Genomic DNA, 144,179 nt, shown 5'->3' with positions numbered 1-144,179 from the left:
GAAATGCTGTAGGGTCTTTCCTGTGATAGTATCTGTGATGGAACTCCCCTCACTCTGGACTAAAGCTGGTCTTGGGCCCTCTTTCAACACCAATTTAAAACACATTTTTATTATCTCAGAATTTTAGTCGGCACCATTGCCCATCTAGCCCATGGGAATCTGCCCAGGCCACACCCCTCACCAGGCCACCCCCCTCATAGAATCATTGAACTGTAGAGTTGAAAGGCCCCCCCCATCTGCAATGCAGGAATTTCAGTTAAAGCATCCATGACAGATGGCCATTCTCAACAGGCCACACCCCTTACTAGCCCTTCACCAAGCCCTTCTTGAGAACTTTTCACCTGATTGGAATCTTGAATTGTGATGTCTCTTCCTTCCCTGGAGGGAGGATAGAGAGGGTTGTGTGTGTGTGTAGAAAATCTGTCTTTTACTTGGAATAAATATAGACTAAAGTACAAGTCATATTCATTGCTGCATCAACTGTTTACCTGGGGTCATGCCCACTAGGGCCGAGAGAGAATTCCCAGCCTAGAGGCACTTGCCCGTCCACTGGTGGAGACATAATGCAGTTAACACAACTCATCTTGGATACCATGTAGTACCCAAACATGTCTTATGCTAGGTCCTTGCAGAATCAGAAGACCAGTTGGGTAACTGAAGGATCAACATGGATGGTGCAGTCCATATCAGGGAAGGATGCATTAAAAACAAAACAAAAATCCATCACAGTAACATTTAAATTGTTTGCAGAACTTGCAGTGACACCAACTTTCTCAGTAGGTAATTTGTTTCTGGGCTTTTACCAACTTCTTGCTTTGGTTAATCAAACCTCTTGAAATTCTAGTTGATTTTGGAAATGCTGTCCTTCCCTTCTAACCATAAATCCTTGCAAAAACATCCTAAGGGGTTTCAAGCAGCTGTCCTCTGTTGACAATATCGCTGCTGCATTTCAGTATCGGATACGTTTCCCTGTGGGACTGTGATATCCTTTGTTTTCTTTGGAATGGAAGGCAACTTGTGAATAAATTATCAGCTTCAATGCTACGTGGAAATGCATAATTCAAGTTCATTTGACAATGACTCTGAGGTCAAAGATTTGATGCCCACTCTGGATAGGTACTGTTTGACTTTCGGTTTAGCCATTTGATGACCATCTGTCCTGACGCTTATCACAAATGAATCCAAATGAAATGTCCTGTGGTTCTCTAATTGTGATCCATATGATATGGGTGGATCTACCTCAGGCATAAGAGGTGGGTGGAACATCAGGGTCTATCATGTGTTCTACTCTTCAACAACAACAACAATAATACTACTAAAGAAATGGGCACACATTGTTCTTATCCACCTTTGGAACATCACTACAGTGGGAGTAGAGAACAATGGGTCCTAGTGAGTGGTGAAGTCAACAGTTTGGTATGAGGCCAAACCAAAAGTGCTATTGGTAAAATCACTTTAGCTACAAGTATGTGAACTGTCTAGCATCTGTTTGCCTCTTGTGTTTTCAGATTCTGAGAACACTCCAAGAAATAAAAGCCACATACCTTGGGTTAAAGACACTTCAGGTTACAGATGCTTCAGGTTACAGACTCCGCTAACCCAGAAATAGTACCTCGGCTGAAGAACTTTGCTTCAGGATGAGAACAGAAATCGTGCGGCGGCGGCACGGCGTCAGCAGGAGGCCCCATTAACTAAAGTGGTACCTCAGGTTAAGAACAGTTTAGGTTAAGAACAGACCTCCTGAACGAATTAAATTCTTAACCCAAGGTACTGGAAGTAATACCGGAAGTGTTGATGATCATAAAAAAGCAAGGGTATTCTTTTCTGTATGCTATAAACCACTTTTGGCCACAACTCCCAATGAGGCTGAGGAGGCATCTGGGTGTGACCCATCTTGAGCAAACCAATTAAAAGTTTCTGTGTTGGTTCACTTCAATATAAAAAAAAGCTTCTCTGGCTACAGTATTAATGTTTATATCTGAAGCATCCGATACCTGCACAGACAACATGTATGTACAGAAGGAATGTGTACTATAGAACAGTGTTTCCCAACCTTGGGTCTCCAGCTGTTTTTTGGACTACAACTCCCATCATCCCTAGCTAGCAAGATCAAGGATGATGGGAATTGTAGTCTGAAAACAGCTGGAGACCCAAGGTTGGGAAATACTGCTATAGATAATGATGTGCATAGCGGGAAGAGAGGGAATTCTACTTGCTGGCTCTGTCCTGATCTCCAAATGTTCACCTGAACAGAGCCTACATCTGCAAGGATTGGCCTCCGGTTTCTCAAAAACCTTTCATCCCCATGTGAAAGAGGCTTCCATTTTTCTTCTTCTTTCTCACAGTGCTTTAGAATTTCTTTAGAGCTTTGGTGAATTTTTCTTTCCATTGTACATTCCCAGGCTTCTATGAAGCCTCTCTAGAATGATGCCAGAAGCCCTGCACACTGTTGGCTACCTGAATGCGTGCATTCTCTGGGGAACCTAGATCAGGGCCTCCAAAGGTGAGATAAATATGGCAGAAGGTGATCCTTCAAATGATCAGGTCCCAATCATTTGGGGCTTTTAAAGTTAAAACCAGTCCTTTAAATGGTACCTGGAAACAGACTGGATTCTAAATGAATGTGGGCTGTACGTGAGACGGCTTTCCTCAAACTGAACATGTGGAAGTTGGTGACAGAAACAACAGGCAAGATTCTGGACACCCCTTTCCTAAATAGTTAAACTGTGGAACTTGCTCCCACAGGACACAGTGAGGTAGATGGCTTTAAAAGAGGATGGGGCAAATTCATGGAGCAGAAGACTATCAATGGCTACTAGCCATGATGACTATGCTCTGCCTCCACAGCTGGAGACAGTAATGTATCTGAAAACTGGTTGCTGGAAACCACAAGAGAGCCGAGGCCTTTCCCACAGGCATCTGGGTGGCCCTGCAAGAACAGAATGCTGGACTAGATAGGTCCTCTTATTCTGTTCTTAATCCATACATTAATTGTTTGTGCAGATGTTGTCTGGGCTACTGTAGTAGTTAAAGGGAGAAGCAGGCTCTGTGCTTTCATGTCTTTATAGGTGTTTTGGTCAACTGGCACAGGATGAGGCTGAGGAAGGTGATAATAATTCCTAGTATTTCTAAAGGGCTGCATGCAGGGGGAGCATTATGAATTGTTTTGGAACTTGCTAAACCCTGCCAAATTTTAATTGTTGCAAAATGGCCTGACTCTAACCTTCCAGCACTCAGAAGTGGCTTTCAGACATTTGAAATCTGGCCTCCTTAATGGCTGAATTGACTGTAAAAGTCTGCCTACGTGAGGTCAAATAGAAATGCAAAATATTTGGAAAGACTTGAGCTCCATTTATTGTTTATCTAAACAGTAACTGCAAGTTGGACATTCATTGCCATGAGGCCTTTTCTCTGCTGTTATAAAGCTACCCCCCATTGAATATATTTGTTAGTTACACAGTAAATATTTGAAAAGGAATACTTTGTAATTAAATAGCAAGTCTCCACATAAGTGATTGCAGTATGATTCCTACAGGATAAGAGAACACACTGTAAAGCCAATGGCCTCATCCTTTGCACCAACTCTGATAGATATTGTTGCCCAACACCCAAGTGGTGTGAAATTCCAAGGGTTTCAGAAGCTTAACCAGGGTTCGTGTTTTCTTTTGGATATGTCTTTATGATATATGGCTTATTTACACCTATACACAACCTGAGCCTATGATGGAGGGGTTCACAGTATTAGCACCCCAAAAGGGTCTTCTTTCTCCCATAGCTGCAGCCTTGGATTCAAACAGAAATCAACCATTGCTTTCAAATGTTGCTCTGTCTCTCCAGATTGCTGCTTTACTTCTCGGTCACATCACTGCAACTTTCAACTCTAATCTCTGGATTTGTCCTGAGCTGGCAGAATGGCCACACCCGTTTACCTTCTCACACAGAGCCCCTTTACTTTGTTCCCCTTAATGACCCATCACCCGGGCTGTCACCTCAACACAGGAAGCTAGCCTGGCTTATATTTTGACACTGGCCAGATCCAGGCGTTAGAAGAACCTCACATACAGCCTACTTCCTCCCACCCAAATTCATAACAATACGTTCATAATACATACATTGGTGCTTGCTAATATGAGACTGCACATATCTCATGTGAGACGCTTAGACTCACAGACTCAGACTCATAGAATTGGAAGGTTTCCCAAGGGTCATCTAGTTCAGCCCCCCTGCAACGCAGGAATCTCAACTAAAGCATCTAAGACAGATGGTCGTCGAACCTCTGCTTAAACACCTCCAAGGAAGTAGAGTCCACAACCTCGCAAGGGACTCCATTCCATTGTCGAACAGCTCTCACTGTCAGAAAGTTCTCCCTGGTGTTTAGTCGGAATCTCTTTTTTTGTAACTTAAAGCCATTGGTTTGAGTCCTATCCTCCAGAGCAGGAGAAAAGAAGCTTGCTCCATCTTTCATGTGACAGCCCTTTAGATATTTGAAGATGGCTATGATATCTCCTCTCAGTCTCCTCTTTTCCAAGCTAAACATACCCAACTCCTTGAGGCATTCCTTATAAAGCTTGGTTTCCAGACCCTTGATCATCTTGGTTACTTTCCTCTGCACACATTCCAGCATGTCAACATCCTGCTTAAATTGTGGTATCCAGAATTGGACACAGTATTCCAGGTGTGGTCTGACCAAGGCAGAATGGAGTGCTACTATGATTTCCCTTGATTGGAACACTAGACACAGCCTAGAATACCATTAGCCTTTTTTGCAGCTACATCACACCTTTGACTCCTGTTAACCTTGTGGTCCACTAAGACCCCTAGATCCTTTTCACATGTACTACTAGTAAGCTAGGTGTTCCCCATCTTATATTTTTACATATGATTCTTCCCGCCTAAGTGAAGAACCTTACATTTGTCCCTATTGAAATTCATTTTCTTAGTTTGGGCCCACTTCTCCAATCTGTAAAAGTCATTTTGCATACTTGCATCAGGCACCCATAAGGCATGTCTTTGAAGTATCTGCACTGATGCATATATCAACAGAAACAGAAGCTCTGCTGTTAGCATCTGTCACAGCCACCCAGGTGGGTCCCAGCTCACGAGAGACCTTACTCCGTTACAGTTTACTTACAGGAAAAGTTTATTGAAGATAATTGCTTCTTTCACAGTTCAGCATTGTGGCTGTACGTCTGTCACGTTAGACCGCCGAAGTCCCCCTCTGACTCCTCCCCTCCTCCACACCAACTTAATAGCCTGGCTCTAGACCACCTCTTCCTCTCCTTTCTTTTCCGCAGGGTCTTTCTGCCCCCCTGGGTTCTCTCTTTCCGGGATTCGCCTGAGGCTGAATCCTCTGCCGCCTCCTGCCCCCTCCTTCTGGCTTTGGGGCCGGGCTCCTCCTCTGAGCTTTCCCCACTTCCGCGCGCCTCTATGTTTGAACTTGGCGCGCGTACGTTGCTTTTGACCTTTCCTTCGTCCTCTATACTGCCCCCTGTTCCACTCTCTACCCTTTCCGGCTGAACACCTTGCTCCAACCCCCTCTCTCTGTTTTCTCCTGTTCCTCCTCCCTCCGAGAGGCTGACAACTCCACCCCCTTTACTCCGTTCCGGCTGAGACCCCTCTGACAGCGTCTGTGCTTCACTGGGCTTTCTCCCCTCCTTCCCTGACTTTTCACAGCTTCTCTCTTCTCCTGCTTTTCGCCTGATCATGCTAGCTCCCTTTTGGGAATCCTCTGACTCACTGCTTAGGCTCATAGATTCCCTTCGAATTCCGTCATCTTCTTCCTCGTCTCTCTCTCCCTCCTCCCACTCGCTTTCCGTCTCCTCTGCCATCTCCTCACTTCTCCCAGAAACCCTGACATCCATCCCCCCCTCGAAGCCCCCCCTTCCCCCCTCCCGGTCGCTGGGTGCAGGTTGAGGGAAATGTGGTTCTTCCTGGGTCGGTTCAGGATACCGGGTGTCCACGTCAATCTTCTCCTCTGGCAGCTCCGTATACGTGTGTTCGAACTCGGGTTCCCCCCCTGAAGGCATCACAGTCTCTTCCTCCCTCACTGCTTCTCCTGGCTCTGCCTGCCAAGGACCTATCATCCACCTCTGACTCCATACCTCCCTTGGCTGATCCACCCACCAATAAGGGTTTGTCTCTCCCCCCCCCCAGGCGGGGATCCCTGGTCGGGCTTGTTTTGGGCGTAGAGCCCTCGGGCGAGGAGAAACCCCCGAACGTGCTGCCCGACAAAGTGGGCGTGAAAAGCCAATCATCAAAATACTCCTCGGGCATGGGTTTGTGCGGAAAAATTGCATGAAACTCCTCCTTCAACAGGGGTTCGTCCAAAGCGTAACCCGGCACCCAGCTATTTGCAGAGACTGGAGTGCCTTCCCTGGCGAGAAAATATTCAACTCCCTCCTCCCCCCATCGTGAATCCAGTATCTCTGTGACCTCATTAAGAGGTTCTGGTCTTGGCGACTCCCCTCTCTCAGGCGCCCTTCTACGTGGCTCTGGAGGTGCTCCTGACTCTTGAAACCTGTGTGGGGCTTTGTAGGGAGTGAGCACCGACCTATGAAAGACCGGGTGCACCCTGGAGCCCTCCGGAAGGGCTAGGCGAAAAGCCACCGGATTGATCTTAGCCTCAACTTGATATGGTCCTAGCTGCCTGTGTTCTAACTTCTTTTTGGCCAACGACCTGGCCGGCATCGCGTGGGCTGCTAACCATACCCAGTCCCCAACCTGAATGTCTTCCCCCGCCCTTCTGTGTTTATCGGCTTGCACCTTATACGCCTGCTTTGCCAGCTCCAAATGTCTCCGCAGCTCCTCGTGCACCTCTTGCAACTCTGCTGCAAACTGGTCGGCATTTTGAGGTCCCCCCCCTTCAGGTGCTGTAAAGCTCGGGAAGGTTCTGGGATGACGTCCATAGTTCGCGAAGAAAGGCGTCACCCCGGTGGATGCGTGCTTCGTGTTGTTGTAGGCGAACTCAGCCATCGGCAGGTAGTCCACCCACGCCGCGGGTCGCTGGTTGGCGTAACACCGTAGGTACTGCTGCATGATCGCGTTGACCCTCTCCGCTTGACCGTTGGTCTGTGGATGCCTCGCCGACGTCAGGTTGATCTTGACGTGCAAGATACCCAGAAGCTTCCGCCAGAAAGTGGAAACAAATTGGCGCCCCCTGTCGGACAAGACGGACTGCGGTAGTCCATGCACCCTGAAGACGTGATCGATGAAGAGCTTTGCGGTCTGTTCTGCCGTCGCCACCTTGGCACAAGGAATGAAGTGCGCCATCTTGGTGAACAAGTCCACAACCACTAACACCGCCGTCTTACCTCTGGAGCTGGGCAGGTCTGTAACAAAGTCCAACGCTACCCTCTCCCACGGTTGCTGCGGTGTCTCCAGCGGTTCTAACAATCCCGCCTGCTTCTGATGCACTGGTTTGGACCTCTGGCAGATATCGCACCTGGCTACGTAGTCCGCCACCTCTCCTCTCATCTGGGGCCACCAAAAGTCCCTTGCCACCAACTCCATCGTCTTCTCTTTGCCGAAATGACCCGCACTCGGGGCATCGTGCAATTGTTGCAAAACCGTGGCGCGAAGCTCGTCGGTGGGCACGTAAAGGGCGCCCTTGCGAGTCAAAAGTCCATCCTGCAACTGAAACTCATTGTTGTCAGGCGACCCTCTGCGGAGCTCCTCCATCTTGGATTGTGCAAACTGATCCTCTTGCAGCGCGCGTCGCACCGCGTCCAGGTCGACTGCGATGGTAGCGCACGTCCACGCCTGCGGTGCGAAAATGTACTTTGCTGCGATTGGAGCTACTTCCTCCAGGTATTGAGGCTTTCGGGACAGCGCGTCTGCTATAACATTGGAGTCTCCAGGGATGTATTCTATTTTGAAATCGAAATCCGCAAAGAATTCCGCCCAGCGCATGTGTCGTTGGGTTTGCAATTTAGCCGTCCGCCAATACTCCAAGTTCTTGTGATCCGTGCGGACCTGCACCGTGTGCTTGGCTCCTATCAAGAAGTGTCGCCACGCTTTGAAAGCTGCATGAATGGCCAACAACTCCCTGTCCCATATGGTGTAGTTGCGCTCCGTCTTGCTGAGCTTCCGGGAGTAGAATGCACCCGGTCTCCAGTTGCCTTGCGAATCCTCTTGCAAGAGGACGGCCCCAACTGCTCTGTCTGATGCATCTGTCTCTACCCGCATGGGCCTGCCAGGATCCACGTGCAGCAGCTGCTCCTCGGAGGCGAAAAGGCTTTTAAGCTTCCGAAAGGATCGCTCTGCTTGTTCGGTCCAGACGAACTTCTTCTTCTTGGAACTGAGGGTGTCAGTGATTGCCGCCGTCGCGTTTGCAAAACCTTTAATAAACTTGCGATAAAAATTGGCAAAGCCGATGAACCTCTGGACCTCCTTCCGATTTCGAGGGCTTTTCCAGTCCAACAGCGCTTGGACTTTAGTCTTGTCCATGGCCAGTCCCTCGTCGGACAGCTTGTAGCCAAGGAAATCTACCTCTCTCACATCAAACTGGCACTTCTCCAACTTGGCGTACAGCCTGTGTTCCTTCAGCCTCTGCAGAACTTCCTTCACGTCCTTATCGTGATCCTCTGGCGATTCCGAGAAAATCAGGATATCGTCGAGAAAACAGACACACTTCTTGTAGAGGAGACCTGCCAGGACGTGATGCATGAATGCTTGGAAAACATGGCTGCCATTTTGTAGACCGAAGGGCATAACTCTGTATTCGTACGTGCCCAAAGGAGTGAACATGGCCGTCTTCCACTCGTCGCCCTTCCTGATGCGGATGAGGTTGTAAGCTCCACGTAAATCCAGCTTGGTAAAAATCTTCCCCCTCCTGACTGTAGCCAAAAGGTCGTCAATTTTGGGCATGGGGAAGGCCTTGGGCTTAGTTAGTCTGTTTATGAACCGGTAGTCCACAATGAGCCTCTTCTGGGGCGTGTCTTTCTTTTTCACAAAGAAAACAGGACTGCCTCCCGCTGCTTTAGATTCCTGGATGAATCCGCGCTTGAGGTTGTGTTCTATGAACTCCCGAAGCTCTTGCAGCTCGTCTTCCGACATGGAGTACAGCTTGGCAGTTGGCAACTGCGCGCCTGGCACCAAGTCAATCGCGCAGTCGTAAGGTCTGTGAGGCGGCAATTTGTCAGCTTCCTTTTCGCAGAAAACCTCCAAGAACTCCGCGTACTTGTGAGGAACCGCTTGCACCATACTCAGATGCAGCTGCTGTTCGGCTTCTCCTCCTTGATCGGTTTGGATGCAATTCTGGGCGCAATACGATGAACAAAAGGTGATCTGCCTCTGGTACCAAGCAACCGCGGGACTGTGCCTGTCCAGCCAACTCATGCCCAACACGATGGGCGTGTCCGGGCTCCTCCTCTGAGCTTTCCCCACTTCCGCGCGCCTCTATGTTTGAACTTGGCGCGCGTACGTTGCTTTTGACCTTTCCTTCGTCCTCTATACTGCCCCCTGTTCCACTCTCTACCCTTTCCGGCTGAACACCTTGCTCCAACCCCCTCTCTCTGTTTTCTCCTGTTCCTCCTCCCTCCGAGAGGCTGACAACTCCACCCCCTTTACTCCGTTCCGGCTGAGACCCCTCTGACAGCGTCTGTGCTTCACTGGGCTTTCTCCCCTCCTTCCCTGACTTTTCACAGCTTCTCTCTTCTCCTGCTTTTCGCCTGATCATGCTAGCTCCCTTTTGGGAATCCTCTGACTCACTGCTTAGGCTCATAGATTCCCTTCGAATTCCGTCATCTTCTTCCTCGTCTCTCTCTCCCTCCTCCCACTCGCTTTCCGTCTCCTCTGCCATCTCCTCACTTCTCCCAGAAACCCTGACAGCATCTTTTCATAATATATGTTCTGGTGAAGTGGGACATCAGTGAAGAGCTTGCTAAATGAATACACAGAGCTGGCTTAATTGCAAAAAGACTCTTCCTTCAGAAGTGAAAGTCCATAACATCAATTTTCATTGATTTATGGCAAAAGAAAATTGGTGGGAGCCTGCTTTATACAAACATGATATGACAACTAGGAGGCACTTACCTAATCCATGCCATTTGGACTACTTAGGGACACCTTTGCTTAATTTGGGTCAGAATGGCCAATGGGTCAACTTAAATATCTCTCTCTCTCTCACACACACACACACAAAACAACAACAAGGAAACCAAGAAGATTGGGGAAATGAAAACAGAAGACAGGCTGAAAGGGAAAGAATGTGTCAACTGACAGTGTATTGAGAACCAATGGTTTGGTTAGCATGTCACATTAAACCATAGTAAAAAATTAAACATGGTGAAATTGCCTGTGCTTCACTCCAACCTTGCTTCTGCCATGCTGCTGGTTTGGCTTAGCCATGGTCTGGCTTAGCATGATGTCTCAACTTTAACTCATGGTTTGCATTTCTCCAAACGACAAGCAGTTACCAAGGTTAGTTCTTACCTTACCATTTGCAGTTTGTGTGTGGGAAGCACAACTTAAGTTCAGTTTCAGAGGCAATGCTAAGCCAGTCAATAATAATAATAATAATAATAATAATAATAAAGTTATATGCCACCTATTTGTCTGGGTTGCCCCAGCCACTCTGGAACAGCTTTCAACAATTATAAAACCACAGTAAAACATAATAAGGCATTGTTTTCTATTCCACTCTGTATTCGTCACATGCAGCACCGCTTCCATTCTGCTGCAGTTTGTTTTCCACCAAAATCTCTGTAATTTGTCTTGCTGTTCACTGTGAAGAAATTACATAACTTATAGAATTAATTATGTAAATTACAGTGTCGTTATGTCATCCAACCCCATTCATTTCAATGCAAAGGGAATGCAATGCAAAATGGTTGGGGAAAAATAATCAGCTATGTATCATTTGTGGACAGAAAGCAACAGCAAATGCTAATCACATTCACTGGATTGATTTTCATTCTGGAAAAACAAGTGAACACTGGCAATTTCTACTCCTATTGCCATTCCCAACACCCTTAGCTGAAGTGCAGGATACAAATAACTTAAGCAAGCAAGCAAGCAAACTGTGTCTCTGGTCCTGAAAGCACTGCACTGGGTGCCAGTGAGGTACCGGGGCAAATTCAAGGTGTAAGTGCTAGTATATAAAGCCCTAAATGTCTTGGGACCTTACAATTGCAGGTGAGGCCTTTGTTGTCTGCCCTGTTGGCACTGACCCATGATAGGGCCTTTTCAGTGGTGGTTTCCCAGTTATGGAATTCCCTTCTGAGTGAGGTGAATCTGTCTCCCTCATTATTAACTTTTAACAGAAATTTGAAAATATCCATCTTTACTCAAGCACCTGATGTTTGAAAGAAACTCTCTCGGGCAACCTTGAGATCACTAGTTGAATTTTTTTAAAAGCTCTTTTCGGAACATGTTTAATTTTTTTTTTTAATGCTTTAAAACTTTTCTTTTCTTTTAAAAAATGTTTTATCATTGCTGTGTCTGCTGGCCTGGGCTTCTTTGAGAGGAAGGGTGGGTTATAAATCAAGTGAGCAAATCTTTTTTTAGCATCAATTGTAAATCTGACATTAGGGAGACAGGGCAAAGTTTGGGCTGTTGTACTGGTGTCTCAGGACATGGGCTGCCAATCTGTCCTAGTGCACAGGACACATTTTCTATACATTTGCAAATTCTCAGGTGAAGAGATTCCAGTATACTTTCTACAGGTGTAAGCTAGAGGATCAACAAAACATCCCAAACGTTTGTCCGCACGCTCTTTTTAAATACATGAAAGGCCTCATTATTAGCATGACTGAGAAGTTGTGGCTTGTATTGAAAGACTGTCATTCTGGAACTCCACCCTCCCCTATTATTGGCAGTTTTCCCTTACAGAGGCTTAAGAGCTGCAGGATATGACTGCACTACTGGGACGGCCTTTCACGAGACTCATTCCATGGGATGGGGGTGGCGTGGGGTTCTGACCTCTTGTGTTCTCTGACATTGGCTGGAACAAAACATTGCCAGTCTCTCATAGACACCCTGTACATGCCCCCATCTCTCCCCTCCCCAATAACTTCTAATGCCCTCCATAAATAAATTGAATGGGATGCCTGCCTGACGGCGCTCTCAAAGTGCTTTTGACTCAGCTTTCGAACCCTGTAGCCGCTTTATTGAAACACAGCTGGATCCTTCTGGGATGGTCTCCAAGACACTCCTTTGATATAGATGAAATGCAGCCACTAATGAGCTGTTCCCATCTTTTCTTGGGGAGGCCGTTCCTCCGTTTTACATTTCTGCTACTTTAAAAAATAATAATAAAAAGCAGCAGGGTTGGGTTTTCCCTTTTATTTAAGGACTGAAGAAAGGGGAAGGGACTTGCCTACAAGCCACCTTCCCTTCCTTCCTTCCCTTCTCTCTGTGGGAAATGTGAATGTTGAGATGGCCAGGCCAAAGGATTTTTATAGAATGGGGTGGAGAGGTTTTTAACCCCCCCTTTTTCTTCTCTCCTGGTGAACACCTGGGCCTTCCCAGAGGGATTTCCTGTCAGCTGCAGGCTCTGAGGCTGTCCACATTTCTTGTTTGTTTTGCTTTTGAATAGCATTGGCCTTGGCCTATGGTTCCAGTATACTTTTCAAGTGCCCACAGTGTAGTGGTTGGCAGAAAGCTAGAAAGGCTCGACAGGAGAATGAATATTTTTATATTCCTCATTTGCCCTGCAGAATATTTGTTACATGGTCAGGGCAGCTTAAAGGTAAGCAGGGAGCTGGAACGGCAAGTCTATCCACTCAGTTCCACCAGTGAAGGTGACCAGTTACATACCCTCCAACATTTCTCCAATGAAATTAGGGACTGTCCTGGAAAATAGGGATGGCCTGCAGTTACAGTGGCCACCAGGCCAGTTAGAATGAGGTAATGTGCATGTGGATTTCCTGGAAGAGTGAATAATTGCAGGAGGGGCCATTTGTACTCCGGAGGCAGCATGGGAGGAAGAATACCTGGCTGCTGTTTGCTTTATTGATAACATGGCTGACTGCCATTAGAGGATATAGGCTTCCATTGAGTTTTAAATTCAAATAAATGGTTAATAATAATAATAATAATAATAATAGCAAGAATAAAATTTATTTGTATCCTGCCCTCCCTAGCCAAAGCCAGGCTCAGAGCAGCTAACATCATATAAATAAGACAATATACAATATACAATATGCAAATAAAATAACATTCAATAGCATTCAACATTCATTACAATAATATAGAATGGTTAGGTCCCTTTAGTAAGTAGGTATGTCTTTTCTTACCCGAAGCCCAAAGATACCTGTGGCTTTCTACCACAGCACAGAGAACAGCCTTTTTTTTGAAAGGCTGTTGGTCCCTGCCTGGTTTAAAGATAAAGAACCATAAGAAGGGGGAGCAGGAGGGACCATGAAGTTGTCCACTAGCTGTTAACAGCTGGATAGCAAACTAAGCAGGCACACAACCTGGTCACATTCATACATGCTATGATGAGATGAATTGTATTTCTATTTAAATGTCTTTCTAAATTTGCACCTATTTGTGTAGACATACAAATTTTATGTGACTTGGTCCACTCTCTTTTTGGGTGAAGCTTAAGTAGCTACTGTGCCAATTCTGCTGAGCTGCACTCATCTGAAGCGCTGTGAAGCCACACTGTTCTACCTTCTTTGAGGTGCATGCACAGGCGTTTTTGAAAGGCAGAAAATCTAGAACAAGCTCTGATCAGGGAAATCACTACTTCAGTGCAACCTCAGCCATGAACTCATGAGGGCACTATTCATATAATCCATGCCTCCCCCCCCCCCACTCCAATTATTGGTTCAATAGGATTGACCTACTGTAGAGGTTTTTTGTAATAATAACTGCAATACATGTATGGGAAGCTCTTTGAGCATTTATACATTATTTCCAGGGCTTCTAAAGTGGGTGGTGCTACACCCTAGGATGTGGAAGGTGGTTACATACCACCCAACATTTATCCAATGAAAATAGGGATGTCCCATTTTACAATGATAATTTTACTATTTATACCCCACACATCTTACTGGGTTGCCCCAGCTTCCAACATATATAAAAGCATAATAAAAGAGTAAATATTTTAAGAAGCTTCCCTATACAGTGGTACCTCTGGGTACGTACTTAATTCGTTTCAGAGGTCCATTCTTAACCTGAAACTGTTCTTAACCTGAAGCACCACTTTAGCTAATAGGGCCTCCTGCTGTCGCTGTGCCACCAGAGCACGATTTCTGTTCTCATCCTGAAGCAAAGTTCTTAACCTGAAGCATTATTTCTGGGTTAGCAGAGTCTGTAACCTGAAGCGTATGTAACCTGAAGCGTATGTAACCTGAGGCACCACTGTACAGGATTGCCTTCAGCCGGCTTGGGTGCTGGATAACTCCATACTCTCCAACATTTATCCAATGAAAGTAGGGACATCCTAAGGAAAAGTGGGACATTCTGGGATCAAATCAGAAAATGGGACAGCTTCTCTAAATCAGGGATGTCCCTGGAAAATAGGGACACTTGGAGGGTTTGTGGTTGTGAAGGTGCCAATGACTTGAAAAGCTGGTAATACTGGATCAAGTTCATCATTTTTGTTGAATTAATTAAACTAAACAGTTTAATTCAAATTTAGACAAATGTATGATTAACTGTTACTATTTACAATGTTTGTGTGCTATTATCTTCCTTTGTGGGCCATGCAAACCATTATTCTGAATAATACTTTTTATGGTGTAGGGGGCACTAGGGATGAGTTCATGGAACCAAGTGGGTGGTGGCTGAAAAATCTTTGGGAACCATTGTGCTATATCATTGAGAAATACAGTGGTACCTTGGTTCTTAAACTTAATCCGTTCCGGAAGTCCGTTCCAAAACCAAAGGATTCCAAAATCAAGGCGTGCTTTCCCATAGAAAGTAATGCAAAATGGATTGATCTGTTCCAGACTATTAAAAACAACCCCTAAAACAGCAATTTGACATGAATTTTACTATCTAATGAGACCACTGAGCCATAAAATGAAAGCAATAAACAGTGTACTGCAGGCACACAATCATTCAATCAGTAGCTGAACTGGGTTCCACACAGTCACGAAAACAAAAAGAGCCGCAAAAACAAAAATGCAAAATAAATAGCAAAAACAGAGAGACCTCAGTGTAACACTCAAAAGGGAAGCGTGGCACTCAAAACAGAAGTGTAACACTCAAAACAAAGCACGTTCGGCTTCCAAAAAAAGTTCGCAAACCGGAACACTTACTTCCGTTTGCAGTGTTTGGGTTCCAAGTTGTCTGAATACCAAGGCGTTTGAGAACCAAGGTACCATTATATTATATGTATTATATGTATATGTACATATGTATATTTTTATAATTAAATGCCCCCTGCTCAGTGTGATTCACAAAGGAAATGCACAATTTTCTTTCTTCGGTGATTATCAAGTGGTGTCTTTCAAATGTCAATGGTACCCTGTGCAAGGCCAAATTTTGGTGCCCCCCACCTCTCGCCTTCTGTTCTGCTCAACTTATTACATTCTAATTGTGATACCTGGCAGCACCCCTTAGGCTCAGCACCCAGTGCAGCAGAACCAGTCATGCTGCCCTAAATCCACCACTGGTGTCCACAATGGTGGGATTCAGGTTTGGATCTGTATAATGGAGTGTCTGTTGTCTTTGTCCATGGAGTTTTCTTGGCAGGGATACTGGAGTGTCTTGCCGGTTCCTACTCCAGGTGCATCACGTTTGGTCAAAACTCTCCACTATGACCTGTCTGTCTTGGGTGGCCCTGCATGGCATAGCTTATAGGGTACAAGGAGAAGGAGACAACAGAGGACGAGATGGTTGGACAGTGTTCTCAAAGCTACCAACATGAGTTTGACCAAGCTGCGGGAGGCAGTGGAAGACAGGAGTGCCTGGCGTGCTCTGGTCCATGGGGTCACGAAGAGTCAGACACAACTAAACGACTAAACAACAACAAGAATAGAGTTTCTCCTTTGAAGTCCTGCCATCTATGAACTTCTCACTACCTATTATCAGCCTTGCTGCCACTAGACTGTGCTCCTATGGTTCTTTGCAACTGCTGCCATTTTCTCCTGCTTTGATTCATAACTCTAGCTCAGGTTTGATGATGAGAGGTAAGTCTCTTCTATTATTCAAGAAAAATCTATGCCTTCTGACTGCCACCTGAGCTCCTCTCCAACACAGTAAACTAGCAATACAGTGGTACCTCGGGTTGCAGACGCTTTAGGTTACAGACTCCGCTAATCCAAAAATAGTACCTTGGGTTAAGAACTTTGCTTCAGGATGAGAACAGAAATCGCGTGGCAGCGGTGCAGTGGCAGTGGGAGGCCCCATTAGCTAAAGTGGTACTTCAGGTTAAGAACAGTTTCAGGTTAAGAATGGACCTCCAGAATGAATTACGGTAAGTTCTTAACCTGAGGTACCATGGTATGTATAAAATAGTTCTGATTACAAAATACATGTGTGTGTGTGTGTGTGTGTGTGTGTGTGTGTGTGAAGTGTATGCACTAGACAGTGGATATTTCCAACCTGCCCAGCCTAATGAAGGTTGTGTTTTCCTACTTTCTTGATGTGGTTATGATCATAGTGTTGTAGAAAGACAGGCTGGGACAAGATACAGCTGCATCTGGAGCGGGGGAGGCATTCTTTTCTGTGGTCGTCTGATGGATTATCCCAGTCAACTCAGAAGTAGTTTGGGGTCCAGGACTTTGAAAGTGAGAGATTCCCTCCCCCTGCCCCCACCTTCTGTCTCCAGCTCTCTTGGGATTTTTATTTGAGTCACATTACACTCACTGCAACTTCAGATCAGTTGTAATCTGGCTTTAATAAGGACTTTATTTTTATGGGTATTATTCTTGGCTGAGGGGGGATTCCTGAGAGCTTTGTTGTCAGACTCAGAGCAGAGGCAGTCATGAAATCTCAGCGCCGAGGGGAGACGGAAAGGCAAGAGGTGGATGCAGTCATCCCTAAACGTGGGTAGTTGGAAACTCACTCCAGGGTCAAACAGGAGAAGAAGGTCCCACTACTCTGAATGAAGAGACCGTGGCAAGATTTCCAGTAGTGGAATAAAAACAAGATCAGGACAGGCTTGCCAAATTAACGTTTTAGAAACAGGGGATGCTGTGAAAAGTATGATATGTGTTCCCTATAGTTCTCTGTTGCCACACTCACCAGATTCAATTGCTCTGCATGCATACTCCCTGTTCTTTTCTGTGATGAGGAATGGTGCACATATGTTCGTTGTGGGCATGACACATATTCATTATCCCCCCCCCCCAGTTCAACATCTTTAGATGAAGGAATGGAGGGGATGCTCATCAAATTTTCAGATGGCACCCAACTGGGAGGAGTAGGTAATGCTGCAGAAGACAGAATTGGGATTCAAGATGATCTTATCACATTGGAGAACTGGGCCCAAACTAACAAAACAAATTTCAATAGGGACAAATGTAAGGCTCTGAATACAGGCAGGAAGAACCTGCTGCACATATATAAGATGGGGGACACTTAGCTTGCCAGGAGTACATGTGGAAAGGATGTAGAGGTCTTAGTAGACTACAAGTTAGATGCAGTGTGATGCAGCAGCAGCAGCAGCAAAAAAAAGCTAGTGTTATTCTAGGCTGCATCAACAGAAGTCTGCTGTCCCAATCAAGGGACGTAATAATGTTGTATTCTGACTTGGTCAGATCCCACCTAGGATACTGTGTCAGGTTTTGGGCATCACAATTTAAGGAGATTGACAAGCTGGATCGTGTGCAGAGGAGGGCAACCAAGATGACCAAGGGTCTGGAAACCAAGCCTTATGAGGAACAGTTGAGGGAATTTGGTAAAGAGGAGACTAAGAGGAGATGTGATAACCATCTTCAAAAGGGCTGTCACAAGGACAATGTAACAAACTTGTATTCTCCTGCTCCGGAGGTTAAGACCTGAACCAATGGCTTCAAGTTACAAGAAAAGAGATTCTGACTAAACATCAAGAAGAACTTTCTGACAGTTAGAGATGTATGACATTGGAATGAACTTATTCAGAGAGTTGTGGACTCACCTTCCTTGGAGGTTTTTAAGCAGAGGCCGTCTGTCTTGGTTGGCCATCTGTCTTGGAAGTTTTAGTTGAGATCCCTGAATTGAAGGGGGTTGGACTAGATGACTCTTGAGGTTCCTTCCAACTCTACAATTTTACGAGTCTAAACAACTTTTTGTTGTTCTTTAAAAAACATCCTCATAATTTTCTAGGCAAATGTGAAGTTCTTGGAGTATATGCCAGACCTCTAAAATAAAGGTGCTAACCCTCATTAAAGGGACAGTCATTTGGGAAGCCTTAGGATCCCCGCATTTGACTTTTCCACAGCCTCCTGTCAGTGTTGGCCAGAATAAATACTACAAGGGAAAGTGTAATTTAGACCAGAGGTAACCAACATTCATTCCCAATCCCTGTGTGGTCCCTGGTGCATCTTGAAGGGACAGAATTTTAGGCTGGCAGATGGCAGACTCAGAAACAATAATAGGTAGAGCCAGGGACAAAAGTGTTATGGGTTAACTAATTGGAATGAAAACTACCCTGCTTCAGTACTGGTTTTGACTACCTCAGATTAAAATTCCCAGCCATATGCAGATCTACTCATAAGTAACTCCTCCTTGTGGTTGATACCTCTTTTGGAGCATTCATTCCAGACTGATTGTCAGGCATGTGGACTTAACACTGTGAAAAGCAGTATGTCACTAGTATCTACTGTAGCCCTAAAGATTTACAACTACTTAGTAAGAGAAATGGGTAACTGAGGACTTCATTCAGTGCACATGGTTATTTAGATTAGCTTAACAGCATGTTTTTAGTACTGATTTCAATAGGAAATATTTAAATGCATGTTTAACTTTTGTATTTAAATACACCAGACTTAAGAGAAAGTAAGTATGCATGGGATCACTTTGTGCATGTGAGAAAGAAGCAAACGTACCTTGTTGCTAACTATCACTTCTGCAACCCTCGTTCTACAAATAAAAAATAAAAAATGAAGAGCTACAGGTGAAGAGAAAAGGTAGACTTTTTCCTGGGCTTCTAAGTGCTTTGGGTTTGGTTAGAAGGAGTCTGTTGGCTAGCTGCAGTATGTTGTGCTTTCGTTTTTTCCATATGTGATCCCAGCCTAGGGTCACTTGAGAACTGTCCAAGTGATGACTTCAGCAAGAGGCTTAAGCAAATTGGGATCAGGCGCTGAAGGAAGAATTCTGGTTGTGGTCAGTCTGTCTGTCTGTGTCTCTGGAAATGAAAACAAGTTAAGAGAAACTGACAACAAATTTAAGATCATGAATTTATTAGTGACAGGCAATGAATTTATTGGGAAAGGAGAAAAACTCCCAAAGATCCTCTATTTAATATTTCTTGCCTTATATGGCCATGCAAAAATATCTTGCTTTTGCTAATGCATCATTTGGGGCTGTTTGCATGCTTTAGAAAATCATTTTTACAGACTTGGAGGGGCATCTGTATCTTTCATGAGGAAAATTGTGGGATTCATGATCTCACAACTTTTCCCCAACTCAGAGTTCCCATGTATGTACGGAAGACATCTCATCTCTTTCTATGATCAGCATTGATGAACAGATTTTGAGGCACAATGTTATTATTATGTTTGCAGGGCAGGGTGATGGGGCAGGCCTATTCTCTAAGCATTAATATCTCCAGGGCATGGGATTATTGGAAAATGACAAATAGCCAGGCAGGCAAAGAAAATATGAAAACTGATGCAATAGAGGGCCAGCCAAGATTTCTGTTCATATTGCAGTGACCAGAAGAAATTTACATTGGAAAAACCCTTCTGCCTCCAGGGCTGAATGTTATGAACTTTCCAAGGTTTCTTTTTTTCTTTAAAAGAAAAAAGGACCAAGACTACAAAAATAGGTAAGAGGGCTTTTCTACATTGTTTCTTATGAAGTATATTTTAGCAGAATAAGAAACAGTGGTGCTGAGTACTGCAGCAAAGACAAGGGCAGATGGACCATCCATGCCAGCACTGTCTACTGTGAATGGCTACTCTCCTCCAACGTCCTGATACCTCAGTTTCATAAAAGTGCAGTCCTATTCTCAAGAACAGTTGAGGTAATTGATATGTTTTGCCTGGAAAAGATGTCTGGAGGCAGTTTGAGGATGGATGGTGGCTAACAGATTGAGGTTGAATCCTGACGAGACAGAAGTACTGTTTTGGGGGGACAGGAGGTGGGCAGGTGTGGAAGACTCCCTGGTCCTGAATGGGGTAACTGGGCCCCTGAAGGACCAGGTGCATAGCCTCGGAGTCATTCTGGACTCACAGCTGTCCATGGAGGCGCTGGTCAGTTCTGTGTCCAGGGCAGCTGTTTACCAGCTCCATCTGGTACGCAGGCTGAGACCCTATCTGCCTGCGGACTGCCTCACCAGAGTGGTGCATGCTCTAGTTGTCTCCCGCTTGGACTACTGGTGCTACCTTTGAAGGTGACCCGGAAACTACAACTAATCCAGAATGCAACAGCTAGACTGGTGACTGGGAGCAGCCACCGAGACCACATAACACCGGTCTTGAAAGACCTACATGGGCTCTCAGTACGTTTCCAAGCACAATTCATAGTGTTGGTGACCTTTAAAGCCCTAAATGGCCTCAGTCCAGTATACCTGAAGGAGCGTCTCCACCTGCATTGTTCTGCCCGGACACTGAGGTCCAACTCCGAGGGCCTTCTGGTGGTTCCCTCACTGAGAGAAGCCAAGTTACAGGGAACCAGGCAGAGGGCCTTCTCGGTGACACCCGCCCTGTGGAACGCCCTCCCACCAGATGTCAAAGAGAAAAGCAACTACCAGACTTTTAGAAGACATATGAAGGCAGCCCTGTTTAGGGAAGCTTTTAATGTTTAATAGACTATTGTATTTTAATATTCTGTTGGAAACCACCCAGAGTGGCTGGGGAAACCCAGCCAGATGGGCGGGGTACAAAAAATAAATTATTATTATTATTATTATTATTATTATTATTATTATTATTATTATTATTATTTCATATGACAGCCATCTTCAAATATCTGAAGGGTTGCCACATGGAAGATGGCACAAGCTTCTTTTCTGCTGCTCCAGAGGGTAGGACCTGAACCAATGGATTTGAATAATAAGAAAGAAGATTCCAACTAAACATGAGGAAGAACTTTCTAACAGTAAGAGATGTCTGACAGGTGGCAGGTTCTCTTTCACTGGAGATTTTAAATCAGAGGTTGGATGGCCATCTGTCAGAGCTTCTTCAGCTGTGATTCCTGCATTGCAGGGAGTTAGACTACATGACGCTTGAGGTCCTTACAATTCAAACTGTGATTTAAACTGTACTACTCTTAGCACGGTTGTGATATGGGTGAGAGCATAAGTCACCTCTATGCATAAGTATACTAATCCTGCCCAATAAACATACAGTCATACCTCATGTTACGTTCGTTTCATGATACGTTTTTTCTGGTTGCATCCCGCGGTGGCCCGTAAGTACCGGAAAGGGTTACTTCTGGGTTCTGCCGCTCGTGCATGCGCAGAAGTGCTAAATCGCACTTTGTGCATGTGCACAAGTGCCAGATTGCGCAGCACACCTGTGCAGATATGGCACTTCAGGTTGCAGGCTTTTCATGTTGCGAACGGGCCTCCGGAACGGATCCCGTTCGCAACCAGAGGTACCACTGTATGTGAATCTCCAAGTCTGAATAGCTGACACCTTGCCCATTACTGGCTGTATTCAGGCTGCAGTCTCTCATTCTCTCCCTTTCTCTGTCTCACACACAACAGCATGCAGCCCCTGACCACCCTCTCACCACCATCTGCAGTCCTCAAGGGCAAAAAGTTGCTTAGTTAGCCCTGCTGCAAATGTTGAGCTACCGCAGTATCAAGTATTCAGTAGGGTCCACAGATCTCATTCTCTGTCATTCCCTCCTTCTTGTGCCCTCAATCTTTCCCAACATCAGGGTCTTTTCCAGGGAGTCTTCTCTTCTCATGAGGTGACCAAAGTACTGGAGGCTCAGCTTCAGGATCTGTCCTTCCAGTGAGCACTCAGGGTTGATTTCCTTCAGAATGGATACATTTGATCTTCTTGCAGTCCATGGGACTCTCAAGAGTCTCCTCCAGCACCATAATTCAAAAGCATCAATTCTTTGGCGATCAGCCTTCTTTATGGTCCAGCTCTCACTTCCATACATCACTACTGGAAAATCATAGCTTTAACTATACAGATTTTTTGATTAGGAATGATTTAATGTTTACCACTGAAAAGCAGTGCTGAGGACATCTTTGTATTGAACCATACTGTAGACAGATGACCTAGCTTCATGTAGTGCATTTTAAGCTCAGAAACACAATGTGATCACTTGAAAATTCTTTCCACAGGATGGAGAACTATCAGAAAGTTTCAGAGGGTTTTCCTAACGTGACCCAGAATCTTGATAATCGAGTTATTGAAGCAATGCACCAAGTATGTACTAGTAGATAGCTACTATGACTAAAGCCTTAGTAGAATGGAGCAATTAATCTTTTAGATATAGAGACTGTTGACATGAAATTACCCTTCCATAGCCTCATGATGGGTTCACATCACAACCTGGCTTCATATTTTTCCATTTCTTGAACACCACATTTGAAGAAAATGAAAGTCTCATTTTTCACAAGAATACTTAAAGAGTGGGGACAGATTGTGCAGTACAATTAATCCCACATAGTACATAACTTAATTGGAGGAAATTAAATCAAAGGTTATTTCATGCTGAACTCTTAACACATTTGCTTTTTTTAAGGTCACAAATCAGTTCTGTTTAATCAGATAGAGCAAGTATCATTTTTTTTTTGTTTTCCTGAACATCTTTTACCCAGAAAAAGTCTCAGCTCCCAGCACACTTATCCTAAGATTGACCTAAAGCTGGACCCCATCCCCTGTTTATCCTACAAATAAACCATGCATAGATTTTCATATATCTGATAAAAAAATATTCATGACTGCAAGAACCTGGAATTTTAACAAGCCTTTTTATTATCAAGCCAAGCACAAGCTTTATCTGCATTTTGGGTTATTAATAGGTTTGTTCTAATTCCCTTTTTGCTTGAGGCCTTGCATGACCCTAATACTATATTTTACAAGGTAGTTTACAATTGTGCTGCTTTTTTTTGTGTGTGTGTGTGTCTGTGAATTTTAATTCTACTGGCTTCTGTGCTGAATCCATGGGCTTGGATTGGTCCAGTTCCCCCAATAAATAACCAAACAGAGACAGCAACAGAGTGTGGTTTATTCAGATACATAGATTAATTTCTAGGCAAATGATTCATTGTCTGTACACAGAGACAGCAGCTGGAGAGCAGAAGACCCATTGGCATGGAAAAGGCCAGGACTCACAGACCTTCCACTCCACCTCCATCTGTTGGCCATCACCCTCTTAAGGCTGCTATTTTTATGTCTCAGAATAACCCAAGAGTCAACATTATAAATGAAGTGTACAACATGGAAGGCCTTTGGGGGAGGGAAAAAACCCCATCAAAAACCTTAACCCTGACCACAATTTGGCTGTACGTTCTGTGTTTCTCTGAAGACATTTCACAGCCCATATATACACATACCATACATTTTCAGCCATCGCAGAACATTAACCAGCCTTCTAATACTTGCCGTATCTGCTGTTGTCACATATATTTTACATACTGCACAAACATTTGGCCTTGCTTCTTAAAAAATAAATAAAGATAACTCAAACCATGCTTACATCCCTGTTCCCAGCTGCCAGCTCTGAGAATGCTGTTGTGTTTGTGCACTTCGCTATCAGCGGTTTTTCCTCCCATTAAGCTCCAAAGTAAATCAAGATCGGGAGGAGATTGACTTTATTTACTTTGCAAAAGTTTCTGGTTCTTATGCATACAGATAAAAGCTTGACCTGATTCTACTGTGCTCAAAAAATTTCAAGAACCACATGTTAAGTCAAAAGGTTGGGCCAGGGGTAAAGATTGAGGAGAAATCTGATTCAGTTCACAATTTAAAGATGAACTTTCCTACTTTGCAGTTTCTGAAACGAGATGTGGATTGTAACATAGAGACCCTTCAAAATTCACACTGACTCCTCTGAATTTTGCATTGTAGCTATCTGATGTGAACAGAAATGTCTCTGCTTGTGCAAAGTGTGCATATAAATGTGCATGTTTGTGAAACATAACATACCAAATGCATTATGTCAGGGGAAATTGCTTTTTAAAAATGTGTATATTAGGCAAAAAATACATGAGCAAATGTGTAAATTTAGAAGAAAAATCACACTAAAATGCTGGTGAATTTTCACGAGGACAATTAACAATGATGGTATGGTGTGGTGGTTAAGAGTGGTGGACTCGTCATATGGTGAACCAAGTTCGCGTCTCCGCTCTTCCACATGCAGCTGCTGGGTGACCTTGGGCTAGTCACACTTCTCTGAAGGAAGGGAAAGGAGTTTGGTAGCCACTTTGAGACTCCTTAGGGTAGTTTAAGTGGGATATAAAATCCAAACTCTTCTTCTTCTTCTTCTTCTTCAATCATGCTTAGTCTGAATGTGGTCAGTGTTTGGATGGAAGATTGGTAGGAAACCCTATATGCCAACTTGAGATCCACTGGAAGAAAGGTGGAAACTAGCTGTATTCACAGAGTAAGAGAACAGTTTTTTTGAGCATGAACTAAGTGCATTTTCATTTCTTCTGAGTAATCTCTGGGAAGAATTTTTAGGCCAGGGAGTGGAAGTTCCAGGCAGGTTAGTTTTAGAAATTAAGCACTGCCTGTCATGACTTGTTCACATGTTTTAATAGTAATGGTGGTATTAAATCCTGAGATTTTACACTGCACAGTGCAGAAATATGAACAAGCTCTCAGCTGCTTCTTATCCTTGAAGAAGCATCTACATTATGCAAACTTTCCGAAGCTCTCTTCAGGACTGTTTGTCTGCGTGCTCATTAACACTTACCAGCTCTCTTTCAATAGTCCAACAGCTATATGTGCAAATGGCTTCAGGACATGGATTTTTAGCTGCAATTTTTCACGCTTTCCAACAGCTGGTTTCAGACTATTTGAGGTGTGTGCAGAAGTGCCAGGATTGTTAGCAGTCTTATAAATATAAGGGACAACTCTGGTTTCCCCCTCCCTTTAGTGCACGTAAGTCTAAAGAATGGGTGACAGTTTACATGCACTCTTCCTACAAGTGGGCTGACGGAGAGTTAAACTGTCCAAGTAAAGTGTCTATTTATTGGGGACATGAGCAAGGGCTCAAGTAAACACACAAAGGATAATAGAATAAATTATTGGGGAAGGACTGTAGTTCAGTGGGAATACATCAATCCTTGGCTTCTGCAGGTAGAGCTGGGAGAAAACTCTGTCTGAAACCCTGGAGAGCCTCTGGCAGTCAGTGTGGACAATAATGAGCTAGGTGAAGCAGCGGTCAGACTCAGTTTAAGGCAGCTTCCTGTGATCTGCCTTGCATGCAGAAGGTTGCAAGCTGAATACTCCATATCTACAGCTAAAGGCCCTGCCTGAAACCCTAGAGAGCAGCTATCAGTCAGAATAATGCTGAGCTAGATGGACCATTGGTCTGATTCAGGAAGGCAACTTCCTATGTTCCTATGAAACCTTTAGCAATTTAGATTTAGCAACCTTTAGCAATTTAGATTGCTAGCTTGTGCCTGTATTGTCCACATGATATGTGTTGGAATCTAAAAGGAATGCTGCCTCCATCTTTTCCCAAGGGATCAAGGAACAATGACAACCTAGTGCAAATGTGAACTAAACAAGTCTCGTTCATGCAGGCATACCTGACGCCTTTGCTAAATTACATTGACACGCACAAGTTTATGGTCTAAAATCTTAAGATACTTCCCTACAGATCCTTTTGGGTGTTAAGATCAGCAGAGGGGAGCATCTTCATACTTCTATTGCCTCAGAGGTTTGGGATGTGTGTGATCTGAAAGAGGGCATTCTCTGTAAGGTAAAGGTAAAGAGATCCCTGACCGTTAGGTCCAGTCGTGACCAACTCTGGGGTTGCGGTGCTCATCTCGCTTTATTGGCCGAGGGAGCCGGCCTACAGCTTCTGGGTCATGTGGCCAGCATGGCTAAGCCGCTTCTGGCGAACCAGAGCAGCACACGGAAACGCTGTTTACCTTCCAGCCAGAGTGATACCTATTTATCTACTTGCACTTTGCCGTGCTTTCGAACTGCTAGGTTGGCAGGAGCAGGGACTGAGCAACGGGAGCTCACCCTGTCGCGGGGATTCAAACCGCCGACCTTCTGATAGGGAAGCCCAAAAGGCTCAGTGGTTTAACCTACAGCACCACCCGCGTCCCCTGTCATTCTCTGTGGAAGCCCCTAAATTGTGGATCACTCTCCATGCAGAGCTGTATCTTGCAACCACTTTATACAGTTTTCAATGGATGCTGGAGACACACCCCTGTACCCTGGCCTTTGACACTTGGATGCATAATTTTAGGAGCTGCCCTATTTTTGTGATTGTAAGTTGTTTTAAATTATCTAGGGCTATGAAGAGAGAGTGGCTAAAGAAAGATCCTAGGGGGAAAATGTCATGGCCTGTGCATGATACAATAGGTTTAAAGGATTCTAACAGCATTCTAGACTTTCACCAGCAAGTTGACTATTCTTCCGACTACTTGACCCAATAGGCCCAGCTTTCGAGGACATTTATCCTCTAATCCCCTTTCCACTTTCAGCCTTGATCTTGGCATTGCCTTGTGGGCTTTTGTATTCTGGGAAACAAGCACCCTTTGTTTGCAGGGGAAAAGAAAAACAAGATCAAAAATTATTCTGGCCACAAAGGATATGATTTGCCTCACTGCAGCTGCAGGTTTGTAACATGAGCACTGATTTTTGTCTCTTGTTTCTAATTACTATACTGCACTGTATATTATCAGGCAGGGCTATTTTGGTGAATTCTAAGCATAAAAAGTGGAGAAATTAAAGTTACCGTTTGTGAAAATGCCTCTTTTTCAAAATTGATTGAAATAGTCTTTAGTAAGAAAAGACTTCACTCGGAACAGGACATGAGGTTATAGTCCTACTCAGGAGTACATGCTAGTCCTAAGTCAGAGTAGATCTGTTGAAATCCATATACAGTGGTACCTCGGGTTACATACGCTTCAGGTTACATACGCTTCAGGTTACAGACTCCGCTAACCCAGAAATATTATCTCGGGTTAAGAACTTTGCTTCAGGATGAGAACAGAAATCGTGCTCCGGCAGTGTGGCAGCAGCAGGAGGCCCCATTAGCTAAAGTGGTGCTTCAGGTTAAGAACAGTTTCAGGTTAAGGCCGGACCCCCGGAACGAATTAAGTACTTAACCCGAGGTACCACTGTACCTAAGTTAGCCATGTTCAGTAACTTCTATGGGTCTACTCTGGGGCAAGCATTGGCTACCATCCATTATGTATTTTACAAGAACTCCAAAAGTGAACAGAGAACCCAAATGATTGATGTGTGTGACTGTCATGGTACTGTAGCCAGGTGGTCTTGCTGAACTACAGCACTCATCATCCAGGGCCATTGGTCATATTAGCTAATACTGATGGGTGCTGAAGTTCAGTGACATCTGGAGGGCCACAGGTTCCTCGTCCCTAGCACCACCACCAACCAACCCTGGATTGTGATCACCACCTTACAGTTTCCACATGCCACCACTTCCCAAATCACCTGTCACAACACTCTTCCTCTATTCCATCCTCCCAAAAACTCCATTCATCCAAGCTTTTTATTTGTTGATCCCCAGGCCATTGCCCCTGCCACCACCCTTAGCTGTTGGAAATCTATTGGCCTCCAGGTGTTGATGGACTCCATTCTCAATAGGCTTAGCCAGCTTGGCTAATGGTCAGAATGATGGGGATTGTAGTCCAGCAATATCTGCAAGACCACAGATTCCTCTTCCCAGTTGTAAATTCAAGCAATCTGCAATGCCATACTTTACTGCACTCCATTTTGCTTGCCTCTATCTATCTATCTATCATCTATCTATCTATCTATCTATCTATCTATCTATCTATCATCTATCTATCTATCTATCTATCTATCTATCTATCTATCATCTATCTATCTATCTATCTATCTATCTATCTATCATCTCTCTCTCTCTTCATTATGGTCAATGACCAATATTGGCTTGCCACAATCATTGACACTTACACTGCTAATTAATAGGGAATGGCAGGCCAGGGGCTGATGTTGTGGAATGGAAATACAGCAGTTGGAAAGATGTACCTTTCTGACCTAATAATGGTACCTAACTCTGACGATGGCTCAGTAATTTGTGTTTAGTTTGGTGGGGTAGAACAGGGTGTATTAAGAACCACTAAAGAGCCCAATAATCCTCCCAGGATTTATGCTTTTGACTCTGCTTCTGTAGGCTTCGATTAGTCTCACTTAAATATCACTGATGAAAATGAGAAGGGTTGTTTGTGAAGCCAACGTTTTCACAGCTTAAAGGGATTGTTACAAATGTCACCCTATTTTTCTCTCTTGTTATTTTGGGGATTTGGCAAAGAGGCCCCCTTAAAAGTAGGCCACCATGTCCTTTCCTATGGTTCATTATGAGTGGGCTGCTAGGAAAACTCTCGACTGCCAAAGCCTCTATTTTGGTTTCCTTTTTGCAGCATGAGGGCAGAGTTTCCTGGAGGTATCACTTTAACCAGGGAATTCTCGTGATAGTCTGTAGTATATAATTTTAACTTTCAATAGTAAAAAAAAGAAAGAAACAAGAATCATAATCCATAACGTCGCTTTGCTATATGCATTTTCTATAGCTGCGTATAGTATTGTTGGTGTAAGTAGCAACTATTCTATAGCTAAAGCTGCATGACAGTCTTTTCTGTATGGTGCCCTCTTTAACAAAGCACACTGCTTTCCGAGTGGAGGCTGCCTGAAGAATTATTTTTCTTGCAAAACACTGGAGTAGAATTCACTTGGACACTTCTGAATTATGAAAGAATGAAAAAAAAAAAGCACATTTCCTGTGGGAAGACAAAAAAAGTGCTTGAGACACATACAGCTACAGCAAAAACAGCTAAAAGCTTGAAACTGGGCTTTAGGGTTGAAAAGAACCTTTATCTGAAGGGAAATAAACAAGAGGAAACATAGTAGAAAAAAGTGGCAAGTGGGGTGCCACAAGGTTCTGTCCTGGGCCTGTTGTTGTTCAATGTCTTTTTGAATGACTTGGATGAAGGTATAGAGAGAATAGTCATCAAATCTGCAGATGACACCAAATTTGTGAGGTGTAGCCAATGCCACAGAAGACCGAACCAGGATTCAAAATGACCTTAACACAATCTTCCTCAACTTTGGGTCCCCAGATGTTGTTGGACTACAACACCCATCATTCCTAGCTGGCAGGACCAGTGGTCAGGGATGATGGGAGTTGTAGTTCAACAACATATGGGGACCCAAGATTGAGAAAGGCTCCCTTAGCAGTTTGGAAAGCTAACAAACTGAATTTCAGTATGGACAAATAGCACGTTCCTACACTTAGGGAGGAAGAACCAGCTGCAGAAATATAACATGGGGGACATCTGGCTTGCCAGTAGTATGTGTGAAAAGGATCTTGAGATTTTAGCAGACCACAAGCTTAATATAAATCAACACCCTGCTCTGCATCCCCTAAGCTAGGCTGTTAGCTTGTGCAGTAGATGATGTTGCCCTGCTAGCAGTACTGAGGAAAGATTCAGTTGTCATTCTGGAGTGTTTTTCATACATGGAATGTGTGGAGAGGCCTCCATCTTGTCCTTTACCCCAGGCAGGAAAATGTCTTGGCCCAGCCATTCACAGCTGGTGGTGCTCTGTCGCTCACCTGGATTTCCAATGTCACTTATCACTACCGGTTACCAAGAAAGAGAGGAGCAAGGCAGGTTGCTGTTTCACCTGCACCATGCCAAGTTCCCACTACTGGGTCAAAGTACACTTTACACACTCTTCGGCATTCTTTTCCTTGCCATATATATATTTTTAAAGACCAAGCCAGCTTGGGCAGACTGCAGATATTGTGAATATGGCAACCAGTTAATAAAGGCCTTTATTATGTGTAGGGTACTTCTGTACACAGTTTCCCTCAAAGTCTTAATGTGCATCTGAGATTAGAAAGCAACACAACAGCTATGCCCTAAGAAACTCTTAAGTTATTCCTGGCTCCCAAGAACATGACTATCCTCATGCTATATTCTGATCCCTATGCATCTGGGTGCACACTAATGCATGCAATAGGGTGCTAAATGATTCACATCTGGTTGCACCCGCTGCATATGTTTGCTTACAAATGCCAGGCAGAAAAACCAATTTACATGTGTACAGCACCAAGCTTGCTCTTTAAAAACTAATAAAATCCTGCTGCATTTCTAAGTTACTGATTGTAGAAAAGACATCTGTTTTCAAAATAATGAAATTATGCTTTAGAACTTTTTTTAAAAAAATGCCTAGAAATCATCGGGATTTTGAAAGTAGAACACATGAAAGCATGTCCTTTTCTTAAATTTTATCTTTTGGAGTGGCCCTGTTCTCATCTAGCAGGGTATGTTCATTATTAAAAGACAAATAGAAAAATAAATGTTTGAGCTCCATTTGTTTTAGTTGTGAAAACAAATGGGAATCCAAACCAATGAGTTCTACATGAACATTTGCTCATTTTTAATTTGTTTGATATGCTTGATTCGTTTTTCATCTGTTTCCACTGGAATGAGACATTGAAAGAGCCTGAAACAGCCTGTACAAGAATCAGAAAGGTTACAAGAAGGGCAGAAGAAGAGCAAGCAAACAGTGAAACTGACAGATATAATATGAGGCCGATCACATAGGGGTGCAGTTTGAAACATGGCAGGCCTGATGCCAAGGGATTAAGAGAATGAATGGAAACACTATGCCGTTTGGATGGCAAACAGTGAAGGGTATGATTGAAAGTAATGCAATTCTTATGAATGGAAATCAAAACAAATGAAAACAAAATGGCTGGGTGAAATAAATGGGAAAACCTCACCAGGAAATGGTCTACTCATAACAATTGGGTTATAATGCCTTACCACCCAACCAGATAACCAATCACTACCACCATTTACAAAACAAAATTGGCCTTCTTGGGAATGTTGGGAATGTTGAAATCTTCCAGTATGACTATCTCAGGGTGTTCCAGTACTACACATGGGACCACCTTAGGTCTTGAGGAGGGAGTTAGGTAGTGGGGTGACAGATGAGATGCACCCACAGAATACCTGTTCTGTTTCTATGAATCAGTGCCAAATGCAACCTCTCAAATCTGGTTCCCAAGGGGACTGATCTCCTGAGGGATGGAATCCCAATGGATAAAGGTGACTTCCCCAGTAGCACCACGCTGGAAGGCTTGCTAATATGATAGCCTAGTTCCCAAAAGTTGGGGGATGAACCAGAGGAAGGAAAATTATTGCAGCATATCAAGCTTCTTCTGATCTGAACACGCCATCCCCCTGCACCACACTCCCCTCTCCCTAGGATTGTTGGAACAGGGTTCCCCAGTTGCCTCCTTCCCCGCTTCTCTCATTCAGTCACCTGTTCCAAACCTGTTTGCCACTGAAAATCGGATAAGGAATGCTACCAGAGTGATCCAGCAAAATGGGTTTAAATGGAGTTGAGAGCAAAGCAGATATAAAAATAATGCAGATGTAGAAGATATAGTTAAAAAAAAAAAAACCTGTACATGAGATGTAATAAATAATATTGCTTCTTCTTTTTTAATCAGGAGGAGGCTGTGGTAAATTGATTAATTCTGCCTTATAAATTTTCTGTGAAAACACAAGCCTTAGGGGGTGTACCTGCTGTTCAGTCTTCTCGGTCTGCTAGGACAAGGGCTCTTTCTCCAGCAGATGGGTGAGTTTTAATGCTGCACAACAGAGGGATGCAATGCAACAGTTGCACTAGCAGAAACCCATTTTGCAACAGATTGCACAATCCACCGTGCAAGAAAATCACCAACGACTTGCTTATGCATTCTCTTATGCAACAGTTCTGCTAGTGCAAAACATTTCGGCAGCAAAAAAGTGTGTGGCAATGTAACCTGAAGTTCTGCTTCCCCTCTTCTCTTCTCTCACACCCTTACATGATTACCTCCTCCCTAAAACCCTTTTGCTCCTTCTTTAAACATCTACATAAACACAGCTCAGAAAATGATTTGGGATGTGGTCCAAGTTTTGTGAAGCCAGGCTGGTGGAAATGATTTGACTACAAAGGCTAAGGCAGTTTCCCCAATATCCAGTGGCAATGTAGCCTTCTCTAAACCAGCAAGAGGATATATTCTAATTTCAGATATGAGGGTGATGGGCTTGATTTGATGGGGCTTTGGAAAGAGACATGGGAGTGTGTGCTCTGCACAGCAGTCTGATTTGCCCAGTGTGATGCTCCTTTTGCTATGTCTGAACAAAGAGATTTTATTCAAATGAAAGTTTTCAAGCGATCTGTGAATTTTTGTAATGCTGTATTTGCTAAACGTGAGCTGAATCTGTTGCATAACAACCTAATGTGAACTTCATTGCAAGTGGAGATGGCCTGAACAGCCATTTTGGTCCCCTTTCAGTCTAACTGGAACTCAAACGTATGTCCATTCCACTCTGCTCTGACCAATTGTGTGCCATTCTGTCCTGTACTGTCCCACTATAGGCAGTTGGCATGTCTTCTGTGACCATTTTTTAATGTAAAGTACACTTTTCAATGTGTTTAATCCATAAAATATGATTTTTAATGTATCTCTTATATAAAATACATAGTTTTTTCTCTCTTTTTTCCCACAGAAAAGGCATTGCAAAATTCAGAGTAGTGTGTGGTCGGAGTTGATTTCTGATCCACAGGCACACAGGAGTATCAGACCAAATTCAAAAGCAGACCGAATTCATTCTTCCCTGGTTCTTAATTTTAACAGGCACAGCTAGGCAGCTGCGGAAAACCAACTGGGCTCTGTCCCCTTCCCTGACGATTCACACATAGCCTCTAACCGGTCGCAGGCCACTCCAGCTCTGCTCTGGCAGTGCAAGTCATTGATCTTCCAGCTCAGAAACAGCATGGTTTTGAATTCTAGAAGCTGACTTGAATAAGAGAAGACTGCTGTCTTCATGTTCTGCTTTTAAGTTTCCGAGGTGCTTTTGGCTGTTGACACTTGGAAGCGAGGGTCTGGTAGATGGCTCAAGACCACAAAATGAGGACATGAGAGAGGCCCAAATCACCATTGACCCAGCGTTTGCTACAGCAACATCTGTTTTTATGGGACACAAACTGGTGAGGTTCTCTCTGAGTCACAGTAAGGGTGTTTCCAGGTCATCACTACTTTCAGGTGGGATTCAATCACAAAACAGCAAATTGAAGTTGCACAATTATGAATGATTGGGAGGTCTTGCACAATAAACCCGCATTCCCCAAAGATGTGACTTTTGCAATAAGGAAAATGATGGCTGGGGAAACCCAGCCAGATAGGCAGGGTATAAATAATAAATTTATTATTATTATTATTATTATTATTATTATTATTATTATTATTATTGAAAGTACTGGAAAGTGTGGTGTAGCACTGGCTTTCATACATCATCATAGCCTCCCTGCAAGTGAAACAGAATGAATGCTCAACAAACAGGTCATCCAGAAGCACCTTAAGGGTAGGGGAAATTTGAAATTGCAGAGGCCTCCAATTTCTCTGATGTTCCTCAAGGAAGCCAGGAAAGATCATCTGTCCTCCTTAATATTTCAATCATCTGCAGAATGCTTTTTTTGGGCAGGCCATCTGGATTCAACCTCACATCAGCCCCCAAAGAAACTTCTATTTTGTTTGCATAAAAAGCAACACAGTTTGAGGTGGGGCCAAGTGGGTCCTGACACATGTACACAACTGGTTGCAGATCAAGAAGGTCTAAAGAAGAAGTGAAAGAATATTTTAAACATTGTTTTCCCCTTTCTTTCTTTTCATTCCATCCTTTTAACTCTGTTCTTCACCATATGAATGGAGATAAGATGTCAGAGTTGAGAACTGAATATTCCAGTGAAGCTGAGGCTTCTTTTGTGAAATGTAGGCTGAAAGTTCATAAACTACCAAGTCAAATGTAGCTTACCAGTCATGTGTTGTGGCCAGTCAGGTGATTGAAAGCACACCACCTCATTCTGGAAGTCCAGACAGGCAGAAAAAGGAGATTTTCTACTGCCAGAGACATTATGTCTCTGAATGCCAGATGCTGCTCTGTTGAACTCATGTCCAGCTTACAGGCTTCCCACCGGCTTCTAGTTAGCCACTATGAGAATGGGATGCTGGATTAGATGGGCCAATGGGCTGATCCAACAGGCTTGTCTTATATCATTTTGTTCATATGAGATTTATTATACACAGGGTTGACTCAAGACATTTTGGCACCTGAGGCACACTACAAAATGATGTCCTGTCCCCTTCCCCCATCAGAGGACAAGGAGTAACCAAAGATGGAGATCAGGGACAAGGAACATCAGTGCTTCCCATTCACTAAGAGGCACTGGGCGGAGCGCTGCTGACGAGGTGGCAGATATGACCTCCAAGGAGTGCACCACAGCTGTCAATGCCACCATGGCAGAAGCACTGGGCAATGAATTCCTTAGAGGCACGCCCCTGCTGCCCCTGTGGATCCTGCCACCTCATACATCTGGGGGATGGGTGAAGGGTTGTGTATGGCAGAGGCTGTACAGAGATTACAGAAGAAGAGTTTGGATTTGATATCCTGCTTTATCACTACCTGAAGGAGTCTCAAAGCTGCTAACATTCTCCTTTCCCTTCCTCCCCCACAACAAACACTCTGTGAGGTGAGTGGGGTTGAGAGACTTCAGAGAAGTGTGACTAGCCCAAGGTCACCCAGCAGCTGTCTGTGGAGGAGCGGAGGCGCGAACCTGGTTCACCAGATTACAAGTCTACCGCTCTTAACCACTACACCACATTGGAGGGCCACTTTACACCAGGAACATGGCATGTTGGAAAAGGGTTATGTCCTCTTCTCCCAGTCTTTTGTTGTCAACACAATTCTCCACTCCACTGTTAAAGGGAGTTAAAGTTAAAGGGAGTCTGAAGCTGGAGACGGTCATTTTTCAAAGAGTTAATGGTTTAAAAAGGAATCACTCCTTGTGGTAGGTGGACTCATTCCCTGTGCTGGCCAGTTCCCAGGGTTTTTCACTGTTTCAAACCCCCACCCAAAAAACGTATTGCCTGCCTAACTCTATAACTAGCTTAAAATAATTTTTGTTATTATATTTAGTGGTTTGTTGTGTGAAAGAGCCTAAGAATACTGAATTCTTGCTCAATGGCCCATCTAGTCCAATATCCTGTTCTCACAGTGGCCAACTGGGTGCCCATGGGAAGCCTGCAAGCAGGATGTGATCACAACAGTACTCTTCCCTCCTACAATTTCCAGCAACTGTGCAGGGGGGTTCTCCCCACTACACACCCACACCCAGAGTGCACTGTGAATAGACACACAAGTGAAATATTTCAAACACTCATATGTTGGCTAGTCATGGAAGTGACTTTCAGGAATGTTCCCGTGATTGAAAATTGTAATATGGCTAGAGCAGAGAGAAAGAAAAGAGGGGAAGTTTTCACTTAATGTAGCTGGCTGGTAAAGACAGTCAACCTATCCCTTGATACTGCAGTTTCTGTTCTACCTCATTTACCACCACAATCCTCCATAAACCAAAGGGAGCACAACAAGCCTAATGTAGCATGAGGAGTGAGGCGGGGTTAACTCAGCTGAAGATATTTACAACAACCCTTGAGAATGGTGGGGTTTAGTGAGTAACACCCCCCTCCTTTGCACTGTCACAATCCTCCTCTGTTTTCTCTACTGCATACACACACACACTCACACACACACACACACACACTGTTGAGGACACACTTTTAAGTCTTTTGTTTTTCCTCATTAAAAGTGCCAAGATGCATGTCAAATGCCTGAAGCAGTCTCTGGCTTTTATAGTTTTATTATGGTACTATTACGACTTGTCTAATTTCTTTTTATTTTTGTGGCTGGGGTGGGGGGTGGGGTGGCAGACTTAATGCATCTAGTGCGAGTGTTTATGCCAAGCAGAGCTAATCTCTTGGGCATCCGTTGATGGGGTGGAATTTTAAAGGGGCATAGCTTAAATTCTCTTTCCCTGTTCCCCAGTGTGAAAAACAAAAATCCAGTGTTGGGAGAGGAGAATCAAAGTAATTAATAACCCCTCCTTTTTTGTAACCTGATGCTGAATTGGGCATATTTAGAGTTGAATTAGTAAAATTGAGAAATATTGGTGCATATCTTTTTAATGCAGTTTAATGCTCAGAAGTTATGGTTTTTTGTTATTGGAATAAGATATAGCATGAGAAGACTCCCGTTGAATCAGACAAGAAAACCATCTAATTCGGTATTGTGTTCCTAACTGTGGCCAACCAGATTCATCTGAGAAGCCCTTCAGCAGGCAACTGAGGCAACAAACTCCTCACATTGCTTGTTCCCAATGTTTAGTGTAAAGAGATACTCTGAAAAAGGTGGTTCTGTTAGCTATTATGTTTAGTAGACAATGAGAAACTTATCAAAGATACAACTTGCTTTTTTCTAGATCATGCCCAATTTCAGGCCACTTTCACAACCGATGCTTCATGGAGAATTTTTCCTTTCCTCCTCTTAATTAGAACTCCAGCCATGTTCTTCCTGTATTTTTATTTCAAAATAAAATTCCATGTCACACACCCCTAATACTAGCGTAGTATTTCAACATTTCAAAGTGTTTTTGATTTGGGTCCAGAGTAACTGAGTGATTACTTTACTCCCTACTATATCCTGGCTGTTGCAAAGCATCTGAAGGAGAGACCCTTCTTTTTGCCACAACTAGACTGGAGGCATAGCTAATGTCAGCAAGAGATAGGGGAGTTGATGTGGGTGACCCCCATTTCTGGTTATATTTTCCAGGTAATAAAGAGGTTTTTCTTTTGGCAAGTTTTTACCTGCTTAGTATCTTTTACCTGCAGTTTCCAACAGTTGTTTTTACGGCCTTTTTATTTTTGGATTTTGCATTCCTCGGAGCTATAGGATCATGTGGATCTCCTTTTCCATGGGCAGAGATTGGGGACAGGGGATTCCTCCATGTTGAGAGGGCTGAACACAAGGTCCACTGCCAGTCTGCTCTCCACTGTGCTCCAATGGAGGGTGGCATGGTGGCATTCTGGCATGGACAGGGGAGATTAGGAGTCCTCCTAATGCCCTGCCACACCCCTGGAAAAGGGATCTCACTGCTCCTGGGACAGACATATGCATTTTCCTTCCCATGGGAACCAATGGGATGGAAAACCTTCAGTAGTAGTTTTTTTTAAAGAGAAGAGAGAGAGAGACAGAGAGAGAGAGAGAAGAGAGTTTGGACTTGATATCCCGCTTTATCACTACCCGAAGGAGTCTCAAAGCGGCTAACAATCTCCTTTCCCTTCCTCCTGCACAACAAACACTCTGTGAGGTGAGTGGGGCTGAGAGACTTCAGAGAAGTGTGACTAGCCCAAGGTCACCCAGCAGCTGCATGTGGAGGAGTGGGGAAGCGAACCTGGTTCACCAGATTACAAGTCTACCGCTCTTAACCACTACATCGTGCTGGATAGGTGCTTCCTCCCACCCTCCTGACATGAGCTTTGGATCTAACAGTTCATCCTCCACAATGCCTTCCTCCCCGGTCTAGTATGATCGCTTTGCTAATGCATTTGTACTTTAATATGCTCATTATATTATACTAAACTGTTGCAAGCCACTCTGAGCAGTGTATGGTGTTGAGGAGGGTGGAGTGTAAATAAAAATAGAATATAAAATAAACAACTGTATATGGTAAAGTCAGTCTAGTTGCCCCTCTTATGACAGATAGGGAGGGGACTGGAGGAGCTTGATTAAGGCCACCTAGTAAGCTCAAGGCAGAGGTGACATTTGAACCTAATTCATAGTGCAATTGACTGTGTTAGGAGGGAAAATGATGCTCAGGTTGATACACATGGGATAAATGTTGTGTAAGAGACCATTCTGAATTCCCCTCTATCTTCCTTGTATTTGAGATTTAGCACAGTTCACACAGTTGAGATCCCCCGCAGTGGAAAAATGCTCAGTGTAAGAGAGCTACAGTGTTTTTAAAAGCATTTCCTACATGCAGCAAAGCCAAATCGGCCCCAGTAGCGTGAATTTCCTTTCAAGCAACACTCATTCCTTTAGCACTTGATTATCATTGCCAGACTGAAAACCATAACAAGGAAATCGAGACAGACAGTACATGCAACAAGGCCGGGACCTCAGTTCTGTGACTCATCCTTTTGGAGAGCACTGGCTGCAAATAACAATGAAGCTGCGATGGTACCTCTCTGCACATGGCATGTGAGAGAGGTTCGCAGCCAAGAGGCAAGAAGTCTTTCCACTTGGATGGGAACAAGGGAAATGGACCTCCCTGCAAAGCTGGATTGAAGGTCATTTCAATATCCTTTTTCCGCTGAAGTTCCCTAAGCTGCTGCTCCTGTCCTTCCTTGGCTGACCTTTGGAACACAAAAATCAAGTTGCTTCCTGTTCTTAAAGTCTCAGCACTTGCTGAGTTAGTCAGTCTAGACTGGGTGTGTGTATAAGGTGAATCTGGACCTGGTTCAACCAGGACTATCTCAATTTTTTGTTTCCATCAAAAAATAAAATAAAATAAAAGCTGTCATTTCCATTCCTGTAATTGCTGACATATTTCTTTTCTTTCTTTCTTTCTTTCTTTCATTTTGGTCTTTCTGTTTAAACGATTGTGCTGAAATAAGTAGCCTATGCAACATGGGGTATGTTTGCTCTCTGAGCAAAATCTGAAAATGGTCTGGGTGATGCAGGGATGAACAATCTGAAGCCCTTCATCTGTTGCTGAACTACAGCTCTCATCACCGTTGAATATTGTCCTGCTGGTTGGAGTCCAAAAACACCTGGAGGGTCCAGGCTCCCCAAGGCTGGTGTAAAGGAAATAGTCACTGTGTACCAGAATTCTGTGTATGCACAATTCATCATGCGAAAGGCTGGGCTGGATGAATCCCTAGCTGGAATTAAGATCAGCGGAAGAAATATCAACAACCTCAGATATGCAGATGACACATTGATGGCACAAAGTGAGGATGAATTAAAGAACCTTTTAATGAGGGTGAAAGAGGAAAGTGCAAAATATGGTCTGAAACTCAACATCAAAAAAACGAAGATCATGGCCACTGGTCCCATCACCTCCTGGCAAATAGAAGAAGAAATGAAGGCAGTGAGAGATTTTACTTTCTTGGGCTCCATGATCACTGCAGATGGTGACAGCAGCCATGAAATTAAAAGACACCTGCTTCTTGGGAGAAAAGCAATGACAAACCTAGACAGCATCTTAAAAAGCAGAGACATCACCTTGCCAACAAAGGTCTGTATAGTTAAAGCCATGGTTTTCCCAGTAGAGAGGTATGGAAGTGAGAGCAGGACCATAAAGAAGGCTGATCGCCGAAAAATTGATGCTTTTGAATTATGGTGCTGGAGGAGACTCTTGAGAGTCCCATGGACTGCAAGAAGATCAAACCTATCCATTCTGAAGGAAATCAGCCCTGAGTGTTCACTGGAAGGACAGATCCTGAAGCTGAGACTCCAATATTTTGGCCACCTCATGAGAAGAGAAGACTCCCTGGAAAACACCCTGATGTTGGGAAAGATGGAGGGCACAAGGAGAAGGGGACGACAGAGGACGAGATGGTTGGATAGTGTTCTTGAAGCTACCAACATGAGTTTAACCAAACTGCAGGAGGCAGTGGAAGACAGGAGTGGCTGGCATGCTCTGGTCCATGGGGTCATGAAGAGTCGGACACGACTAAACGACTAAACAACAACAACAACCAAAACCTTCAGAACTGTTCCTGACTGTATATGCTGCTGCAAACTACAGAGATCAACTCCTAACATTTTTTCTTAAAAGAATTCTTCTGGCAAAGTATTGGAAGATGCAAGAACTACCTACTCTTGAAGAATGGTAGACAAAGGTGATTGACTTCATGGGACTGGCAGAGATGACCGGCAGAATTCGTGACCAGGGGAAAGAGGCAGTGGAAGAAGACTGGAAGAAATTTAAAATATATCTTAAAAACTGTTGTAAAATTGATGAGTGTTAAGATGTCAAGGGGTAAGAAGCAGAGAATTACAGCTGTAATCAACAAATTTATGGGAATGTAATGAAGGGATTTAAATGGGTAATTTGACTAAAGGGTTGCTAAAAAATTCTTTTTAAAATAAGGATGCAGCGAAAGGGAGGTATGGGGAAGTCAATTGAAAGAAGTTACAGGAAAATAAGATTATGAAATTATATATGTTTAAATGTTTTGTATGTTTTTGTCTTGTGTTTTGTTTGTTCTTATTATGTGTTTGAAAAATGAATAAAAATTATTATTTTTTTTTAAAAAAGGATAGTGTTCTTGAAGCTACCAGCATGAGTTTGAACAAACTGCAGGAGGCAGTGGAAGACAGGAGTGCCTGGCATGCTCTGGTCCATGGGGTCTCGAAGAGTTGGACACGACTAAACGACTAAACAACAACAACAACCAAAACCTTCAGAACTGTTCCTGACTGTATATGCTGCTGCAAACTACAGAGATCAACTCCTAACATTTTTTCTTAAAAGTATGGATTGGTGCCTGATCTTCATTTAAACCTGGATCCCTTAGGAAACAAGGAGGGTTTCATCTCTGAGTGACACACAACTGGTTCATTGTCCACAGCAGCTTGGACATTAATTCTGTGTTTACTTTTTCAAGCATTCTCCAACATTTAATACAAAAAGAAAGTGCATTTGAAAATTATTAGAGGGGACAGAAAACTTCAGTAAAATTCTTGAGCGTTGAGTGCAGCATTTTTGTGATTTACTTGGTTTTGAGGTGCTTGAGAGATGTTTGTGATTGTCCCATTAGAAATTCTACAAATCATCTTATATGTAGCCTGCACAATGCCGGCTTCCTGGGTGTTCATACTTCAAGTCCAGGGGAAGGCACCATGAGACAAGTCCCACAATGAGGTGGGGGTTGAGGTTCAGGCCAGGAAGTATTGCCAGCTAGGGAGGTTGCAGACTGCTGGAGAAATGTTTCCTGGAAAGTAAAACAGGCACACCACCCTCAGCCACCTCATAATAGCTTTGGGCCATTAATTTCAATGGATCTGCTCTATGAAGAACTAGCATTGACTACAAACTTTAATGTTTAAATGTTCTCTCATGTGAATGCTCAACTACTGTAGCTAGAATGTTGTATTTACATGCTAGAAGTGTGTGTGTGTGTGTGCGTGCGTGCGCATGCAGAGGTTATTTGTTTTTAATATCATGACTGAATATTCAAACATTTGTGTCCCCATCTGCATTCTGAAGTGGTACAGTCCAGCAAGGGAGCATCATATTGGCCCCTGGTCATGTGCCTTAGCTTGCAGTCTCCATTGGCTAGAAATTTTAAAACAAACAACAATAACCTTGGGATACAGACATTAAGAGGTAAAAGGTAAAGGTAAAGGACCCCTGGATGGTTAAGTCCAGTCAAAGGTGACTATGGGGTTGTGGTGCTCATCTCACTTTCAGGCTGAGGGAGCTGGCATTTGTAAACGCCATTTACCTTCCTGCCACAGTGGTACCTATCTATCTACTTGCACTGGCGAGCTTTCAAACTGCTAGGTTGGCAGGAGCTAGGACAGAGCAACGGGAGCTCACCCCACTGTGGGGATTCGAACCACCAACTTTCTGATCGGCAAGCCCAAGAGGCTCAGTGGTTTAGACCACAGCGCCACCTGCACCTATCTGATTGCCTTGATCACAGAAACTTGAAGGCCAAGTTATATGACCAAACCAGTGCGCTTAAAATGTGGGTCAATCTCAGTGTGTCTGCGGGGATTCCTGTATTCAGTTCATGTGGTCATGCTTCACCAGGATATATATATATATATTTCCTGTGCTCACTCATCTCACATGTACAAAGTTACCACTCAATATATTCCTTGGGTAGCGTTATTGTGCTGCGGTGAATAAAGGTTGATGCTGGGCATATGGTGGATCAAGCACATGACCACTCAAAAATGTACTGCATTCCGCAGGGATCCTCTCAACCTACATTCTCAACATGCCCAACTTAATTGTGTGAACTGGCCTTTGAGAAATCTGCTTTTCTGTTTTCGTTATTAGTGACTTGACAATACGTTGTGCTGCCGGTGTGGGATCCAATCCTCCAGGGTGCATTCCCGATCAAACAGTTCAGATAACACAAAGACTTGTGTGCCGTTGATTTCTCAGGGACACCCTTGAAGTCATGAAACCTCAGAACTCTCTAAGTACAGCACTGCTATGCATGGACACACTTTCTACTAATCTCAGCACATAAACACTCGGGGGCTCCAGACGCTTGGAGAAATAAACACACTGACTCAGTATTAATATTTTATTGCAACACACTAAAGTTAAACCTCGCTGATCCAGAGTGACCTGCAACCACTCAAGAAAATGTTTCTTTTCTTTTTTAAATAATTTAGCTCTTTATGAGGGAACAACATAAAGCGGAAATGGTCCCCTGCATGGCAGACATAATGCAGATAAGCAATGCAGTCTTAGCCCCAGCAAAGTCGCTTGTTTACAGGGATGCTACTTTGAGTGAGTTCATGGAGGACAGCGTGCAAATGTTGGGTCCAGGGATGCAGGGTGCTGTCTTGTATTGCCAAACAACGTGTTTTCCGATGCAGTGAGGAGACAGTATTGCTACACGTTTAAAGGGTTTCGTTCAATCAAATATTGCCAGCTTGTCGTTATTAGGGCTAGCTTATAGTACAAGGAAGTTGGATGTAAATTAATGACCAATATGATTCAAAAACAACACCAAGAATGTTCCTTTGCATGCTCCTTCCTTTCAGCTCGGAGCTGGATCAAAAAAGGGGGTTCAGATTCAGAAGGTGTGGCCCACGCCCTCTGACTTCAGTTTCTTCCTCCTCCTTTAAGCTTTGAGGGAGACTCTCCTTTCACAGATGAAAGGTTTGCCCTATGAACTGCCCTTTTCACAAGCACTGCAAGCAGAAGGTGGGTACCTGGCCCCAGAGAACACTGCCCCTCCTTTGAGTAGTCACCCCTCCCTCTGAATTTTCACAGGTCTCAAACTGTAATGGCTGTCGATTTGTTCTATTTTTAGAACAATGTATTTATATGCTCTCCTTGTGCATTTTCTACGACCCTGGCTGTAGCTCCTTCTCCCCCTGCTTCCTCTAGTGTTTTTACAATTCCCTTGCTGTAATTGATGGCCTCTCAGTACTTTCCAGCTCTGTCATTCTGGAACTCTTGCCTAACAAGACACACAACTGGTCACACAGTGGAAAATATCTCATTTATGTTAATCTCCAGCAGGTTCATTTAATATTGTGTGCAGCGAACAGCACCACGGAACAGAGCTGGATCCAGAGACGGCCCAAGGTATATATTGGCATCGTAACAGAGATATTAAATGTTACACACATACAAAACTACTGCTTCCCCCAGCATAGAAACTATTTTCCACCAGCTATTTTCCACCAGCAGCAGTCTTTTGCATGGACAAATGTTTCCTAAGTACTGTGCTTAGATCTTTAATCACTTCTCCTTTACAGCTAAGTAACATCTTGACTTCAGGTTGGCTGGAGCAAAAGGTCAGGCCAATAACCCTCCCACTTCATGGAAAGTTCGAACGGCAACTCTCCATGGTGTGTGTGTGTGTTTTACATTGTGACATGTAACCAGAAGTGGGTGAAGTAGCTCTCCAAAATGCAGGTGCTCTCCACCCCTACCTCAATATCTTGGGCAGGCAGAAGAGGGCCATAGGTAGTTTTAGGGTAGCACAACCGGTTCAGCAACACTGGGCACTGGCGCCACAGGGGACGCTGCAACAATGATGTATAATGGAACACGAGAGTCAGGGGACACCAGATTCTAGCACCACACAGGTTTCCACTGAAATTTGAGAACCCAAAATCTGTCATTAAGAGGGTGGAGTTCATCTAGGCCTCAAGCTCAAAGCAGGCCTCATATTTAGACGCTTGGTTTTTTTTAGCATTTGATAATCCCTATGCACATATCCCTGTTATTCATGTTGTCCCCATGGATGGCTTGCATATTCTGGGTGTCTGTGCATATAGACTCTGGGGAATCAGACACAATGAACAAATCTGAGCCAAAAATTAATGGCGTGCAGATTAGTTTTAACATTGGATTCTAACATGCAATCTTCCTGTTCCATTGCCTCTTGCTTCTTGTGCCTGACATCTCAGTGAGCCCCAAGCCATGATTGCTTCAGGCTCCCAGCATGTTCTCATGAGCCAGTATTTCCTCTGGTGCTGCCCATAGCAAAATGTCATTGTAGGCAACCAACCACCTAGCTGGCCCAGAGTAAAAGAAACTGTGATCCTACAAAGTGGGGCATCTACATGGGTGGCTGAACATTTGGGAAAAAAAGGTGGTGGTAAAAATGTTGGGCTTCTTATACCCTGTGTTTTGAATGTTCCACATGAAATCAGTGCTAGGCAAACAGTAGCATGAAGGCCATTCCATTATTTGAGGTAGGCAAGACCTCTCTGCCCCAAATTAAACCTCTGTATCTGAGTTTCAACCATTGCTTCATCTTTAAAAGTGAGCCGGTCCTATTCTGGCCCATGGAATTAATGGAATTCAGTGTAAGAAAGCAACCAAGAAATTTACATTGTCCACAGCAAGGAACACATAGAAAATTAAACCGTAGGCTCCAGTTGTGATCCTGTGCCAAAGAGTACTTAGCATAAGAGTTAATCCAGCCCTGGAGGAATGCAATCCCTCTCCTAAGAGTCTGCATCTGCAATGGTCAGTGGGGATTCTCCACACTGACTTCAGCTGGCATCGCATCAGGCCTGAAATGAACTTTGCCTGCAGGAGTGTCTTTTTGAGTCATTCTGGATATAATCATATCACGCAGAACACAGAGACATCAAATCTCTATTTGGCTGTGAAAGTACAGAAAGATGCCTCCCAAGTCCAGCTATGCCGGGAGAGTTCCCAACTAATTTTTAGAAATCCTCCAGTGTCTCACCAGTAGTTGGCAGACACACCAGTTATTTGCATGGACAAATGTTTCCTAAGTAGTGTGCTTTATCTCTTTAATCTCTTATCCTGTACAGCTAAGTAACATTTGGACATCAAGTTGGCCAAGGTGAAAGGTCAGTCCAATAACCTTTTTGCACATTCCTGCATCCAGGAGATGAACCTGAAGGGTGAAAAAATGTAGCTTATTCCTGGTAACTGAATGAACCTTTGCCACCTCTGGCTTACCTTCCCAGTTTTGTTTGTTTGTGTTTTAAATCAGCCCTTTAAAGAATTATTTAAATTTCCTTTCCTTTGTAATTTATGTTCTTTTATTTTGTTTGGTTTTAATGACTGCTAAGCGCTCTGACATATGCACATGAAGAGAGCTACAGAAGTGTACAACACTGATTGATTGCTGGCTGACTGGGGGGTAAGGAAGAAGAGGAAATAGCTTGTTCTAGACTGGGACTGTTCCTATAGTGATGCCACAAGGGGCAGCAGAGAACACTCATGAGAAGTGTGATGGATAGCAGTACTGTTATCAGTACCAAAATTCTAACAGGGTGTTCTTACAACCAGGGAAGAAGAGTAAGTAGAATTTTAATGCAAACTTTTAGGAGTTAGCTAAAATCTAAAATGGTGTGGCTTCGATTGTACTTCTGATTCATGTAGTGAAGAATATTTACACATTGCTCATTTTGGGCACAAAGTAAAGTTAAGAGCAGCTGTGCTTCTAAAATTGCTCTCTGCTTCTTCATTCAAACCCAGTGAAGGCTCAAAGGAAACTGGATGTTTTCATTAACAGTGGAAACATGTACTGATCATTGTTGATGTATACCAAACGGGGCCACTGATCTCCTGAATGATTTCTGGAAAAGGTAGCTTTTTCTCTTTTTTAAAATGGAGGGTGAATTCACTCTCTCTGCAGTGCTGCTGCTGATTTTTCACTGCTGTCTGATACACAATTCTCTCACACACGCAGTTCAGTAGGCCTTAATGGGATGGCGGGGCCTATCACCATATCCAGAGCCCTGCCACACATGGCAGTTGGGGTGGAAAGTGGTGGGTGGGGGCAGGCAGATTGGTTTGGGTCCAATGCTGTCACGTGGCTGTAGCAGGCTTCCACTGTGTTTTTAATGAATAGCTATGCTGAATATTAGGGACACGGGTGGTGCTGTGGGTAAAAGCCTCAGTGCCTAGGGCGTGCCGATCGAAAGGTCAGCGGTTCGAATCCCCGTGGCGGGGTGCGCTCCCGTTGCTCGGTCCCAGCGCCTGCCAACCTAGCACCCCCGGGTGCAAGTAGATAAATAGGGACCGCTTACTGGCGGGAAGGTAAACGGCGTTTCCGTGCTGCGCTGGCTTGCCAGATGCAGCTTTGTCACGCTGGCCACGTGACCTGGAAGTGTCTCCGGACAGCGCTGGCCCCCGGCCTCTTAAGTGAGATGGGCGCACAACCCTAGAGCCTGTCAAGATTGGCCCGTACGGGCAGGGGTACCTTTACCTTTATGCTGAATATCTCTGTACGTCTGCATTCACTTATGATCCTTCCAGACCTGTTAAGCATAACAGTATTTGCACCTTTCCCCAGAATGAGGTGCCTTCTTTATAGGCATGAATGCAGATCTGAAATGAGTGTGAGGATTAGAATAATGGCTGTTAATGTCACAAAGACACAGATGTTTTCCATAGGCAGGAGAAAGCTGGCCTTTGGTCAGGGCACAGCCTGAGCCCCCTCCTCTGGCAATCTGCACAGAATTTTGCTTAATGGTTGCCATCAATTTGATTTTAATTAATTTTTATAATGAAATGTTTTTAGAATCGTTGAATTATTTTGATTGTTGTTAGCAGCCCTGAGCCCAGCTTCGGCTGGGGAGGGCGGGATATAAATAAAATTTATTATTATTATTATTATTATTATTATTATTATTATTATTATATGTGGTTTCAAGGAGGAAGGGTCTTCGTTCCAGGAGAAAACTTACTGATTCTGACACTGAATTTGATGCTATCACAAGTAAGGTCGTGCAGACCAGCAGAAGCGTGGGCCATTATTATACAATATGTGTGTGAGCATAGGCGCCGACTCCATGGGGCCTGAGGGGGCCCGAGCCCCCTCAAAAATTCGTTTGGGGGGCTCTGCCCCCCCAATAATTTAAGAAAATTATTACCGTAAGTTTCACTCTATAACACACAGATTTTTTCTCCTAAAAAGTAAGGGGAAATGTCTGTGCGTGTTATTGAGCGAATGTGTGGTCCCTGGAGCCGGAGCGCAGGGGCAAAAATAGGCAAAAATCAGGCAAAAATAAGATCGGGCGGTCGGGCGGAGGGAAGGCAGAAGCTGCTGCTTTCCTGCATTCTGCCTCAGGGTCTTACTGCCCACCAGCTTCTGTTGCTGCGTTTGCTCAAACTCAACAAAGAGCAGGGAATCCCCTGCCCTCCTGGCAAGTAGAGGGTTAAGGAAAGGATCGAGTCCTTCCTTCTAATTCTTTCCTAGTCACACTGCGTGCAGGCTCCAGCCCACCTCCTCCTCCTCTCCGTGCTCTAGGGACTCGCAGGTGGGAGAGAGAGAGGGGGGGGCTGGCTTGGGGGGGGACTTTTGCCTTCCTTTCCTCCCCCCCACCCCGTTAAACTCCTCCCCTGCATTCTTAGCCAGCTGCTTCTCCGCACACCCCTCTTGTGCTTCTTGTCCCTTCTGTGTTTTTCCTTCCCTCCCCATTTAAAACGTGGTTACAAAGCACGGATCCACATGGATCCTCAGGATTTTTGCATTGGGTCACCCCAAATTCACCATCAGATCACATAGCATGTTCATGGCTACATCTTGCACCAAAAAAACCACGCACCCACTGTTGCCTAGGGTCACAGTGGTGCAAAAACGTGGTTACAAAGCACGGATCCACATGGATCCTCAGGATTTTTGCATTGGGTCACCCCAAATTCACCATCAGATCACATAGCATGTCCATGGCTACAGTCTGTACCAAAAAAATCACGCACCCACTGTTGCCTGGGGCTGCAATGGTGCAAAAACGTGGTTACAAAGCATGGATCCACAGGATCTTTGCACTGGGTCACCCCAAATTCACCATCAGATCACATAGCATGTCCATGGCTACATCTTGCACCAAAAAAATCACGCACCCACTGTTGCCTAGGGTCACAGTGGTGCAAAAACGTGGTTACAAAGCATGGATCCACATGGATCCTCAGGATTTTTGCATTGGGCTACTCCAAACTTACTGTCAGATATTAAAAATCTTTATAAAATAGAGAATTAAATACATACAGAATGTTAAATTTTCAGTTTCGAAATATTAGTACTAGTTTAGTACTGTATTTCTATATTACTATAGTACTGTATTAGTTATTTTCAAATACTTAAATATTTTTAGAGTGTAAGACCCAATTAAAGCCCGTTATTTACATACAGTATTACAGTATTTACATACAGTATTAGGCATACTGTATTAACTTTATTAACTGTATTAAAGCATTAACTTTGAGATATTATTTTTATTTAATGAACCCTCAGCCTTATTCAAAGTAAGCTTAAATTAGCTATTTCACTTATTAATCAAAGTGCTATTACTGTGTGACAGCAATATTTTATGTTTTATTCTTTTAATGATAGTTTAGGATTTATTTAAATATCATTTCAGTCTTTTCAGAGCTATATATTCACTGCTCTGTAATAGTCTATAAGCATAATTGTTACTGTAAATTAAATTAGCTTTTTACGAAAATACCGTGCGTGTTTATGTTTTGTTTCTTTTTTCAAAGCCAAAAAGTGTTTCAGCCTTGTCGAGTTTCCCGGAGTGTGGAGTTATAGAGAGTCGAGTTTTCGGGGTTCTAATGTTGATCATATGACTCTAAAATACTTTTTAAAAACTTTAAAACTCACTAATTTTCATCTAAAATTTAGAAAACTTCCCGGGCAGGACCCTGGTATGGGCCCCCCCAATATTTTTTATAAGTCGGCGCCCCTGTGTGTGAGTGCCCTTTGTTCTGTCCTTGTAACAACGTGCCCTCTTTTACTCCATTGGAACACCCCAACCCTCACTAGCTCGCTTCCTTGCATGATTTTGCTGTTTCTGTACAGCAGAAATACACCGCAATGCAAATATTTCAAAGGGGAAATCATAGAGGCCAAAGCAAGTAACCTCTCTTAGCATATGCTAGGTATCCAACCCAAGAAGCAGCCCAGCATGTGTAAACCTGTGAGACAAAGCAGTGCAGCATCAGAACTGGAGCAGAAAAAGTAGTCAAGCAGTATAAGTGACAGAAACAAAGCCAATGCTTCAGTTTCAGCCAGTGGACATAACCAAGGGAGCACCTGCTATCCCCCCCCCCACTTTTTTAACGTTTGAAGTCAGTGCACTTATTGCAGGGCTGGGAAACATGTCTATCCCAAGGGCCACCTTCCCTTCTGGGGCAACCTTCTGGGGGCTACCACATGCCAGTGGTGGACAGATGAGAAAGTGGGAGGAGCAAGTAATGTAAATTTACCTTTGCACAACAGGCTAGTTTGCGTGCACATACACACACACAGAAAGAGAGAGAGAGAGAGAGAGAGAGAGAGAGAGAGAGAGAGATCCTAATCCTTCCAGACAAGCAAGAGGAATTATCAGAATTAAAGGACAAACTGCAGCCAGGCTAAAGCATTCCAAAGAGTGCAAAGCAGGGTCTGAGAGGGGTGTGGCCTGGGGAGACGGGGTGTGGCTGGGAACAGTCCCCAAATCCAGATGAAAAGGCCTGGAGGGCCACCCCTCCTCCATCCCCCAAGCCTTTAGGTTTCACATCCTTGATTTATTGTCTGTTTTCTGTGCAATGGAAACCTCACTTCCTTTGCCCAAAATGTACCCCTGTGAGTGCTAGTGTTTTGTGTGTGCAAGCAACAACCTAAGAAACGTATTGTCCTCGCCTCGATTGTAGCTGTGGTTCCCCCAGGCCCTCCACCCACTTACCCACCCACATGCCTTTGGGCCTACTGTAGCGTAGACCTTTGCTGCAGAGGCTGCACATGCCTTTGTGCCTGGAGAAAGCTGATTACATATACTCCGGTACGGTTGCCAGATTTTGCAAGCGGGTGGGTGGGGGGAGCTTCTGCATTCCAGGCAGTAGGGAATGGAGCCCTCCTCCCACCAGCCTGATCCCTTTCCTGCTACTCCTCCACCCCAATTGCAGCTAAATGGTAGGCTTGTTCTTCTCACAGGGGTCCCCTCTCCCTTTGTAAACATGAAATTCCTTAAACAAATATGGCAAGAGACATATATTTTTAAAGGCCTGTGTTTATTAAAAGAGAGCAAGCCAATCCTTGTGTTTATGTGCAGTAGGGTGTGTCAACTTCAGAGCCAACCTCGCTAATGAAATTCATGTGTTTCCACCTTCCAGCTGTAAGGGGGAAGGAAGGGAGAAGGAGGAGAAGGAGAAGGAGAACCCCCAACAAACCCCCAACATTATGTGGTTATATGACAAGCAGGAAGGTTTTTGTCGTCATTTTGCTCAGAAAGTATCAGGGGGAAGAGATGGAGCAGTGAAGCAGGGCTTGGAGAAGTAAGTGAACTAGAGCAACAGAGGGAAATATTCTCCTCTTCAATTAGAGTAATTAAAAAGTAGTAAAAATAAGCCACCCAAGAGAGAGTCTAGCCAAAACACAGCCTTAATGCACAGTTATGGTTTCGAAGAGTCTGCTGTGGGCCCTCCACCATGTGTTGGCACAAGTCCCTTGCGTCTGCCTCTGACATTAAACAGACACCACCGCAAGAATAAGGACGGGGCAGCGGTTGGATCTCGCGCAGGTATGCAGCCTAACCAAAAGCGGAGCAGCTGAGGCGTGCAGCGTTCATCGCAGAGGCCTGCCAAATGCCACTTACTTTACTGAGGCATTGTAGCGCCAAGCTGAAGTTTAAGTTTAGCAGCCACATCAAGTATTTTCAAGGAATGGTTTTGGAGGCCCTCTTCAACTCAGAGGAGCTGACAGCAGGAGAGTATGAAAACCCCTTTTGAGTGCCCCAGCACCCTCGCCTCAAATATTTTGTGAGCTAAGGCTTAGGGGTATAAGTGTATCTCCATGGGGGTAAAAGAAGAATCCAGTTCTTGCTCATTTTCAGTCAAAGCATATGCTAGTTTGAAATTGCCCACTGCCCAGCACGGAGACACAGCTAAAAATAAGTGTATGTGTATGTAGCTATGTAGTTTGTCTGTATGTAATTGGCCAAGCTAGTTTCAAAGTGTCAGCTCTCCTGAATAGGGGCTAATTGCTACCTTTCCATGTTTACTCTTATATCAGTGGGAATTTGTGAGAAGAAATAATTGTGAGTGACATTTTGTTGATAAATGTCTCCAGGGTTCTGCTACCCACCAGAGTCTTGCGGGTTCCTCCATAAAGGCCTAGGACACACTATATTGTTCTGGATGTTGTTGGTTCCATATAGAGAAACTATGTCACACACTGCCTAAATCACATGGTTTAAAAATCTCTAAATGCTACTGCTACACATAAAGCATAGGAGATATTCGGCCTCAAGTCAGTTTAATGATCCCAAGATCTCTTGTGCAGCACTGCCAGTGCAACCAGCGTTGGCTCCAGACCTCAAGCTGAGGCCATGCATCCCAATTTAACACACGGCAGTCTTCTTTTTGAAGGGCTGTCCAGTCCAAGCCCAGTTTAAAAATAAACAACCATAAGCAAAGGAGAAAAGGTACCCCAAAGTTTCTCATCAACTGTTAGCATGTGAATGGCAGACTGAACAGGCACAAAGACATGGTATGAGGTACAGTATTGTGTTTAAGTTATAGTAGTTATTTCTAGATTTGCATCTATCCATGCACATGCCAAATTTTATGCAAATCTTTGACTTCTATTGTCTTCTTCTTTTGAAGATGTATAAAGGGCTACTCTAATTTGAACCCGAGTTCAGTCTTGCAGTATATGAAGGGGAAATATAATGTCCAATCTGAAGAGTGCTCTCTCCTTCCTTCTACCTTATAATCCTTATACCTGGATTTACAAAAGAGTAATTCTAAGTTATAGGCAGCACCTTTCAGACTTTGGTATCTTGTTTTTAAAGTAATGAGTGGTTTAGCGCATACTGAGACCCTCCTTTTTCTAATGATTTACAAGTACGCTGACAACATTGCTGGTTTCTTTTACAGGCAAGAAAAGGGCAGTTCCATTGACTGTAGATTTGCTGAGGAGGTGGGACATTACCCCGAACCTTATATGCCTGGACTTCTTTTAGTTCCCTCTTCTACACATGCATTTTCTCTCTTCACTTCCATTTGTTACTCCTGCTCTTAAACTTTAGAACATCCTCTCTGAAGGATGTGCTATACACTGTGTTGAGCTACATATAGGCTACCATGAATTTTGAATGTTTTCTGGAATAACTATCCATCTAGACTAGGTATCCATCTAGACTTGGTATCCATTGAAGGATACCAAGGCTATGCACTGCCTCCACAGTGGGAGGCAGTAATGCTTCTGAATACCAGTTGCTGGAAACCACAGGAGGGGAGAGCACTTTGTGCTTGGTTCCTGCTTTCAGATTTCTCACAGGCATCTGAAGGAGCGTCTCCACCCCCATCGTTCAGCTCGGACACTGAGATCCAGCGCCAAGGGCTTCTGGCAGTTCCCTCATTGCGAGAAGTGAGGCTACAGGGAACCAGACAGAGGGTCTTCTTGGTAGTGATGCCCACCCTGTGGAACACCCTCCCTTCAGATGTGAAGGAAATAAGCAGCTATCCTATTTTTAAAAGACATCTGAAGGCAGCCCTGTTCAGGGAAGTTTTTAATATTTAACGCTGTACTGTTTTTAACACCTGATTGGGAGCTGCCCAGAGTGGCTGGGGAAACTCAGCCAGATGAGCGGGGTATAAATAAATAATAATAATAATTGTTGTTGTTGTTGTTGTTGTTGTTGTTGTTGTTGTTGTTATCTTGGTGGACACTGTGACAGTATGCTGGACTACATGGGCCATTGGCCTGATTCAGCAGGCTCTCCTTATATCTGTCTATCTATCTATCTATATCATCTATCTATCATCTATCTATCTATCTATCTATCTATCATCTATCTATCTATCTATCTATCTATCTATCTAATCTATCATCTATCTATCTATCTATCTATCTATCATCTATCAATCTATCTATCTCTATCATCTATCTATCTATCTATCTATCTATCTATCTATCTATCTATCTATCTATCTATCATCTATCTATCTATCTATCTATCTATCTATCATCTATCTATCTATCTATCTATCTATCTATCTATCTATCATCTATCATCTATCTATCATCTATCTATCTATCTATCTATCTATCTATCTATCTATCTATCTATCTATCACCATCTAAAATTGTGTTCAGGGGAGGGGGAAAACAAATTGATTTTCCACTGAATATCTGCCATATGCATAATTTTCTCTTTTCTTACCTAGTTCTCATTGGGGCAGGGACACGAGATAAAATAAATATTAGCCTTGCATAGCTGACCTTTCCAATTTATTATTAGAGACTTTAAAATATACTAACTGTCTTATTTGTATTATTAGCAGCTTGGAAAATATGCAGGCCCCCATAGACTCCTGCAAGAAGCTGAATGGCCATGCAGCCACTAAATATTAATTCTTGATTGCTTTATAAACAGATCACATTCGATGCTTGTTTAGCTTGAGCGAGAGCACAGAAGGGCAGCAGAGTTCAGAAGCAAGAGGCGCAGAGCATGGCGCAGATGGAAAAGGAACACGATCTCTTCAAGTGTTGTTACCTTTATTCGCTCTCCGTATTGAAACTTGCCAGGAAAACCAGAATTGTGGATGGGCCTATATTGTGTGCACATTACCCAGAGATATAAACATGCTCCATAAGTTTCACACAATGATTATTGTGCTTAGTGGCTTAAGGTAGTTACTTGTTAAAATGGCACCCCAAAATTCTCCAGGCTATTTGTAGGTGGTGAAATTGTGTGATGCTGGGGGGGGGGGGTTAACTGAATATTCTTTGGAGGCAGAAATTTTCAACAGATTGTGTGAGGGTGAAAAAGAAAAAAACTTATCACAGTCCTGTGACATCACAGTCCTCCTCAGAGAAGAGCTAGGAGGATATGGCCTCAGACCAGTCCTAGGACAAGGCTCCATCTGTGGGCAAGGGCCCGGGATCATGTGACAAGGCTGAGAAAGGGCTGTCCGGAAATGTCTGATGGAAACCTGCCCCATCCAGAGAAGTGCTTGACTACAGGCAAGGACTCCTCAAGGAGACCTCTGGAAAGAAGGGATAGGAGGCTGAATTTGGGGTGTGCTTCCAGCAGCTCCAGCAAAAAGCCCCCCAGTACCTGGCTGGAATAGCTGCTGATGCAGCTCTGTACATTGTCTATGTACCACCTCTGTGCCCTGCCTGTTATTGGATCCCCTGCCTATGCCAAATGTAGCCTTGAACTTATCTGACTTTGCTTCTCACCTGACTCTTTGTTATGGACTTTGCGTGCTTGAACTGACGCTTGGACCAGCCCTGGGTACTGCTTTGGTTGTTGCCCCATTGGTGGTGCTTCTGGCAAGGCTCCTGTTTACTCAGTGAGAATAACAGGACATCAGCAGAGAAAATTCAATGTGTAACTTAATGGTTAATTCTGTTCTCAGTGTCAGTCAACTACCCAAGAGGGTGTGTGGGTGTTGCTTAGCATGAAGCTCATTGAGATAACACACGCTTCGATTGGCTGTGTAGTCCTGAGGAAGTTTTTCCTCTGTATGTTATCTCCATGCTATGTGCAAGGCCTGTTTATTATGCACTGGATTGTTCAGCTTCTTCAGTAATCAAGGATTTTCCCTCTGGACTCCATTTGTGTTATGTAAGTGAGTTTTTTTTAACAATCTGTGCAACAACACTCTTCTGCTCATGTTACCCAGGAACTGGTATCCCAAGGCACATTGTCTCTGATGCTGCAGGTAATATATAGTCACAATGACTAGTAACCATTGAATTTGTCTAATCCCAAGAGCATAATCCGCCGTATACATTTTAATATATATATTTTTAGCAATATTATTGCTAAAGCAACTCTTTTTCTTTTTGAGGCAAGGAGATTTGTGCCTTTGGCATGCGAGTTAAAGCAATAGCTTTTCAAGGAACAATAAAACCTGTGAGTTGGCCAGAAATATAGCTGCTTCTGAAGCATTATCACATGTGTTCTGAGACATGGAAAGGAGAGGGAGAATGTTCTCTCTAAGTGCTCCCCTGCCTCCATTGATCTGTTTCAGTTGTGTGACCACTCAAACTAACAATTTCACCTTTGGCTGGCTGAGTACTATATTGCCTTCTGCTCTGTGCTCCAAATTCGGCGCCCACTGACCGGTGATGAGGGTGTGCATCTGGCGCTGGGAGAGGCTGCAGCACATTAATTGCTGCAAACTCATTATAATGCATATTTATTTTATATCAGCTGTAGGGCTCTCTGCTTGGAAAGTGCAGCAGCAGTATGCCAAAGGCTGGCATGCGATCGTGGGATAATTGAGCAATTAACTTATGCCACCCCTTCAGTATAAACGTGGCCTTTCTCCATCGCTGTAGAAACGGCAGTCATCAAATCACTTATCCTGGAGACCCTCTTCAACTGTGCCAGAGCAAGTGGTTTGAGGATTACAGCCAAGTTTCAAATATTTCCAAGCACTTCATGTTCAGTCTTAACAGGAGAGCTGCTCCCCGCCTCTCCTTGGTGCTTTCTCCAACTTCCAAGTGCATTAGCTGCTTAATAGCTATTAACACACAATGGTAGTGGGGGTGGGGAGGGGAGAAGAATATTGGTTTCTACGATGGGGGAGCTGTATCGGTGCATTTGATAAGGAGTCTAAATTAAACCAGAGGAGAAGAGCTATAATATTTAAAAATGGCAAGCAAAATAATATATAATTTACAGAAAATGACAGGGTAATGTCAAGGCTATTTTTAAATTGACAGTAAATTAGAATTCACAGAAACCCTCCAATAGGTTTAGCAGATGGCCTGGATCCTCAAATCCAAAACCCACACACTTCATTTCCTAGTACGCTAAGAACAAAATAATAGTAGGCAGCCTTTTGTAACTTGGGCTGAGATTTCAGAACATTTCGTGCTATTAAACTACACGGAAGTTAACTTTTTAGCTAGACTGCAGTGTGCTGGGTATATAAAACTGGCTTCCAGTGTAATCTAGCTGGTTGGGCAAAGAAATGTGGTCTTTGGAACAACCATTAGTTACATCCATTGGATCAAGGTTGAGAATAAAGGTGGTAAAATTTAACTCTTTGAGACAAATGAATTTTTCATCATGATCATCAAGGCACTTCTTCCAGAAAGAGCTGGTGTTGTTATCAGAACTTATTTTTGTAATATGCTATGATATATTTATTTAATTTCAGAAGCGCATCTTTCCTGCATTTTTTCAGCAAGAACCAAAAAGTGGATATAAAGGGGGGGGGGTGATCAAAGACTCAACCAAGACCAGGTGGGATTGTTAAATTTTAATCTTCGGTTTGAGGGTGTCAAAAATTGTCTAAAAGAGCATGGAGGATGGAATATCCAAGCTCTACTCTTCTCTTTTCCTGTTGTAAGATCATCCTAAACACATCACAGTATAAGATGCTCTTTGGCAATATTCATTTTGTTATATTGAATGCTCAACAAGCATGTGGGTGCCCCTGAAATGTTTAAGGCATAAGCAGTAAGAGGTTAAAAATAGTCTTTCACTCTTGGCAGTGAAGGCAAAGCTTTTTTCTTCACCATAGGCTCCAACTCTATGCCCCCACCACAAAGTATGCAGGGACAGGGGCTGAGTCCTTCCAATCTTAAGGAGCCAGGCCCTGCTAGGCCTCACTGTGGTGGCGGAGGGCTTCCCCGGGCCTTGCGGCCTCCTCCCTATGTGTGTGTGTTGCACATGTTATGTCACATACACACAACAAGCACCCCCCCCCATGTCCCACAGATCTCGGCACCTCTGCTCTGCATGGAGATGGAGTCATGACAAAATCTGGATGACTATGATTTGGATGACTATGATTTCTAGGTAAGTTTGACCTACCTCACTCACTCACACACACGTAAATTTTGAATGTGAGCACTGAGGAAGCCTCTTAAGTGTTCACAGCAGTGCGTATGAAGGAAACATGCTTTGGTAGTTGTACCTCCATTATGATACCACACATCCTGGACACGTGCTCAAGCCAACATGCAGTTGCCTGAGTCTGAAGGTGTTCACCTTCATTGCATGCAACATTCACATCCTCATCATGGATACCATTCATGTGGTGATGAATGGACTTTTTGAACCCAGTTGTTGATTGTGCATTGGCTTAGGAGTGTGGCCAGTCTAGAGAGGGCAGAGCTAACTCCCACATGCCCCATTCACATGTACTACCACAAATCCCTGAAGAAAGCATATGCCTATTGGCAATCAGACGGGAAAGTGTGCAGAAATGCCGTGGAAGCACTGCTTTTCTGGTAATTCTTATATAAACAGTTTGGACCTAGAGTCCCAAATGTGCATCTTACTCCTCCCTGAAAGGGGGGACTGGGATTGTGTGTGCCTCTTCTCTGGAACTGGTTCCCTCAGGCTGCAGATGAAGGGAATGCAGCGAAAGGCAAAATGAGGTAGATGTGGCAAAGGTGTGCCTGTATTGGAGCAGTGTTGGACAGTGGCAACCAGCGGGGTGTATTCCAGATGTTGCTGGGCTCCAGCTCCCACAAAATCCAGCCAGCATGGCCTTCCATTCCAACAACATCTGGTGGGCACCACGTTGTCTCTTCCTGATGTAGATGTAAGCAATTTATAACTTGAGCATGAACATGGAATATCTAGTTTAAAGCTTGGAGGAGGTGTGAGATTTCATAAAATCCGAGAAACACTGCTCTGTGTTCATATTTCAAGGGAATTGTCCTATTCCAACTTCATTTGCAGTTATGATTCCCATTTGCAAAGAGATACATCCAATAAGCCACACACACATATGTGGGCTGCTTTGGATAGTGACAGAAACCTGGCTTCTCAGCATATGTGGGCTTCTCCATACTTTAGGAGGGCTGTAGCGAGAGTTGCCTGGAGAATGCTGATTCCACTCCTGCTTTAGCCTTTTATTTTGGTTGGCTAGCTGGGATTGTTTTCACTCTCTGCCAGGTGCAGAGTTGAATGGCAGGCCACACTCAATAGCTTCTCTTTTGCAAATCCACCCACGGTACAGATTTCTGTGTTTATCACACTTGGTGACATGTAGCTTGAAGAATTCCCCACCACCACCCCGGTCTCTTTAGCTGAGTGTTTCTTTCAAAGTGAATGTGGTTGCAGTTGGGGGAATTTAGGTGGAAGAGTTTGAAAGTAGAGGATGGAAAAGTGAAGAACAGTTATCCAGAACTTTGTAGGCAGCAAGAAGGGGAGAGCTGGCTCCAAAATCCTGTGCAAACTACAATGTATAATGTTATATATGTAATAAGTGAAAAAGGAGGCATTTCAGTGCATGGATAAAGATAAAAAGAGACTTGATTTTTCTGTATAAAATGAAAGCCATGTTAGTCTTCTCTAATAATGAGATGTTTAATGGCACCTTGACACTAACTGTTAATAATGTTGTGAGTTGGTAGTGAGGTTGGGGGTGGGAGGGAAGGCTGTATTTCTGAGTGCTTTCCAATTCCTGGATCCAGAATTTCTGGAATAGCCTGGAAGTTTATTGGTAATAATTCATGTATGGTTGTTAAGGTAAAACAGGAAGTGGCTCTGTGCCAGAGTACAAATGAGTGCTGCCACTACCTCAGTTCTCTGTTAGTTAGAAAGACCAGCAGCTGAGGTGTGCAAGCTAGAAGCTACAGGCTGGGCAGCTGAGAGACAGAGCCATGCCTGATTTCTGCTTGAATCCAAGGCTGTGACTATGGGAGAAGCAAGAACTTATTGAAGTGTTAATGCTGTGAGCCCCTCCATCGTAGGCTCAGGTTGTATATATAAGTAAATATATCATACAAGAAATACATCATATATCATAAAGACACCACAGTCTCTTATTCCAAGGAAACTGGTAAGTGCCTGGAACCTCTTCAAGTTAGAAACCCTCACATATCAGACACTGGCCAGGTTTGAACCATGTTACCAAGCCACATTCCTTGCACAAAAAAGATAGGCTCTGTGGCCAAGGTCAGTGGTGTCCCCACAGTAACTCCATTCAAGAATATGTGGAGACATGGTGAGGCAATTGTTCTTTAAAGAGCAGGCGGAAGGCTTCCTCTCAGAATCTCAACACTGAGCACCGCAGTGCAGAGATTAGGGAGATAGAGCATTTCTCTTTAAAGATGAAGAGTAAAAGGCAGCATTTCCCTCCACCCCACTGCAGAGCTGGTATTGATATTAAACGATGTTTTCCCAACATTGCAATCATGTTTGCTTTGTTCCAGGAAACTCTGACTTCTTAATCTTCACAGATCATTCTGTGAAAAGTGAAAAGCAATGTTGCCCTTCCACCCCACCCCCCGCCATCCCAGCGGTGTGACTTTGTAGAGCATGCAGAGACAGCATGAGATAGCTGTGGGTGTGCCTGTGTGTGTGAGAGAGAACGGAAAAGAAGAATGGATATTGTGTTTCTATGAGTGCGCCTACATGTGATGGTGTGGAAGAGAGAGAGTTGGGTGCCTCCATATAAGATGGGTTTGCTGCATGTGGGGAGAGTGTGCATGAGTGGTATGTATGAATGGTAAATGTGTGTGTGCTGTTTGTGGCCTGGGTAAACATATATTGGGCATGCCCGCCATTGCCATGTGGCCCCCAGAGGGGTGGCTGACCATCAATGTGGCCCTTTGCCACAAAGCTCCAAAATTATGGTTGTTGGGCCTAAAAAAAGAAAAATGGGGAGACTGATTAGTGTAATATTGGTTTATAACATCATGGTATATGTTACATAAAGGGTTACTTACATTTGTCCTAGTCCAGCCCTCCATTTACTGAACAATATGATATAGTCCAGCAAAAGACTTTAAAACACACAAACACACAAACATTATGTCTCTAGCCCTCTGCTTTTGATTATGCATTGCATCACAGGTGAAATTTGGGTTAAAGATAATTGTAAATATGGTATTGATATTAAATGATGTTTTCCCAACATTGCAATAATGCTTGTTTTGTTTGCTGGAGAGTTTATTACTTTTTGATCAATAGTGTGTGAGATTTGTGAGGGAAATTAGCATAGTGAATATCAATTAGGAGGAAAATCAATGGCATTCAGACAAATAAGTGACTTGAAAAAGTCCCATAGGCATGCACATACTCTCAGAGATTCTTTAAAGCAAAATGCATTTCATTTTGAATTCCAGAATGAGGCGGGGAAGGGAAAAGAGAATGATATTGGATGGGAAGGGAATAGCCGCTGCTGGAGCTACAAATGTACAGCTAGGGGAATGTATTACCACTTAGTGTTTCTAATTACTTCAGTGCATGGCGCCTTTCCTCTCTCAACTTCAGGGATAGTTTCTCTGTTTCAGGGGGCTGATCTCGGGATCCAATCTCAGAGACCAAGGGTGGCCAATACCCTCTATGGTTACTAGACTATAATTCCCACCATCCCTGACCACTGGCCATGGTTAAAGTTAGGGCTGATGAGAGCTGCTATCTAATACCATATGGAGGCATCAATTGGCTGCCCCCATCACAGGGACCCACTTTTTAACAGGGTGGTTGTTAAGTCACACCAGTTGGTCTCTCCTGTTGGTCCATGCTGACTGGGACTGATGGGATTTGTATTCCAATAACAGCTGCAAGTTCTCCAGCTCTGCTCTAGGAATTGAAGCTTGAGAAAGAGAAAGGTGTGCCACCTGGTATGGCATACTGTCTTAAGATCTGCATGCCCCATAGTTTCTTAGTGCATGCTGGTACTTCCTATGGACAGGAAGGAGGAGACAACATGGTGTGGATTTTGACTGGTAGCTGGGAAAAGCATCACAATAAATCAGGAACAATGAGATCTCATGGATATGATTTATAGGAGCCAGTAAACAATTTAGGCCTCTGATAATCAAAACACTGATCCTGGACCATAAAGACTGAAGTCATTCGTCAAAATTTTCAGTTCCCTGAATTTTGTAGTTCATTTTGCCAGCAAAATATTGCATATAAAAATGCACACACTAGTGTAAAGTGTGCAGTAAGTGCATATATTCATGAAAGCAACATGCAAAAATGTGTTATAGTAGAGAAACTTGCTGAACAGAAGTGTGCCTATTAGGTTAAATTGCATATCTTAGGAGAACTTTGTACAAAATTGCTGATGAATTTTCATGACAACTTGTTTTAGTAAAAAAAAAAAAATATTGCAAACTGATCTCGAAATATGGAGAACAGATCTTGATTGAAAAAATGAGAATCTGAGAAAAAACAAAATTGACAGATTCACCCATTCCTAGCCTGAAAGACACTTGTGTAAAATTTATATATGCAACGTCATACTTTCTTGCCTGTCTACGGATACAACTCAGCCAGCCAGAAAGGTAAGTAAAAAGGTAAGTACAAAAGGAAGTAAAGACAGCTCAAGGATCCCAATCAATCCCAAACTTTTCAAAACAGAAAATGTATTTTTTTTGTGTGTGTGTGTGTGTGTGTGTGTGTGTGAATTGTTCAAAACAGGCAATGGTGTATGTGTGTGTGTACTGAAACAAGTTTGTACTGTCTTGGGCCCAGATCAGTGATGTGTGGACATTTCTAATCACTAAGCTTATAGGTGTTTTTAATCTCTTGGTCTCAAGAACTAGTACACTTCTAGACCTGCCTCTTTGACATAGCGACCAAGTTGGTTTTCCTTCTGTAGATCTATGCTGTGGTTCTAACAGCCTGGATGTTGGTTGTTGATCGTGAATTTTTCAATGTCTCTAATCTCACAGGTGCATCAGCTGGGCTTCACATTCAGCCAGCTGATGGGTCTCATACCCCTTAACGTGCAATGGCCCATATGCGCCAATTTATGACACCCCCCCAGTACTCTGTTTGCCTCTGGTAGTCATCAAACTCAGAAACAGGCTGTGCACACAGCACACACCATACATCGAATGTACATTTTAAACCCCACCCCAAAACAAGAATCATAGGAACTGTAGTTTATTCCTCACAGAGTTACAGTTCTCAGCACCCTTAAATACTACAGTTCCCAGGATTGGGTACATGCACTTTAAATGTATGGTGGGTACACAGTCAATGTTTCTTCAGTGTAGTTCCTGTAAAGCAGGGATGGGGAGCCTGCGACTCTCTGGGTGTTGCTGGATTGCACCTCCCACCCTCCCCAACCATTGGCAATACTGGCTGGGGCTGATGGGAGCTGGATGCTGACAACACATGCAGTAGAAGAAAGAAGAAGCCCATCCTTTGCTTACAGCTCATATAGAGGTTTGTGTTCTGGTTATTCGTGGCATTTGAAAATCTCTCCTGCAGTCCTGTTCTGGAATCAATGTTTAGAATAATAGCCCTGCTTGCCTCTGAATTGAGCTGGTTAATAACCATTGCTGGGGAAATCAATCAGTTCTATGATATCTTATTACTTACGCTAATTTAATCACAGGGAATGGATCATTGCCTCAGTTCAGAGAGCAGAATCTGTGTGGGTGGGTGGAAGGGTAAGGAGAAAGAGGAAGCAGGGGAGTGAAGACTCCATCAGTTGGAGGGCAATATTGACAAATGAAAGATAAAAGGAGTTGGCTAGTGGGCAGAGGGGAGAGGCAGGGGGCGGGGGAGAGAAGGATATTTCCCACCATTGCACTATATTGTTACAGTCAGATATCCCCCTCGTTTCTGTTTGTCTCAGCTTTAGTTCTTGAAAAAAAAAAGCATTGGAAGATTATGAAAGATAATAGGCTGCTGCGGACTGGGGTTGCCCATTTTTCAACCAGCCACTGTAGCTATGTCTCTAACAGCAGTCTGAGCAGGGGATCGGGTTTAGCTTTGAAAAGCTTCATCTGCTGATTTCTGCTGGTGAAACCTCGGCTAAAGGGACAGAAGCAGACCAGCAGGCTTTTGTTGGCTGGTTGGCAACTTTTTTGTGGGCTTGTCTCTTTGCACATGACACAATAGGAAGGATGGCGGTGGTTGTGAGGGGAGGGGAAGAGACTTTCATCATCACTACTGATACTGAATTTAATATATGTATCTGTTGAATAGATACTAGCTAGTAGCCACAATCCAAAGAAACACCTCTTATGTTTGTGCTGCTGTTTTCACTGCTTAGTTTTATGATTTTATTTTAATCTTCCATTGTACCTGTTTTAATTTTGTGACCTACCCTAGAATCATTTCATGAGTATAAATGATAAATATTTTATTTATATAACAGAATTTATTTTATTTAGAGTACAGTCGTACCTCGGAAGTTGAACAGAATCCATTCCGGAAGTCCGTTCAACTTCCAAAACATTCAGAACCAAGGTGTAGCTTCCGATTGGCTGCAGGAAGTTCCTGCAGCCAATCAGAAGCCGCGTCAGAGGTTCAGGTTCCAAAGAATGTTTGCAAACTGGAACACCCACTTCTGGGTTTGCGACGTTTGGGAGCCAAAACTTTATACTCACAAGGCATTTGACTCTGTAGTCAGCCTTTTCAAAACTAGATGGTTATTTTTAAAAACTTCAGAAACATTGCGAGAAGCATTGACAGCTCATGAGTAAAAGTGGCCTGGTCTGTTATTGTGCATTTAATATCATATTTGGCAATCACAGAGTGGCCAGATGCAAGAAAGGAGAGGACTCCCATACCTTTCAGAGCTGGGTACAAGAGGGAAATTCTGCAGTTATAGCTTGTCATGCAATCCACACCCAAAATCCCTCCTCACAACCAACTCTGTATTACAAGGATGTCTGCAAATGTGACATGAAGACTGGCAACACTAACCCTGCCATATGGGACTCCCTTGCAGATGACCGCAGTGCCTGGAGGCAGACAGGCTGTGTATCAGAGAGAAGAAACACGCTGGTGCATCTGTAGTAGCAAAAGTGGACGCCTTCATCTTCCCCAAGTGAAACAAAATATCTCTCTCCCATATTGGTCTCTACAGCTACAGCTCTCCCACAGTTTGACTTTATCCTAAAAGGCACATTATTCCATTGTCTCCCGAGGTCGACGGATGCCAACAAATGCAATTGGAGGAGGAAGCAGCGGCAAGGGCAGAGGGTGAAGAAAGAGCTGTGAGTAGATGGACCCTTTTTTAATCCTTTGGACCCCTTGGAAAACTTAACAGCCCTGCTGCATCCGGAAGTGGGTGGGGAGTGTGCAGCTGATTGGGACACAGGTGTGGGCAGCCTGAGGAAGTACCAGCTACCTTGCAATTTTGCCAAAAAAGCTACCCTAAAAGAGTGAACATTAGAGTGATGTCTGTTGTTTCCAAGAACTCTTCTTGTTGAGCCTAGGGCTTGCCAATCAGAATGTCGGCAGTTTGAATCCCCGTGATGGGGTGAGTTTCCGTTGCTCGGTCCCTGTTCCTGCCCACCTAGCAGTTCGAAAGCACATCAAAGTGCAAGTAGATAAATAGGTACTGCTCTGGCGGGAAGGTAAACGGCATTTCCGTGTGCTGCTCTGGTTCGCCAGAAGCAGCTTAGTCATGCTGGCCACATGACCCGGAAGCTGCCTGCAGACAAATGCTGGCTCCCTCGGCCTATAGAGCAAGATGAGCGTGCAACCCCAGAGTCATCCGTGACTGGACCTAACGGTCAGAGGTACCTTTACCTTTACTGCTGTTTCCAAGCACTCTTCTGGTTGTGTGACTTTGTGGGTAGCTGAGTGTTTGTTTAGACCCAGAGTCAGAACCCAGTGGCTGAGAGGGAGGGTGTGTCCAAAGGAAAATGAATTGATATTGATTTGTATATATTAGTAGCATTTTTATATGTCATTTTTGTATTTTTGTAAAAAAAAAGTAAGTTCTCTCATGTTGCTTCAGTTTTCTCTGCACTGCTTAGAGATGTTTCTAATATATTAAGCAGGATAGAAATTACACAATTAATCAATCACCTACTGGAGATACAGGACCACCTGTCCTCTTCTGCATCTAGCCCCTGTACAGAATTAGCCCATGAAGTTTTTCATGGCATGAAGATAAATGAGAAGTTTAACCTGCTCATTGCTGCAAAGTGAGTAGCTACAGAGCCAGATTCAAAAGTTGGCAACCCTGTTGGGAGATGTCTGAGGAGTATTATCTGCTCAGCCATGAAATATGTTGGGTCCTATTGCTTGGCACAGGATTACAAACCCATTAAGCTTCTCTGAGTTTCAACCTCTCCCTAAAAACACACCCTTGGACTGCAGCTCATATGAAGGAGCAGACAGCACTGTCTTTAAAATATAATTCTTAGGACTAGGGACATCTTGCTGCAAACAGATGCTATATGGAAGCTCCTCTGGAGTTTTACCTGCAAATGCGAAGGAGCAATTACGCTTAAGTCCTTGTGGTCTCTAGACCCCATTAACTCCCCCTTTCAAAACAGAAAAAATGTGATACCCCAAAGCTAAACAGCTGTGGAAAAATAAAACTGCTGCAAAAGCAGGAAGCAGAGAAAATCAATGAAGATAACTTGCTTAAGGAGCCCAACCTGCTCTGCATAGCTCAGAGTACTTCTCCAGAGGAAGTGGTTTTGAGAGGGGAGAGTGTCTTTCATTCGAATTCTGCTGCTGTTGTTTACCTCCTCCCACCCCTTGCCACCATCAAAGGAAACTTTTTCAAGAGTGATTCTACGGAGCTGAGCAAAGCATGTCCTTGTGCTCCTGTGCCTTGCCTGGGCTATAGGCCAGGACTCTTTGATCCCTCTCATTTGGTTGTTGTTTCTTTATTATTTTGCTGACACCTTGAAGCCTTTGTTTTCTCTGCTCCCCCTTTGCTTTGTACTGGTTTTGCAGTCATAAAGAGCTGTAACAACTTTGATGTCGTTAACCCTTGACTGATCTGCTTCTGTCTTACTCCTATAAAAGGCCTAACCTTTATTTCAGTGTGCTGTCAGACATTTTGACTTCACTCTCTTTGTAAATATGGGCCTTATTCTTTACTTTGGATGGCCTGAAAGCATGAAGTACTTCTTAGCTCATTTTCAAGGTTACCTCCCGGCTAAGTTGCGAACTTAGATACTTTATCTTCCCCCACAATGGCCCTTACAGGAACATGTGGGGGACTGGTGCATTAAGTTTTTTATTTTTACATACTCTGAGGACAAAGAAACAGGACTAAACATCCACACTTTGTGGGGTACCTGTAGTGCTCCAGAAATTGTTGGGCTCCAGCTCCCATTAGCTCCAGGCAACATGGTCAGGGGTGATGGGAACTGGAGTCCAACTACATATTTGGCAATGCAGTGGCACCTCGGTTTATGAACTTAATCCGTTCCGGAAGTCTGTTCTTAAACCAAATCCGTTCTTAAACCGAGGTGCGCTTTCCCTAATGAGGCCTCCCGCCGCCAGTGCCCTTCCACTGTTCAGATTCTGTTCTTAGACCAAGGTAAAGTTGTCAAACCAAGACACTATTTCTGGTTTTGCAGAGTTTGTAAATCAAATCATTCTTAAACCGGACTGTTCTTAAACCGAGGTACCACTGTATTGTTTTGCATAAATTTGCATATTAGGCAAAATTGCATATAATCAAATGCATATTAGAAGTTCACTGATGAATTGTCTTAAGACTTTTTGAAATAATTATTCACCAACATGTGGTAATGCAGAGAACTGAATTTGAGATTCGAAAAATAAGAAACTGAGGGGAAACAAAACTTAAGAGATTCATCCACCTCTACCTCCAACCCTCCAGACTCTAGAGCAGATTTTCAGGGATCTGCAGGGGAAAGAATAAATGGCAAGAAAGGCCAATACAATTGTTTCCCATGAGTGGGACGTTTTGTGAGCACCCATTCACAAGACCTATGGATCCAATGCAACTCATTGCATACATGTCAGATTTTATTGTAGTCAGTATGAGCCCCGGAAAAATGGTATAAGAACTTTCCTGCTGTATTTTAAAAATATGCTGTGATGTTTCAAGTGGCAGGTCCTGCCCACTAGCCAAGCCGAAGTTGAAGAGAATAGACAGGGCTTCTTATTTGTTTTGGGCAACAACCCTTTCTTCAAATATACTCCATGCAACTATAATATGAGTCCAAAATAGTAAATGCTCAGATCTTTTCCTGCCTGTTTTTCCTTGGAAATTCTGTTTTTAAAAGCTGAAAGGATACTTTTGCATTTCTTTTGTTAAAGTGTTTCACTGTGGTGAAAAAAATGCTCTAAGTGTCCATGTACCACTTGGATAGGATATGGGAAGGGGGGGAGGAGGAGGCCTTGATGATAAAATTGCTCTATAGCACAACAGAAACAATAAAAGTAGTGCTAGTAAAACTCCATCAAAAATTCAGGATTCTGTAAGTCTCCAACAAGTAATCAATGGACTGATATAAATCAGCTTTCGGCAGCTCTGAATTGCTCTCCTAAATAGCCCTGTTATTAGGTATTCATTTTACATTTCCAATAAGCTTCTACTCTGCAGTTAAAGCTGCCTCTACTCTCCCTAAAGGAAGGGAATTGAGGCTGTGTTGTTTGTGAGAAGGATTTGGAGTTGAGTTTCAAAAGCAGAGAGCCTTGGGACATTGTAAGTCATATGCCAATTTTCTCCCAAAGAAATCAAGGATCTTTGCTACCTGGGCTCCAATTGATCACTGGAGCTAGGCTTTTAAACCCTCCAAAAAGTTCCAAGAGAACACGTGGGCAGCTTGACTTTAATGCTAACTTATTAGCAACTTTGTTAAATCACAACACAGCTAACTGAAGGCCTAGCTCTCTCTGACACTTGTGATTATCAACAGGATGGTGTCACCAGGTTGTCATACTTTTTACCAGCTGCCTTATTGCCAGCACAATTTCTTCTTTCAGCTGAAGGCATTAGTCCTCGAGAAGGTCTGCCCAACTCATTCATGTCCATCCTTCCAATGCTCCAGGTGCCAAAAACAACTATGTGTTGTTGTTTTTCTCAAAGCTTTTTGGAACGTCTTGGCCCTAGATTCTCTCTCTACCAGAACCCAGTTAAAACCATGATACTGATTGATGTGAAAGGTCCCAGAACTGGCAGGCGTGAGATATACAAACACAGAGCTGAAGGACATCCCACTTGTAATGTCTCTACAGGAGGACAAATGCTTGGAGTCTATTGTTGAAGAAGATTGCTTTTCATCAAGCTGACAGGGTGCAGCTGCTTTGGCTTCTTGGAAGCTGTTCCATTTCCTCTTGGACACAAACTCCCCAGGGGGTTCCTGCACACTGATCTGACATCGATAGCTGTGCTGACTTAAGGCCAAGCAACATGCTTTCCAATTAATGGAGGTTCCCCCCGCCCCATAATTATGACAAATGTGTCTGTCTATTGTCAGTGACATCAACGGAGCCAGAGCAGTAAGAACCAGTTCGGCAGGAGACTGTCATTGTTAGCCAGAGTGATGGATGAGAATGACTTCTTGGTAGTAGCTAGCTATATTGCAAGCTCAGTAGGGCTAGGGCTAGTGCAGAGCCTAGGGAAAGAGGGGTGAGTGAGGAGGGAGTGAGCCTGGCCTTTTTGTATTTGAAGAGCTGACACCTAGACAAAAAGCAGAATCTGTCAGTTTGGGGTTTGAGTAGGAAGTACGGTACATTTCCTATTCCTTTTTGATAAAGTGAGTTGATGTTTTATAGCGGTATTCCAGCTGCATGAACTGGAGGTTTCCATGGGTCTTTTTGTTAGACAAATGTTGGGCTGTGTTCATGCCCAATATACTTGAAGAATATACATGGCATTTGGCCCTTTAAAATGCTCACTGCTGCTGTATGCATGCTTAGGTTGCTTAGACATGTGGTCACTCCCAGCCATCAACACAGCTTACAAGGAATAGCATGGGTTGGACAGCCCACAAGCATAGCTGTCCATGTGAAAGGATGTCCAGAGCAAAATAGCACGTGTCCTACTTTACACAATACTCTATTTGAACTCTGTTTGAGGGTCTGCCCAGACAAGGAAAGAGAGCAGGGTTCTTGAATTTGCTTGTGGGTGGCGCTGTGGTCTAAATCACTGAGCCTCTTGGGACTCCCGGGCAAAGTTGGCAGTTCGAATCAGCGCAACGGGGTGAGCTCCCATTCTTCAGTCCCAGCTCCTGCCAACCTAGCAGTTTGAAAGCACACCAGTGCAAGTAGATAAATAAGTACCACTGTGGTGGGAAGGTAAACGGCATTTCCGTGTGCCTTGGCTTCCATCACGGTATTCCGTTGCACCAGTAGCGGTTTAGTCATGCTGGCCACATGACTCGGAAAGCTGTCCGTGGACAAATGCCAGCTCCCTTGGCCTGAAAAGTGAGATGAGTTCCACACCCCATTGTCACCTTTGACTGGACTTAACTGTCCAAGGGTCCTTTACCTTTTTTACCTACTTGGAAAGCAAACTGAGCAGTCACACAAGTTACCTGATTACTTTTACATCTCACCATAGTGGGAATTTCTATTTAAGATACAGTAATTCTTTCAAAAAATGAGCTGATCCATAATAATAATAATAATAATAATAATAATAATAATAATAATAATAATTTATATCCCCACCCATCTGACTGGGTTTCCCCAGTCACTCTGGGCAGCTTCCAACAAAATTTTAAAAATACAATAAAACATCAGACATTAAAAACTTCCCTAAACAGGACTGCCTTCAAATGTCTTCTAAAAGTCAGATAGTTGTTTATTTCCTTGACATCTGATGGGAGGGCGTTTCACAGGGCGGGCACCACTACCGAGAAGGCCCTCTGCCTGGTTCACTGTAACTTCGCTTCTCACAGTGAGGGAACTGCCAGAAGGCCCTCAGAGCTGGACCTAAGTGTCCAGGCTGAACGATGAGGGTGGAGACACTCCTTCAGGAATACTGAATATAAATTAGAATGTGCCACATTTATGTAAATATGTGACTTCCCTTGTCTTCTTTTTTGGTGTTGTATAGGTGGCCAGCCATTCCCAGGAATATCTCTCACATATACTAAATAAGGACCACATGGGTATCTCACCTGTGGCTTTTCAAATTTTACTTGACTAGAACTCTCATCTTAACTGATGGCAGTTGGAGTCTTTATGAAAGCAACAACTGTAGGGCCACCGTTTAGATCCCTCTGCCTTCCATCATGGTTTATATATTTTAAAATCAATATTAAACTATTGATTGTCATATGAAGGACATACCACTTGGATAATGTTATAATAATCGCCCAATTGCTGATAACACACAAATAAAACAAAACCAGACCAAAAAGTTCACTCTAAGGCTGAATCTATGAACACTTTAGCATTTAAAGACTTTTAATAGTTAAAAAAAACACCAAACCACTATTTCTGACTTCCTGGTTTTGCCTGAGGAGAAGCAGGAAGTTCCATAAATCACAGAAAGATACTTCTGGCAAGATTACTAGGCTCCTTTTGCTTACGTTTGGCATTTGGATTGTCTGGAAAAGGTTCAGAGAAGAACCGGGAATTGTAACCTTCTCCAAGCCTAGTTTGAACTTTCAGCCACAAAAGGTTGAAACTGTAACTGCTATAAATGACTTGGAGGCCTCCTCTAGATCCTTTTCACCCACGTATGAAGAACAAAATATGAGTGGTTTATATTTGAGTTGAACATAGTACAGTACTCCTGAAACAGTCAAGAAGAAGGAGGGAGGGAAGGCGGCGGTGGTGGGAGGGGGGGGGGAGAACTAGGTAGACCCAAACAAAGCACAAACAGTTGTTGCAAGCTTCTTTAACATTCTGCCAACAACACCCTTATCTGACCTGTATCACTTTCTGGTTTCTGCAAGGCTAATTAATTGTTTTCTAACAGAGTTCATTGTTTGTGCACCAATAGTCTCCTAGGCTGAGATTGGCAACTATCAAGTTTTTGAAATATATAGTGTAACGTAAGCAGAGTTTGTTCTAGAAAATGTTTTATTGAAATACATGAGTTTATCCTAACAAAACATTCTGAGTTAATCTAACACACAGAGAGAGAGAGAGAGAGAGAGAGAGGGAGAGGGAGAGAGAGAGAGGGAGAGAGAGAGGGGGAGAGAGAGAGGAGAGCCATATATATGAAAATGATCTTTTGTTATGGAAAATGCCAAATCAAATGTGTCTTTCAAATGAGCATGTAGAAAGGATAGGGACATTGCTTTTGCACCTCTCATGCTGTCCTTCACTTATTGTTTTTTAAAAATGAAGTCAAGCTAGACTGTAACATCAATTTGAATTATATTTGTATCACTGGTTTTTGTTTCTGAAAGATAAATATTTTTTCCTGTTTGAAACCAAAGCCCCGGGTTCTAGTTTCAACATTTCCAAATTCAGTTTGAGAGCATTCCCCATGTTTTGGGTTTTAGAAGCCCACGTTTTTTCATTACAATTCAGATTGGAAAGCAGTGGTGCTTTCCAACTCTCCACGGGGTTCTGAACAGACTGCATGCATGGATTATGTGTGGATAGTTTAATCCAGAGGTGCGGAACCCTTTTCAGCCTGAGGGCAGCATTGTCCTGTGACCTTTCAGGAGTTGCATTATAGAGGTCAGTGGGACCAGAGGGAAAAGTAAACAGAGCAACAAATTTGACTCTTCTCTTTGTTCAGTAGCACTCCCATCTCTCATATAGAAAAACTGCATCAAAATTTCACCAGTTTTCTATTTAAACACACAAAGTGTGTGTGTGTGTGTGTGTGTGTGTGTGTGTGCGCGCGCGCGCATTTCAAGGATTTGCCATTTAAATGCTACTATTCAAACTGCAACCAATTCATCTTCCAGTCACATCTCCTCCTCTTCTAACTAGCAAAAATCAGGTTCCCCTCCCACTCTCCCTCCTGCTCTACACACAAACCACATCAAAATTTCAATGGTTTTAGTTGCTTCAAGTTACTTGTGCTTGTGGTGAAGTTTTGTGCTGTTTGCTTGCCTGCGATGGTTTCTGTGAAGTTCCCCGCTACTTCCTTGATTTGGAAGGGACTTGTGAGTGTCAATGGGATCCAAAGTGGTGATGATCAGTGTGTCTTCCAAAGGTCCAGTTACAGATAGGTAGCTGTGTTGGTCTGCCATAGTCAAAACAAAATAAAAAAAATCCTTCCAGTAGCACCTTAAAGACCAACTAAGTTAGTTCTTGGTATGAGCTTTCGTGTGTATCTGAAGAAGTGTGCATGCACACGAAAGCTCATACCAAGAACTAACTTAGTTGGTCTTTAAGGTGCTACGTGTATCTGAAGAAGTGTGCATGCACACGAAAGGAATTTTTTTATTTTGTTTTTTCTTCCAAAGGTGACAGATGTCTAAGGAAGGAGGAAGACTGGCAAATAATGCTTCACAGCAGCCATTAAAAATATGGTAGGAGGTTGGTGGGCCTGTTCTGGCCTTCTGACTTCCTGTACCCTTTCCCAGTTTTAGTCACTAGGTGGTACTGGACTTAATTATTAGGTGGTACTGGGGGGCCACTAGGGGGCGCATCGGAAGATGGCTGACAATAACATCTCTCCGACCCACACGAGGTAATTTGGAGGCTATGATGGGAGTAATTAGCCTCCCTACCCCCTGCCCAAGATGGTGGGGGGGGGGACTGCCTTGCCTGCTGTGCCCTATACCACCCCCGAATTTGTGGGGATGGGGGCACTAGGCACAAAGCCCTCCTGTGGGATTCCGGTGCTCCTGGACGCCGTCCCTGATCCACGCCACTAGCTGCAAGAACTTCAAAAGAAACAATTTGGATGAAGGAATGCACATATCTCAAGGAAGAAGGGGGAGTAAAGACTGCTAACAGAAGAGATCTCTGATAAAATAAGACGAGTCGGAGGAACAAGAGAAATCATGAGAAGATACGCCAAGACTCGGTATTGCAAATGACTGATGGGGGAGGGGAAAAAACTTTCCTTTCTTTCCTTATGTGATTAAACAAGAATCCCCTCCCCTCACGAGTCAGAAATGTCGTTTTAAGGACTTAAGCTGTGGATTTAGGGCTGTGTGGAGATAAACTTTCGAACCAAAGCATGTTTTAAGAAGAGCGTGGAATGTATAAGAGCTTTGGAATGATGCAGTTAAAAATGCCGTCGCCATATTGGGAAGTTCTGTCGGAGGACTTAAGTCTGAGAGGAGAAATAGAGAAATAGAGCTGTTTTTATATTGTGGGTGAAACTCCTCAGTGGGTCTTAAGAGCGACAGTTTTGCGAGATTAATGATGAAAAGAGCGATGTTATCTATGAAGGGGATGATATATGGAAACCATCTCGATTTGAGGATTGGAAGAACGGAAAAATTCACACAGGATTATTATTGGTGTTTATCGGCTTAAGGAGACTATCATAAGAGATCATAAAGAAAAAAGAGAAAATATATGAACAAGATGTGATGTGGAAACAGCAAGATAAGACTGGATAGAATTATGAACTCTGTTTGGATTGATTTGGACTGATTTGGACATTAACGCAGTAGAAAGAAGATGATCAGAATCCCCTTTCAGATCTTGAAATATGGGTCCCCCCAACAAAATTTAAAATTCGGCTTTGTAATTCGGAATTTATGTGATGTGATTTAATTTGATTTGATTGGCCGGTTAATAAAAAATATTTTTTAAAAAAATAATTATTAGGTGGTACTGGAGTAATGATTTTCTTGTTATATTCCTTCTATAGGAAGACAATAACGCACTCTGCATATCCGAAGTCATGACGTAGGTTGCTTTTCTCCGCCTAGCAAAACAGAGTTCAAATGCTACACCATGAACACAAACTGTACATGAGAACCAAGGAACATAGGAAGCTGCCTTATACTGAATCAAGCCATTAATCTATCTAGCTCAGCACTGGCTTTTCTGAGTTTCAGGCAGGAGTCTTTCCCAAGCCTACCTGGAGATGCTGGGATTTTGAACCTGGGTCCTTTTGCATATGCACAACAGATGCTCTACAATTACAATTGTCATGAACTTGTTGAATGTTGAAGAGTGGGGGAGGCACCATCAGCGATGAAGGCTCAGCGTGAGGGTATTGGTGGTGGGATGATAATGAGGGGTCAGGGGAAGGAGAGAGAGCAGACAGGGAGGAGGAGGGATCGGAAACTGCAGAGGTAACATGGTTTAGTGAGCAGGAAGAGACGGTGGCAGAGAGCAGTCCATAATCAGAGGCAGAAGTGGAGGCTGAAGAGGAGGGGGGCCCAGAGGCACAGATGAGGTAGGCTGCTGAAGAAGCCAGGGGTTCTCCTCCTCTTGCTGTGACCAGCTCCCCCCTCCCCTCCTCTGTCACCCAGAACCCTCAAAGGTATGAAGACAGCAGAGCAGAGTCAGGCAAAATGAATGAACCTCAGATTGCTTGAAAAGGAACCAAAGGAGGAGGGCTGTGGGAAGGCAGGGAAATCCAGTCCTCACAACTGCCTCATTAGGGCAAGATCCACTGGGAATAGTTGTTGTGCTCACTAGGCCTGAGCTGTTTGTTTCTTTGAATAAAGAGTTAACTTTACTGACACCTTGTGGGTTATTGCTGACTTGCTCCTGACAGCAGCAATACAGTCCATCTCCAGAATTTGCAAAGTTACACATCCACCCATTTGAAAGGGGTTCAAAAGCATGCTGACTAAGCTGCAATCTTGAAGTATGGTGAAGAATTCAGAAGATTACTTTACCAGGGGCATGAATTGTCTACCCTAGATTTACTTGATCGACCTGATGTGCCACAAGTGGTTGTGTGAATCAGTCATTTCACTGGTACTAGCATAGCAACAACCCTCTCATAAGTAGCACTGTACATAAAATTCTTGGCTAAGGAAGTAGACAGACAATAGGGTCTAGTACCTGTCACACCTTGACTTGTTGAGTGCTAACACAGCCCGGGGGATCCGAAAGCTGTCATTACAAGACATTAGCATGAGAAAAGGAGCACCCCTTCTGTTTTGGCATGTCATACCCCGGTGACAAGGAGCACAAATACAGTCAGGAGCATAGAACAGTGTGAGTCAGTGTTGCCTTTGACAGTGTTGGGCACCAAGGCTGTCACTCTTTTGACATGGGCCCGCCCTCCCCACTACCCACGCTGGTGTTCGAAAAACAGCAGCTCGCCCACCACTTTCATTTCCACACAATGTGTCAATAATTACTTGTCAGGGCTTTTGCTCATAGACCTAGGAATGGTGAATAAATGCTCATTATGCTGGGGGAAGTGGGGAGGGGGGTAGAGAGAGTACTGTTGCAAGCTTTACTATAAATCTTGTGTTACAAATGCTCACAATAGGGGCTATTGACACAGCGGCAAACACTCGCATTAACTTGTAAAGTCATGCTGCCGTAAAGAGGGTTTGACAAACTAACTTGCAGCTGAGGAGTTTGTTGACCTGTTCTCTGCCTGCCTTGCCAACCAAACTAGGCCCTGGCTGTAGTAAAATCCAGGAGGAGGTGGCTGCTGTTTAAACAGCCCTGTTGTCTCTCTGAGGCGACATCCTTATCCCCTGCTGCATAGGAGCTTTGGAAATAATTCTTTGCAAAATGTAATGGTGTAACAAGAACAAAGTAGAGCAACAACTCAGGACTGGTCTTCAAACTTAAAATAGGAGTAGAGGAATACATAAACTCAAGATAGGCTTCTTCCTTTTTTAATGGAAGGGGCTGTCCTAGCAGAAATTTGGTGCTGAAATGGCCTTGGCAATCACTTAATATCTGGCACTTATCTCATAAATTACAAGGTCACAATTCAGCACAGAGTAAAGCGGTCTTAAGCCTGTTCATTTTCTGCCCACAGAGTTGACGGTGGAAGTTCCCCTCTCCAGGACTTCCCTGTGCTGCAGTGCCTCAGTGGCAACAAAAGTTCCCTATAATAACAGCAACTTATTGCTCTGGTGGTTGAGTTTGGAAATTGTTGGTTAAGGGGAAACATTTCACATACGTCAAGATTTTCTCAGGAACCGTGAGAACAAAAAATGAAAACAGAACAACTTTGGCAACAGAGACACATCCTGGCTTCCGAGGGTCAAACTGGACATAGCTTGGTCAGCTGTGACTGTTGTTCATGTGTCTTTTCCATTCACATATATAGAAGGTTTCAATGGGTCTAATTTTTTACATCAAAGGGGATATAAAGGTGAGGGGAACGGAACACATAACCTAGCACCTTAGAAGCCTCTGACACATCTCCCAAAGTACCTCTCACCCACCTGGCTCTTACACCTGAAAATAGTTGGACTGGGAGAAAATATTGTGAAGTGATGTGCTGTGGAAAAATAAGAGCAAAGAGGGTTGAGCTTGTGTCATCTGAGTATTCCCTTTTGCCATAATATTCAATCTCCACATCCTGCTTTATGTGTAAATAAGGGTGTTGGAGAATTCCAACACAATCAGAAATGGGAATGAAAACTGGAATGGAATAAATCCAGTGACTGTAATTGGCATTCACTGTTGTTGCTGCATTCAGTCTGTAAATGATATATAATTTATTATGGTCCCACCCCTACCATTGGCATTGTGTTTCCTTTGCATTGAAATGAATGAAGTGGAATAATACAATGACAATTTAAATTATGTAATTAATTAATTACATAAAGTACATAAGTTATGCAAGTTACATGCATTTACCACAGCAGATAGCGAGACAAATAACATAGCTGTTGGTGGAAGATGAACTTTAGTGGAACAGCACCAGTTCTGCATGCAATAAACACAAGGTGGAATGGAAAACTTTGTGTTCGTACATCCTTATGTGTGAATGAGGAACTCTCATAATAAATGACAAACCTAACCTTCTAGTTTGGCTCTCAGAGCAAACTTTCAGTTCTCCAGGATGACTAGGTGTCTGCATATCTGTTAATATAATATTAACAGTTAAAGCCAAGATAAAACAAAGTAAGTACAAAATATGACAGGAATGTGAGAAATTCAACAGCAGGGAACTACCAATAGGAACACCAAACCACAAATGCCAAATTCAGAGTCTCCAAAGCTGAAAAGCACTGCCTTTGCCCTGCACCTAAAGATCTGCAGAAAGGGGGTGGGAATGAACCTTCCTTAACACCTGCCCCACCACTGAGAAAACATGTCTTGGGTAGCCCTTTGCCATAACACTGATAAAAGAGGGACCTTGAGGAGGATCTCCAAGGAAACTTTCTGCTAAAACTTATTCCTTCATCTTTTATAAATAGGCTCCTAACATCACAATCCTGCATAATGCAAATGGGTGAGGAACCTCAGAGCTTTTGCTGTATGTTACTGGCTCTTGTATTTTTTATATAGGCATGCAGTCAATGACTGCACAGGGAGTAAAAGGGAAGAGTTGAGTGATTTGCAACATTTAGTATCCACTTCTGTTTTTTTTTATATAAACTTATTCTCTTTTGCCTATGGTTCTATTGCCTTTTCACAGTTCCTTGCTGTTGCCTTTTGCTTGTTTAACTCACGCTGATTTACTTTTTGATTGCCATTTTGTAGGTATTCCCCAATGTTTGTTTTAAACCCCATCCTATTTTCTGGCTTGTTTTCTTTTCCCCATTCACATTAAACACACACTCCCGCCCTCCCCGCTTCAACTTTCATTCAGCCCAGCCAGTATAAACGTAGCAAATTTCACATTTCATGTTTGTCCTTAGCCAGTTTCCAATGCATTTCATTTTCCAGTGGTAATGTAATCCCTTAAACTCAAGCACTATTCATTAAATATATATATATATATTGTTTAAATTGTAATTTTGGGTGCATATTCTGAATGTCCTTAAGTTTTGGAAACAGCTTATTTTAACAAAACCTAAACATTGGCACCATATCACTGGATAATATTGCCTTAGCCAAGCCTAACACTGCTTGGCAAGTAAACCTCCCACTGTGTTGGCATAATAATGATTTATGTACAACATGCCATGGCTTAAACTATGATTGTGTAAACTTGTGTGGAAACCACAAGTTTAAATCACACACATTTACAAGGTATTTGTTTTTGTAAATGTTCATTTAAACCGAACTGCAACATTATCAGAGGCAATGCACTGAAGCCACATATTCACAACTGCTGCTCTCTTTACCAGAGCCAATTCTGTACCCAAGATGTTGCCAAGCCACATCTGGATTGGATCTGGAGTCAATCCATAGCTCTAATCCATGTGTGTGCCATGTCCTGCCGTCTTTGCCGTTTCTTCCTCCAACTGGCATTTCTTAGTGGAATGGCAACTTAAAAGTTTTATATAAATTGCAATTTTCCTGCTGACCATTTGCCAGTGAGAATCTTGGTTAGAAGTGGTGGACAAGTCTCCTCTTCTGCTCTTCTCTGTCCATACTTAATTAAGCAGAGGATTGTGGAATCCGGAATATCGACACATACATGTAGTTTATTTTCTGTGTTTTTATTTCAACAATTTGTATGCTGCTTAACCACAGTCATCTCAAAGTGGTGTATAGGAGACCCAATACAATGAGACCAAAAAGTTGTTGTTGCTGTTTAGTTGTTTAGTTGTGTCCGACTCTTCGTGACCCCATGGACCAGAGCATGCCAGCCACTCCTGTCTTCCACTGCCTCCTGCAGTTTGGTTAAACTCATGTTGGTAGCTTCAAGAACACTGTCCAACCATCTCGTCCTCTGTTGTCCCCTTCTCCTTGTGCTCTCCATCTTTCCCAACATCAGGTTCTTTTCCAGGGAGTCTTCTCTTCTCATGAGGTGGCCGAAGTATTGGAGTCTCAGCTTCAGGATCTGTCCTTCCAGTGAGCACTCAGTGCTGATTTAATAATAAGGTAACATTATAAAATTAGAGCACTGTTAGAAAGGTTGCTGGAATAAAATGTTTTTACTATTTTTTGTTAAGAGCTGCCCAGAGTGGATGGGGCAATCCTGCAAGATGGGCATCATCATCATCATCATCGTCATCGTCATCATAAATGAATCTATGAAAAACAAGTTTAGTAAGCACAGGAAGTTCACCAGAGAGGGTCCTGTCTGACCTCAGCTATAAGGGAGCTCTACAAAATTGGGTCCAGAATATTGACTGCATGGCTCCTTATAGAGATTAGCTGTGCATCTGAGCCATGGGGGCCACTAACAGTGACTCTCCCAAATACATCAGTATATGGGATCAGGAAGAGCCAGAGATATCCTGGGCCCAAGTTCTTCAGGACATTGTTAATTAATACAGAGACTTGAACCTGGCCTGGTAGTATTGGAGTGCAAGTTTTTTAATTTTAAGCAGAAATAGATACAGAACAGGAAAAATGATTTAGCTGGGACAAGGAGTAGAAAATAGGGTCTGTCCCTAGTAATAATGACATTTGCAGCATATGGAATCTTATTTGCATGGAGACAAAATCATATTGTGAAAAGCATGTGGGCTGAGACTTGTTCAGAAGATCAACGATGAGAAGTGAATGCAGCTGGTTCCCCATGAATGGCATCTTGGAAGTCTTGCTTGAAGGCTGTAGACAGAGAGGTCATCCTGACTGTGAGGATTTGAAAAGCAATGGGAAACGATAGGCTTACCATAATCACAAATGCTTCAAGGTGTTCCTTGAACCTGTCAACAGTGTTAACTGCTGCTTTTCTTCACTGCAAACCGTTGGACATTTCCTGCAATGAGCAGTCATTTGTAAATGTTATGGCGAACAGAAACGGAAATGAAGACTCAATTTCCTACAAAGCTCAAATTCAGTTTAAACCATGGTGTGTCGCTTCCATTTATACAGCAGAGGTTAACATGATACGATATGTAATAGAAGTAAATCAACTTGATGGATAAATGAATACAGCATTCAGACTGCATTAATTAATTAAATGTTTGGGGTGGTCTTTAGCATTGTATCACACCATTATGGCATGCAGCATATCATTTATTACTAGAAGTGAACTCAAGAGTGGAGTTATTATTTGGTTATCTTTTATTAATATTTATTTAAAATATTTCTTGATCATTCTGTTTCCAGGATGATTCTCAACAATAAAATACATATAAAAAAAACCAGTTATATTAATAATCACAATTAAATCACATCAAATTTCATCCCACTGAATGTTAACCTTAGGTTTGGTATTAACTATTATTATTATTTACATTTATTTATTGCTTTCTACAAAAAAGGTCTCAAATTGACCCATAAAACACAAACAGCATAAAAAACCAGCTAAAACCCAGATACGAAAATAAACAAGATCCAATAAGCAAAATCCCTGAAGTGTTTATTCAACAATACTATAAACAGAACAATTCTTTTTCATTCTATTTGAGCACCACAAAAAGTCTGAAAGCATACCAGTGTGTGATTCAGATAAACTACCCAAAGCCTGGGTCAACAGAACATATTTATTTGCTACCTGAAAGCTGACTGTGATGGTGCCCAGTGTGTTTTTCTGAGGAGAGTGTTCCACAAATGCTCTCCCCGGCAAATGATTGTGTGAACAAAAAGGTAAGGATGGGGGAGAAATTATATTCAGTTCACACTGAAAGGTGAACTTACCTGAATCATAGAATTGTAGAGTTGGAAGGGACCCCAAGAGTCATCTAGCCCACCTCGCTGCAATGCGGGAATCTCAATTAAAACATCCATAGCAGATGACCAACGAACCTTTGCTTAAAAACCTCCAAGGAAGGAGAATTCACCACCTACGAGGGAGTCCATTCCCCTGTTGAACAGCTCTTATTGTCAGAAAGTTCTTCCTGATGTTTAGTCAGAATCTCATTTCTTGTAACTTGAAGTCATTGATTCGAGTCCTTCCTTCCACAATTGGAGAAAACATCTTCCATGTGACAGCCCTTTCAATATTTGAACATGGCTATGCTATCTCCTCTCAGTCTCCCCTTATACAGCCTAAACATATCCAACTCTCTCAACCATTCCCCATAAGGCTTGATTTCCAGACCCTTGAACACCTTGGCTGCCCTCCTCTGCACACGTTCCAACTTATCAATATCCTTCTTAAATTGTGGTGCCCAGAAATGAACCCAGTACCACAGGTGTGGTTTGATCAAGGCAGAATAAAGCAGTACTATTACTGCCCTTGATCCAGGTTAGAATATCTGTTGTTGTTGTTGTTTCCTGCTGCATCACACTGTTGACTTATGTTAAGCTTGAGGTATACTACGACCCCTAGATCCTTTTGAGATTTATTACTGTCAAACCAGGTGTCCCCCATCTTATATCTGCACAGCTGGTTCTTCCTGCCTATGTGCAGAACCTTACATTTGTCCCTACTGAAATTCATTATATTAGTTTTTGTCCAGGTCTCCAATCTGTTAAGGTCATTGTGAATCCTATTCCTGTCTTCTATGGTATTCCTTACCCTTCTCACCGTAGATTTGATGAGCATCCTCTCAATTCCTCCCTCCAAGTCATTTATAAATACATTGAACAACAACACAACCAGAACAGAACCATTAGTGAGCCCTCTTTGGGTTCAGCCAGTCAACCAACTACAAACCATGCTTTCCAAAAGAAGATGTGAACTAAAACACGCAAATCCTTTGAAATTTGCACTTCTCTGAATTTTGCAATACAGTTTTCCAGCCAAGTAAGGTGTAAAAAAATTGTGTATACTAGGGTAAAGTGTGCATATTATTTAGATAAGATACAAAAATGCATTATAAGGAAACCCTTACATCTTACATGGGAGTTTGGTTCCAAGGGCAACAATTATACACAAATATTAGGTATACCAAAATTGTGTTAACCTTGAAGCTACCCCATCACTAGCCAGACTCCCTTCTATAAAGAGAGAGAGCATTCCTACCAAGAGCAGAGCCAGCACGTTAAGCTGGCTTTGCCTGAGAAGCAAGGCTAAGAGCTTAAAAGGCCTTTTGTGCTGAGTAACCTCAAGCGGACACGGCACAAAACCAGCTTTTAAGCTTTAGGCCTTGAATCCTGTGCAAAGTCTGCTGGAAGTACCCTACATGCAGCACAGTGGTGCTGGGAGTGGTTGGGATGCTCCAGGGAGATCTTGCACAAAGTCAGGTTGCCCCACAAGATCTTGCAAGAGCATCCCCACTACTGTCATAGCCAACACACTATGTTTGTTTGTTTGTTTTTAACTAGGAAGGTAGCTGTTGTTGACACCACTTCTGACTTGGTCTGCCCTACGCTAGGACTGCTTTTTAAATGAAGTGAGAGTGTATACCATGATCCTGTATGTTTATGCCATTTTGGCTGACTTTCCCTTGTCTACCTGAATTAGATGTTGTCAATCCAACTCACACTGTGGGTCTGAACTGGAGAAGGGCTGCAAAAGCACGACAAAGCTGCTATCCTCCTGGGTTTAATTTCAGGAGTGTTCCTCCATTGACTTCAGTGGGAATAAGTGCATATTGCTGGGAGTAGAACTCTGCGGTTATATAAATGCATATTGTTAACAATAATGGACACATGTCTGAGAACTGGCAGAGTGAAAACATGTGGAAGCAGGGGGGCAGATCTGTAGTTCATCATGGATGGGTGAACTTGGCCCCAAGTTCCTAGATCTACACAGTCATCAATCTCGTGCTGTTACATGTGAATAAAAACAGGAAGACTAAAGAACAAGATTGGGAGAGATGGGCTGGAGGAGAACCATAATCCCCTCTTAGTTTTCACCAGCATCAGCATCCTATGAGTCAGTGGCACATGACTGAGTCCTTGGAGTCCATCTGCGGAACCAGGACAATAAGCAGAACATGTTGTTGCCCTGAGAAGAGCATGCTTTCAGCATCTTTTCTGCCCTTATCTCTTCTTATTTATGGCTCCACTGGGAGAAGAATGACCTTCTATCTTTTTCCATGGTGGGTAGATTTTGTTTTGAAAACACCCTCTTCAGAACTGACTCCACAGCCAATCGTGGTCAAGTTTATAGAGTCTTAACTTGTCAGAACTACAGCTGAATGTGCAATGCAGACTTGCTGTTGTTGTTTAACTTTGAAAGAGATTATGAGTCCCATAACCCTGAAAGAGTTGGTTAACCTCTCCATTGCTTGATATTTCATGTATTTTGTTGTTCTGTGAACATATTTGTCCAAGTTAGTTCTAACCGCCATGGAAACAAAAACCACAAGTTTTTAAAGCACTGTCTTTGAGGCATGCCATTGATTTAAGGAGCTGTGTGTGTTTATAAGGTTATTTCGGAACAAGCTTTAGGCTGAAGATATATATACACACACACACACACACACACACACACACACACACACGAAGGATTTGTGCAGAAATGTTTGCTTCCAGAATCATCAACTGCTGCAACTGCTGCAATGCTGACATAAAGTTTGTTGGTTTGGAGAGAAAGAAAGAGAGATATTTGCCTAGACAAAGAGGCTCTGGGAAGGTTTCTATAAGTATGAACAGATACCCCAAAGTAAAAGTTAACAAGAGAATACAGTGTGTGAACCCTTCACCCCCTCTCTCAGTTATTTCCTGTCTACTGTCACCCAGGAATGCCAATCATTTCTGACCTGAGAAGGGGGTTAAATGAAAATATGTGTGGAGGGATGGGTAGCAGCACTGTGGCTTGTAAAGCCAGGGTTCCCAATAGTATGGGATGAGTCTTCGGAGCACAGTGGATCAGTGCACATTTTATTATGAGTGCACACAGGGCCGGGCCAGCCACTGGGTGGGTTGAGGATGCCACCTCAAGTGGCAGAAGCCCCCAAGGCAGCACTCCAGGTACCCTGCCTGCCTTGCCACCTCCACCAGTGGCAGAGCAGCAGCATCAGCATTTTGGGTGAGATAGTGTCCATTTGGGCTAATATCCAACTCGAAATCAGAATGATCTCACCAAAAATTGGCACCCATGGCAGTGACACTTCTTAGAGGGTTTTTTTTTTTTTAAAAAAAAAAGTATTTGTGGAGTATGAATTGATTCAACAAATTAATATTTTTCTTTTTTCTTTTAAAAAAGGGCTTCTGCTTAAGAGGATTATTTTATTCCACTATGTAACTTTCCATTTTTTTGTTGTTAGTTGTTTTGCAGAAGGGAGTTCTATCTTGTTGGTGTCAGCTCTTATTCAAACTGTATGCAGCTAGGAAAAAAGCAGAGGTGATTATTCTGCACTTTGGGAACAATTGAGAGCAAATTGAAGCAAACCAAGATAATAGCTGGAACACATGGTGTTCCTTTCACCTGTGCTGCTCCATCGTCTCTCCCCCAGCGCCAAATGGGACCCAAGAGCTTTGAAATCTCAATGCATTTTGCCTGATCAGACTCTTCACGTACATATATAAATGCATGTGGTTCAGTTTGTGTTCCACACAAAAGCAGGCAAGGTAGAAATGTTTCATTTAATTAAAATTGATTTTAAAATTCCCTTGATCAATATCAAGTTAAAATTCATCCCTGCAGCAACAGGAATGGCAAATCTCTGATGGAGATTTTAAGGGTGGCACTTTTGGTGTTCAGGAGTGAATTCAAAGGTTGGATGGGCCCCTTTCCTTTGGCTCAAGGAGCCATGCTGTTTGGTAGGATTGCCACCAAAATTGTGCCTCACACACAATGTTATTCTGTAGGCTGTGCTGTTATGAGTAGAATTTCATCATATCACCTAAGTAATTTTTCAGGGTAGGCAGTCTTTCAGCCAGCCTGGCCCTGAATTGTTCAGGGCTTTATATGTTAACAACAAGACATTGAAATAGCATTTGTGCCTAGGCAACACAGCCCAGCATGGAGCGTCTTCCTTATGGTGTGATCCTACATCACTGTATATCTCAGTTATGTTGCCAGATAATTATATGGGTCTTTGCCACTTGACCAGCAGGAAGAATGTAGACCACAAGGAAGTGGCTCTGATAGTCAGTCTCTCTCTCTCTCTCTCTCTCTCTCTCTCTCTCTCTCTCTCTCTCTCTGTGTGTGTGTGTGTGTAGCTGACATAATTGATTAATCTAACTGATTAATCTGTTTTCACCTTCACCGATTGCAAATGATATTTGGATAGGACATTTATTGGAAGGCTTTACCAGCATTTGAAAGGCTTCTTGTCTCACACCAACCATACAATGCAGGCAAGATGTTATTCTAATCCTGAAATAACAAATGAATAATTTTGAGTTTTGGCAAAGGCTAATCTTTTTGCTTGCTCGGGGTGTTGCATCAGCTTGATAACCGTACCAGGAACAGAAGAGGATCCACCTGACTCCCTTGACGTAATCTGGCAGAGAAGCTACAAATTCCTCGGGTGAGAAAGTGTTGCCATTACTCACAGTGCTGCACATTTTTATTAGGCCCAGCTAGAAGATATAACTGACACTCTTTTGATCATGAAGCTTCACAGTGTTGCCTGTTGGCCTGTCTCCTGTTCAGTCAAGCATGGATCCATTTCGCCAAGGATTTGTTCATAAATTGCTGTCCTCCATGTTTTACATAACTTCTTTTTCTTATTTCAGTACAGCTGAATGCAATTTATGGGGAAAGAAAAAGTTACAAAGTGTTTGAATACAAAGTGTGGTTCTGATCACAGTTACCTTGCAAGATGCTGTTTTAACCTTTGCCACAGTCTCCTTAAATTACAGTGGTACCTTGGGTTACAGAGGCTTCAGGTTACAGACGCTTCAGGTTACAGACTCTGCTAACCCAGAAATAGTACCTCGGGTTAAGAACTTTGCTTCAGGATGAGAACAGAAATCATACAGCAGTGGCGCGGCAGCAGCGGGAGCCCCCATTAGCTAAAGTGGTACCTCAGGTTAAGAACAGTTTCAGGTTAAGAACGTACTTCCAGAATGAATTAAGTTCTTAACCAGAAGTACCATTGTAAAATGTATTGGGTTTTTTAAAATTCATTCTTTTCTTTTTTCTTTTCTTTTCTTTTCTTTTCTTTTCTTTTCTTTTCTTTTCTTTTCTTTTCTCTTCTCTTCTCTTCTCTTCTCTTTTCTTTTCTTTTCTTTTCTTTTCACCTTTCCAATGGGAAATGGCTAATGACTGCACACAAGGTTTTCACTTAATGCTACTTTAAATGTTGAAATAAGACATTTATGTGCCAGAACAGTGGCTAGGCTATGGGCCCAAGAACGCCATGCAGAATCAGTGGTAGACCACTCACTTTGTTTGTGCTGCATAGCTGTATATTTTATGGGGTTCTATTGTTGAACTTGTTTGTATTTCAATATACCTTTTTATTTTTACATATAGTGTGACCTTAACTTGTTCTAAGCTGCCCTGAGAAGTACATTGGTGGGCTTGGACTTTTTATATACATTAATTTTAGAAAGATTCCAAAAATGCATGAGCAGACATTTGGGCTAGCCTCCCTGATGTGCCTGGTGGATCTGCCATCAACATCTCTGTGTTACATGCTTGTGAAAACAAAGCTTAAGAGCTCACAGACAGAAGCATGTAGATATTTTCCACACAAAGGCGATCGTGTTTGGACCAGGGTCCAAACCTGCACAGAGAAGGGTATATTGGTATGCTCAGATGCAACTTTCATGCAAACAGTGAGGGTGTGGTCACCAGATGCATTGGGAACACAGCCACATGACCAGAATGCATGAAGAGGGTTGTCTGAACTCCCCTCATCCCACTGTCCTCCCCTCTCTGAGTAGGTGATATAATACTGGGCCAGCATTGATTCATACTTTATGAATCAGCTCAGATATAGGCAAGTAACTGCTCATGCAAGTGGTTACCTGGCTTGTGTCAGTATAATGTTGGTGAAGCTTATGTGGAGGATACAGATTCAGCAAAGAATTCATTGTCCCCAGGATATGCTGTCCTTCAAAGCTGCTGCTGAATCTTCTGTGAGCATGTTATTTAGCTGTAATTAGTAGAACTCTTTCGTGGGCAGCTATTCAACCATTTCAGACTCAAGGCAAGTGTCTGTGTATAAAATATGGCATGACTTTTAGCATAAGACAGTTTCCTGCATCCTGAAAATAAAAAATAATAATAACCAGCAGATTCTGAACACAGATGAGTTCACTTAGTGAAACAAAAGAAAGGGTGATCTGTAAGATGTCCAACACTACCTGGTCATATGCATTTTTTGTGGGGTTGGCACAAGAGGATGTCTGAAATGGGCATTTGCTGTGGTAGCAAGTCTGGCAAAAGGCCCAATGCCCCACCAGTGCCTCCATTATTACTAGTATAAATCGTCCAAGAAAATCAAAGATGGCATAAAGAAGGCTTTTCTTCTCCCAGCTAAGACAATTGCCTTTTCAGTGGCCCCTGGAGCAAATGCTGACAGGCTGGATCAAAAACATGTTGGAGGCAGAGGTGTGCAGTCTGCTCCAAAAGGTATCATGGGTGAAGTTTGACAAAGAGAAGCAACAAAGTATAAAACCAGTCAGGCTCCTTGGTTACTTCACCAAATTTTACTGTTTGGCTTGTTGACACTAAGAACACAGGAAGCTGCCTTATACTGAGTCGGACCCATTAGTCCATGTATCTCATTATTGTCTGCAATGTCTGGCAGCAGCTCTTCGGGGTTTAAGACTGGAAACATTCCCAGCCAACTTGAGATTCTGGGGATTGAACCAGGACCTTCTTCATGGGCGACAGATGCTCTACCACTGAACTATGGTCTTTCCCTTTCTATAGTTTTTCTGAAGCTGTGAGGAAAATACCCAGTATGCAAGGACTAAGTGGGTGTTTGGTTGCTTCTGTACTCATCTGTCCAGTTGTTTCAATTGAAATTGAATTGCTGGTGCTTATTATTTATCTCACAGATCCTGCGTTAGTCCATTCCAACAGAGAACTCAGCAAACACTTATGCTCTGCCCCATGGTTTTTCATGTGAACCCAAATCATTTCAGCTTGTGGTAGCATTCAGCTATGGCAAAACGTGCCCCATGTAATTTAGTGATCAGGAACCCCCCATCCCAGCTGCTGTCCTAAGAGCATGATTGAAAAGAGTTGAACAATGCCATCTTTTTATGTGAGGCTGAGGCACTGGTTAAGTAAAAAATAGGAGCAGTGCCAGTTGAGTCATCAATGCACCACTTCCTGAGTCACAGATTTTGTTCCAGTTACTACATGGAAATTAACCTCAAATTGCAATCCATTGACAAGGCCTGGTAGTGATTTATTGAATACGGGTTTTGAACATTAAGACATTTTTCTTTGAGAATGACAAAAATCTGCATTCTCTCCCACTAGCCCTGCGTTTTAAGTGTACCTCCCTGAGCTTATGCATCTGGCTAGGATGAAACTCCACAATGGGATTATCACTAGGTATTGCTCATCTTGGAGCCTGTCTTGACACAACTTACCAAATGGTTGATGACATGGAAAATAATTACTTTTATTGAGCAGTTCTGCTACACACATGCACAGGGTGTGACTCTCCATTGAAATGAACATGGTGCTCTGCTTTACAGGAGCTTCGTTTTGTGCTCTGGACTGAGGCACCAGTTTATTTCCTTGCAGGAGGCTAATGCTTGCAGCTTGGCATATAGGATTGGTATCCAATAACATTGTCATAATAAGCCTTATGGCACTGGAGTCTTGCATGGTCACTGGGTCTCTGGAGGTCTGCCGTTGGGAGTTCTCTTGTGGCTTCTTTTTGGCTCTCCTGACCCCTGTGGGCACCCGTGGGCAGGAGAGAGGTTGAAAAAGTTCCTCCCCTGCATCCAAAATCAATACCTTTTAGAAAGAAATGAGAGAGAATGCATGAAGCCACTAACCAACTTTTCCACGAAGTTAGGCGGCTTCCAAAAGTGCCTCTTTTGAAGTTCTGCTTCCCCTAATTCTGAGGGGTCTGGAACTCAATGGCCCACCCACATCTGCCTTGCTGCACGCTCCCTAGGACTGGGTAGAGTGCCTCAGGAGAGACACTGCTGTAAGGATGTGGGTGGGCCGCAGCAGCATTTTGAGAATGTCTTTCAGATCCTGGAAACATGATTCCACAAGCCAGCTGAGGAAGCCCATGGAGCACCCTGCCTGCCCTCAATGGAAAGTGGGCTTGTTGAAGGTTTCCTGTCTGAAACTTGGCTTTAGAAAAGAAAGAAATGGTGGTGGGGGGGGGATAAAAATATTCACTCTTGTAGCTGTAGTGAAGTGTGCTTCTTCCTCAGCTCTTCTCCAAGTAAATGAGAAACTGCTCTGGAGGAGCTGTACTGCATAGCTTCATTTCCTCTTCATGTGAGCAAATCATTCATTGACTCAGCATGAGGCCAGGCCAATGGGATGGTTTTTAATGCTCTCTTGAAGCCACTGTAGTAATACCTTTCCACATCTATTGCAAAGTGCTTATATCTCAACCTTTCTCTAATTGGTATTCTACAACTTTATTTAAGAAAGGGAATGACTGTGTTAATAATAATAATAATAATACCCTGCCCATCTGGCTGGGTTTCCCCAGCCACTCTGGGCAGCTTAGAGCATATCTAAAAACATAATATAAAACATCAAGCATTAAAAACCTCCTGATACAGGGCTGCCTTCAGATGTCTTCTAAAAATTATGTAATTCTATATCTCCTTGACATCTGAAGGGAGAGTGTTCCACAGGGAAGGTGCCACTACCAAGAAGGCCATCTACCTGGTTTCCTGTAACTTCAGTTCTCACAGTGAGGAAGCCAGCAAAAGACCCTCAGAGGAGAAGCTCAGTGTGCAGGCTGAACGCTGGGAGTGGATATGCTCTTTCAGATATCCTTGGCAGAGGCCATTTACGGCTTTAAAGGTCAGCAGCCACACTTTGAATTGTGCTCGGAAATGTACTGGGAGCCAGTGAAGTGCCGATACAGTACGGCACAGGCCCTATTCAGGGGTGCTCTGAGAAATAAGGACTTGCTACTTTGAAAACTTGGGTTAACATCCGAGGACTGCTTTTTTAACTAGGAATTCTAACTTAACCTCGCTTTTTGAGCTCCGCAAGCAAATCATGTCTTCACATCCACTTTAAATAAAGGAAGGTATATAGACTCCAGAATCTGGTACCCTTATTTACTGTGTCACATGTCAAGGTGAGAGGGGCTTCTTCATGATGGTGTGTTCCTAAGGGGCATGCACTTCTGCTGTTTGAGAATCACACGATGGAGTAGGCAAACAAATGGGTCACATGGTGCAATGAAGATGGGCACAGCTAGGCAGTGGACACAAGGAAGTTAAGGTATGGTTGGTGTGGGTGATGAGCAGCAATATCCAATGGCTTTTTTGAGAGGTACAGACAGTAGCTGCCCATGTGGTGGAATGTAGCCATTCACTGTTGCTGCTTGCCTAGATAGGAGGGGGGCAGTGGCAAAGTCAGAACTAAGTGGCTGCACCAGTGGAAGTGCCAGATTGGCAGTAGAAGCCCTTCTGCTGCAACCACGCAGTCCCAAACTCCCTGCAGCTCCACCTGCATCCAAGTAAGCCGCAGCAATGCTAGTGTTGGGAGAGTGACTCTGTGGCTGCACCCCCTACCCCATGAGTCTCAATGGGTTTGGAAGTCCATTAGAAATAAGCATGTGCACACAAACAAAAAGAGCCTTGGTATTTCTGCAAGTTTTCAGGCCTTCAGGGCAGCATTCTCTTTCTGAATGTGTTTTCTGTGATAATTCTTGTGGGATGACAGATGTCAGTTTCCCTGTAGATCTTCTTTGAGCCAGGACTACTGGTCATGTTTGGTGGTATCTCTCCATAAAACATACACTTTTTATAAAAATAGTAATAACCTCGCTCCCTGATACTACATGCCTTTCTTGCTAAAGTTATACCTAATCAAGTAAAGTGTGGTGACCTAGTGTGGTGTAGTGATTAGAGTGTTGGACTAGGACCTGAGAGACCAGGGTTCAAATCCCGACTTAGCCATGAAGCACACTGGGTGACCTTGGGCCAGTCATTGTCTCTCAGCCTACCCTACCTCACAGGGTTGTTTTGGGGGTTAAATGAGGGGGGTGAGAACCATGCACCCCACCTTGAGCTCCTTAGAGGAAAAGGTGGGATATAAATGCAATAAAATTAATGGATGGATGGATGAATGAATGAATGAATGAATGAACAAAGAGAAAGACACACACTGCTGAGGAGCTCTATACTCAAGTTAACACAGCCCACTAAAAACAATCTCATAGGCATGCTTCATTGAAAGCCCAAGGCTGAAGGTTCATGATGCTGTAACTTCACTGAAGCTAAGCAGGTCTTCATGGTTTCTACCTTGATGGAAACACTCTGCGTGCCACTGACTTCATGGAACAGAGCTTGCATGAAGAAGGTACAGTGGTGCCTCGCAAGAAGAAATTAATTCGTTCCGCGAGTTGCTTCGTCTTGCGATTTTTTTGTCTTGCGGAGCACGGATTCCCCGGGTATTAACGGCTTTAAGAAAAAGGAAGCAAACTCGCAAGACGTTTTCGTCTTGCGAAGCAAGCCAATAGGGAAATTCGTCTTGCGAAGCACATCGATAAACGGAAAACCCTTTCGTCTAGCGAGTTTTTCGTCTTGCGAGGCATTCGTCTTGCGGGGCACCACTGTACCAGAATCTATTCCCAAAATTTCCGAGCGACAGGATCTAAGAACCCGGGTCACTGCTGCCAGTCAGTGTAGACAATGCTAAGCTAGATGGACCAATGGCCAGCCTTTGTATAAGGCCACTTCTTAGCTTTCCCTACCTTGACCATTCTGAAGCCCACTAAAGCATCACAGAGACTCACATGTTTTCTTCTATCGAAAATGTTTATTTGACCCTTTTGTAACCTTTGCCTTGGCGCATGTAGCCTTCTGGCATAAGGTCACACAACAGTGAGGGGGTGTCTGGATGGTGGGGGGGGGAGAGAAAACCTTTAGACATCTGTTCTGGTTCCTCAGCCAAAATCTGGAGGGAAGACTGTGCCAGTTCGGCAGCCGTTCCTACAGCTTTGCAGTCAGCTTGTGCACCGTGCCAGCGATAATAATGTGGACTTCCTGCTGTGGGGCTGGCACTGGCAGCTTCCTAATTAGAATCTTCTAAAAGTGGTGAAGACTGAACTGGTCATTTCCCCCGCTTTCCCCCCATTTTTGGCACAATGTTTCATTAGTATTTTTGTTTTGGCCATGGGTAGAGGAGGGGACTGGGATTTTTATTTTGTCTTTCAAATGCATAGAGGGAGAGAGCAGGATTAAATGATCCAAGGACTTAATAGGTTGAACTATTATAAAGGCCAACTCGCCTTGGGGGTGCATAGATATGACTGCTTGAATTTCACAGCTCATACATTTTCCTGAAAATGCTTGGCAGCAAGATCTCTACACCCAAACATCCACATAGAGTAGACCACACCTGCTGAGTGAGTGTTCCACAAGCAAGGAGCAAAACTGTAAGCAAGGCCTACCATTGCTTGGGAGTGAGACTATTGATCTCAGCAGAACTTACCCCTTCAGTAAACATAGAATAAAATAATCATAGAGTTGTAGAGTTGGAAGACCCCAAGAGTCATCTAGTTCAACTCCCTGCAATGCAAGAATCTCAACTAAAACATACGTGACCATCCAAGCTCTGCTTAAAAACCTCCAAGGAAGGAGAGTTCACAACCTCCTTAAGGAGTCCATTCCACTGTTGAACAGCTCTTATTTTCAGAAAGTTCTTCCTGATGTTTAGTCAGAATCCCCTTTCTTGTAACATGAATCCATTGTTTTGAATCCCACTCTCTGGAGCAGGAGAAAACAAACCTGCTCCATCTTGCACATGACAGCCCTTGAGATAGTTGAAGATGGCTGTCATATCTCCCCTCATCTCCTCTTTTACAGGCTAAGCATATCTAGCTCCCTCAACCATTCCTCATAAGGCTTGGTTTCCAGACCCTTGATCATCTTGGTCCCCCTCCTCTGCACACATTCCAGTTTGCCAATATCCTTCTTAAATTGTGGCACGCAGAACTGGACACAGTACTGCAGGTGTTGTCTGAGCAAGGCAGAACAGAGTGGGACTATTACCTTCCTTGACTGGGACACTATACTTCTGTTGATCCAGCCTAGAATAGCATTAGCTTTTTCTGCTGCTGCATCACACTGTTGATTCATGTTATGCTTGTGGTCTACTAAGACCCCTAGATGCTTTTCACATGTACTACTGGCATGCCAGATGTCCCCCATCTTATATTTGTGCAGCTGGTTCTTCCTGCCTAGGATCAAGCTAGTTGTTTAAAAAAAACATATCCAGATGATGGTTTGGTCCAGAGCCCTGTGTTAACTTCTTATACTGTATATTAAAGGGAGTGGGAATTTAATGTGGTGTGTCATACACAGAGATAATTACAAAGTAGATTACTGAAAATTAGTGTAACCAATGCATGTGCATTTAGTTGCAATGAGTTTTTAACTCAACTTTGTGTATTCAGTGCCCACTAATACAATTTTCTGGGCCCTGTACAAAAGTTGAACTCCCTCTGACTCCAGGGCCAAAATCCAAGTGTTCCATCTTAACTGGCATGTGTGTATTGCTGATCAGTAACCCCATGTTCGGCCTCTAGCTGGGGAAATGGAAATAGCCAGCTATTGGCAATCTTCCTCACTCTTTTCCTTAAATAGAAGTCCTTGGCATTGTCATGCTTTCTGACTGGTAATGCATTGTGATTGATATTACAGACTGTGTCCAAAGTGCAGAATAATACGAGTCTTCTAGCTGGCATGTTCTTTTCACAGAAGCATATGCAATTCAATTGACTAGCTGTCAGGGTAAGGGGAACTGCTACCTCTTGATACTTCCCATAAGTCAGGAAATACAATGTAATCATTAAGCTATTTCAGTATGTGGCTGTTTGACTCTCATAAAGTAAGGCAACACTGACTTTATTTCCCTAGTCATCTGCTAATGAAGGGTATTATACATATTGTATGCCTGTGTACATAACTGTGGAATGTCCCTCTCAAGTTACATTACCTGACAGGGGAGAAAAACACAAGTTCCCCCCTCAAGACAGCAAATAAGTCACTTGTTCCAAACCTTCTGGTACCTGTGCAATATCTCCAATTTGACCTCTGCTGTATTCATCATGGCACATTATGAACACAAAGTCATTTACACTGAGATTTGGTACAAGTCGCCTGCAAGTGAAGTTACTCAATGCTGAATCATGAAAGCATTAGGGAAGGATGGGAATGAGAACTGTGCACATATTGCCACCAAGTCCTATTATGAGACAAGTTGTTTGGGTCTGAGTTATTTGTTCCTGTCATTTTCAAATAACACAGGTTTTATTTTAGGTAACTCCTCCCAAATATTGATTTTATATATCTGAGAGTTGTTGACCTGTTTCTTTTTTCTTTATCAGCATCGTAACATGGTTTCTCAAGGCAGGAAACAATATGAAAAACAAAGTATACATTACACCTCCAAACTAAGGCTCTGTTGAAAACTCCTGTTGGAGCACTTTTGGCAAATTTGAGAGAGGGAAGATTTATGTAAACCATCACTGCCTTAGATTTTTTTCACTGCGATCATGTTTCATATTCCTGCTTCTGACCAATGGATCTGTGGTCACTGGTAGAGGATACCCTCTCTCCAAATCCCCCTTAGATTAAAGGTAGGAAGCACTGCCCTCACACAATGATAGCTTAATGGCAATGCTAAGTCATGATGCCTCCTCTGTGATGTCCCCACCATGTGAGGGAGAGAGTGGGCATGAACATGTTTCCCCTGCATACCCACCCACCATTTCCATGTGTTCTACTTGAACAGGCTCCCTTTGTAATTTAGGACACTGGGCCTCCAAGGTTTCAAATTACATGGTGAACCTTCTCAAGTAGCAAAGTTTCCCTGTTGCATAATTCAACCCCCAACACGTGAGTTGAATATGAGATTGGATGGGGCCCAATGGGCTCATACAATGGTAATCTTGATGCGGAGAGAATGGCTAAAGTGGACAGGATTGACATCCTGATTAGCACTGTCTTTAAGCCAGATCATCTGCAATATAAGAACAATGCTTCCTACCGTCTCGGAAAAATCCTAGGTGGAAAAGAAATGGCAGCCAACCAAAATTTCAGGAAGCACCAAGAGGGAGGAGAGCCTTTGACATCATGCTTTCACATTCTGCCAACCTCATGCCATGAGGAAAATATGGTGAGGTTGGGGGAAGCACTTCAGTTCACCCCAGAAACAAGTAATAAAAACTGCATCCTTCACAATTAAGAACACAAAAACAAATGAATAACCTTCTGGATCAGACCTGTTGTCCAATTAGTTCCGCATCCTGGTCTCACAGTCACTGATCAGATGCTTGTCGGAAACCAGCAAGCAGGATTTGAGTAAAAGAGCAGTCTCCCCTCCTGGAGTTTCAAGCAACTAAAATCCAGAAGCATTATTGCCTCCAACCATGGAGGCAGAGGCTAGCCAATTCCATGAGACAATCCAGTCTTTGGTCACAGCCTCCCACCAATATTCTGCTGTATGTAAGAATGTCATCTACAGTCAATCCTTTGTCAGCAACCTTTCCGTGTACATTAAACTGTGCTTGTATAGAACTATATGCACCCAGTAGTATGCTCAGGGCAAGGGCTGAATTGGGCCCTTGATCTTTCACTCAGATGCAACCCTCCCCCTGGTTATTTATTTTAGTAGGTTGAGAAGTAATCTTCTAGGGTAAGGGATTGTGCGGGAAATGCCAGTTAATGGTTAGCAGCATCTTCAAAAAGACATTTTGTTTTCTTTGGTCCCTTTCCATTTTTCTGAGATTTATTTTCTGTTCCTTATCTGGACTGTCCTTGGAAACTAAGTGAAGAAATGCAAAACATACTAATATAGTAACTGATTTACTGAGTCATATGAATGATCCATCCACTCCATCTTGTCTACAGCAGTAACCAGTTCTGAGAGCATTAGGGTTTTTTGTGTTTTTGTTTCTAAAATAAAATATAAAACAGCACAGGCAAGCTAAAATCTCTGTTCAGGCTTTTGAGATGTTGGCCTCCTATATCACTAGTTTATTTTAAGGACATTTTTGGAAAGCAGATGCATGCCCTGGCTATTTTAAGGCATTCACCATATTCAGTGAAAGTGCCCTTCGTCAAGATCCATATGTTGTCTTTAGTTTTAGGAAAGTCTTCTCTAACCTGGTGTCTTTTGAGCGGGGAGCAGGGCAAAGCTTAATGTAGCTAAAACCAACTAGCCCCATCTGCTGGTATCCAGGTGCACAGAGTGAATGCCTGCAGGGAAAGAGCCTTCACAAATAGGTGCGATGGTATGTACAAAGATTTCTATGCAACCTGGACCCCTGATCGTGCAAGTTCCAGATTGCACACAAGGCTTTGTGTGTACAGGTGCACGTGCTAAAACTCCCTCCATGCAAATTTCAGTGTGTGCTACATTGCCAGTCAGCACAGCTTCAGTCTCCCCCTACTCCATGCATTGACTTAAGGTGTTCTTCTGAAAAGAGTCGTTTATATTGGGGCAGCAAATGGGGTGCCATCCGGATTTTGCTGGACCACATTTCCTGCATCTTTGGCTTTGTTTTGACTGTGGTTCCAGCACCGTGTTGTCTACCCATGATTTTTATAGTACTTTCAAATGTTCAAAGTGTTGCGCACTTTGGTCACCTAGTTAAAATCCTTACAACAACATTTTAAATTAGTAAATTAGCCTTGTCATCCCACAAATTGCAACATGGAGATGAGATTTGAAATGGGGACTCAGCTTTTAGACACTGACAGCACCAGCTCTCATAGGCAACTTCATAGCCTAACAAATAGCACACTTTTCTGCTTTGCACAGAAGCAATTGGTTCTTCTTAGCAGGGTTCATTGTCAATGTTTAAGACAGGGTGCCCTCCAGATGTTGTTGGACTACAACTCCCATCAGCCTCAAGCAGCAGGGCCAGTGGTCAGGGATGACGGTAGCTGTAATGCAACAATGTCTTGATGGCTTTGCATTGGCTTTTCCTGATTGGCAAATAAAAGTCCTGGAGCAGAGAATGCATAGGCCAAGGTCTCCTTTCCACCAACATCTATTCAACTGCAAATGCAAGTTCCTACTCCTGTGCAGATGGAACTCACTATTATATTTACCTTGTGATTTGAATAGCATACATTTCTAAGGAAGGGACTAAAGCGGCAATCCTAACCCCACTTACCTGGGAATAAGTCCCATTAAAATCAATGGACTTACTTCTGAATTGTAATGGCAAGGCTTGCAGCCTAAGTTATAGTGAGAGATGCATTGCTAGCTGCTCTAAAGACAGCAGCCAGCATCTCCTCCCCATCCCTACCCTAGAATATCCACTGTTACAAAATGGACAATGCCATGTCATCAGGCCCTGAGTTTCTTGTCCCTCTTCAACTGTCAGTTGCAGGTGTGGGGAAACCTGATCACATCATGTCACACCTTTTGCATTACTAGATGTTACCATGGAGAAAAGAGGATGAGCTGAGATGTCCGTATTCATGCAATGAGCAAAACATCGAGTTTGGGTCCATTTAGGCTTAAGTGTCTATCCTAAAGCATCCTGAGCAGAGCATTAAGCTTTGAATTTTCAGGCAGGTTTCTCTCCAAAGAAGGAGTGATCATCATGCGTGCCAAGGTAGACACTATCTTTTCTGCCATTCTCAGCCTTCTTGTCAACATTTCAATGATCACACATGCCTGCCTTCTAACCAGACTGCTCTTGCACGGCAGATACTAAGAGAGCTACAAGGAGCCACCTCTAGCAGGGAAGCAGCAGGCATATAACATATGCTAGATATCTGTGGGCAGTCAAGGCTGATGAAGCATAAGAGAGGGGCTGTGGTAGGAAAGGGGCAAGGACTCTCTGCTAGTTGGCTGGATGCCATATCCTAGGCTATGTTAACAGCTTGTTGATGTTCCCTGCAGGGCTTGTGGGTCAAATCCATAGGTCAAGGGAATGAGGGAACAGCATTTGTTATGGATGTGGAAGGTAAGTAAAGTTAGATAAATGTAACTGGCACAAGACAAAAGATAAGATCGAGGCTGAAGAGGGGCAAGAGGAAGGACATTCAGCTCCAGACTTTACCTTGTCTGGGAACAGCCATATGTCCAGTTTCTACCTGGGTTTCTACTCACACTGTGTTGAAACTCACTGTACTAATTAAAAGCAAACTTGCCCAATGGCGCAAGATGTTGGGCAGCAGCTGATTCATGACCTAGTCAAAGCCACAGGGAAGAGGGAAGAGGATTTTCTTTTGAGCCAGGATCCATGGGCATATGGCTGACCACGTGTTTCAGGGATAAATCCATATGCTCCACTTCAGAGCCCATATGCTCTGAGTAGTCCTTTTGTCACAATGTGCCAGTGACCCTTGTTCTCCTTTGCCTGCAATTACCGTTGCTCATGTTGTAAACGATAATGGAGGAAGCTGATGAAATACTACAATTTAATACATACCCTTGCTTTCTTTTTAAACAAACTAAAATTCCCCTGGTCAAGGTAGCTCACATTATTGTGATCTCCCTTTTATGCAGAGCCAGAGAAGAGATCTACTTTGCGGCAGATGACAGGCCAGTCTAGTTTCTTATTTTGCTAGTTGTTGAACTGCTATCTGCACATTAAGGAGAATGGGTATATTTCATTGGCTCTGACCACTTAACAAGCAAATATAGAAAGCCCCCACATTGTCTGAATCCAGATTCAAACACTCTGGGTATCTAGAATACTAGTACCCAAACCACTCTTTAAAGAGAGTCAGGGTTGCCAAAATAACAGAATTTTCTTGGCCCGGGGAAATTGGGCCAGTGTTTCATTATATACCTTTAGGCACCAGGCAAAAATGTTTCTCTTCAACCTGGCCTTTGGCTAGTTAACACCCTATGCTCTTTTAAATGTGTATGTGGGAGGGGATGGGGGGTTATTGTTTTGTTTTTGTTTCTATTATGTATTTTGTGGTTTTGTCTTGTATTCTTATGTTGTGAACCACCCTGTGATCTTCAGTTGAAGAGTGGTATATCAATGTAAAGCAAGTGGTTGGTTCAATACCTTTTGCTATCAGATATCATGGTCAAGATGGTGGCCCTGTTCTATGTACTTCAACACTGGAGCCAAGGCATGGTTCTCCACTTAGGCTGGGGGAGAAATTCATATCAGATCACATTGAAAAGCCAGCCTACCTAATTTACATTTCCTGAAACAATACAAAAAGTGAATTTCATCTTTCTCTGAAATTCTCCAACTAGGTAATGTGTACAAAAATGCATATAAATGCACATGATGGTGAAAATAACATACAGATTTTTTGCCCGTATTAGGCAAAAAATGCTTTGCAAAAATGTACATATTAGAAGAAATCTGTACTAAAATGCTGATGAATTTTCATGAGGTTTTTTTTTAAAAAAAATCAAACTGATGTAAAAATGTGGAGAAATCTGTACTAAGGTGCTGATAAATTTTCTTGAGGGTTTCTTTCGTAATTAAAAAAATATATCATAGCATGCCCACATAATTACATTACTGTGGATTAAGTGTGGAGGCTACTTCAAGCCATCAATAGCTATCAGTGGCTACTAGCCATGAGGACAATGTTCTGCCTTCACTGTCAGAGGCAATATGCCTCTGAGAGGGTTGTTGCAGTCAGGTCCTTCCCACAGGCCTCTGATTGACCCATCTGAGGACAAGATGCTGGACTAGATGGGCCTTTGGTCTGATCCAGCAGGCCTCATCCTATATTTTTATGCTCATCACTCAAACCTCTTTGCTAATTCCAAGTACGGAAAACGTGATCCCTGCTGCTGTGCTTTCATCTCCTGCAGTGTCAGGCCTTCAGCGCTGTGAAAAATTGGCTCGCATCCTACTGTGAATTTAAATACTCCCAACCTAGGAATAAATGGATCTCATGGCTCATTTATCTTTCAGCCTTTAATTAATAGTGGTTAATTGTAGTTATGAACTGTGGCATTCCACTCTCTGTCAACCATACATTTTATTTAATATATTCTCATGAAGATGGTGTTAGCTTGTAGGAGAATATTGTTGAAAACAACCGGTTGTCCACAAATCTGTATTCTCTCTGTTTAAATGGCTTCGGGTGGAAAATGGAAACGATGCGTATTTTCAAAAGTTGTAGAAAAAGATGGGAATCTGGGCTTAAGGGATCTGCCAGTTAATCCAGTTGTTTTTTTTTTTCCAACCCAGCCAGCTAATTTGTGGGTCCTGTAAATCTGAGTTAATATAACATAGTGGATAAAAGACTCAGCAGTGAACCAGAAAGGTTCTGCTTCACATTTTGTTCCTGTTATTACTTGAATGCGTGTAGGCTCTCCATACTGTTGAGAACACAACTACACAAAGCTTCTGATCATGTGCAACACCTATGCACATTCCATAGGGCTTAAACAGTGGTCTGCAGGGTGAGTGGGTTTCCATTTCAAGCAGGAAGAATGCAGTACTAAACCTCCAGTCAACAGCCAGTAGTGACTCAGGCCAAATAAATGATGACTTCTGGTTTAAAAAGCTATTGATTGACTCTCGAGTTCTGACCACATATTCATGGTCTAAGCTGCCCATACTGGGCTTGCAGATTTTCATGTTATCTTCAGCCACACGTCCTTGGCCTTTTAACCTGCACAACACAAGAGCTGAACCCGCACACCAATACAGTACAGTATTGCTCAAATTGTAGCAGGGATTAGTAGGTTGTCTTGAAATGGAGACGCTCCCAGGATGCCCACCGTCCAAATTTCTCTCAGATTTGGAGTTCTGAATGAACTGCCTTGTTTCCAAAATGGAAATGATGCACTGTGAATTCTACAAACTTCATAATGCAGGGCAAATAAGTAGGGGCTTAACGTGTCCACATGCAGATTACATTAAAATTTTGTGTGTGCAGAATACACTGTGGCACACCTGCAGTCATATGCCTTGATAAAACACTGGCCAAGATGCAAAACTCGAGTGATTGTACATATGGCTGATTGAATATTCTGTCTCTGTGTTGTTTCCCTAATTCCCAGAAGTGCATGTGTGCAGCAATGAAAGGATCAATCTATTTCCGGTTTGTCTCCATTATACATGGATCCATTCATAAGTTCACTGTTTCCTTTTTCTGCATCTAAAACACACACACACACACACACACACACACGTGAAAATGTGTGTTTTGGTGCATAATCAATCAATCAATCAATCAATCAATCAATTATCACCTTTTACATATATATAGCAAAGCAATTTTACAGGCAATTTCATTTTTGTGTGCATTTAACCTGAAAATGTGCATTTTAATGCATTTCATCCTAAAATGTGCATTCTTGTATGCTTTTTAACATTTATTTTTTTTAAATGCATGTTGGTGTGGGGTTTCTTGTGCTAAGTCCTGTATCACAAAATTCAGAGAAATATGAAACCCCCAGAGAGGAGTGCATTGCAATCCATGTATTAGTCTGGGAAGTGCGAATCAAGTTAGTTTGCTTAAAAAATGCAGTCTAAATAAAATCCTTGAGCAAATTTTTACCAACTGCAATGTGTGCATCAGTAAAACACCACATGAAAAGAAGCTTGATGGAAACACAAGGATTATCACATCAATATTCTTCTTTCTTTGGCAGTGTTTTTATCTATGTTCAGATGCACATATATCAGTAATGCAGAGGCAGAAAAATGCATGTAAACTTAAATCTGTGACAAATGATGTGTGCTTTAATCCTGAGATTAATTTTAGAAGTTCTGTTAATTAATCTGTGCAACACATGGCACAGTGAGCCAGAGAAACAATAAAGGAAGTGTTCTTGCCACTTCATTTTTGCTGTAGAAAAAAACAATAGAAAAACATCCACCCGCAAATTGCTATTGCTATAGTACTTGATTTATGAAAAAATTTAGCCCTTGAAATTTTTGGCTCCACCAGATTGGCTCCACCAGTACACCCACACAGCCCCAGCACCATGCACACAAGCAACAGCAACACCAGTGTTAGCAAGGGGTGGACAAATCAGTCAATTGTGGTTCTCTCTGTTGTTTTTTTCCAACCTTGACTTTAGTTTTCCACATTTCCACAAATGCACCAGCATTTTATTTCAAACGTCTCCTTATAAACACATTTTGTATATATGTTTGTATATACTTATAGAGTTGTATTTCTGGTTACGCGTGCTTCGGGTTACGAGCTCCGCTAACACAGAAGTAGCTGTTCCCGGTTGCGAACTTTGCCCTGGGATGTGAGAGGAAATTGCGTGCCAGAGGCACGCATGTAGTGGGAACTCCTATTAGCGAAAGTGCACCTCAGGATAAGAACAGTTTCAGCTTAAGAACAGACCTCCGGAATGACTTAAGTTTGTAACCAGAGGTACCACTGTATTTGTATATAACTAACATACATATTTGCAAGCAATTTTCACCAATATAGTACATTTCTGAATCCTATTTTCACTAATAAATGTGCTTTCATGCATATCACTCCCCACCCTTACTTATGTATTTTTTGTACATACTATTTTGGGGAGAATTGCATTGCAAAATTCAGCCAAATGTGAATTTCAAGGGATAATTGCGTTTCAGTTCACATATTGGTTTGAGAAGAGTGGATGAGGCAGTTTTTCACTAAAATGAAACACTTGACACATGAATTAGGAGTAGCAGGTATTGAATGTATGTGCACACTGCAGGATCTAAGGCCTCTTTCCTGTGAGATTTCCTCTAGGGCTCTTCTACAGTGGCCAACCATTGTTTTTTTAACAGAAAGCTGCATCCAGTTAGCTCGGTGTAGTGGTCTGAAATTACAGCACAGAGGAACCATTCTGAATTGGACTTGAAAACATAGTCCCTGTAAAAATTCAATTGTTCATGGAAGAGCCAGTTGCTCTGCCAGAGCAGTGTTATGTTGAAAAGCTGAAATCATTCGTTCATGCTATGGTGGCAAACCTTGACACAGTATAAACAAACCAGTTTCCGCTTGGGAATAGCTTTATCATACAGGCCTACTTCTGCATTGTTAAACAGCAACATTTGTCCTGGCCAGTAATATTGCAAGGTGGAAGAAACAGTTTTTGATCTCTGGTATCAGGCCCTGGCCTTCACATATTATCAGGAGCAACACAAGCATCCTCCAGTAATCAGTTCTGAAGAACTTGTATGGGTCTAAAAGCACAGCAAAGGGTATCACTTGCATCTGTAGGGTTCTTGAATTGGTCTCCTAATGGGTGTAGGAGCCCTACTGAAGCATCCAAATATAGGAGTCCCCTCTAGTGGTATGCCCAGTTCCCTGCATGTCCCAGATGAAGCTTCCTCTGCCTATCCCCATAGCTACAAACAGGTTTTTCTCTCCCACGTTTGTGGAATCTTGGAGACTCCCGGTCAGACTCAGCTCTGTCCAAGGGCTGCCAAAGCTTCCTTTCCTCATCTTCCTGTGCTTTTTGTCTCTCTGGTTCTGGATACCCTGGCAGTACTTTTAGAACATGGCTAGGACAGCAGTGGCTCATTGAAGCCAGAAAACCGGTGGCTCTGTATCACTTCTGGCCTTGCCATGCTTGCTTCTAGTCAAGCCAAATATGTACCTAAAAGCCAGACTCCTAACAATGGACTCTGTAGCAGCTGTGAAGTCTAGACCCATGCTTCATTGGTGTATCTGCACGAGAAAATTGTTGTAGTACCAAACTTTAGGGTCAGCTACACAACAACATTAGCCAGAAATTAACCAATTTGTGAATTTGTAGGTGTATCCTCAATAATAGTTTGATTTATCACATTTGTCCCTCACAGTAACACAGTTCTAGATCTGGGAGATCAGAAGATAGCACCATGTCTCAATTTCTCATCCAATTCCACCTATGTAAAGTATGAATAATGTTTATTGATCACACAGAAATATTATGAAAGCAGACTTAGTGAATAATTTCATAGAAATTCTAAATAGTTGATCTGTATTTCTGTTTTTCTATTTGGTTCACCATACATCCAGATCAATTAGATGAAAGCTATAGAAATTTCAAGGAGATTTCTGCAGTGAATCTGAACTCTTTATTCTGAATTAATAATCCACTGAAAAGTGTTTTTTTTAATGGATTGAGGAAGAAATATTGTGTAGTATTTTGTATTTTGACTTTTGAACCCAAAATCAAAGTTTAAATGTGTTCTCCTCGGAGGCATCAGGCCACTTTTATGTCTCTTAAATAAATAAAACTATGGTGCTCCCGCTTTATTTCTTCAGATGGATGAATCAAACTAACCAAAACATTATAGTGAGGTTTGAAGTGGGCTTTAAACAAAAATAAGTATGCAATAAATAAAACCTTGGCTTGTTTGTTTTTAAGAATATTATTGTACAAGATAGAATGACATGACATCATGGCAACATTGTAATATTTGTGAAAGTACTAAGTTTAGCTGAAGTCATATGCTTGGCAGCAGGAGGATTCCAGATCTTTTGATGAGTGGGAATAAGCACATTTATAAAGCAAACTTTAGTGTTCCATAAAACTCTGGAGTAGCTTGCTAGGCAGCAAATGCAGCAGGAAATTCAAAGATGCCAAACTAAATATTGTACTTCATTGTTCATGTGTTTGCTTCCTGAACAGCCTTCTCCAACTTTGGGTTCCCAGATGTTGTACTACCAGCAGTGGTGCACTCCTTGTGGTGGTGTGACATTCACCAGGACGCGGTGGGGTGGGACAAGTTGTTCCAGAGCCCCCAGAGTTTAGGTCAAATCTTTATTATTTAAATTGTAAAAGCAGATTAGTCCTATTTATTGAGTTTCTGCCTGTTCCCAACCCACCAGCCATTCTCTCTGCCTGCACAAAATCTCTATATTAATTCCCTAACACATATAGTCACAGGCTCTCCAGTAGTAAGACTGGGGGGAGGGCAGTATTGGACTAGGTGAACCATTGGTCTGATTATGTATAAGGCAGCTTCCCATGCATGTTGTTACATTGTGCATACTGGCAGACTCCAAAACTGAGGGTAGTACCAATGCCAATGGAAAGAAAAGGAGACCAGAAGAGAGAGTTCTCTAGCAAAGCTCTCTCTGGGCTGCACGACTTGAGACTACCACTGGAAGGCAGATGATTGACTGCCTAGCTAGCTAGCTAGCTATATCATTCATCATGGCAAAAGTTTCTAGCTTAGCCTACCCCATAGTTTGTTTTCTATGGGTAGGGGATTTGTTTTTGTACGGAAGAACATTTGATCAAATGAGCACCCCTTGGCAAGGATACAGCCTAAATCAGCTCAATGAGAACTAGGTGTGTTGGTACACCTGACATAAGTTATGGAGTACCATCTAAAGGCCAGGGGAATCAAGTCATAACTCACAGCTGTTTATCCTCACCTTCTCAATAATTTCCCCACATTTTGAGGCCAAAGGAGGTTGTTAAGAAAACAGAAGCCATTTCTTGTACATAACATATTCTCTACAATTGCATTCTTGCACCAAACCTATGAACTTTTGTTGAATTAGAAGAAGCCATTAAGACTATCAGCCAAGGAAGAAAGCTTTTCTTCCTGACCTTTTGGCAATCATTCCGGAACCTAAAACTTGCTATTTTAATTATCACTGTTGCTATCTCCTTAATTCGTGTAGCACTGAACTCTATGAAATAAAGAACACCCAGCCAAGAGGAGAGAGAGAGTTTTAGCTGATGTTCAGGGCATTTTTCTGAAATTCGGCTGCTGCCCTTGATGATGTGTGGCAGTTCGTGCCTTGGGTGGATTTAAGGTATTTGCTCAAGATAAATCCCGTTAATTGTCCTTATAATTTAATTAATTATTCACCTTCATCCAGAAAGAACTCTTAAATTTTTACACTGCAGTTTTTTATTTCAAGTCACTCAGGGTTGGGGGGTTTTTTTGCCCATTGCTATCTGAAGAGTCATGTTAACACAAGATGAGTCCTACTTCTGAACATCCACACACCCTTGTCCCTGCCTCTATTACTTCATCATTGCTGCGGTTGGTAACCTTAACTTTTATGTCACTTTCCCACATAAGCTTCCCAAAGCATTTCATCACAGCACAGAAACCACAGTACTTTTAACAATAAGACCTATCAAAGCATAATTACAATCGTAATCTACCATACGCTCATTCAAAGCATAATTAATAGAGCAATTCAATCAAAGCGTAATTAATTACAGCATCTCCAAAATGACAAATCTACAATTTATTTCAATAATAAATGTAATTATAATAGTGTGTCATCATGCAATACCAGTTCCTAAAATTAACAATGTCAATTACCAATAATTCCATATCAATAATCACCATATATGGAGATGATCGTGTGATCCTGCCTGATTATTGCACATAAAGCAGTCCTGATAAGCAGAGGTGCTCTATTCCTGGAGAGGTCTTTTCCAGCCTCCCCACTTCACATCCTGAAACCACATCCTGACTGCTTTCTAGAGAGTCAGACTATTTCTCCATCCATCCAGCTCATTATTATCAACACTGACTGGCAACAGCTCTCCAGGTTTTCGGACAGGAGGTTTTATTTTGCAGCCTGACCTAGAGATGCCAGAAATTGAACTGGGATCTTCTGCATGCATTCTGCTGCTGAACTGCAACCCTTCCTGAATCTGCCATACACTAGACACCTGCTCTGTTCTGCACGCCCCTCTTCCACTCCCTTTTGCTCACATTTCAAACCAAGCAAGGCCCCAAATTCCTAAATGAACCCTTTTCCTCTCATTTTTGTGCTGCAGTGTGAGCCTAACTGTTTCTCGATGGAATGTTTTCATGGCATATCAGTCTCAGTGTTCCCTGAATTAACTTGCTCACTGAAGGGTAGAAGATGCTTATCTGGCCCGACAGCTTCAGTGTCAGTGGGATTGTTGATAGTCCCGTGAAAGTACGGTGGGCGGGTGGCGATCCTTATTTATGTGGAATGGAGACATATGGCCAGAATAATCTGCTCTCTTTCCTCTGTAATTAAAACATCTGTGAGCACAAAAAGACCAGAAGAAGACAAAAGCCCCTCGCAGTGCTAAATAATACAGGAGCACAAAACATGTACAGAATTGTGGGGGGTTTTCTTCTGTAAGAGTGGCTGAATCTCCAAAGATCAGTCCTGGTAACTTTCACCTAATATATGCCAGCCAGGGTCAGTGCATATAACCTCCCCTGCTAGTGGCAGCTCCTCTGTGCTAATAGTCACCATGGCATATTGCCTGCCTTCTCATGCTAGATCAGCTGACTCGTATGCTTGAAGCAAAAGCTGAGGTTGTCTTTGCCACTGCTGAGCACCCATGCCGACATATGGTATGAGATTCCAAGCTCTGTTTGTGACTAGTGAATCGAAGGAGGCAGCTATTACAGGCACAGACCTTAGAAAACGTCAAGCACAAGCATGGTCATCATGTGTTAACATTATTGAAGTCTAGTATTTATTTAAGCACCAGCCTATCATAAAATTTGGGGAAGTGAAAAATCCCGGAGATTATTACAGTCCAATCTATGAAATTCAGGAGGTGTGAAGTAAGTTAATTCAGACCAAATAAATTCCTCCTGTGTCCCTAGTCAGGATTCAGGAGTTAAACCCTCACATTAATTCTGTGCTTTGCATATTTCTTAATCAATCATCCATTTCCTTACTAAAACAGCAGTACATTCCATAAAAAAGGCCTTTTTAGAATTGGCATTGAAAATCATTACTCTCTGGGAATCCATCCACAAACAACACATACCACTCAAACAATGGGGAATGTAGAGTGTTACTTCCCCCGCACCCCGCTTTCTTATTTTGGTATTTCCTATTCATTTGATGAAGAAATTGAGCATTTCCCCATCTATAATTGTTTATTTTAGCCTCTTTAACTAGCACTAAGTCCTCTAAGGATAAAAGGATGAAAGAGAATGTTTACTTGTCAAAAGGAGAACAAAACAAAATTAACCACCAGTCAAATATATTTGTGTTACAGACCATTAAAGTCTTGGGCTTTGTCTGGCTCAAAGATTCAATTAAGCCCAATCCAGTTATAGGTGTAGCTCCTAATTAAAGTGTTTGACATCTTCAAAGACATAAATATTTATGCGTGATAGCACCTTTATTTAACAGTAAACTAACTTACTCTAACAACATTATTTTAAAAAAGGATCAGGCTCCACTGGAGAGCTCATTTACATTTATCCACACGAAAGGCTCCAGGTTTAGCAGGTGTTATTTGATGCCATATACAGAAAGACACAGAGTCAATACATATCAACTCAGAAATAAGCCCCATTGTGTTCAACAGGACTTGTGTCCAGGTGTACAGGGTTGCAACCAGAATCACCCACTTTTGTAGGCATAACAGACTGGTGATGTTGCCCAGTTGGTTAGTGTTTGGTTCGATCCCCATAAAGGAAAGATGCATATTCCTGAATTGTAGGGGTTCAGACTAGATGATCCTTAGGGTCACTTCCAACTTTATGATTCCATGTGATATCCTGTTCTATGAGATGTTAATATCTCCATAAGACAGAAGCTGAAAACATCTCCTTGTAGAGGTACAATCAGCCTGTATTTTTTTGCATGGGCAGTTGCTACAATGGATTTGCTGGACTTCTTGGTACAATGTCTGGAGGCCCACAGATTTCCCATTCCTGGCATAGATGTGGAGAATTTTGTTTCCCCCCATCATGCTTGAGATTACTGCTAGGGAACTAGTCAGCACCTCCTGGCTCCTAATATCATTCCATCCCACAGGTGTCTTTGTGGTTGGGGTGAATTTAAAGAAGGGAGGAGTGGCAACATGGAGGGCTGGGGATTCCCCAAATCTTGGTGGTCTTTGGGGGCTTTCATTAAGTTTCCTGAGTTCAGGAAATCTTGGAAAATTGAGCAGAGGTGAGCTGCGGAGACCTTGCCCACCACTGTTCTGAAGTCTGTGCTGAGATAGTACAAAGCTTGCTAATCATGTTAGCCAACAGAGTTTTATACATTCAGATGAACTTTTCTGTTAACAAAATGCTTGCTTTATTTCTTTACGGGGCTCCATTGCTTACTGTATTCCAGCATCTTAAACCCATGCTTTGGCTAGCTGTGGGAGGGTGGGGAGAAAAATACATACCCTCCAACTTTTCTCTGATGAAAATAGTAAATGCAAAGGTAAAGAGACCCCTGACAGTTAAGTCCAGTCGTGAACGACTCTGGGGTTGCAACGCTCATCTCGCTTTACAGGCCAAGGGAGCCAGCATTTGTCCACTTCCACAGTTTTTCCAGGTCATGTGGCCAGCTTGACTAAGCCGCTTCTGGCAAAGCCAGAGCAGTGCATGGAAACACCGTTTACCTTCCCGCCAGAGCGGTACCTATTTATCTACTTGCACAGCATGCTTTTGAACTGCTAGGTTGGCAGGAGCTGGGACCGAACAACAGGAGCTCAGTCCTTCATGGGGCCTCAAACTGCTGACCTTCCAATCGGCAAGTCCAAGTGGCACAGTGGTTTAAACCACAGCACCACCCGCATCCTCTAATGAAAATAGAGGTGTCCTATTCCATAATAACAATAACAATAACAATAATTTATTATTTATACCTCACCCATCTGACTGGGTTGCCCCAGCCACTCTGGGGGGCTTTCATCATATATAAAAACATAATAAAACATTGAGCATTAAAAAACTTCCTTATATAGGTCTGCCTTCAGATGTTTCCTAAAGAATGTATAGTTACTTATCTCCTTGGCTTGGGGTCGCATAATTCGATGCCGTCCAGCATTTATCCAATGAAAATAGGGACATACTAAGGAAATGTGGGACATTCTGGGATCAAATCAGAAACCAGGATGGCTTCTGTAAATCTGGCACTGCCCCTGGAAAACAGGGACACTTGGAGGCTCTGGAAATATATAAATGGAAAAGCCTGCTGCATAAAAAAAGAGAAAAGCTTTCATGAAGAAAAATATACCCGAGCTTCTTTTATTTATTTAGGAATTGACATTTATTTTTCAAAACAGCAAATAATAACTTGAATCCCTGGATTGCAAGCAGGAAGAACATTGGTCATAAATACTTCAGTACAAGTGGTGCCAGGTGAGCCTGTACATAGCTTTTCCATTTACCATTTTCCCTGCCGCCTCTCCCCTCCGCTCCATGAGTTTGCATGGTTGTTAAGAGAGAATCAAATCAAAGTCAACCACATCCCTCCCTCCGCATGCCATTAACATCTTAAGAAAGGTTAACAGAACAAGGTTGCATCTTTTCTTTTGCACATGCCTTCTTCATTAACAGCAAAGCTGGAGAGAGAGGTGTAAACATGGATCCACTACAGGGCAAACTGATTCTGATGCCTTGCTCTTTCCCTCTCCAACAGTTGTACATTTGAGAGACCCCTGTGGAGATGTTTCTCAGGCAGCAAAATGGGGAACCAGCCCAGCTTTTAACCTGAGAAAAGCATTTATAACATTTGTTAACGAGAAAGGGAAAGAGACAAAAAAAAAAGCAAAAAAAAAAGCAGCAACCCTATATTCACACTGCAGTCCTTCGTAGCTGGTTAGTGTTAACATTGCTTCTGCAGGCATAAGGGGAATTGTAGTAAGTCTTCCAAGAACAGAGAGCTAGTTTCATCTTGTTTGACACATTGTTTCCTGATAAGAGCTTCTGGGAAAATACTTCAGTTTTCTTGTCAGACAGAGCACACTGAGTTGCCAAGAGAGACCCTGAACCCACAGGCTCCTGGCAAGAGGAAAAAAAAAAGGAATCTGAGCTGTAGAGGCAGAGGGATTGGTTACAAGATGGAGAGAGGGAGGGTAGTGGCAGGTCTGTGAAATGTGGGCAAATGTTGGCATGGATAGAAATCAAATGAGCCCTTTTGGCAATGCTTGACAAAGGAAGGAAAGCTTAGGTTGAATTTTCTCCAGGATTCCTGGCTGCTCTTTTCTATGTGGGATCTTTCAGCATGAAGTTCTATTCTATCAATGACTACCTTGCTGCTCCTGAGACTGTCAACTCTTGAAATACTGCTGGGTGATCTGAAGGACATGAATGCAAGTTCTCATCCTGGTGACTCGAGGAGTGTGTGCCCTTGATGACAGCTGGAACAGAACTGTGGGGTGTGAGTGTGAATTTATACATTTCCTTGCATATTGTGGGGTGTGAGTGTGAATTTATACATTTCCTTGCATATTGCCATTTCATTAGAAAAATGAAAGTGGTTTGTAAGAAGAGTGTGTGTTTGTATGTATTACACCACATCAAACACTAAAATCACAGATCATCAACTATAGATGGTTTTCTTTTCAATTGTCTGCCAAGACCTGGTGCAAAGAAAGGTTTTCATGAGGATTGAGCCAAGGACACGAAAGGCTCAGTGTCAATGTCAAATAAGCCTCACCAACTCAGAGTGTATAGATAAATATTAATTAATAGCATATAAAATGAGCATTGTTCTTCTTGCAATTTTGCTTCATCCCACCCACCACTCTTCATTTGGGGAGTGTACTTAGGGCATGTGTGGCAGCTCCAGCATGGTAAACCATGGCTTGCAGCACCATACTTGCTGACCAGCACATTCTTAGCACATAAATCCATTACTACAAGTGGTGTGTGGGTGTGTGGCTGAGATAGCTTTTAAAAAGTGATTAGTCAAGTTCATGGAGGTCTGCCAATTGTTGTCAGCTGTGTTAAAAGGAGGTTCACCTCTGATTATCAGATGCTGGGGGCAAGGAACCGAGGCTCTCTGCCTCTTGCTTAACTTATGGGATTCCCAGGAGTATTTACTTGACTAATCCTGGAAGCAGAATGTTGTACTAGAAGAACCTTTCATCTATTCTAGCACTGGCATGATTTGATGCTCTTATCTAACACAACATCTGATCCCACCTCTTTGCCAGCAAAGACAACTCTCCCTTTGAAACCTCCCCTCCAACATGACTCACACTAGTCCGTCAGAAATCTTCAGGCTTGGAGGAAAGTCACAAACCAGCCCTTCTCCCAGGCTACATGGGAGAAAGAAATGCCCTTATGCAGCACTGCTTACCTACTAGGGCAAGTAGCAAACTACTGCTGAGTCAATGCTACCAGCTTTTACTGCTGCTCTACCAGTAGTGGTTTGGGTCTGGGTGATAGAACCCCAGCAGATGGTCCCCTGCCCCTGCCCCTGATCATATAACAACAACATATATTCTGCTTTCCAGGACCTGTTGCTCATAGGTAAAGGTAAAGGTACCCCTGACCATTAGGTCCAGTCATGACCGACTCTGGGGTTGCGTGCTCATCTTGCTCTATAGGCCGAGGGAGCCGGCGTTTGTCCACAGACAGCTTCTGGGTCATGTGGCCAGCATGACTAAGCCACTTCTGGCAAACCAGAGCAGCACACAGAAACGCCCTTTACCTTCCCGTCGGAGCGGTACCTATTTATCTACTTTCACTTTGACGTGCTTTCAAACTGCTAGGTTGGCAGGAGCAGGGACAGAGCAACGGGAGCTCTCCCCGTCACGGGAATTCGAACTGCCGACCTTCTGATCGCAAGTCCTAGGCTCTGTGGTTTGACCCACAGCGCCACCCACGTCCCTAATGTTGCTCATAGGATGACACTAAAGGACAGAATAGAAAAAGTAGCAATGGGGGGGGGAGTGCATCAAAGTACATAGGGATGTGTGAGAGAGAGGGGGCTCTCCGTAAGATCAGTTGCCAAACATTTACCATTTGCTATGTCCTGCTATAATTTTTGGTTCTGCTTTTAAAAACAAAACAAAATCTCACTGAAAACTGGTAGTTTGAATTTATCCAGATTCCAAATCTCAGAAATGAATGCACATCTAGCCAACACAAACAGATCGAGTCCTGGATTACACAAACAGACATAGAGTCCTGGTTATTTCAGCAATGGTAACAGACTTCTGCCAAATGCCAGTACTGGATTAAAAGCAGCCCACAGCTGTATATGATTCAGCACTTTGCATCATCAAGTCGGCTCTTTGATTTCAAAAATTAGGGCTAAGTCTACAGCCACTATTCCACCTCCGCACATTCTGTAGCATTCATAAAATATAGTGGAAGAAAAGCACCAAACTGTGCTATGGGGCAATCTGCAGTCATTTAATGGGACTTCCTTTCCATTTCCATTGAAGATGTCCAACAGCAGTGCATGGTGCAGTTTGCATTTTCCCATTCATTGCTAAGTGGGAATCAAAATAATTTTACTGCATATATTGTGTTGCTTTCATTTAAAACACTCCATTCTGCTGCAGGTATTCACAAATTGTCTTTAGCATGAGATGGCATAATTAGTTATGCTTGTTTATACATAGAAAGGCTTCCCTTAAATTTATCTGAGAATTGGATCTGGCTGAATAGGCCACTACTTCGATCATTTTGGCCTAGGAGAAAATCTATTTGTTCCCTCCTGAAACATTACAGTGTTCATTTTACAGTTTAACTGTTATTTTTTGCTACTCTTATTATATGGAATCTAAAGCCAGATAAAGCTTTAAGCTAACTGGTTGCTTATTAATTAGGCAGGCATGTTTTATTGACGTTCCATCCTTGTTGTCTCCTAGGCTGCTAACAGTAGGGCTATTGTGACTCACAGCAGTGGCCATATTTCAATCTGGTGTGTGGGGTGGGGAGGCACTGCTGCTGATGTCTCAATGCCCCCTGGCTCTTGAAAATTTCTTGATCATGTTATTACCTTTCCTCTGGGAAACAAAAATAAAATATTTAGAGTGGACTAGATGACCCCCCAGGATCCCTTCAAACTCTACAATTCTGTTCTTCCATGACTCTACGTCAGTTTCTCATCCTTTTATTCACAAGTCAATTCCATCCCATTTATGCATCAATCGTCTGCCACTGTTGTTATTAATTAATTTATTTCCCCCTAAAATATGCATTTAGCGCGCGCGCTCTCTCTCTCTTTTAAAAAATAATAATATTTATTAAAATTTTTAAGGGTTACAAAAAACAAAAGTAAAAGTAATAACACCATATTAAACAAAGACAAAACAACACATTACAATAAGAGAAAAAAAAGAGAGAAAAAAACAAAAACACAAAAACAAAAACAAAAACAAAAACAAAAAACACAACTAATCTTCCCAACTTATCTTTCATTTGCTTGTTTCCTTGACCTCCTAACACCTCCCTTTTTTGTATTCTAATTCGATTAACTATTTCAGCAAATCCTTTCCATCTTTTCCAATTTTTGTTCTGTATTTTATCTCAATATAATGTAACTTTACTTTCCCTCCTTTCACCAATTTTTTTAACCTTATTTTAGCATTAAAACTAAAATACTTATATATGCTTAACTCCTTATAACATTTCTGCTAAATCCATAAAATATCAATCCACCATTTTTCTATCACTCATTAATTCTGTGATATTTCTATATATAAACTTTAAATTTTCCAATCTTCTTCCATCAACTCCTTTCCCTGGTTTCGGATTCTACCAGTCCTTTCCATCAATTCCATATAGTGAATCAACCTGGAGATCTTATGTCCGAGGCTCTTAACTCTTTTCCAGGTCCCTTCTGCAGATCTTCTTCATATTCTTTAATGCTAAAGAGCAAATCTCGAGAGAACTCCATCCTAACATTACTTTTATTCCTTCTGGACAGTTCAGCCAAATTTCCATAGTTGAAGCTAGAGTCTACACAGTGTTTCAGGACGTATTTCAAGATTCCTCCAAATCCAAAGGCCCCCAAAACTTCATTCTCCTTCAAATCCAAGTCCATTTCCCAAAAGTCAATTAATCCCTGGATAGAGAGATCTTTCCAACTTTCCTTCTTCAGTCCAAGCCGGGATCCAATCCTCAAAATCTGGCTTTTTCTAGATTCAATCTTAAAAGGCCTCAATTTATAGTCCTCAATTTGCTTCTGTAGAACTAAGGATCCCACTTGTGTTATTTTAGGTTCAAAAACAATGACTTTCTCCTTTTCCTCCACCATTTGTTCTGCCAAGGTAGATTCCTGTGCCAGGTCCTGAATTATTTCTGTGTTGGTGCTCGCTTTTTGTCTCATATTAGTCACTTTCTGTTCCAAATTATCAGTTTTAAAAGTCATGTCATCCATCTTTTTATGAATCTCTTCCAGCAAATAGTTTGTCTTACATAATGCAGTCAAAATAACTTCTCCTATCAACATTTTGAATAGTCCAAGGTCAATCTCTGGTTCTCAGAATCCTTATCTTGCAGCTGGAGACCTCCCAGTTACACTCCTATAACAATTTCAAAGGCTCCCTCTAGAGGGAAACAGTCTCCACTTGTATCAGTTCTTTCAAGCACAACTCAGGTATTAAACATAGTTTCGATTTTCAGTTACTTTTTCCTCCATTTTAAATGTAGAAGAGGACAATGGAAACAGTATCTTGCTCTTATTTTAGCTAGCTGTCAAATCCGTTCTGTCAATAAACTTTCCCCAAGCGTCATCTGGCAGCCCTTTCCCAGGTTCAGAGCTGTGGTAATTTGATCTTCCCCTCACTCCTGCAGGCTTACTAAGTTCAAAATTTCCCCCCTCTTCACCTGCTTCCAAGGGGGGTTTTGTATTTTTAACCGATGGAGATTTAATCCTTTATCAAAAGCTTTCAAAGACTTTAGCTTGTAACGTCTTTGCTTCAGTCTATTTACAAAAGCGGAAGGCGGACTTCCTGTTTATGACCTTCCCACTTTCGGCGCCAAATTAAGGTACTTAAAGATCCAATTTTCCGTTCTACTCACGGGTAGTTGTTTAAAATCCAATTGTCCACAGGAAAAAAGTCAGCGCTCTCCAGCAACGGCAATGCGGCTTCACTCCGTGAAAGAAGCAGTTGATTCAAAGCACCACGCCACTCACCCCACATCGCTCCGGATCCCCAAAACAGGGTTTCCCTGTGAGTAGGGGAGGCGCAAAAGGTGCCAGCCGAATCCCAGGTTCACAGGCTTCTTCTGCCTGTGATTTCAGTGGGTCTCCGCCTTCGCCGTGGCGGTCAGACCCTATTTTCCACGGAGTAAGTTCCTCCCGATCGGAGGAGCTCAGCCATTGCCGGAGGAGCCAACCCGGAAGTCCCCCCCCCTCTCTCTCTGTGTGGTCCTGTAACTAACTCTCTCTGAAGGCAGCCCTGTTTAGGTAAGTTTTTAATGACTGATGTTTAATGTATTTTTAATCTTTTGTTGGAAGCCACCCAGAGTGGCTGGGGAAGCCCAGCCAGATGGGCAGGGTATAAATAAATAAATAATCTCTCTCTCTCTCTCTCTCTCTCTCTCCCTCTGTGTGTGTGTATTTCAAGGATAATAATACAAATATAGTCCAAGTAGTGAAAATCGGTTTCCGGTTCCTATCTTCCTTTATGGAGGCAGCCCCCACAACATAGGGGGGATCGAAGGCGGAGAAAAACAAGAATGATAGAGGGTAAATCATTCTTGGAATTTTCTCCCATGGAAGGGTGGAATGGGCTTCACTCACAGTCAGTCTCGGTACCTCCGGCATGGAATGCAGGGGGCAGGGAGGCGCTGAATGTAAAAGCACTTCGCCTGGCGAAAACCCTCCTATGCCACCATTATGAAGCAGTGGTTCTCCTGTTAATTGGAATGTTAATTGGCTTTAAAGTCAGGCACGCTCCGAGAGAAGATGTAATCATAACTGTGAAATTACCCAGCTGCATTGTTCTGTGTTCTGAAATTTGGAAGTTAGGGTATTAATGATTTGGCCACCATCTCCAGATGCAAAATTTTAAAGATACAAAATGAGGTTGGATGGCAGTATGGAATAAAACTTGTGATTAAAAGAACATTTAGCTACGTGTGAGGTAAGAGATGGGGGGCGCTCTAATGCTGAAATTGATTATCTTGGAAAATTAGATTGGATACCATCTCAACCCCCCTTAAAAAAAATAGAGAAGAGATACAACTTAAGTGGACTTTGGCCAAAATGCAGTTGTAAAGTTGAAATGAATTTGGAGCCTTGGATGAGGGAGGCATGGAGACTTTGATGGTGATCAATTAAAATGAAAGTACTGGAAAGCTGGATCCCTCTTTCTTGGGCTGTGGAAATTTCTAGATGTTGACTGAGTAGCAAGAAAGAGTGGGCTGTTGGAGTATGTTTTTGTCCAGAAACACCAAGCAAGGTGAGAGCATGATGGGATCTAATGAGAATTTTGAGAATTCTCCAGGATTATCGCCCCACCCCAGCTATGCTGAGAGACAAAAGCAATTGGAGGAATTTCAAGAATGGGACAGCAGACAAAGGCTAAGAACTTTATAATTGGACATATTCAAACTGACACACGCAGAGAAAAGGGAAATAATTAGAGCACCTCATTTGAAATCGTATGGAAAATTAGATAAGGTGAATGATAATCGCTAAAATGCAGCTGTTGTATTAATGATTAATATACCAATTGAAATGTAATTAGATGTTAATAAAAAAATATGAGCCACAGCAATATAAGAACTGGACAAAAAACATTAATCCAGGAGTGCGGGAAACCACTTGGATGAATTTGGAAAGAATTTGAATTATTTTGATGTTAATCGAAATCTGTATAATTTGAAAAACTGTGGTAATATTGGAAAATTAATAAAAAATTATACAAAAAAAGAGAATCAGGTTGATTCATTTAAAAATGCAGACCAAATGAAATCCCCAAGCATCTCCCAACTCCAGCCTGGACTGTGCACGGTGCACTGATCAGTAACTCAAAATGGGGTCTTTTCTTGGGTGGCACCCTGGCTATGAAACTCTACCTCCCATCATAAATATAGCTGGCATCTACATTGTATGGGTTACAGGGCTAGCTGAAGATGTATCTCATCCCCAAGGGATGTGTGGGCAATAAAAATGCACGACTGATGGCTTGGTATGGAATATGGAACAGACCCTCTAGTGCAGTGATGGCCATACTTGTCCCTCCAGCTGTTTTGGGACTACAGTTCCCATCATCCGTGACCACTGGTCCTGTCAGCTAGGGATGATGGGAGTTGTAGTCCCAAAAACAGCTAGAGAGCCAAGTTTGACTATCACTGCTCTAGTGGCACCAATCACCTGGTGGGTGGGGTACCCAGATTGATTCAGAGGAAAGCTCAATGAGCAGAGCAATATGAAAGCAGCTTTCTGTGCTTTAACATGCACACACACAGGCTTAACAAAAAAAAAAAATCACAATAATTTCCCCAACAGCTGTTTAAAACCAGATACATGTCTGAAACCTCCTCAGTGATCTCTGCACATCCTTCTGCATTTTTCATTTATCATCCCTGAGTAAATTCCTAGGAACCTCTGTTATAATCAGATGTGCTGTCTCTCTCCAAATTACAATTTTTTAAAGCAAAGAGGGGAACTAAGTTTTTTGAGTTTTTTTTTTTTTTTAAAGCCCTTTATAAATTACCTACGAAGTTCCATAAACATCAGATTGCAGCTTTTGGGGAAGGTGGGGGTTTAATTGTAGCTTTAAATGTTTAATTCTGAGATAGGTTTGCAGCAGATACTCAAAGGGATGCTGATGGTGCTTTTGTGACACAGCTGCTTCCTTCCTGTCAAATGGACAGCACTCACAGAAATAATAGCCCAGATTCCCCTAAAGAAATCTGCCTCAAATTGACGCTGAGCTGGTCTGGCATCTGAGAAAGAGCTAGGGAGGGCAGTATTAACCCACTAATTGCTCTGGGATGCATAGTTCACAGCCTGTGAAAGGAGGGACGTAAACAGAGGACTGTGGATAATACGAGAAGGACGGCCAACTTTGGCTACACATGGGAATGAAAAGCTTAGGCAAGGAATGGCTGCCATAACTGGTGTGGTTCAGGTTTCAGTGCACCCTAGAGCTGATCTTCCTGCTGGCCACGACTGGATCTCCTATATACCACCTTGTCATTTGGAGCATCCATGCAAGTTTCCATTGAAATGTAACACATTGGCAGGTGAATTGCAGTCCACAATGGAAACAACATTCCATTTTGAAATGTGCTTTCTGACTATCTCTTACTGGAAAAATCAACTGCCCATTCACATTCCAGCTGGTTATATTTCTGTTGCCTTTCCTTTGCCATTATCATTTGTTGACTCTAGGCAAGGCCTTGGTACTTTGTGCACCTTTAGTTTCACTGGAACTTAACATTACCTTTTTATTTTTTCTGTACACTTAAAGCTACATAGTGAGAGCCAGGATGGTGCCGTGGATAGCATGTTACTAATACTAGCACAAGGAAGACCAGGATTCAAATTCACATGAGCAATTTATCTCCTTGTGTGATCATGGGCCATCCACCATCTCTCAGACAAACTTACCTCACATGGCTGTTGTAGAGATAAAAAAAAGGGGGGGTAACCAAATATGCAGCCCTGAGGGCTGTGAAAGAAGAATAGAATAAGAATGTAATAAACAGACAGTTTCCCTGACTGCAAGAAATGAAGTTACAGGGAACCAGGCAGAGTGGCACCCGCAGTGTGGAACACCCTCCCATCAAATGTCAAGGAAATAAAAAGCTATTTGACTTTTAGAAGACATCTGTAGGCAGCCCTGTATAGGGATTTGTGTTTATTTATTTATTTTGATGCTTTCTAGTCTTTTTAATGTTTTGTTGGGAGCTGTCCAGAGTGGCTGGGGCAACCCAGTCAGATGGGCGACATGAAAATGAAAATAATGAAAATAATATACATATATTTAAAGTCCTTAAAGCAAGTGGATCCCTAAAGCTTTGTCCCTTTAAATGGAACCTAAGTGAGCTATCCTATAGCCAAGCACTCATAAGAAGTCTCTGCCACCTTCTCCAAACTCCTCATCAATACACTGAGAGTTGCTCAGCTGGCATGGGGAGTAAAATAGTTTACAGCATGCGAATTAGATCAATTAATTTCTAACACGAACCTAATGAGCGTTTTAGAAGAGGATTTAATGTCTCATTTACACCCTATAGCTATCTTGTTAAATGCCAATTAAGTATCTAAATATTTTTAGCAGCTTAATGAATTACAGTATAATAAGTAATAAGGGATCGTCACTTTTTTTCTGAAGTATAAGAGACTCAGCCTCTTTTCAGGAAACAAATGCTATGGAAGCTATCCACACTTTTCAACTGTACTGAAATCATTGAAAATTAATAGTACCACATAATTGTACATATGGTGGAAGGTGGAAATAAATCTTGAGTTCCTGCAAAAAGCCCAAACAATATGGTTATTTGAACCATTGCAGCTAAAGTGTGATCCACTAAACTAGCTCCAGAGTGGGGACTATGCCATTTTGGATCAATTTGAAAATGGCATCGCTACCCATAAGTGAGATCACAGATTGCTGGAGAACAAAAACATTGATAGGTGCCATTGTGTAGGAAATATTGCAATGGCACCCAGTGAGCATGCATTTTGTCAGTATGCATGACTATGCAGAAGGGTTGGACCAAAAACTGAATTGCATTTTATGATGACTATTCACTGCTAAGTAAATATTTCAATGCATTAAGCTTTTAATTGCAGGAAGCAAATCATTCCCCTTTTCACTTTAATGCATTGTGGATGTGTAAGCTGTGCACAACCTATGGGAAGCAAGAAGCTGGCCCAGATAGACTTTTGATCTGATCCTGCAGGAGTCTGCTAATGTCCTTATAATGTGTCTCTCCTGATCTGGTCAATGAGTAGAAGGGAACAATTGTGCACGCCCATAGCTCAGTGTTAGAGCCAAAAGTCCCTGATTCAATCCCCTGCTTCCTGTATAAATACTAAACTAGATGGACCAATAAGTTTGAATCAGTAGAAGGCAGCTTCCTACATACCTCACAAATCAGATGTGCTGGAACCACATGGACACAAAAGAATGGATCATCTGAACATCATCTATGTGCGTACAATTCAATGCAAAGAAGCAAAAATCGTGTGGTGGGTTCCAACATTTAATCAGAAAATCAGCCATGTGATTGAATTGTTTGGATGCTATTTTCTTCTGGAAGGAAAGCCCAATGAAGATGAAGCTGGCACACATAGTGAGTGGAAGGAACTCTGCACATTTGGTCTCAATTATTGAGCCAGACGAGGGGAAAATATCATGAAATCTGTTTCATAGAGTTCAAGGATGCCTATTTTATATGACAAGGAGGCTTACTCATTTGTCCACTACTTTTCACTGTTTCATAGCCGGACTCTTGTCAGTGGCTGGCTGGCTTATAAAAACCTTCTAAATCAGAGCCAAAGGATACTACAAGTCCCAGATTCTTGAGGAACCAGGTGTAGTCTTCTGAATAGGAAAATATAGAATACAGTGGTACCTTGGTTTTCAAACTTAATCCATTCCGGAAGTACGTTCCAAAACCAAAGTGTTCCAAAACCAAGGCACCCTTTCCCATAGAAAGTAATGCAAAATGGATTAATCTGTTCCAGACTTTTAAAAACCCCTAAAACAGCAATTTAACATGAATTTTACTATCTAACGAGACCACTGATCTATAAAATGAAAGCAATAATCAATGATGATAAAAAAATTTAAAAAAATTCTTACCTGCACTGATGATAGTCATTGTTTGGATGGGTGGCTTTTATCCATTTACGCAGTCACACAATCAATCAATTATACAAAACATACAAAAACAAATTAAATGGAAAAGTCTCAAAAACAAAAACGCAAAATAAATAGCAAAACCAAAAGCAGCAAACTTAATCTGTTCTGGAACTCCGTTTGACTTCCGAAATGTTTGAAAATCAAAGCACAGCTTCTGATTGGTGCAGGCTCCCTGGAAACAATAGCTGACAACCGCATTGGACGTTCGGCTTCTGGAAAATGTTTGAAAACCTGAAAACTTACTTCTGGGGTTTTGGCATTTGAGAACCAAGGCATTTGAGTACCAAGGCATTTGAGAACTAAGGTACCACTGTGCATGAAACTGCTTTTTACTGAATTACAACATTGGTCCTTTCAGCCTAGCACATAGCGATAAAATGCCCTCACAGCATAGGTGTATACCTGAGCAAAATGAGGCAGGGGTGGTGAGACAAAAAATGCATGGGTGCGTTGGCAAAGCCAGTCTGGTACTCCCACCAATATGCCCTCATGTCACTGACTTCACTGTCCCATTCCTGCATCATTCTAGTTCACAGGAGAGGAGCTCTGCGACATCACCCCACTAAGCTGACCACTCAAGCCTTGACTAGCAAGTGCTCTCCAAATCTCAGCCAGGCATCTTCCTCATCCCTGCTGCCTGAAACCATTTTTAAGTGAAAATGTTGAAGATTAAGCTCTCAGTCTTCTGCATGCATAACATGCATTCTGCTACAGATAGGTAGCCATGTTGGTCTGCCATAGTCAAAACAAAATAAAAAAAATTCCTTCCAGTAGCACCTTAAAGACCAAGTTAGTTCTTGGTATGAGCTTTCGTGTGCATGCACACTTCTTCAGATACACTGAAACAGAAGTCACCAGACCCTTCTATATAGTGAGAAGGTGGGGAGGGGTATTACTTAAAACCATGGAGAGACCTGGTCTGAACAAAGACCTTGGATTCTTATCTCATTATACATGACAAAGCCATTTTTCACCTTTTCACCCCTTGCTTTTTCCTGTAAGACCTATTGCAGTCGTTAAGAGTCGTCAACAGGCTCATCACAGCTCTCTGCCAATCACCCATTCCCACCACCCTTCTGAGTAATACCCCTCCCCACCTTCTCATACCAAGAACTAACTTAGTTGGTCTTTAAGGTGCTACTGGAAGGAATTTTTTTATGCATTCTGCTGTTTTATTATTATGAAACCCACCTTTTTCAGAGCAAGGAAGCCAAAAGAAAACCTCAGCTGGCAGTGCCATGAAGCTTGTGCTGGACCCGGGGGAAAGGTACCTTGAGCGTAGTCTGAGTCCACACGAAGAGGGGCGAGGTCCGAGGCGGAGAGCCGGGCGGGGAACAGGAACGCTGGAACAGGAGGCCGAGCAGGGTACAGGAACACCGGATGGTCAGGAACAGGAGGCCGAGCAGGGAACAGGAGCACCGGATGGTCAGGAACAGGAGGCCAAGCAGGGATCAAGAACACAGGAAGGTCCAAAGCCAACAACGACGTTGCTCCTGCAACCTGGGACCGGGCTGACTGGGCTTTTATCCTCTTCTAAGGCCAGGGGCGGTCCCGGCCCCCAGGAGCCCCGCCTCCTCTGGCCTTAAGGCGAGCACTCCTCCTGGGAGCAACCAGTTCCCTTCGCCTCTCTGCCCTAAGCCTCTGCAGATCAGGAGAGGCCGAAGGGTTACTGGGCCCTGGAGGAGGCTCACCTGTAGCCACTGAGTCCTCAAGCCCCTCTGGGGCCTGAAGGGTTTCACCTGGGGCCAGCTCCTGGTGCTCTGCCACAGGTGCAGGCTCTTCAGCATCTAGGCCTTGCCCCAGTTCAGCCGGCCCTGGAGGCGGGGACTCCTGTGCAGGCTGGGATTCCTCTGGTTCATCCTCTGAATCGGAATCCCAGGCCATCACACCATCCCCCCTCCCAGGCCCCCCCCTCAACCGAGGGTCCGGACCCGGCTTGCCGGGGTACGTCGCATGGAACTCTCGGAGGCAGGCAGGTGCGTGGACGTTGGCCGCTGGTTCCCAGGAACGGTCCTCCGGTCCGTACCCCTTCCAGTCAATGAGATACTGCAGCTTTCCCCTGCGGTATCGGGAGTCCAGGATGCGTTCCACCTCGTACTCAGGCTCTCCCTGAACCAACACTGGCTGCGGTCGGGGACGGTTCGGGTGGAACTCGTCGGGTGGGGCCACTGGACTCAGAAGGGACCTGTGGAAGACCGGGTGAACCTTCAGGGTTGCGGGTAACCGGAGACGGAATGCCACAGGAGAGACTTGGTCCACGATAGGGAACGGGCCGGTGAATCGGGCGTCCAACTTCCGCGAAGGTCGAGAAGGGTGGAGGTGGCGAGTGGAGAGCCAAACCAGGTCACCGACGCGAAGTTCCGGCCCCACCTGGCGGTGGCGGTCGGCCTGGGCTTTTTACGCTTCCTTGGCCTGGTGCAGTTGCTCCACCAAAAGCTGTTGCTGGGACTGGAGCTCTTGAAGCCACTCTGTCACCGCCGGGACCGCGGATGCCGGCAGCACATCTGGAAACAGCCGTGGATGATAACCGTAACTGGCCTGGAACGGGGTCTGCTGGGTGGACGCATTCACCGCGTTGTTGTAGGCGAACTCTGCCAATGCCAGGTGGTCGACCCAGTCATCCTGCTGGTAGCTGCAGTAACACCGGAGGTACTGCTCCAGCACCGCGTTCGCCCGTTCCGTCTGGCCATCGGTCTGTGGGTGGTAGGCTGACGAGAGGCAGACCTCTGTCCCGAGGGTCTGGTGTAATGCTCGCCAGAACCGGGATGTGAACTGAACGCCCCGGTCGGACACCACGCGCTCAGGTAGGCCATGCAGGCGGAAGACATGCTGAAGGTACAGCTGAGCGGTTTCCTTGGCTGTGGGTACAGATGGGCAGGGGGCGCAGTGCACCATCTTGGTGAAATGGTCGGAGAAAACTAGGAGGCAGGTACAACCACGAGACGGGGGTAAGTCCACTACAAAGTCCAACGAAACCGTGTGCCAAGGGCGCGGTGGAACTGGCAATGGCTGAAGTAGGCCGGGGGGTCGCCCGGTAGGGCCCTTGGCGCGCCGGCAGACATCACAACCAGCAACGTATCGAGCCACGTCAGCCTTCAGGCGGGGCCACCAAAACTCACGACTGACCAGATGGGTGGTCCGATACCGTCCAAAGTGCCCCGATGCTGGGGCATCATGGGCCATCCGGAGAACCTCCAGCCGCAGTGGCCCTGGCGGGATGTACAGACGACCGTGGTGCAGCAGAAGGCCCTGATGCAGGACCAGCCCCGGATACTGTGGGCTGGACCCTTCAGCCAGCTCCTGGAGTCGTTCCTGGGCCCAAGCGTCGACCCGCTGCTGTTTCCGCACCCGAGCCTGCAGTGGCTCCGCCTCCTGGGTGGCCAGGAATGCAGCTGGAGGTAGGATCGTGGTGGGTTCTGCTTGCTGTACCGTGTCTGAGTTGTCTTCAGGTTTCTGGGACAGGGCATCTGCCTTCTGGTTCTGAGAGCTAGGGATGTAGCGGATCCGGAACTGGAACCGGGAAAAGAACAACGCCCACCGGATCTGTCTTTGGTTCAGCTTGCGGGTGGTCTGGAGGTACTCCAGGTTCCGGTGGTCGGTTCTCACCTCCACCGGATGTCGTGCCCCCTCAAGATGGTGGCGCCAGACCTCAAAGGCCACCTTGATGGCCAGTAGTTCCCGCTCCCACACAGTATAGTTACGCTCCGCTGGTAGGAGCTGGCGGGAATAGAAGGCACAGGGTAAGAGTGGCGCTTCAGGTCCATTCTGTTGAGACAAGACGGCACCGAGAGCCGTACTGGAGGCGTCGGTCTCCACCACAAAGGGTCGAGAGGGGTCAGGATGTTGTAAGATTGGCGCCCTCTGGAAACAGGCCTTCAACCCCTGAAACGCCTCCTCTGCCTCCTTGTCCCAGGAAAACGGCGTCTTTGGGCGCAGTAGCCGGGTCAACAGGGTGGTGCGATGAGCATAATCTGCGATGAAGGTCCGGTAGTAGTTGGCGAACCCCAGGAAACGCTGTAGGTCCTTGCGGTTCCGAGGTGCCGCCCATTCTCGAACCGCTGCCACCTTCCCAGGGTCCATCTGCACCCCATCTGGAGAGAGCCGGTGTCCAAGGAAGTCCACAGTCCGCTGATGGAACTCGCACTTGCTGAGCTTTGCGTACAAACGGTGCTCACGCAAGCGCTGCAGCACGGTCCGGACATGTCCCTCATGGCGAGCCGGGTCACGGGAGTAAACCAGTATGTCATCCAAGTACACCACCACGTACTTGTCTAACAAGTCCTGGAACACGTGGTTGATGTAGCGTTGGAACACAGCAGGCGCGTTGCACAAACCGAAAGGCATAACCAAGTATTCGAACTGCCCGTACCGGGTCCCAAATGCTGTCTTCCACTCATCCCCGGCTCGGATCCGAATCAAGTTGTAGGCCCCCCGGAGGTCCAGCTTGGTGAACACCTGTGCCCCTTGCACCCGCTCCAGCAACTCCGAGATAAGGGGCAAGGGGTACCGGTCTGGGATGGTAATTTTGTTCAGGGCTCGGTAATCATGGCAAGGGCGAAGTTCCCCACATTTCTTCTTAACAAAGAGCACTGGTGCCGCGGTAGGCGAGGTGGAAGGCCTAATGAACCCACGCTCCAGGTTCTTGCGCAAGAAGTCCTGCAAAGCCTCGCGCTCTGGCTCTGTTAGAGAATATAAGCGACTCACTGGTAAGGGCGCTCCGGGCTGGAGGTCTATGCCGCAGTCAAAAGGCCGATGCGGCGGCAGCTGGTCTGCCCCCCGTTCCTCGAACACGTCCTGGTAGTCCTGGTACACGGCTGGGAGCGTGGGTGCTGCCTCCTCCGTGGGCGCGGCCGCCAGCGTCTCGGATTGAGCATGGGAACATGGGTCTGGGAAGTACACAGTCCGTTTGACCCAGTCAATCTGAACGTTGTGAGCTTCCAGCCAGTCCATCCCGAGCACGAGGGGGAACCGGGGCATAGAGGCAATGTCCAAAGTTCGCAACTCCCGGTGCTGCTGGAGACACAGGACCAGGGGCTGGGTCTCCTGAGTAACGGCTCCTGAACGTAGAAGCCGTCCGTCAATTGCTTCCACCTGGACCGGTTCTGGCTTGTTCCGAAGTGGCACCTGATGATGGGCAGCAAAAGCAGCGTCCATATAAGAACGGGTTGCTCCTGAATCCACCAAAGCATGGGTAAGAATCCAGGGCCCACCTGGAGGGTATAAACGTACCGGAACCATAAGATGTTGCAAGTCCATTGGTGCGGGCCCATTCTGCGCTGTTTGGGACCCCCGGTAGCTAGGGCCATCAGCTACTGGGGGTTGGCGGTTTCCCTGCGGCTGGCGTTTCTCAGGGCAGGACCGAGCGTAGTGTCCACTTCCGCCACAGTAGAGACATAGATTCCCCTCCCGACGCCGCACCTTCTCTGCGGGGGAAAGGCGTGGCCGCACTGCTCCGAGCTGCATAGGCTCCTCCGATAACTCAGTTGTGACCGTGGGGCTGCCGGAAGAAACTGGTGCCAAGAACTGGAGGTGTCGTCGGCCCCGGGCCTGGCGACGATCCTCCAGCCGGTCGTCTATCTGTAGACTCCGTTGAATGAGAGTGTCTAGCGTGGTGGGGCGTTCCATTGTGGCCAGCTGGTCCAGTATCTCGTCCGAAAGCCCTTCGAGATACTGGTCCCGCAATGCCGAGTCGTTCCAGGTCAAGTCCTGTGCCAACAGCCGAAACTCCGTGGTATATGCGGCCACCGTGGACTCGCCCTGTTTCAACTGCCGAATCGCCCGGTTGGCTTGACTCCCTTTCTGGGGGTTGCCGAACGCGGCCTCCAAAAGATTGCAAAACCCCGTATAGTCTGCCAGCAAGGGGGAGTCTTGCCTGAGTAGCGGCAACGCCCACTTGGCCGCCTGGTCCTTTAACAAACTAATCAAAAAGTGCACCTTGGTGCGGTCGTCAGGGAAGTTCCGGGCTCGCCCCTGAATATACAGCCTGGCTTGGGCGAGGAACATGGGAAAGCTGGCCGGGGCTCCATCAAATTTCTCGGGCAAAGCCACTGGGTACTTGCCAGGAGCCGGGGCGTCGGCCCCAGGAGCCGGTAGGGCTTCCAAGCGCTGCTGAAGTGCCGTAACCGCGTCGCTGAGCTGCTGCACGGTGTGAGTCAAGGCCTGGTTCTTCTGGGCCAAAGCCACCAGCGCAGCCACCTGGTCAGCCATGGCCTCTGGCTCTTCCCGAACGCACCCCAACGAAGGGGGAGTGCGGGTGTGGCGGGAGCAAACTGTGCTGGACCCGGGGGAAAGGTACCTTGAGCGTAGTCTGAGTCCACACGAAGAGGGGCGAGGTCCGAGGCGGAGAGCCGGGCGGGGAACAGGAACGCTGGAACAGGAGGCCGAGCAGGGTACAGGAACACCGGATGGTCAGGAACAGGAGGCCGAGCAGGGAACAGGAGCACCGGATGGTCAGGAACAGGGGGCCAAGCAGGGATCAAGAACACAGGAAGGTCCAAAGCCAACAACGACGTTGCTCCTGCAACCTGGGACCGGGCTGACTGGGCTTTTATCCTCTTCTAAGGCCAGGGGCGGTCCCGGCCCCCAGGAGCCCCGCCTCCTCTGGCCTTAAGGCGAGCACTCCTCCTGGGAGCAACCAGTTCCCTTCGCCTCTCTGCCCTAAGCCTCTGCAGATCAGGAGAGGCCGAAGGGTTACTGGGCCCTGGAGGAGGCTCACCTGTAGCCACTGAGTCCTCAAGCCCCTCTGGGGCCTGAAGGGTTTCACCTGGGGCCAGCTCCTGGTGCTCTGCCACAGGTGCAGGCTCTTCAGCATCTAGGCCTTGCCCCAGTTCAGCCGGCCCTGGAGGCGGGGACTCCTGTGCAGGCTGGGATTCCTCTGGTTCATCCTCTGAATCGGAATCCCAGGCCATCACAAAGCTACAAGAGAGGAAGGTACCAGTATGTGAAAAAATGACTATCTTGGATCATGTTAATTGATGCTTACATTTTTTCTTTTAAAAACTGGTGCGATAAAAGAGCAAGGCATCCAATTTTAGTTTTCATTCTGTTAAAAGGGAAGGGGGGGATCACAAGAAAGGAAACAAGAATCTCCTGCATTGCAGCCACTTAAGTGTTGAGTTCCCCACACATTTTCCTTTTCCCAATTTATGAAACAAACTAACAAAAGAAAAAAAGAAAAACCTCCAAAGTTAAACTAATACGAAATGGCCCCTGTATTTGAACTTGTCGCACGGAGCTACTTTAAATTTTAATGCAAGCTCTGGAGTAGATTTGTGTAAGGCAAGGTAAAGCAAGGCCCATGAAATATTGATTCTGTACATTTTCTTATGAATTTTTATACTCCAATTTAGTAAATTTTTCATCTCGCCTGCACTTAGAGGTTGCCTATAAAGTCGTTACTACCAATTGTATTAACTGTTGTAAATAAATCATCTTGGTTTGGGCTATTTGTCTGAACATGGGCAGACAGGTCCCAGTTTTGTTTGAGCTCTGACATCCAGCAGCTTCAGACAGATGGGGCTAAAAGGGGATGATCAACATTTAAAAGTCATCAGGATGGGACAGGAACAGGTGAATACTGCTCTCGGTGTGTCACTGGTAAAAAATGGGATCCTTCCAGTATTGCTGTCCATTGAGAGATGACAGTGGAAATACACACACACACACACACAGAGAGAGAGAGAGAGAACCACACAGTTAATCAGTGCTGGCTTTGGATATTCGGACATTGATGACAGTGGTGTAGTGTTGGGGAGGGCAATGCAAAATTTCAACACCCAGTACTGCCTCAATACGCTGGTCCCAGTAGAAAATGACTTCTCCATGCAAACTAGGAAGTGACCTCTCCAGACAACAGAATGACACTTATTTGCTTATCTCTGTAGCTTCATTCTCCTGGGTGACATAGACACCATTGAGACATTGAATGAGCATGCATACCCTGTCTATTTCCCTCCCACCCAGTGCCTCCGCACAGTCCTGGGCAGTGGCAACCAATGCTATGCCACTGGTTGATGGGAAATCCTCAGTGGTGGCTGGTGCCTATTGGGATTGGTGGGTCAGAAGTCAGGGAGACTAATGGTAGGTCGATCAAGTGCCAGTGACAGGCAGAGCCAACCAATTCCGTCAGTGTTTGAAAAAAGGAAAGGTTCTGAGCTCCTTTGCCTCCTTTGCTTGGTCCTCAGACCCTAGATAGCACAAAGAGTCCTTGAGAAAGAGTACTTTGCAGAATGCTGCTTTTATTATAAAAATCTTCTTCTCCAACCACAACCGACAGCTTTATACATATCAAATGCAACCAGCTTTCTACCATCCGACCAACCCACACCCAACACTAACATTGACCACTCTATACAGGTACAATTAGGTGAAAGGTTACATGAATCATTGTAGGCCGCTGACTCATGCTGACTTAGTTCTTTTAGCATTAAAGAAACAGCGGCCAATTTTTAGCCATGACAAATTCTACTTTTGCCCTGGCCTCCTCCCTGTTGAACACTACAAGGGCAGTGCTGAGGAGGAGGAAGCTGACAGATAATCCCAGCCTCTCCATTGGCTGTAAGTAGGAAATCAGGCAGGTGGGGGCTATCTGAGGGCAAAGTGAGATTGGTCTGGCAGTGGTCTACTTGCCATAATGGACTAGTCTGCACTGGAAATGCTTGCGGTTGGCTCATTAGCTGTGAGGCTCATTCTAATGTGAGTACTCGCTCACTCTGTTTTCTGCCGTTCAGATTTATTCGAGACTGAGAATGTGTGGAAATGAATGAATGAACAAACAAACACGACAACTCCAGGAAAATGACATATCGTACAGTACTGTTTCCAACAAATAACACAGTGGGGTGCTAGCTTCCCCGCTTCCTTGTCACTGGTCGTTCTGTTCTGTTCTCAGATAACAGTAAGATTGCAGGCTTCTCTTGAGTTTACATTTTTTAAAAGTTGTTGTGGATGTCATTTCTGTGTCTATAAAGATAACTTGGGAAGGGTTGCCAAATGCTTCTGTTTCCCAAAGTGCTCATGAAAATTTTACATATGCCTTGATGAATGGAAGATTGGCATAGCCAGCTTTAGCTGTGGGGATCGCTACTGAGGTCTGGATCCCGGATCCTTCTACTCAAACAGGGGAAGATAATACTTTGGACAATACTGAGCATCTTTCTGTACACAGGCCTGATCCAGCAAGACAAACACTCTGTACACAGGGTCCTTACACAGGGCTTGGCCTGGGCCAAGCAAAGCGGTTTAGCTAGTCAATGCATAATTCTGACAAAATTGCCCTGGTTGGACCCTCCAAAGTCACTCAATTTTTTCCCCTTCCAGCTACAATTTGGTAGCAACTGTATAGGGCTGTATAGGGCTGGAGAATAACGTTTGCCTCTGTGACTTGCAAATTTTACTGAATTTTTGAGAAAACCCTACTATTTTATTAATATTCGTGAAAGCAATAAAACTCAAGTAAGGTCAAGTCCTTCAAATACCGAACAATAGTTTTTATCCCCTTCAACAATGTCTTGCCTTGCTATTATAAAAGGATATTTTAATTCGATTTCTAAAGCATAGACTTTGGATTGAAACTATCAGTGTAGCAGAGAAATGCATAGAAGCAATGTCTTGTACAAATCTTTCTTATATTGTTGCCATTTCCTGAAAAAATCAAAACCTGTCACTTTGTGCCAACTGTCAATACCTTGGCCTCATATTGAATTAAATTTAGTATTTTGAAACTGACCTTTTTGGCTGCCTGTGTATTTCTAAACAGCAAAGAATATACTTAATTACAGAGCCTTCCTCCCACTGGGTACAGCAATGCCCAAGCTTCTCTGATAGAAGAAGAAGAAGAAGAAGAAGAAGAAGAAGAAGAAGAAGAAGAAGAAGAAGAGTAACCCGTTCTGGTACTTGTCGGTTTCGGTGCGTCCGTAACCCGAAAAAGCACAACCTGAAGTCTCTGTAACCCAAGGTATGACTGTAGTCCATTTGGAGACAGGAAGGATCTCCAGAATGGGAAAACAGAAGAGAAGAGAACCACAAGATCAGCCACCTCATCAAAGAATAGTCAAATAAAGAACCGAAGCCATTGTGTATCAGATGCACCTTCAGTTTAAGTAAGGGAAATGCCAAGTTAGGAACATAGCAAATTCTTCAGGGGTCCATTGGCGAAGGACTGTAACTTAGTGGTAGAGCACATGCCTTGCATGCGAAAGGTTCATTCCCTGGTATCTCTAGGGAGGGATGGGAAATACTTGTGCCTGAAACCCTAGAGAGCCATTGCTAGTTACTAGGAACAGAGAGTGATTCCTTCCACATGCCGGTGGTCAACAACTCACCATGTTTACTGATGGGATCTGGAGTCTAACAACATATGGATTACCTACCGCTGACCTAGATGAACCAATGGTTTGACTCAGTATAAGATTCTAAGATGAAGTCACTAGAATCCTTAAAGAAGGGAAGTCAGGTGGGGAGTGACAAGCTCTTCATTGCTTCTGCTTCTAATAATGTGAGGAAATCTAAGGATGTTATATATTTGTTGCCCATACGCCCTTTGAGTCATTTCAAGAAAAATAGAATTGTGCTTGTTTTGTGTGCGCCTTTTGTATACATCCATCTTGGTTTTGCTAAGGAATAGCACCCACCCATCTGATGCTGGTGCAAGCAAACAGACTACGCTGAACCTTGTGTGATCCCTCTGAGCTCATTATGCTGCAAGTGTGCTTCAAAGGACCTTGGGAGCATGTTTCTAAGGGAGGGGGCGAGGTCGATGCTTGGATGGGAGAAGCCGATTGAAATCAATGGGAATTGATTTAGAGTGTGGGGCACTGTGTTAAAATCTCCAGTCCTGTGATAGAGCTTCATGAATATTAACAGGGATAGAATCAATAACAAGCTGATTTTCAGATGTAAAAGTGGCTCCTTTTTGTCTGTAGATTAAAAGAAATAGCCATCTTCCTCCCCTCTCCCCCCCCCTCAGTTTTTTTTTAAATGAGAAATGAGATGCAAAACTTAGAAAAGCTGGCCAAGATATTTCAAACACACATAATATGTAGCATACAATTATTTCTAACCTTGTTTAAAGTTATTAGATAGGACTCATGTAGGACATGTATTATTCATGGACATTGTTTTCCTCATGTGACTTAAAATCTGCCACTGTTTTTGCCCTTTCCTATGAAATTGTCCAAGTGTGTGAGATGTCTTTAGAGACGGTGTATAATGTAGTGACTATGAGGAAGCACTGTGGACTTCATTGGGCCTGTTTCCAACCCTGCCTCAGTCAAAACCAGCTCATTTTAACCGTCTATAACTGTCTATAGGCAGGCCACCATCTGACTCTCAGCTTCCTATCTGCAGACAGTAACAATCACCCATCCTACAGGGTTGCTTTGAGTATCATACAGAAGCACATGAAGCACTCTGAACATTCTAAAATAGGGGTAGCCTTTTGCTTGATGCTGTAGAACAATTCCCCTGACATTTGCCAGTTGAGGTCACTGAGAGCTGGTGTCCAACAACATTTGGATGGTCGGCTCTAAAGCATCATGGGCCATATTCAGAGCCCACCACAAGGACTTCCACTAGTGCAACAAGGATTTCCCCCTCTACCTCTGCACCTCTGTCAAGTCTACTCACGAGAACCCCCAGAAAAGAACACGGAGGAGGAGGAGAGAGAGCATTGCATCAGGCAAACAGAAATGCATGCACTGACAGAACCATTTCCTTAGTGCTGTGTTCAATTCCACTCTATGGAATTGGGTCTCATAGTGTCCTCCTATAAGCAGAATGAGCCCTTCCATTCATTGAAGAGACTTGGAACTAATAGTGGCGGGAAATGAGGTTCATAAATTGCCCCAATGGGCAAGATGGTTGTGACAAGATAGGATTCAAGGGGCTAAATTCTGTTTACAAAGAATCATTTTAAATATATCAGCAGAAGACCAGAGATGGCATTTCAGTTTATGAAAGACATGAGTGTAATACTATCAAAGAGGAATCAACAGCACATTATTCATTCATGAATCTTGGGAAAGGGAGAAATAAGGAACAATATATGCCACTAATGATTATGTAGAAAACAAAATAGAGTTTGAATATTCAACTTAGCTATTAAACTTTACTCAGAAGGATAATATGCAAGATTAAAATTAACTGCAACTTCACTTTGCTGAATGCTACTTTGGCCCAACTGAACTCCACCAAGCCTCTAAATAAAGTTTACTATATTATCCCATCTATCCTAATTACATGGCCTTTTAGGTTAAGAGAAAAACATTTCTACCAATCCAGAGTGAAATTCCAGGAAACAGGCTCCTTTCGAGGCATGTTACTAGAAATCAGTGTGATCCAGGATATGGGATCCCAGAAAATCCAAACAGAAAATTAGTCCAGGTAGAAAACTTAAGTATCTAAAAATATAGTGAATTCTGAACCTCAGCTGTGAAGAAAATAACCAGAGCTACACACACACACACACACACACACACACACACACACACAAAAAGTGGAAAACTCAGCAAAGATAAACATAACCCAGTTTCAAGAATGGTAAGAATCTTTGGGGTAAGAAGGGAATCTAAAAGCATTTTTTCTTCTCTCTGTGTGTATGTTCCAGAAAAGAGATAAGTTACAGCACAAAAAGACAACAGAAACAGCTCCTTGTGTAAAAAAGAGATAAAGCCAAGATGTAGTCCAGAGGAGAAAACTGCCACTTCTCTCTGCTTTCCACCATCCCAGAAACTTCTTTCCAGCACACTGATTGGTTCCTTTTAATTGCTCCTTTGCTCACCACTAGAATTGGTTCTGTATTTAAAAAGTTAGGATTCCAGGTGGAAAAATCGAAGCTAGAAACAGAATTGCTAGAGCCTAAGACTAAGGTACTATCAAGAATGTATAACTTGCTGTTAAAATGGAACACACAAGATGAATTGGTCAAATCGGCTATGATAAAGTGGGCACAAGACATTGGGCACAATATTATGTTTGAGGACTGGGAAAGGTTGTGGACTACTGGGCTGAACTTTACTGCATGTAATGCTTTGAAAGAAAATGTAATGAAAATGATATATAGATGGTACATGACCCCAGTCAAACTTGCAAAAATATACCACTTGTCTGATAATAAATGCTGGAAATGTAAGGAAAGTGAAGGAACGTTCTTTCACCTTTGGTGGACTTGCCCTAGAGTGAAGGCTTTCTGGGAAATGATATATAACGAACTGAAAAAGGTATATAAGTATACCTTCTCTAAGAAACCAGAGGCCTTCCTTTTGGGTATTGTCGGCCAAGGGGTGTTAAAGAAGGACCGAACATTTTTAATGTATGCAACAGCAGCAGCAAGGATACTCGTCGCTAAGTACTGGAAAACTCAAGATCTACCCACACTGGAAGAATGGCAGATGCAACTGATAGATTACATGGAACTGGCGGAGATGACCGGCAGAATCCGAGACCTGGGAGAGGAGACAACAGAAGAAGACTGGAAAAAAATTAAGATTTATTTGCAAAAATATTATAAATTGTATGAATGCTAAATAAGATGCTTGATTATAATTAACTTGGCACCACTTAAATAGATGAAGTGTTGTATGAAGATAAGTTAAATTTAAGAAAAAACAAATTTTTAGATAATGATCAGGCTAAAACTAAATTTTCCTTTTAAGGATTGAAACAAACTGTTTCTAAAATTTGAGAGATAATAATGGAAAATCTGATAGAAAGAATGGAGACAAGGGGATAAATTGCTGGTTTAATGCTTATAATTTGGAACACAGGAGCGGGAGATGCGGGAAAGTCTAAAGGAATTAAGAAAATATGTGATGTTAAGTAACACTTTTGTTTGTTCATTTATATTGTATTTGAAAAATCTTGAATAAATATTTATATTAAAAAAAAATAGAATTGGTTCTGTATTGGTACATGACAGGTCACTGGGCAAACAGCTGCAGACACCATTTTCCATTGTTTTAGGGGTTTACATGATCCCAAGCCTTATCTTCGCTTAACCAAAATCTTGTCAGCATTTCTGTTTCTCAGACCCTCCACCTCCCCACCACACAGTCTTCAGGCTATTCCCATTATAAATCAGAGTCTCTTGACCATAGTCTTCTTCCATTCCATCCCACAGCTTCTGGGGTGGGCTCAGAGGTGCTCCAACCCCCAACTGAGCTCATTAACAGAGGCTTCCACAAATAGGAAGGGCTGCAGCTCAGTAGTAGATCATCTGTGCTGCATGAAGAAGGTCCCAGGTTCATTCTCTAGGTTGGACTGGCAATGTCCTCTGTCTGAAATCCTGGAGGGCAGCTGCCAGCCATTGCAGACATTACTGAGCTAGATGGACCAATATCTCAGGTAGCAGCTTCCTAACAGAGGGAATAGGTATTATTTTATTTTATTTTATTTTATTTTATTTTATTTTATTTTATTTTATTTTATTTTATTTTATTTTATTTTATTTTATTTTATTTTATTTTATTATTTTATTTTATTGTTGAGTTTCCCCTGCAACACCTCTAGCATTGTACTGGAGGATCCCCCTGTCAGTATATGGAAACTGTTGGTATTGCAGTGTCCCGTGCACAGCGGAATGATGAGGAATACGTGCACATACTCTAAGTTGCTTTATTTACCTTTCAAAGCTGGTAGATTACAGAAAAACATCTTGCCTCTGCCGGAGCAGAGAAAACATCCTCTCTCCTCTAAAGCACGGAGAGAAACAACACACTGAACTGCAAAGAACAGTGAAAAACAGGAAACCAGTGTACGTCACATCCAGTCTCCCTTTCCCGTGGGAAAACCCAACAGCACAGACTGTGGAATGTAAACACCTGTCTCGTGACAAGCACTTCGCTGCACAGTGAAGAGAGCAGAAACCAACATCCTCCCCCTTTCTGTGAACATCACTGGGCAGCGTGTTCGTACAATATCAGTACAAACCCAACTTCTGCACATAGGTACAGTGTTGATCCCTTGATACAATCTTGGACAATACATCAGCAGGAATTTCATTACCTGGCATATAGGACACCGTTACGAGTCCCTTCTGAATACGTTCCCTAGCATGTTGCAACTTCAATTGCAAGTGCTTCGAGCTTTGCTTACAACCTTCAGAATTCAGCAAAGCCAAACATGCTTTGTTGTCCTGGTAAACCTGGATTGGACATTTGACAGGAATTTTCATGTCTTTGCACAATTGTAGCAACCATTCACAATCTTTAAGTGAATAAGACAGTGCGTTCAGTTCAGCTTCACAAGTACTTAAGCTAACTGTTGTTTGCTTCTTGCATGACCAATCAAATAGACCCTGATTGTACATATAGCAAACTCCAGACGTACTTTTCCTGTCTGTAGTGTCACTTCCAAAACTTGCATCTGCAAATATTTCAAGACCACCAGACTTCTGATTGTTAAATCTCAGTCTGTAATGCATAGTGCCTTTCAAATACCGCGCTATGCATTTCAGAGCTTTCCAATCCTTAACAGTAGGATTGTTGACTTGTCTGCTTAGCAAATTACAGCTAACAGCAATGTCTGGTCTTGAACATCTGGCAATGAAGTTTAGCTTGCCTAGCACACTTCTGTACAGTGTAGTGTCAGAAAATGCTTCTTCAGTGTCATCTACCTGATAACCTGTTGTCATCGGTGTGTCTACAGGGTTAGCATCCATCAGGTTTAGTTTGCTTAACACATCAGCAATTTTCCGTGACTGGTGTACTAGAATGTTACCATCTTGATCTCTCTCTATTTCTAGAGATAGGTAGTTGTTTACCTCACCAAGATCTTTCATGTCAAAGTGCTCTTTCAGTTGAGCTAGGGCATTATTGTACATTGTGACATCCTTCCAAAAGAATAAAAGATCATGAACATAAAACAAACAATACAGTTTCTTTTGCCCCTCCTCTTTGACAAATACACATGGATCAGCTTTCCCTTGCTTAAAACCTAGAGAAAACAATACTTCAGTGAGTTTTGTGTGCCAACACCTTGCACTTTGTTTGAGACCATAAAGGGACTTCTTCAGAGCACAAACAAATCCCTGTTTTACCTGTACGCCATCAGGTGGAAGCATATAAAGAGATTCATCTAGAGATCCGTACAGAAAAGCTGTATTCACATCATGGTGACTAATGTGTAGATTTTCCTCTGCAGCTAGCTTGAGCATAAGCCTAATGCTCTCATACCTCACTGTGGGTGAGTAGGTCTCGTGATAGTCTTCATCTGGTACCTGTGCAAAACCTCTGGCTACCAATCTGGCTTTGTGTCTGACTATCTTGCCATTTTGATCAGTCTTCGCTTTGAAGACCCATTTGCTTCCAAGCAGTTTCATTCCTGGAACCACTGGAACAAGGTCCCATGTTTTGTTCCTTTCCAAGGAATCAAGCTCAGCCTTCATTGCATTTAACCATGGCTCAGCTTCCTTTGAATCCAAATCCTGGATTTCTTGGAAACTTGAAGGTTCAAATACCTTCTTGGAGCTTTTAACAGCTGTTACTGCTATCTTAGCAAACTCATCAGCAAATCTCTTTGGAGGTCTGCCTTTTGTGGCTCTTTGTGATCTGCGAATTAGCCGTAGATCTTCAACACTCTCCTCTTCCTTCTTGGGAGAAAAGTGACCTATTGTGAACAATGGTTCCTCCAATTCTTGATCAGAGCTTTCAGAGGGTCGCATAGAGGCTTTCGCACTCTCGAAATCCTCTGAATCACCCGATTCAGTTTCAGACTCAGAATCAGAACCTTCATCAGTGGGTGTGGGTTGTTGTGGTTGCTTTTGACTATCCTCAGTCTCATCACTGTCATCAGGATAACATTGGAAAATTCCCACATTCTCTCACCACTTGGCATTGTACTCAACACTTCTTGTGAGCTTAATTGTCTTTGAGTCAGTCATCATTATTCTGTAAGACCCTTTCTGATAACCTAGAAAGATACCATGCAATCCACGCTTGTCTAACTTGGAGTTTTGTGGTGAGTGAACCCACATGTCAGAACCAAAAATTTTCATGTGTTTGATGTATGGCTTTTTGCCAAACATCTTCTCATACGGGGTACAACCAATTGCTGAAGATAACCTGCGATTATAACTGTAAACAAAACACGAGAGAGATTCGGCCCAATAACTCTCTGGAAGATTTGCATCATGCAGCAAGGTTTTTAACCCTTGAAACAATGTCTGATTTGCTCGTTCCGCAAGTCCATTCTGCCATGGCGAGCGAGGACTAGACAAATCGTGTTGAATTCCTTTCTTAGTCAGAAAAGCTTCAAACTGCTGAGAAGTGAATTCTCCCCCGCGATCACTGAAAAGAGTCTTTACCTTCTTACCATGCACATTTTCCAACCAAGCACAGAATTCCTTGAACCTAGGAAAAGCCTCTGATTTCTGCTTGAGATTGTACACATAAATATACCTGGAAAATGCATCAATGAGAACCATGAAGTACCTGTTTCCACCCAAAGAGGGCGCTAGTGGTTCAACCAAATCAGCATGAACAATTTGGTATGGTTCTGTAGCTTGCCTACTAGACACCTTACCTTTCGCAGCCATTTTCACCTTGTTTGCTGCGCATGCCTTGCACTTCATGTGGTACCTGCAGGGTTTAATAGTCATACCTTCAACCAAGGCAGGCATTTTAGATACTGCCTCAAAATGCAAATGACCAAATTTTCGGTGAAAATCGTGAATACATTCTGCATGCAAACTTTTGTTAGAACCTGCAATGCAACAAGTGTCATCCTGCACAACATCATCATAATACAAAACATACAAACGATCAACATATTCAGCATACAATACATAATCATTTTTCTTTGTGATGATGCACCTTTTGTTCTTAAAGGAAACGTCAATATTCCGCTCATTCAGCTGTCCAACGCTGAGCAGATTATGTTTCGCATCCGGCACATAAAGTACATTCTGTATCGATAAGTCCAAACTGTGAAGAACAACAGTTCCGTAGCCTTTACTGGGGATTGTGTGGTCATCCGCCTGGTGAATCGCACCTTCCTGCGGTGTAAAAGACACGAACAGTCGCTTATCGTTGCACATGTGATGCGTCGCAGCCGAATCAACAACGAAGAAAGATCTAGACGTCTTCTGGACCTCTGCAACCTTTGGAGTGAAGCGTGAGACCATTGCCTTGTGCTGCGTTGTCCTGGACACTGGACCTTTGCCTTTGCTCTGGCCTCTTCCACGCGATGAGCTTCCACTGCGCTGCTCTGTCTTGGCCCTGGGATATTTGCATTCCCTCTTCATATGGCCTAGACGTCCACACGAGTAGCATTTCACTGCCTTCAAAGCTTTGGCGCCATCTGGTGGTTCCACTGCACTATGGGATGACGTCTGTGAAGTCTCCCCCTTGCCCATGCAGCTAGCACCCTGGCGGTCTGCTTCATTCTGAATCATGGCAGTATCACAGGCTACTGTGAGTTGAGCATTTGGCTGATCAGTGGTAACAGATTCCCCACTTGCCTCAGCCAGCCTTCTGCAGCTAGCCATCATGACTCAGGCATTAGCCTTCTGTGTCATCTCTGCTGCTTTAAATCAAGCTGCTTCACTGCTGCTTCAAAACCTCATTCCAAAGGCAAGTTCAAAGGTGCTTTGTCTCTGCTGCCTTAAATCATGCTGCGTCACTATTTTCTGCAGCTGCTTTAGTCCAAAAGCACTTTTAAAAAGTTACTTTCGATTTCCCCAGCATAGGAACTTGATCCTTTGAGCCCTTGCCTATGCCCGGCAAACGGCCTTAAAAGTTCAAAGTCCAGCCATAAAGCCATTAATTAGAAGCTGGCAGGCTGCCCGGAGCAGTAGCACATACCTCATCAATCATCTTGATGCTCAGAGATATCGTCCGATCCGTCCCTCTGCCGCTGTTCCGATATCTGGAGCCCATTCTTAAGATGACTGCGTTTTTCTGGGCCCGGAACCAAATATTGTTGATATTGCAGTGTCCCGTGCACAGCGGAATGATGAGGAATACGTGCACATACTCTAAGTTGCTTTATTTACCTTTCAAAGCTGGTAGATTACAGAAAAACATCTTGCCTCTGCCGGAGCAGAGAAAACATCCTCTCTCCTCTAAAGCACGGAGAGAAACAACACACTGAACTGCAAAGAACAGTGAAAAACAGGAAACCAGTGTACGTCACATCCAGTCTCCCTTTCCCGTGGGAAAACCCAACAGCACAGACTGTGGAATGTAAACACCTGTCTCGTGACAAGCACTTCGCTGCACAGTGAAGAGAGCAGAAACCAACAGAAACATCACCACTGCAGACAGCCAGATTGTTGACATCACATGATGCACCTATCTGTGGGAAAGAAGAATTTCCCAGGACGTTCACAGGCTGGATAAGTCTCTGTGAAGAGTGTAATTTGAAACCTTCCGTTTGCGCATGTTCAGGAAGTTTGTCAGACGTGCTGGAAGAACTGAACTGAAAGGACGTGTTTTTCTTTAGTGCTGTAATGTCAGAAATAAACATCATGTAAATAGATTTCTGACTTGTTTTCTTTCCCCTGCGAAAGCAGGAGGGAGGGGTTGTGCATTTTACCCACGCTTGGGAAAATGTCGCCTATCAAAATCTCCCTGGTCTGTCTGGATATCAGCCAGAGGAGGTTACTGGTATGCAAGCTCCGAGGACAGTGAGAGGGGCCAGCCTCTATGGAGGGGGCTTACAAAACAACACCCCCAACCATTCAGAATACCTGAAGGAGGGTCTCCACCCCCATCATTCAGCCCAGACACTGAGATCCAGCACCGAGGGCCCTCTGGTAGTTCCCTCACTGCGAGAAGTGAAGTTACAGGAAACCAGGCAGAGGGCCTTCTTGGTAGTGGTGCCTGCCCTGTGGAACGCCCTCCCATCAGATGTCAAAGAAATAAACAACTATCTAACGTTTAGAAGACATCTGAAGGCAGCCCTATTTAGGGAAGTTTTTAATGACTGATGTTTTAATATATTTTTAATCTTTTGTTGGAAGCTGCCCAGAGTGGCTGGGGAAACCCAGCCAGATGGACGGGGTATGTATAAATAAATAAATAAATAAATAAATAAATAAATAAATATTAGGAACAATTTTTGGGGACTGCAGAGTGCTGCAGGGAGGAGCTTAGACTTGAGAGCACCCCATTCCATGTTTAGAAATCTGCTTCGAATCCATCAGCGTTGCTTTTATTGCTGTTATGCTATGAGTTTTCCACCTCTGATTCTTTGTAACTATGTTCCCTGCTCTATCATCATCTTGCAGGCACATAAACATAGTGTTATGCAAAGCGAACTCCCATCTCTGCCCGGGTAGTGTCATATGATTCTGAAAAACTCTGGCTGCCCCTAACACACAGCAATCAAGCCTTCCATGCTTAGATTGAGTTCAGATGTGCTTTCTGCAGAAAAACTGCAGATGTCGCTTCATAACTCAAATGTTTGGAACAGCCATTATGGATCACTTATCACATGTCATTGTATCCAATCACAACAAGCCCAATGAAGGAGGCATGCCAAGTGGTGTTAATTCAACAAGGAGTTTTGCTAGCGCTTAAACCCAACCTGTGAATTTAGCCTTATGACGGCCAGTGGCAAAATGTTTACCCAATCTGCAGTCATGGCTGCTGAATTTGCGTGGGTGGGTCGAAGAAAAATAAGACTTTTCATTTGTTGAAGGGTTGGTACTACAAATTCACAAAAAGTTGCTGTTTTAAAATAAAAGGTAATGCATTATAAGAGGCTAAAGTTATACATGAATACCTCTGGACCTAAATTATCCTATAGAAGGATCAGAAAACGATAGCTTTATTAGGGTTAACCTCAAAATCTTAAAACAGTATGCAAGTTTTTGAGTGCTACTTCAGAGGGATGGTTAAGCAACAGTAGATAAACAAACAAGAGGGGGATGTGGGAGTATCCCAAGACATTTTGCTGTCTGAAACAGAAGGAAAAGATGGCACCCTTCCAGATCTGGAGGAAGAAAGCTACATCAAACATCTACTATTCAAATATTGTATTCCACTCTGGACTTTTTGCATCCTTTACAGTCAATCCTACACATTTCTACATGGAAATAAGCCCCATTAATTCAATGTGACTCCTTTGTGACTTTGCAGCACAATCCAATAATAATAATAATAATAATAATAATAATAATAATAATAATAATAATAATTTATATCCCGCCCTCCCCAGCCGAAGCCGGGCTCAGGGCGGCTAACAACAATCAAATAATCAAACAATCAAATAATCCAACATTCTAAAAACATTTCATTATAAAAATTAATTAAAATCAAATTAATGGCAACCGTTAAGCAAAATTCTGTGCAGGTTGCCAGAGGAGGGAGTCAGGCTGTGCCCTGGCCAAAGGCCTGGTGGAACAACTCTGTCTTGCAGGCCCTGCAGAAAGATGTCAGGTCCCGCAGGGCCCTAGTCTCTTGTGACAGAGCATTCCACTAGATTGGAGCTGCAGCCGAGAAAGCCCTGGCTCTAGTTGAGGCCAGCCTAACCTCTCTGAGGCTTGGGACCTTCAGGATGTTTTTATTTGCAGACCATAGGTTCCTCTGTGGGGCATACCAGGAGAGGCGGTCCCGTAGGTACGAGGGTCCTAGGCCGTATAGGGCTTTAAAGGTTAAAACCAGCACCTTAAACCTGATCCTGTACTCCACCGGGAGTCAGTGCAGCTGGTATAGTACCGCATGAATGTGATTTCGCAGCGAAGACCCCATAAGGAATCTTGCTGCGGCATTCTGCACCCGCTGGAGTTTCTGGGTCAGTCTCAAGGGCAGCCCCACGTAGAGCGAGTTACAATAATCCAGTCTGGAGGTGACCGTCGCGTGGATCACAGTGGCTAGGTCAGGGCGAGAGAGATAAGGGGCCAACTGCTTAGCTTGGCGGAGATGAAAAAATGCCGCCTTTGTTATAGCTGTAATCTGCACCTCCATAGAGAGGGAGGTATCGAAGATTACACCCAAACTCTTAATGGACGGTGCTGGCACTAATTGCACCCCCGCAAGAGATGGGAGTTGCCCCCCCAATCCCATATCATCCCGTCCCAGCCAGAGGACCTCTGTCTTCGAAGGATTTAACTTCAAACGGCTTCCACGTAACCATCCAGCCACAGCTTCCAAACATCTGGTCAGTGTGTCTGGGGCCGAGTCAGGATGGCCATCCATCAACAGATAGAGGAGGAGGAGGAGGAGTTTGGATTTGATATCCCGCTTTATCACTACCCTAAGGAGTCTCAAAGCGGCTCACAATCTCCTTTCCCTTCCTCCCCCACAACAAACACTCTGTGAGGTGAGTGGGGCTGAGAGACTTCAGAGAAGTGTGACTAGCCCAAGGTCACCCAGCAGCTGCATGTGGAGGAGCGGGGAATCGAACCTGGTTCACCAGATTACGAGTCTACCGCTAGAGTTGGGTGTCATCGGCATACTGATGGCAACCCAGCCCAAAACTCTGGACAAGCTGGGCGAGGGGGCGCATAAAGATGTCAAAAAGCATCGGGGAGAGTATTGCACCCTGAGGCACTCCACACACCAAGGACTGGCACGATGACAATTCCCCCCCCCAAAGCGCCACCCTCTGTCCCTGACCAGAGAGAAACGAGCATAGCCATTGAAGGACTGTGCCCTGGATCCCCACGTCGGCAAGGCGGTGGTCCAGGAGTTCGTGATCGACCATGTCAAAGGCTGCTGACAGGTCTAGAAGAATCAGCAGCCCCGACCCGCCTCGATCCAGCTGCCTGCGGAGATCATCTGTTAGGGCGACCAGAGCCGTCTCGGTCCCATGACCAGCGTGGAAGCCAGACTGGAATGGATCCAGAGCCGATGTTTCATCCAGAAACCTACCAAGCTGTTCGGCAACCGCTCTCTCAATCACCTTACCCAGGAATGGAAGATTCAAAACCGGGTGGTAATTGGATAGATCTAAGGGATCTAATGATGGTTTCTTTAAGAGCGGGTGCACCACTGCCTCCTTCAATTCCCCATGGAATATCCCGGTGCCAAGGGACAAATTGATGATATCCCCCAGGGGGGGCCGCACCTCGTCTGGACACGCTCTAATCAGCCAAGACGG

General features: G+C 43.6%; 1 long non-coding RNA gene across 1 annotated transcript; it reads left to right on the top strand.

Moving 5' to 3' along the window:
* Nucleotides 1–54,849: 54,849 nt before the first annotated feature.
* Nucleotides 54,850–116,040, top strand: LOC309345231. Its single transcript, XR_014158122.1, has 3 exons — nt 54,850–54,886; nt 64,074–64,203; nt 115,881–116,040. It is a non-coding gene; the product is annotated as an uncharacterized lncRNA (long non-coding RNA).
* The last annotated feature ends 28,139 nt before the right edge of the window (nt 116,041–144,179 follow it).

Source organism: Podarcis erhardii (genome assembly GCF_964252035.2).
Source record: "Podarcis erhardii genome assembly, chromosome: 6".
Classification (NCBI taxonomy): domain Eukaryota; kingdom Metazoa; phylum Chordata; class Lepidosauria; order Squamata; family Lacertidae; genus Podarcis; species Podarcis erhardii.
This window is presented reverse-complemented; position numbering and strand designations above follow the sequence as displayed.